General features: G+C 50.1%; 3 protein-coding genes and 1 non-coding gene across 14 annotated transcripts in view; 1 reads left to right on the top strand and 3 right to left on the bottom strand.

Moving 5' to 3' along the window:
- The window catches only part of CDKN2AIPNL (CDKN2A interacting protein N-terminal like), a 7877-nt gene extending 4959 nt beyond the window's left edge, over positions 1-2918 (bottom strand). The window contains exons 1-2 of the mRNA XM_032425407.1: positions 2625-2918; positions 1253-1352 (exon numbers count right to left, since the gene is read on the bottom strand). Of these exons, the coding sequence (XP_032281298.1) occupies positions 1253-1352; positions 2625-2863 (339 nt within the window). The 5' untranslated portion in view covers positions 2864-2918. The remainder of the gene's footprint in view (positions 1-1252; positions 1353-2624) is intronic.
- Positions 2919-26803: 23885 nt separating this feature from the next.
- On the top strand, positions 26804-138806 carry JADE2 (jade family PHD finger 2). 11 transcript variants are annotated; one of them, XM_032425142.1, is made up of 14 exons: positions 26804-27102; positions 27376-27458; positions 92116-92300; positions 97236-97293; positions 99216-99304; positions 110072-110229; positions 114698-114858; positions 115567-115778; positions 116936-117103; positions 118696-118812; positions 120030-120494; positions 129964-130081; positions 132668-132796; positions 134116-138806. In XM_032425142.1, the coding sequence occupies exons 4-14, from the start codon at positions 97236-97238 to the stop codon at positions 134922-134924; spliced, it is 2484 nt and encodes an 827-aa protein (XP_032281033.1). In that variant the 5' UTR covers positions 26804-27102; positions 27376-27458; positions 92116-92300; the 3' UTR covers positions 134925-138806. The 11 variants fall into 11 exon arrangements, with proteins under 11 accessions (XP_032281033.1, XP_032281034.1, XP_032281039.1 ...); XM_032425146.1 differs by lacking the exons at positions 26804-27102; positions 27376-27458 and adding exons at positions 88061-88410; positions 94970-95099; XM_032425143.1 differs by lacking the exons at positions 26804-27102; positions 27376-27458 and adding an exon at positions 86736-86832.
- LOC116645098 (serine/arginine-rich splicing factor SR45-like) lies at positions 72759-90430 on the bottom strand. The gene is made up of 5 exons (XM_032425075.1): positions 90404-90430; positions 89664-89818; positions 89358-89437; positions 88649-89121; positions 72759-72812 (listed from the first exon to the last, which is right to left on the bottom strand). Exons 1-5 carry the CDS (start codon positions 90428-90430, stop codon positions 72759-72761), a joined length of 789 nt encoding a protein of 262 aa, XP_032280966.1.
- Positions 79709-79781, bottom strand: TRNAK-UUU. Its single transcript has one exon. It is a non-coding gene; the product is annotated as a tRNA-Lys (tRNA).
- Positions 138807-141522: the final 2716 nt, after the last annotated feature.

The following is a 141522-nucleotide window of genomic DNA, read 5'->3' as shown; positions in this document are numbered from 1 at the left end:
CCATTGGGGTAAAGATGAGTTAATGTTACCAACAAGATTTTTTAATAAGTGGAAAGCTGTAGCATTCTAGCCAACATTTTCTTAAAAATTAAGCAAAAAGCTCAAAACTTCATAAAGGAAGTTTAGAGGTTAAATTTATGAATTACTCCACCAACAATGTGTAATTTAGTTGTTATCTAGTTATGAAAAGGCTTATACCAATTACAGAGAAATGCAAGTGAAAAGGCACTTAAGTGTCCACAGATAAATGAATGGATAAAGAAGATGTGCTGTTATACATAATGGAATACTACTCAGCGATAAAAAAAAAAAAAGATCTTGACATTTGCTACATGGTTGGGCCTAGAGTGCATTACACTAAGTGAAATAAGACAGATGAATTTCACTTATTATGTGGAATCTAAAAAAAACAACAAACAAAACCAGGTTCATAGATTCAGGAAACACTGTTGGTTACCAGGTAGGGGGTGGGTCACAGAGGTGAAGGGCATTTAAGACGTCCAAACTTCCAATTATAAAATAAACTAAGTCATAAGGATGTGATGTACAGCACAGAGAATACAGTCAGTAATACTGTGACAGCCTTGTATGGTGAATGATGGATAACTAGATAATAAGTAGAGATTATTTTGTAATGTATAAAAACATTATGATGTACACCTGAAACGAATAGGATATTGTATGTCAATTATACTTCAGTAACAAATTAAAAAAAAATTTTTTTTAAGATTTTATTTGACAGAGAGAGAGAGAGCACAAGCAGAGGGAGTGGCAGGCAGAGGGAGAAGCAGGCTTCCCGCCGTGCAAGAAGCCCGATGTGGGACTCGATCCCAGGACACTGGGATCATGACCTGAGCCGAAGGCAGACGCTTAACGACTGAGCCACCCGGGCGTCCTAAATTTTTAAACATTTTTAATGAGGGGCGCCTGGGTGGCTCAGTCGTTGAGCGTCTGCCTTCGGCTCTGGTCATGGTCCCAGGATCCTGAGATCGAGTCCCGAGACGGGTTCCCTGCTCGGCAGGGAGCCTGCAGGGAGCCTGCTTTTCCCCCTCCCACTCCCCCTGCTTGTGTTCCCTCTCTCGCTCGCTCTCTCTGTCAAATAAATAAATTTAAAAAAAAATCTTAAAAAAAATTTTTTTTAATCAAAGGGCTTAGATCCTTGGGGAGTAAACAATATACTCTAACACATCAACATAAAAGCAGGGGCCATTAATGCTATACCATTTCAAATGCACTTAGAAACCCTGTTTACCTTTTTCATTAATTCACTCCTGGTAGTAAACTGTGGCAGGTCTTCCACTTCAATCCCATCAGCCATTTCCATCACTTTGTCTAAAAGGTCTTTGTTGTAACTGCACAATAAAAAGTAGTAAGATAAAAACCGTGGAGAAATTGTCACTATGGGTTAATGAGAAATTGCAAGTAGCCCAACTCAGCATTCTGATGTGATACTACAGGGGAAATGGACACATGCTCAGCGGGAGGTTAGGAAACGTTCTTCTGGCTTGTGGATTCAGAAGCGACTGTAGGAATGCAAATAGAGCAGGCGTTTCAAGATTTACAAAACAAAAAAGATTTACAAAAATAGAGGCACTGTACATCTGGCAGTACATTTTCATGGATACAGTATGAGGACCAAAATGTTTTATTTTTTAAACACACGGAATGTTGGTCTAATGTAAATAACATCATTTGTTCATTTTTCCAATTTTCTGACATTTTCCTAGTCTTGGAGCCCATTAACCAGGATTTCTCAGGGGCACCCAGAAAACAGAGGAAAAGCCTTTGGCACTGCTCCTCCAAATCCTGCTCTAACAACCCCAACAAACCAAGTGGCTAAGGGCTGGCGGAAGCATATGACTAGAGTCAGAGAGCCAAAACCGGCACAGAAACCAGGACTAAGACAAGTCATCTTACTATCCTAGCACAATTTCAAGACACTAAAATAAAAGGATGTGGGAGCTTCAAGATTTGACACCTTCTTCATTGAGGAGTACAAGGGGTGCCTTATCCAGCACTTCAACAACAGCCCCTTGAAGTCATCTGTTATTTTCCTAACAGGAAAGGCAGAGAGGCAAAAGAGTCCAGCAGACTGGGGAGTGGGGAGAAAAAGCCAAAGGCCACAGATCACATCCTGCCATAAATGGTAAAATCCACAATCCCGCCAGAAGACATATGGCCCTCTCTCAGCTCCTTCATATGTAAAATGGGGATCTCAGTTTCTGTGTCTGCACGTTTGCCATGTGGGTGGAGGGAGCCAAGACACTTACAATGTACTCCGCAAAGGGGATGGTTTAAACCAATAGTATTAATACAGATGACAATGGCATTTTAGCGCCCACCATAGATTGAGCTCTTGCTAAATAGCCTGTGCTGGGTGCATTTTTTTTTTTTTGCTCTTTAATATTGTAGTCTTCACAACTCATTTTCCAAATGAGGAAATTGAGGCTCTGAGAGGTTAAATGTCTTTCCAAGGAGCTGGCTAGCGTGGGAATCAGCCATAGGCCGGGCCAGTGCGGCGGGAGGTTGGGGGCGGAGTCAGCACTGGGCAGGGGTCGGCCCTAGGGGAGGGCTGCGGGTCTGAAGGCAGGGGACAGGGTCAGCCAGCCCGCAGGGGTCCGCACCTGCAACCCAGGAAGAGGTGGTTGGCCCACACCATGGAGAGGGACAGCAGCTGGTCCAGGCGGCCACCGCCATCGGGCGGGTCGCGGTAGTCGGGCAAGTGGCGCAGAATGAATTCCATGCGAGCCTTCCATTGCTTCTCGCTCTCCGAGTAGGAGCGGAACTGCTCCGCGAAGTCGGCCGCCTGCCGCACCCCCGAAACTAGCTCCTCCACCGCGGCGGCCGCCTCGCCACCCACCATGGCGCCCTCCGCCGCCGAGGGCCGCACCCGCCCGCCGCCTTCCCGACTCGCACCGCGCCACGTCCTGGCGGCTAGAGGGCCCCCTGCGGCGCGCGACTGCTCCGGAGGACCGACCTGGAGCGCCCTCGCCGGGAGCGGCGGCCTCACCGGCTCGGGCCCCTCAGACTTCCACAGCCTGCTGCGCCTGGCGTGCGTCTACGCGGGGGCCGCTGAGGCCATTCTCAGTCGACCCCGCGGGGAACCGGTAGGGAAACTGAGGCCCCCAAGCACAAAGACGGAGTGCCCCTCTCCCATTCGGCAGCTGGGTGCCAGCCAGAGCTGTGCTGTGTCCTTGCCCTGGGGGCTCCCCGGGCCCCTGGCCGCACACGGATGCCCTCAGTTCTGAGGGCTTTATATGTGTAGCTGCTCCGGGTCTGTCTTTGATTAATTCCCAGTTGTGGCCCGCCTTCCTGGAGCTAGCCATCCGTCCAATTAAATACCTGCCAGGCTTTTTGCTAGATGCTGGGGATGCAAGAGAGCAAACTCAGATCCCTGGACTAATGAACTTTGCCGTCTACTGGGGGAGGCAAACATTGGTGAAAGAATTGCTTGAGTGAAAAATTTCAGCGTTGGCAGATGTTAATGAGAGGCCCAGAGCGTTAGGAGCATGAACAAGCAAGGGACCTGATCCGGACTTGGAGATCAGGGAAATGATGCTGGAGAGCCGAGGGATGAATAGGAGTTAACCACTTAAAGAGACATGGGCCATGGCAAGACACAGCCTGGCCTGGTAAGAGAACACCAAGATCTGTGGGACAGGGTCCTAGAGCGGAGGAGATGAGGCTGCAAAGATCAGCAAGAATAGTAGGCCATGGTAGGGACTGTGGTCTAGATCCTAAGAAGAATGCGTCTGAAGGATTTTAACCAGAGCAGAGACACCCCTGTTTCCAAAAGATGTTGAAAGGAGCCAGAATAGATGTGTCCACATGAGATGAGCAAGTGAGACTGGCATAACTCTGCTGTCCATTCAAGGGACAGGGAGCAGATCCACAGAGAGAAGAGCTTACTTGTAAGTGGTGAATTTCCCATCCCTGGAAGCATTCAAGTGTAGTACTTGGGAAATCACTTGAGCCCCCATCAGCCTTGAGAGATTATTGACCTAAGATGATGCCCCTTCATCCCTCATCACTTGTGGGGAGAGGTATAGAGCCTGGCCTAGAGTTCATGATCCAGGTCTCCAGCGTAGTATATTGTGAATAGGATCCAGGGACAGAGCCAACTGCGCTGTCTGCTGCTTCTGCAGCTTCTGATGGGATGTCAGGACCCCAGCAGACAGAAACCCCATCCAAAATGGAAATACCAGGCAGTATAATGAGAAGACTGTGCCTGCAGGCCCAGCACCAGGCTCACTGAAGTCCCATTACGGTTAACAATAAGGAGGCGTGCCACTCTCACCCTGGCAAGCAAGGAGAATGTGAACAGTCACAGCTTCTCCACAGCAGTCAGGAATAGGTGCCCACAGCTGGGGCTCTCAAAATTGAGTGCAGATCACACTCCTTGAGGGACTTGTTGAAATAGCAATTCCCGGGCCTATCACTGGATGCTCAGAATCAAGGTTCCAAATATTCCATCTGCCACTGACCAAACTTTGAAAATCATGGATGAGGCTTCTCTGAACCAAATTCTTGGTCACCTGCTGTACAGTTGAGAAACTGGCCCCGAAATAGGAAACCAGGCTTTGTTATCAGCAGCTGTAGCTACACAGCTAACTTGGCCAATGGGGTGGGAAAAAGCTAGGGGTCATCCAGCAACGAGCTTATTTACCTACATACAAATATATTCAAACATGCATGCAAGGTATAAGAACCTAAAAGTGCACAAATAGGTATTATTAAAAATAATATGATACTGTTAAATTATTCTTTCAAATGCAAAATTGTCTAAAAATGTTAGTATTAACATTTTACAGGACCCTGTGGCAAGTCCAATTCTTGTCCAGGTTATTATTTCTAATTTGTTTTTATGATTCAGATTCCTTAGAATGGAGTACTTATATAAACAAGAATCAATTTTCCTACCTCATCTTTTTTTTTAAGATTTATTTATTTATTTTAGAGAAAGAGCACAAGCGAGCAGGGGAGGGACAGAGGGAGAGGGAGAGAGAATCTCAAGCAGACTCCCCACTGAGCATGGAGCCTCACATGGGCCTCGATTTCATGACCCTGAGATCATGACCTGAGCCAAAATCAAGAGTTAGAGGCTTAGCAGACTGAGCCACCCAGGTGCCCCTCTACCTCATCTTTTTTTTTTTTTTTTTAAGATTTTATCTATTTATTTGACAGAGAGGGAGAACACAACCAGCAGGAGTAGCAGGCAGAGGGGAGGAAGAAGCAGGCTTCCCACCAAGCAGAGAACCCGATGTGGGGCTCGATCCCAGGACCCCAGCATCATGACCTGAGCCGAAGTCAGGGCTTAATCAACTGAGCCACCCAGGTACCCCTACCTCATCTTTTTTTTTTAAATCTTTATTGGGATATAATTCACATACCATAAAATTCACCCATTTAAAGTATGTAATTCAGGCGCCTGGGTGGCTCAGTTGCTTCTCCTTCTGACCCTCCCCCCTCTCATGTGCTCTCTATCTCATTCTTTCTCTCTCAAATAAATAAATAAAATCTTTAAAAAAAATAATGAAGTATATAATTCAGGGGTGCCTGGATGGCTCAGTCGTTAAGCATCTGCCTTCAGCTCAGGTCCTGATCCTAGGGTCCTGGGATCAAGCCACACATCGGGCTCCCTGCTCAGCGGGAAGCCTGCTTCTCCCTCTCCCTCTCCCACTCCCCCTGCTTGTGTTCCCTCTCTCGCTGTGTCTCTCTCTCTGTCAAATAAATAAATAAAATCTTTAAAAAAAAAAAGTATATAATTCAATGGTTTTAGTATAGTCACAGATGTGTGCAACTATCAACACAAGCTGAATATAGAACATTTCATCACCCCCAAAAGAAACCCCATACCCTTTAGCAGTTACTTTCCATTCCCTCCAGCACCTGGCAACCACTAATCTACTTTTTGTCTCTATGGGTTTCCTATTCTGCATGTGTAACATAAATGGAATCATATAGTATGTAGTCTTTTGTGTCTAGCTCTTTCACTTATATCATGTTTTCAAGGTTCATCCAGGTTGTACCTTGTGTCAGCTCTTCATTCCTTTTCGTGGTTGAAAAACACTCCATTAGGGCGCCTGGGTGGCTCAGTTGGTTAAGCAACTGCCTTCGGCTCAGGTCATGATCCTGGAGTCCCGGGATCGAATCCCGCATCGGGCTCCTTGCTCAGCAGGGAGTCTGCTTCTCCCTCTGACATCTCATGCTCTCTCTCATTCTCTGTCTCAAATAAATAAATAAAATCTTAAAAAAAAAAAATCTAAAAAAAAAAAAGAAAAACACTCCATTATATGGATATGCCTCATTCTGTTTATCCATTCACCATTTGATGGACATCTGTGTTGTTTCTACATTTTGGCTCTTATGAATAATGCTTCTGTGAACATTCATTTACACGTTTTTGTGTGACATCCGTTTTCAATTGTCTTGGATATATACTGGATTGCTGGGTCTATGTTTAACCCTTTGAAGACCTGGCAGATTGTTTGCCACAGTGTCTGCACCATTCTAAACACTCACCACCAGTGTATGAGGGTTCCAGTTTCTCCACATCCCTGCCATCAATTACTATTTTCCCTTTTTTTTTATTATAGTCATTTTAGCGAGTACAGAGTTATATCTCATTGTGGTTTTGTATCTCCCTAAAACTAATGATATTGAGCATCTTTCATGTGGTTATTGGCCATTTGTCTATCTTCTTTGGAGAAATGTCTATTCAGATACCTTGCCATTAAGAGAAAAAAAAAACATTATTTTTAGAGCAGTTTTATTTATTTATTTATTTTTAAAGATTTATTTATTTGACAGAGAGAGACACAGCGAGAGAGGGAACACAAGCTGGGGGAGTGGGAGAGGGAAAAGCAGACTTCCCGCTGAGCAGGGAGCCGGATGTGGGGCTCCATCCGAGGACGCTGGGATCATGACCTGAGCCGAAGGCAGTCGCTTAACCAACTGAGCCACCCAGGCGCCCTAGGGTTTATTCTTAGAGTTGTACATTCTATGGATTTTGATGAATGTGTAAGGACATGTATCCACCATTATAGCAACATACAGAATAGTTTGCTGCCCTAAAAATCCTGTCTTTTGAAGAGCAAAATTTTAAATTTTGATGAAATACAAATTTATTTCTTCTGAGTCATGGTTTTTGGTCTAAGAAACCTTTGCCTAACCCAATGACATGAACATGTTCTGTTTTCTTCTGGAAGTTTTAGGTTTTACCTTTAGATACATGATTCATTTCAAGTTAATTTTTGTATATGATGCAAGGTATGGGTTGTCAAGAAGGAGAAAGGATATAAGATCTCACCCTACTTGTAAGCTAACAAGTTACCGTGCCACAGTTTCAGTGGCTGCTGGTAAAAGACATAGCCTCCTACGTAGAGACAAAGACCTTTATGACCCACAGCATAGGGAACAGCACAGGCCTCAGGTTTTTGTTGGTTCCCCTTGTCCACAAGTTCCACAGGAGCTATGCCAAAGGGTCAGGCGGATGAAGTACAAACGGTACACACGCTGAGGAACACTAAGCTTAGGGAACAGCAGTCTTTTTATAAAGGACTGCAAGCAGACCTGCCCAACCTTCGGCCCAGAACAATGCATAACCTTTTTAAGCTGTTCAGTAAACAAACCTGCCCTTTACTCTGAAGGTGGACACTATCTCTAAGCTGTCTCACGGACAAACGTCCTTAAAAAGACAGCCTGCAACAAAAGGGCAGTTAGTGTCTAACTCTTAAGATGTGCAGATGAATGAGAGACCCACTGAGAATTATGAGAATTGTCTTCCAACAAAAGTTGAAATTCTTTTTTTTTTTTTTTGGCCTATGGTCATCTAATTGGTCCAGTACAATTTGTTGAAAGGACTATCTTTTTTCCATTCAATTACCTTAATATCCTTGTCAAAAATCAGTTGACCGGGGCGCCTGGGTGGCTTAGTCATTAAGCGTCTGCCTTCGGCTTGGGTCATGATCCCAGGGTCCTGGGATCGAGTCCCACATCGGGCTCCCTGCTCAGCGGGGAGTCTGCTTCTCCCTCTCCCTCTGCCTGCCACTCTGCCTACTTGTGCTCTCTCTGTCTCTCAGTCAAATAAATAAAATCTTTAAAAAAAATAAAAAAATCAGTTGACCATACTTGTGTGAGTCTATTTCTGGACTCTCTATTCTGTGTCATTGATCTCTGTGTCTATCTTTTTACCAATACTATACTGTCTTGATAAGGGTGACTCAGGAGTTAGCAGACTTTTTCTGTAAAGGGTGGGTTACATATAATTCCTGTTGCATATTTTTCTTTGTTTCTTTTTTCAACTATTTAAAAATGTAAAAAACATTTGTATCTTGTGGGCTTTACAAAAACAGGCTGCGGGCTAGATTTTGCTCATGGGCAATAACATGCCAACCCGAGCTGTAGCTTTATAATAAGTCTTAAGATCAAATTGTTTCAGTCCTCCAATGGTGTTCTTTTCCAAAATTGTTTTGGCTATTTTATTTCTTTATATATATTTATATAATATATATATTTAAATTTATATATATATATAAAAGTTCATTTATTTATTTAAGTAATCTCTACACCCAACATAGGGCTTGAACTCACAACCCTGAGATCAAGAGTCACATGCTCTTTTATTTTTTCTTTTTTTAAAGATTTTATTTCTTTGACAGAGAGAGACACAGAGAGAGAGGGAACACAAGCAGGGGGAGTGGGAGAGGGAGAAGCAGGCTTCCCGCTGAGCAGGGAGCCCAATGCGGGGCTTGATCCCAGGACCCTGGGATCATGACCTGAGCTAAGGGCAGACACTTAACGACTGAGCCACCCAGGCGCCCCGAGTCACATGCTCTTCTGACAGCCAACCAGGAGCCCCTTTTGGCTATTTTAGTCTATTGCATTTTAATACAGATTTGAGCATTAGCTTGTCAGTTTCTAGAAAAACAGGCTGCTGGGTTTTTAATTGGGGTTGTATTGAATCTATAGATTGATTTAGGGAAAATTAACATCTTAATATTGAATCTTGGAATCCATAAACATGGTATATCTCCCCATTTATTTAGGTCTTATTGTTGTTGTGTATTTTAAAACCCAATGAAACATTAGATTAATATACATATTTACTACTTCATTTGTTCTTCATTCCTTCTCTATCTCTTACCTTCCATGTGGTATCATTTTTCTTCTACCTGAAAAATTTTGTTAGTATTTTCCTTAGTAAAAACCTGCTGGTGACAAGCTCACTTTTTGTCAATCTGAAAATGACGTTATTTTGCCCTCTGTATTACTTATATGGCTGCATAACAAGTTTCTCCAAAACCTAATGACTTAAAAAAAAATAAACATTTATTATCTAACAACCTGTATACAACAGGAATTCAGGGAGCGCCCGCACTTGGTGCATTTGGTTAAGTGTCAGACTCTTGGTTTAGGCTCAGGTCGTGATCTCAGGGTTGTGAGGTCAAGCCCCTCATCGGGCTCTGTACTCAGCAAGGAGTCTGCTTAAGTTTCTCTCTCCCTCTCCCTCTGCCCACCCCTGCCCCTCTTATGCACACACGTAGGCACACACACACTCTCTCTCTCTCTCTCTCAAATAAATACATAAATAATTTTAAAAAAACAACAACAGGAGCACCTGGGTGGCCCAATCAGTTAGGTGTCTGCCTTTGGCTTGGGTCATGGTCCCAGGGTCCTGGGATTGAGCCCCCCATCGGCTCCCTGCTCAGCAGGGAGCCTGCTTCTCCCACTCCCGCTGCTTGTGCTCTCTCTCTGTGTCAAATAAATAAGTAAAATCTTTAAAAAATAAAAAATAAAAATAATAAAAAATTAAAAAAACAACAGCAGGAATTCAGGAGTGGCTTAGCTCCTGAGCTAAGTATCGTTCTGGCTCAAGGTCTCTGATGGTGTTTCAATACATTTGTTAGCTGAGGCATCATTTATGTGAAGCCTTGTTAGGGCTAGAGGAGCCACCCCTTAGATGGCTATTTTCTGCAGATCTTGGTTCTCACTACATGCACCTGTCCACAGGGCTGCTTGTGTGTCCTCCCTCACAGGGCAGGGGTCTCTCTTCAGAGTGAGTGAACCAAGAAAGAGCAGGGCAGAAGCCTCAATATTTTTTATAACATGGATTCATAGGTCACATACCATCACTTGTAACTTACTCTGTTCATTAGAAGTAAGTCACTAAGCCCAGTACACAATTGAGGCAAGAGAATTAGGCTCCATCTTTTTTTTTTTTTTTAAACCAACATTTTATCTATTTATTTTGATGGAGAGAGAGAGAGAGAACACAAGCAGGGGGAGTGGGAGAGGGAGAAGCAGGCTTCCCACTGAGCAAGGAGCCTGATGCAGACCTCGATCCCAGGACTCTGGGACCATGATCTGAGCCGAAGGCAGACGCTTAACGACTGAGCCACCCAGGCATCCCAGGTTCCATCTTTTGAATGGAGTGTCAAAGAATTTGTGAACGTATTTGAAAGCCACCACACTTTTCTCTTTCATCACCTTCTTCCTCTTCCTCCTCCCTCTGCTCCTCTTCTTTCCTCCTTCTCCTCAGATTATCTTCTAGAATCTTCCTCAACAGTTCTATTGATTGTGGCCCTGAAAACCTTAAGAGAATTCTAGAAGATACTCTAGAAAATGATCTAAAATGTTTCTCTTCAGTTTCTTTTTTAAGATTTTATTTATTTGACAGAGAGAGAGAGCGAGCGCATGCCTGCGCGTGCACACAAGCAGGGAGAGTGGGAGAGGGAGAAGCAGGCTCCATACTGAGCTCTCCTCAGTTTATTTTACCACAATTTTATTTCTTGTGTCTACATTGCATTGGTTACTACGTCTAACATATCCTAAATATCTGAGTCTCTGTTAAGTAAATTGTTGCTTTTCTGCTGTGAAAAAAAAACATACTTTTTCATTTTAAGGAAATATCCATTGATTCCCATTTTGCTGAGTGTCTTGTTTTTAATCAAGAATAAATATTTAGGGGCACCCAGGTGGCTCAGTCGTTAAGTGTCTGCCTTCGGCTCAGGTCATGATCCCAGGGTCCTGGGATCGAGCCCCGCATCGGGCTCCCTGCTCAGCAGGAAGCCTGCTTCTCCCTCTCCCACTCCCCCTGCTTGTGTTCTCTCTCTTCCTGTGTCTCTCTCTGTCAAATAAATAAAATCTTTATTAAAAAAAAAAGAATACGTATTTAATTTTATCAAATCCATTTTCAGTACCTATAAACACAATCATATTTTATATTTAGAACTATTAATATGATGATTTATATTAGTAGATCTTCTAATATTGAACTTCATTTCCATTTCTAGAATAAACTCCATTTGGTCAGAATTTATTATTCTTCCAATGTGCTTTTTTTTTTCTTTTTTAAGATCTTATTTATTTATTTGACAGAGAGAGAAACACAGCGAGAAAGGGAACACAAGCAGGGGCAGAGGGAGAGGGAGAAGCAGGCCTCCCACAGAGCAGGAAGCCCGATGCGGGGCTCGATCCCAGGACCCCAGGATCATGACCTGAGCCGAAGGCAGATGCCCAACGACTGAGCCACCCAGGCACCCCTCCAATGTGCTTTTGGATTCTACTTGCTAAAATTTTATTTAGGGTTGCCTGGGTGGCTCAGTCGGTTAAGCATCTGCCTTCAGCTCAGGTCATGATCCCAGGGTTCTGGGATCGAGTTCCGCACTAGGCTCCTGAGCCTGCTTCTACCTCTCCCTCTACTCCTCCCCACTGCTTGTTCTTTCTCTCTCTCTCTCAAATAAATAAATAAAATCTTAAAAATAAATTAATATTTTTGATTTAGGATTTTTTGCACTGATACTTATAAATGACATTGTTCTACTTTTAAAAATTCTTATTATAGTTTGGTTTCAATGTACTTATATTTGCTTTATGAAAAGAAATTGTAAGTCTTTATTCTTTCCTAGATTATGGAGCATTTTATTTTATTTTTATTTAATTTTTTAAAAAGATTATTTATTTATTTATTCATTTGTCAGAGAGAGACAGAAAGAGAGAACACAAGCAGGGGGAACGGAAGGCAGAGGGAGAGGGAGAAGCAGGCTCCCCACTGAGCAAGGAGCCCGACGGGGGACTTAATCCTAGGGACTCGATCCCAGGACTCCAGGATCATGACTCGAGCGGAAGGCAGAAGCTTAACCAACTGATCCACCCAGGCGTCTCAATTAAGGAGCATTTTAAAAATCACTGGAATCATCTGTTCTTTTTTTTTTTTTTTTAAAGATTTTATTTATTTATTTGACAGAGAGAGACACAGCGAGAGGGGGAATACAAGCAGGGGGAGCGGGAGAGGGAGAAGCAGGCCCCCCGCGGAGCAGGGAGCCCGACGCGGGGCTCGATCCCAGGACCCTGGGACCATAACCCGAGCCGAAGGCAGACGCTTAACGACTGAGCCAGCCAGGCGCCCCTGGAATCATCTGTTCTTTAAAGGTTAGTAGATTAGTAGAATTCACCTATAAAACAATGGTCCTGGAATTTTGGGGGTTTTCTGGGAAGGAGGGGTAAGCATTTGACAAATTTTGTCAAATTATTTTGACAAAATTATTTTTTAAAATTATTTATTATATTTTACAATATTATATCTGGATATATATATGCATATTATTTTTATTCAAATTATTTTAACACATTTTATGCAAATCAGTCTGTTTTGGTTTTCTGATAAAATTGTACATTTTTATAGGTTTTAAAATTTATTTGCATAAAATTGTATAAAGTAGTCTCTTACAGGTTTTTTTTTTAATATTTGTTTATTTCAGAGAGAGAGAGCACAGGGATAGGGAGGGACAGAGGGAGGGAGAGACTTTTTTTTAAAAAGATTTTTGTTTATTCATTAGAGAAAGAGAGCACAAGTGTGGGGGGCAGGGTAGGGGTGGAGGGGTTGAGGGAGAAGCAGACTCTTAACCAACTCTTAACGTCATGAGAGAGGCCCAGGCATCCTCTCTCATGATTTTTTGTTTGTTTTTTATTTTCTAATGTTTGTGTGACTATTTCCCTCCCACTTGTAATTTTTTATTTTGGGTATTTGTCCATTTTCTCTCTCTCTTTTTTTTTTTTGTTAAAGACTTTATTTATTTGAGAGAGAGCGAGAGAGAGAGAGAGCATGAGAGTGGGGAGGTCAGAGGAAGAAGCAGACTCCCTGCTGATCAGGGAGCCTGATGCAGGGCTCGATCCCAGGACCCCTGGATCATGACCTGAGCCGAAAGCAGACGCTCAACCGACTGAGCCACCCGGGCAACCCCTCTCTCTCTTTTTTTTTAAAGATTTACTTGATTTATTTGACAGACAGAGACACAGCGAGAGCGGGAACACAAGCATGGGGGAGTGGGAGAGGGAGAAGCAGGCTTCCCGCGGAGCAGGGAGCCTGATGCGGGGCTCAATCCCAGGACCCCGGGATCATGACCCGAGCCGAAGGCAGATGCTTAACGACTGAGCCACCCAGGCGCCCTTCCCTCTCTTTTTTTTAAGATTAATTTAGTTTATGGCTTACCTAATTCATTGAGTTCTTTTTTTTTTCTTTTCTCAAGTTTTTATTTAAATTCCAGTTAGTTAACATAATTGAACTTCCTAAGAACAAACTTGTTTATTAGTAAGTTCCACTATAGTTTTGTTGTATTAACTGATTGTTTCTGTATTTCTCTTTATTAATTTTTCCTTTTGCTTTCCTTTGGCTTATTTAAAAAATCTTTTCTATGGGGCGCCTGGGTAGCTGGGCGCCTGGTTAAGCGTCTGCCTATAGCTCAGGTCATGATCCCAGGGTCCTGCGTTCAAGTGCCGCATCGGAGCCTGTTTCTCCCTCTGCCTGCTGCTCCCCCTGCTTGTGCTCTCTCTCACTCTCTCTCTCTGGCAAATAAATAAATAAAATCTTTTTAAAAAATCGTTTTCTACCTTTTGAGCCAGTTTAATCCATTTATTTTTCTTTCATTTATGTTGATATAATTATTCAAGGTAATGAATATTTCTTTGAGTACTACTTTAGATGAACTCATAGATCCTTCTATATGGTATGTTCATTATTGTTGCTTTCTAGAAATTCTGCAGTTTTGAATTTATATTTTCCTTTTGATCATGGAGTTATTTAATATAGACCCCCCCATATGTATCCAAAGAGAAGGACAATTTCTGTTTGTTTTCTGAATATGTTATAAATGTTCATGTTTGTTGTGTTGGTATTATAAGATGCTATCTGTATTATTTTTTACTGTGGGAATTTAATGAAGTTTGGTTTGTGGCCTAATATATAATCTTTTGTGTATATGCAAGTGTGTGTGTATGAATATTCCAGAGCACTTGAAAAGAAAGTATGTTCTCTATTCTCAGGGCACAATGTTTGATGCATATCAATAACATCTACCTTTTGGATTGTGTTGTTTAGACTTCTAGATCATCATTTAATTTTGGCCACTTGATCTGTTTTGGTTTGGAAAAGGTAAATCAAAGTCTTGTATAATTAGTGTGTCTCTGGCTAAATTTCCTTGTATCTCTACAGTTTCCATTTTATGAAAGTTCTTGCTCTATTATTTGGTGCATAGATATTCATAGCTTAAATTTTCATGATGAATTATAGTCTTTAGCATTAAAAAGTCCTTCTCTTTATCTTGGCTAAAGCTTTTGATCCTGAATTTTATGTTGTCAGATACTAAGCTTTTTAATGTTTGCAATTTTTTGGTACACCTTTCTTTGCCCATCCTTTCATTATTAACCTTTCTAGATCATTTTGTCTTAGATGTGTACCTACTCTAGAGTTGGATTGGACTTTGAATTCCATTTTGAAAACCGTTTAAAAAAATGAGTTAAGGGGCGCCTGGGTGGCTCAGTCGTTAAGCATCTGCCTTCGGCTCAGGTCATGATCCCAGGGTCCTGGGATCCAGCCCCGCATTGGGCTCCCTGCTCAGCGGGAAGCCTGCTTCCCCTCTCCCACTCTCCCTGCTTGTGTTCCCTCTCTCACTGTGTCTCTCTGTCAAATAAAATCTTTTAAAAAAAAATGAGTTAAACTCATTTATATTTATTGAGATGACAGATGTATTTGTTCTCAATTCTGTCATTATGTTGTGTTTTCCTAATGTATTTTTGTATTTCCCTTTCTTCTTAATGTAGTTTTGATATTCAGGAAGGTTTGTAATTTTGTTCTAGAAGTTACCTGTGTAAAATACCCTTGATTCCCTACTATGAACACAAAAAAATTATCTTGTAATCCAATCCTTCATACAGTCAATAGTATTATCAGTCTTAGTGTTTATATTAAATATGCTTAAGCTTCTACTTGATTTGGAAATTTTAAATACTCTCCTTTGAATCTATTGATTTGAGGCAATTAGTAAGCTCATTCTTATTCCTATCTTCTCTCTTTCCAGTGTTTTATTAGTAATGAGAAATTTCTGCATTATTAAGGCATGTAACATTTGCATTCTGATCTGTCACCCTGATCTCTATATTTGTTTTACTCTTACTTCTACAGTTAAATACATTCAGTGCTCAAGGAAGGTCCTTTTACCCTGATTTCATCAGGCTCGCCAAGTGTGCTGTGACTGCTGTTTTATAGTTCTAGCAGGTTCTTTGGAAAGGGCTCATGAAAATAATATTCCCTGATTTCTTCAGGTTTTAAGACGTTTGTCTTTAAGCTTTATACTTGAAGATCAGTTTGGTGGGTAAAATTATTGGCCCATACTTTTCTTCCTTTGAGTGTCTTGCAGGTGTTGGTCTGCTGTTTGTGGTAGTGATTTTTGCCCTAGAAAACTGGTGGAGGAGTGGAGAGGTGGGACCAGGGGGGCTCTCAGTGTTACCCCAGTGATGGACCCCTGACGTGGCTTCTGTGGGAAGTCACCCCCTCTGGATTTCAGAGTTTGAGTGAGGAGAGCTTTTCTGTCCATCTGTCTCCCAGAATTTTTTACGGCCTTTGTTTCTAAGAGTACTTTTAAAAGTTTTTTTCTTCCCCCCTTTGGTGCTTTCCAAGACTTTCCACTGTTCCCAGCAATCTCGTTTTGTTCAATTTAGGTCTTGTACTTGTAGTTCTCTTTCGCAGTAGGATCCTCCCCTTCTGAAAGGCAATAATTGCTGGAGATTTCTGAACTCTGAGGCTGTATATCCCCTCCTCCCTCAAGGTTTTTCACCAGCTCTTCTGCTTTTTTTCATCTTTGGCAACTCTTAACAACACTTTGGAGGTTGCATCATGTTTTCACCAAATACGTAGTTGGCAGGTTTGTTGTTATCCTTGTTGAGTGTGACAATTCAGAGCCAAGACGCTTCTGAGTTCCTAATGAAATGGAACGTTCTCCTTTTTTTTTTAAGATTTTATTTATTTATTTGAGGGGGGTTGAGGCACAACCAGGGGGGAGGGATGAAGGGAGAGGGAGAAGCAGACTCCCCGCTGAGTGGGAAGCCCGATGCTGGGCTCAATGTGGGGCTCAATCTGAGGACCCCGGGATCATGACCTGAGCTGAAGGCAGGCGCTTAACTGACTGAGCCACCCAGGTGCCCCACATTCTCCTATTTTTAAGTTTTGATACAAAATTTTAATCAATGCCACTATGACTTATCCTTTCAACTGAACTTCTATGGACATGAGGAGGTTTATTTGTTTGTATTTTCTTCTGATGAACTTCTAGAAGGGACATTCCTGGTTTAAAAAAGCAGGCACACTTTTAAAGCTTTTGCTGTGTTTTGCCAAAGTACCCTGTAGATAGAAAGTCTGTACCTAAGTTTGTACTAGTCACGGACTTACTCTTTAAAGCTAGTGAATAGGGGCGCCTGGGTAGCTCAGCCGGTTAAGCGTCTGCCTTCGGCTCAGGTCATGATTTTCAGGTCCTGGGATTGAGCCCCTCGTAGGGCTCTGTACTCAGCATGGAGTTTGCTTGTCCCTCTCTCTCTGCTCCTCCCTCCCCCTCCCCCCCTTTCTCTCCCTCTCTCTCAAATAAATGGATTGGTAAAATCTTTTAAAATAAATAAATAAATAAATAAACTAGTGAATAGTTATTGCAATCACTGCTCCCACATTCTTGAATTCCCAGACTCTCCTGAGCAATCTCTTCCTTCTCTTTCTGCAGCCCCCTACTTGGTGACTGCTGCACTGAAGCCCCCAGCCTAGATTCCCTGGCACAGGGACAGGTGTCTGGAAAAACAGCAAGTCACTTACTATTAAGAGCACCCATAAGCTCTTCTGTTCTGATTTTGGTCTCAAAAAGGGAGGCCAAGGGGGCGCCTGGGTAGCTCAGTCGTTGGGCGACTGCCTTTGGCTTGGGTCATGATCTCCGGGTCCTGGGATCGAGCCCTGCATTGGGCTCCCTGCCAGGCCAGAAGCCTGCTTCTCCCTCTCCCGCTCCCCCTGCTTGTGTTTCCTCTCTCACTGTCTCTCTCTCTCTCTCTCTCTCTGTCAATTAAATAAATAAAATCTTTAAAAAAAAAAAAAAAAGAGGGGTGGGAGGCCAAGCCAACAGTGAAAATGCCCCCCGGAAATGGCTCAAGGAGGCCTCCTAGGGGGTGGTCAGATGAGATCACAGAACCATGGACACCAGGGTTTCCTGTTTCTTCCTACCACACATAAGCTCAGCAAGTAACCCAAATTCATAGTGGTCCTGGAAGTGTTAAGGGGAAAAAATTACCTATTTTCCCCTCTATACCTGACAGAACTGTTAAATAGCCAAATGGACTGGAGAAGCGGTTTTATTCTTACCCATCCTGCCTTGGAAAACCTGAAAATTCAAGTGCATTAAAAATATCAAGTGCAGAGAGCTCTCAGAGCCCTTCAGGCGGACTTCCCAGCATCTGTGAGGAAGGTTTTACCAGGCAAAGGCTGGGAAGCATTAAAAGCTTTGAAACCTTATGATCCACGGCTGTTAAAGAAGTTTCTAAATTCTGAATATTCCTCTCCTCTGGCCTCTCCTATACTGACTTGCCAACAGCCCTGGGCTCCCACAAGAACAAATAATATGCAAAACTTCTTTTTAGTCTACTTATGATAATTACCTCAAATTAACATCACAAGGCAGTGGAAATTACATTCCCCAAAGGCTTCCTAGTGCAGGAAGTTACCGTGCAAAGGTAACTGCAAGATAGTAACGTGAAAATCAGGTTAGCTTCTGTTGTGCAAAAATTTTTCTGTTAATCCATTATTTATATTCATATAAGATGGTGTTTCTGTATCCAAATGCATGAATATTTTAATCTGTTGTAAATGTAAGCTTAAGGTTTTTTTCTATTGAATTAGACAAGTCTCTCTGCCAGAAACCATAAAGTTGATGTTCTTAAAACAGCAATCTAGTGGCTGCTTTTACCTAACCAAATGAATGTTCAGCATTCAGATCACAGAAAATTACAGTTCTTCCTATTTTGTACGCCTCGGGCCATACCAGGAGTTCAGTCTGAGTGCCTTATTTTAAGCACACGTTGATGAACTAGTGCTCATAGGGAAGGAGCTGGAGACCAGGTGGCGGGGCAGCAGGGACACAATTGGACGGGCACTAGGACTGTCTTCAGATCTTTGAAGGACTATTTTGTAGAAGATAGCTCATTCTTCTTTGCTTTTCAAGGCAGGCATAGGGCCAAAGATTGAGAGCTATATGAAGTCAGATTTTATCTTTAAATAGAAAAACTTTAAACAATTATTGTTGTCTGAAAAATACAAAATAACTTCCTTGGGTTGAACTGAGCTCCCAGTCATCTCACATCTACAATAAATTTATGATTGAACGAGATACATAATTAAGTATTTTACAATTAAAAAAAATATGGCCAAAGCTATTTTTTAGAAAGCCTTGAAAATGCTTAAGCAAAGCGAACTCTTTAGTCATTCTCACCACTAGTTTTGTAGACTAGGACCCTGTAGCTAATCATCTTAATCCCAGTCAGATTTCTGAAAACTCTTGCCTGCCTGGCCACCCTTGACATCTACGCACATAAGGAATAATTGATAGCAAAACAAAGAAAATGCTTTATATTTGTGTCCTTCCTCATTTTAAAATATCTGGGATTGTAGCTGATTCTCTATATACGTTTATGTATTTCCAAATTATGTATTTGCATATTCCAGAAATGATTTTAGCTTCCGGAAGACTCACATATCCTTAGGGTTACTTCTACTAACTCCAAAGACCACTTTCCCCAGCACAAAAGGAAGAAAATGATTACATTCCTACCATTAGTCAGTGGTGGTAAACAATCTCCCCACAGTTCAAGAAAAAAATCCTCCTTTGAGAGTGAAACTCTTCAGTAAGCATACTGTAGACAAGATTAGGCATCTGTCTAAGAATTTATTGAAGAGATAGGATTTTTTTGTGTTTTGTTTTTTATCTTTAAATAATTGCTACACCCAACCTGGGGCTTGAATTTACAAGAGTAAATTCTTGTAAAATCCTGAGATCAAGAGTCGCACGCTCTACGGACTGAGCCAGCCAGGGACCCCAAGAGATAATGTTTTTTAAAAAAGGAATAAGGGATGACATGTGGGTGTGGGGTCCCACCTCTGAATTTAGCAAAATTAAGGTGATTTGTCATCCTGCCCTTGCCCCTCTTAGGGGAGAAAATGCGGCGGGAGTGACAGTGGTGACCTGCAGGAGCCTTGGGCCCAGCACCTGAGCCTTGCAGGACAAATGCAGGGAGGAGTTCCAGGTGTTGGGCCCTTGGGGGACCTCACTGCCAGTCACAGGGCAAGAATGGCATCTCTTTAATACCCTCAAGAGACCAGCCAGGGACAGGTTGGCACCATGCTATTCTCATCTTGACTACACCACAAATCACTGCTCAGCATCTGACCAGGTAGTTTTTTCAGTTTCCATACATGTCCCCATCCCTGTGAATATAAATTGCAGGCGAACTTTCTGGTTCCACTATCTATTTAGCCAGAGGCCTAGCCTGTGGAATAAGCAAAAGGAGAGCCCACATTTTAGAGCGCCAGATTTAGCAAAATGAAAGTACTAGACACCCGGTTAAATTTGCATTTCAGATAAACAACAAATCATTTTTTAGTGTAAGTATATCCCAAATGTGTTTTCTCTGGCAACCTCACCATATTTTCCAATCCATATTTAAGACTTTGAAAGAAAAAAAAATGAATGAGTGCATGGATGAAGAGAATGATCACCAAGACAGAAAGAAATCACAGATGTAATTAATGAATATCTAACACATTTTTGTCAATTTATAATATTTTCTTTAGATTTTTCTTTTAAAAATTGTTTTTTATTTTTATGACAATAATGTATACACGCAAAATTCAAATAGTACTCAAGGCATAGGGTGAAAAATAGCAGTCCCCTGTCCCACTCAACCCCAACCCCAGCCTGATAACCCAAAGGTACCCAGTTAAATAAACTATTTCAGCTGTTTCTCCCAGTTTTAACCTCCTCCATTTCTCTAGATAATACGTTTATAGTGCTATTTTGTTGATTTGTCAATTTTAGACATCTGTTTTCTTGCAATTATGGGAGATGAGGATTTACTTTTATTTTTTATTGATTTTTTTTTAAGATTTTCTTTATTTATTTAATTGACAGACACAGAGAGAGAGAGAGACAGTGAGAGAGGGAACACAAGTGGGAGAGGGAGAAGCGGGCTTCCCGCTGAGCGGAGAGCCTGATGCGGGCTCCAACCCAGGACCCTGGGATCGTGACCTGAGCTGAAGGCAGTCGCTTAACCGACTGAGCCACCCAGGCACCCGAGGATTTACTTTTATCCATTGACACCTGCATCCTCCTTCTCTTTCCTCCAGCTTCCCAACACTGTTTATTACAATCTTTGGCTAAATCAATAATATGTGTTTATGTTACTTTGGCTGTGTAAATTTTCATGGTGTTGCATTTATTTACAGTTTATCTGTCATGGGCTTTTTTTTTTTTTTTGTAGGTAGTAATTGCTTCATGTTTTTCATTAACTCAGTTTTTTAATGAACTTATTACTAATTCTTACAACTGTCTAATAGCCCCTCGACATAATTTTCTACCTGGGCATACCTGTCAGGTAATCTGACCATCTCTCACCTGAAGTTCTCTATCCTCTGGCTCAGAGGGGAGCTCTTGCCCCTGGGCCTTCCACCCCACTGTCATCAAGGCTCTCCTTCAGCATCACCCTGGGCACCCCTTTGCTCTCTCCTGGACATGTCATCCTCATTTTTAGATTCTTCTTTTTTTTTAAGACTTTTTTTTTTTTTAGAGAAAGAGGAGGGAGGAGCAGAGGGAGAAAGATAAGCAGACTCCCTGCTGAGCACATATCCTGAAGCGGGGCTTGACCCCATGACCCTGAGATCATGACCTGAGCCCAAACCAAGAGTTGGATGCTCAACTGACTGAACCACCCAGGCACCCCTCATCCTTGAATTATTCTTTTGTTTGGGTGGAGAGGTTCCTGAGAAAGGGAGCGTGAGAGGCCCATTATTTGTGATCCTTTGTGTCTGAAAACATCTCTTATTCTACCATTTCTCTTAACTAATGGTTTGGATTTAGATTTCTAAGCTATAAATAATTCTCTTAGAGTTCTAAAGGCCTCACTCCATTATCTCCCAGCTTCCAGTGTTGCTGTTGAGAAGTCTGGTGCCATTCTGATCCCTGATCCTCTCAATTGACCTGTTTTTTCCTCTCTGGGTCCTTTTAGGGTCTTTCCTTTCTTTTTTTAAGATTTTATTTATTTATTTGACAGAAAGAGACACAGCGAGAGAGGGAACACAAGCAGGGGGGAGTGGGAGAGGGAAAAGCAGGCTTCCCTCTGAGCAGGGAGCCCGATGTGGGGCTCGATCCCGGGACCCTGAGACCATGACCTGAGCCGAAGGCAGATGCTTAACAACTGAGCCACCCAGGCGCCCTAGGTTCTTTTCTTTATCCCTGGTGTTCTGACATTTCGTGGATAATGAATCTTGAAATAGAAATCTTATTTTCTCTCCCTGAGGATTGTATAGCATTTTTAAAGCTTTCTTCTCCCTGAACCTAGACATTCTTCCTCTCCTTCCCCCCCCCACATACCTGTTTCTCATGTCTGATGCTTTCCTTAAATGTCTGGGGATCATGGCTGTCTGATAATATCTAAGAATTATGCTTTGAAGCAATGATTCACTGGTCAGCATGCTTGGGTGGAACTTGTCAAACAGTGGACTTCCCTGTAGAGGGGAGTTGGTCATGAGCTGGCTCTTCCATTGAGGGTCTGTATCGATATCATGTCTGTATCTGTGGGTCTTTCCCTTGAGTTTGCTCAGCTTCTACAGAAAAGTGTTGTGTAGTTTCCATCCTGGGGGTAAGGATTGTGCCTGAACCCGCAGGTTTTCTGAAAGCTGGGTTAGGAAAAGGGGCTGGAATTTTACCTTTCAGCATGTACATTTCTGTCTGTTCTCCATATTTTCTGCACTTTATGCCCACCCTCCCCAGTGAGCACCTCAGGTGACCTACAGGAGTGGGCAAGGTGTGGGACCCCATTGCCCCCCTGGGACTGGGCTTTCCCATGGCCTCCACCAGCCCTCCCACCTGCAGCTCTGCCCTGGCTGTCCCCCAGAGCCCCTGTGCAGGAATCAGGCCTTCAGCTTCCCCCATGCTGCCGTGTGACTCACCACTCCTTCCTCTGCTTCCCACCTTCCAGAAATGTGCTCCATCCTTTGTCTGCTGCCATCTCCTCTCCTGTTCTCATAGACCTTGTGGATTCCTAACTCTTTTTACTCCTTTATAGTTGTTTTTAGTAGAGTTTTGGGAGGGAGCAGATGGAGATTCATGAGAGGCTCTTCTGCCACATTTACCCAGAAGTTCTTTCAGGTTCATTTTTACTCTGAAGCCCTTGAGGGGAACAATTTCCAGACCCCGTTCTGAAATAATGCCTGCTTTCAGTCAACACAATCACTTTGTATTTTATTTGGTGGTAGGTGTTTCTTTATGGGAAAAGGATTTCAAAGTCCAAACTCACACACTGTTTAATTGTATTAATAAAACACTCTTGACCTTTTGAACAAGATCCAAATGTGGCCCTCTGCTTTTGTCTAGGACTGGGGGACAAAAAAACATGAGCGGCATTTTGAAACATGGCCCTGGCCCCAGTGCTTACCAGACCTGCTCTGTCTCCCGGGTTGAGTTAAAAGCAAGGAGAATGCTGAAATACCATCTCCTTGGAATTAATCACGAGCCCCACCACTCCTGCTCTCCTGTGTTTACACATTACTGCTATTGTGTTGTCTCTGCTGGCGGATCTCCTTTCATCTGCAGGCCACACAAAATTCTCTTCAGTTAAAGCTGCACACGTGGCTCTTGAATTAAGAGGGGCATTTTAGCAATAATTCCTCATTCCTTTTATTGGAGGGCTCAAAGTCTTAAGGAAGGGATCACTTTTGTTCCAGTGTGTTCTGCTGTGGCCAGCTGACACTTAAAGTCCAGATGAGCAAAGGAGAGAGCAGGGCCAGGAGGAGGCCATCCCAGGGAGAGGTAGCTCTGTAGCTGGAGCATGGGGTTACCAGGAGAATGAATGGACCAGGATAGAGAGGGCCTTGAACGCCACACTAAGGACTTTGTGCTTTCCTGCAGGCAGGGCAAGCTACTCAAGGATCTTTAGCAAGAGAGTGACATGAGATAAACTATGCTTTAAGAAAATTAGGGGCACCTGGGTGGCTCAGTCGTTAAGCGTCTGCCTTCGTCGGCTCAGGTCATGATCCCAGGGTCCTGGGATCGAGCCCCGCATCAGGCTCCCTGCTCGGCGGGAAGCCTGCTTCACCCTCTCCCCCTCCCCCTGCTTGTGTTCCCTCTCTTGCTGTGTCTCTCTCTGTCAAATAAATAAAATCTTAAAAAAAAAAAAAATTAAACTGAGAGTTGAGGTTGGGAGGGTTCAGAATAGGGAAGAGGCTGGAGTCTAGGCGGCCAGTTAGACAAAGTGGTTCTTAACCCTGCCTGCGCAGATCACTGGAAGAGCTTTTTACAAAAATCCAGATCCTGGCCTGTACCCTGAGAGATTTGGTTTCAGAGGGTCTGAACCCAGGGAGGGAGGGAATGAAGAATCTGTGTTCTTAAAACATTCCCTGCATGGGCGCCTGGGGTGGCTCAGTCGTTAAGCGTCTGCCTTCAGCTCAGGTCATGATCCCAGGGTCCTGGGATTGAGTCCCACATCGGGCTTCCTGCTCAGCGGGAAGCCTGCTTCTCCCTCTCCCACTCCCCCTGCTTGTGTTCCCTCTCTCGCTGTCTCTCTCTCTCTCTGTTGAAAAATAAACAAAATCTTTAAAACAAACAACAACAAAAAAAACATTCCCTGCGTGTAGCACTGAGCTATTGTGACAAACCAATAAAGGGGACTAGGCCTCAAAGTGGGGAGGCAGAGGAGGAAACAGATTGGAAGGGGGAGGAAGAGAGGGTCCCCCCTGACCCCTGCCTGTTTCAGGGCCTCAGGGGAGGGAGGGATGAGGAAGACCATCAAACTGGGCTTGGAGAGCCAAGGGAGGTGCCTTCCCTAGAGGAGAGCTAGAAGAAGATCAGATTTGGAAGAAGGTGGTGCCAGTGGACGTCCAAGTGCCAGAGGAGCCTGGGACTTGAGTGTCTGGTCATGGAGTGCGTGGAGTTGGAGAAAGGAGACTACAGTTCACATCCCACCGGTCACCTGAGTGTGTGGGCACATGCATGGGTACATGTGGACACCCCAACGGTCCTCTTCTGCCGGAATCAGAAAGTGTGGCAGTTCAGAGATCAGGCCCTGGAAGCCAGCAGCCCTGTTCCTGCTCGCCTGCAGAAAGCCAGTGATGCTAGCCGTCTGGCTGTTGGGCTGATTTGGTCCGCTGCCTGCCAAGGCTGGGCTCAGAGGCTGGCACACAGGGAGCACGCTGTAAACGGAGGCTGGGAGTAATACTACAACATGTGAGCTCACTTCTCCAGCCAGGGAGTCGTAAAGTCTTTCATTCAGTGTCTCTCACTCCTGCAGCTGGAGAGCTATCAAGTATTTCATTCAGTGTCAGGGGACAAGTCTGCAGGAGGGCATGAAACCTTTCGCTTGGTGCTACCTACTGCGGGTGGCATTCTCTGGGTGTGTTTTTGGTGAGTCCTTTGCCCTTTATCTCTAGGACCCCTCAAGAAATGACAGTCCCTTGGTGCTGCATTTAATTGGAGACGTGCTCAGAGACGGTCGAGAATAATTATGACGCCTGAAATGTCAAGCTCTTCAAAAGTCTGCCATTGCCCTCCCTGCCACCCTGAACAGCTCTGGGAGCCCAAACCATACAGCCCCCCAGAGCATACCTGGGAAATCTGAGTGACATTGACATGCAGGCAGCAGGAAGACGCACGGTGAACCGAGGAGCCTGTGCTGAGCTCAGAAGAGGTGAGTTGATGATCTGCTATTTATAGCTGCACTAAGAGGCTCTGGCCGCCAGCTCGGTGTGTGAGGCTGCTGGGAATGATGCCTTCACAGAGCTGAGAGCACAAAATGCAATTGGCGATTCATGGGCAGCAGCTGCTTGAAATACAAACATTCCTGTGCCCTAGCCCCGCCCGCCTTTCAGACGCCCCCTTAGGAAGCTTGTTGAACAGAGTTGCCAGCCTACGGCCTCCCTGTCGGCATGCATTTGGACAGAAAGCGAGGGTAGGCAGGTTCTGCTCCAACCAGGGGCCTGAGAAGGGCAGTAACACTCCTCCGAGGACACCCAAGAGCCTGAGCCTGCCCCTCCCAGAGGCCTTGGCCGGAACCCAGGTCAGGCTGAGTAAGAGCCAAGCCCTGGGCCTGGGGGCCGCCTGTGGTGCTGGGCCCCAGAGGGTGTGCGGGTCAGAGAGAAAGAACAGTTCCTGCTCCTGCCCTCTGTCTCCAGGGGCAACACTGGTCATGGAGCAGCTTCCTGATGATGCTTATTCTGCTGGACATGCAAAAATGTACAATGAGGAAATCCTGGTAGCTTTTTAACTTTTTCCCCCAATTCCACAGCCCAGCACCTGTCACCTAAAATAGCTGTTGTTCATTTTCCTTTGGTAACATCTTGGCTTTCAGGCCAAAGTCTACTTGGAGGCCCCAACTCAACTCACCCTATGCCAGGAATGCGCTGGGGGGGGTCCCTTAGCTTCCTGCAACCAAGACTGGAGTAAAAGGACCCAACCAGGATAATGAGGCATAGACCAGCCAAGCTCTGGAGCCAGATTGTCGGAGCTGAAATCCCGTCTCCATAATTGCCGGCTACTTGGCCTGCATCAAATTCCTCTGAGACTCAGTTTCCTCACTGGGAAGACGGGGATAATAACAGGACTTACCTCACTGGATGGTGAGGAAGATGAAAAGAAGAGACCTACATAAAGGGGTCGGCACAGTGCCCGGCATGTGGAAGGGCTCCACAAGTGGAAGCTGCCGCCACCGCCATGCTGGTTTTTGTTATGGTGTCTTAGCCCCTATCCTGACACCAATCCTATGGCACTGAGGCTCCTTATGGAGGTGGTGCTCTGGGGTCTCGACAGGGACCCTCTGCTCATTATGAATACACCCCTCATCAGGCTGCTCAGAGAGATGGACTTCACCCCTGGCTAGTTTGGCCCTTTGCATTGCCTGTCCCCCACCCTTGCCTGGGAATGAGGTGCCTGTCCCTCGGGGTTGGACCGTGCCTGGGCCTGACCACCCTACTCCTGCCCTTCTGGGTCCTGGGGTGGCCCTTGGGGGCACTAACTATCACCGTCCAGGGGGAGGACCTCACCTGAGGTTCCAGGCACTAACCTGAGGTCTGTAGCCAGCAGGTTACCCACCTCACCTACCAGCTGCACACGCATTACAAACTGCTGATTCATGAAGGCTCATGTGGCTTTGGCTGTTTGTACATTCTCTCATCTCCAGCTGTCGGCCAAAACATAATTGTAGCTGTCACTTTGGCAGCGAGATGCTGTGATGTGTCCTAATGCAACTGCCTCGGCTCCACAGCAGTGAGCTTTTAGGAGGTGGGAGGAATCTGCAGCTGCTCCTGTGGAGAGAGCCATTCTGGAAAGTGGTCTGTGTGATGTTCACCCAGGTGCAGCCATGGAGGCGGTGTGAACACCAGAGTAAGGCCCTGCATCAGAACTGGCACTGGCGTGCTTTGGTCTGCAGCTACAGTAATGCGATTCTGATGACATCAATTAATAAGAGAGAGACTGCCACTGAAATGAGGCATTCTGAACAGCTAGGAGAGCTTGGAAACCACCTTTAGACTTCTATGTAAGTTGGACTCTAGCATGCATGGGGTGAATGAGGGGTTAGACAGTAAGGTACACAGTGTAGGGAGATGGTGCCAGAGATATAGCTGGGGCCAGACTGGGAAGCAAGGGACTTGAAGGCCAGGCCATGGAGCTTGGACTTGATCACACAAGCAATAGGGAGCCACTGAAGGACTTAAGGGAGAAAGTGATGTAGTCAGACAGCATTGGGAGTCTGAGCTCGAACATCCCCAAGTAGTGGCAGTAAGAGTAAGACTCTTCCTCTCTACAACAGTGGTATGCTCCTTGGGAGGGTTTCTGAACACCTGGAGCATCGGCCCCTGGATTCAGGAGTGGCTGCGACTTCATGCTTAGTGGGTAAGTGTGGGAAAGGCCAGCATTTGTCTGTTGAGTGTGCAGCAAGCAAGGGGAGGCACAGGGCTCATGCCTTCCTTTGTCCTTGATCCTTCTAGGCCAGAGTTCATTAAGGAGGCACTTGTGTGCAGATGTGGTAAATGCAAGGGATTACAGACACTTATGCCAAAGGTCAGGGGAGCCTCCTGGGGCTGAGAGATGGTCCCGCTGTCTGTGGGTATTGTCTCCCCTACTGTACATACACACTTAGAAAACAGCAGAGACAAATGTCCAAGTTTGGTTGATAGAAGTATTCCTCCTAGAAGGAAGGTTTTACTTTTACAAGAAGTTGTACTTAAATCAATCCCAGCTTATAGGTTGGTTTCATGAAGAGAGAAAAATATGAAGTGTTGGGACCATTGACAATGGGTGAGCCACCCACGGCATTGGAAGCCAAAGCATATCTGGACCATCGTGTAAGTCAGGAGGAAAACAGGATTCAGTTGACAGAAATTTTGTGTCTCCTTCTCAGAAATGCATTGTTGTGCAAGCAGAAGCTTGGCAGTGATTCTCCCTTTCAGCTGCAAGCTAGGGAGGGCAGGATACCTCTCAGACTGTTAGGGGAGGAAAGGCAGGAGGAAGAAATCCCATTCTGGCGTGAGCTTCCATCAGCGTTCGCCAGGTTGGGCTGCCAAGGGGGTGGAGGGAGGAGATGTGGCAGGTGTGGAACAGTGAGGAAGTCCCCTCACCTGGGCAGCTCCTGACACAAGTTGGCTGTGGGTATTGTCTGGAACCCTTTGGCCTATGGGTGGAGCTTGAACCTCATCCTCTTCCCTGAGGGCAGACAGCATGTCATAACCACCTCTGCCTACTCATGGCTGGCTTGTAGCAATATGCCAAGATGTAGTTTTACCCTATTTAGTTTGGTTTTTGCTTTAAAATTTAACATATAATAGGTTTGTAAAAGTTTTTTATTGTCAGAAAAGTGCAAACAACCATATGTACAGCCTCACAAATAATTACACAGTAAATGCTATTTTTTTATATATAAAGAAAAGTACAGAGGGGTGCCTAGGTGGCTTAGTCGGTTAGGTGTCTGACTTCGGCTCAGGTCATGATCTCGAGGTCCTGGGATTGAGTCCTGCGTCCGGGCTCCCTGCTCAGCTCTCCCTCTCCCTCTGCCCCTCCTCCTGCTTGTGCTCAATCTCTCTCTCTCTCAAATAAATAAAATAATCTTTTTTAAAAATATAAAGAAAAGTACAGAAAAAGAAATAAATGACCCTTAAACCTTTGCCTGGACAACTTCCACTGAAATTCTATTAACATGGGGCTGAAACTCAGAACCTTAAGATCAAGAGCCACATGTTCTACCCATTGAGCCAGCCAGGCGCCCCTTCACAATACATTTTATTTTATTTTTTTAAAAAGATTTTATTTATTTATTTGCGAGAGAGAGAGAGCATGTGCATGAGTGGGGGGGCAGGCAAAGGGAGAGAGGGGGAGAAGCAGACTCCCCACTGAGTGGAGAGCCCGACACAGGGCTCAATCTCGGGGTCCCGGGATCATGACCCGAGCCAAAGGCAGACACTTAACCAACTGAACCACCCAGGTGCCCCATGATACATTTTAAAAGAGGATGCAATCATGCCTCTCCTCAGATATAAAATTAATATGTGTCGAAGATTTATTTTAATCCATCAATTAAGCACTAAAATATTACAACCAATTCAAAGGAGAACTCAAAGTATCACCCATAGATATTCAGATAAGGAATGCTGAAGAGATTTTAGAAATGGATGCGAAACTAGTCAATACCCACAAGACAATAGTCAGTTGTGCTCCACCAGGCAGTCTGTATTTCTGTGAACAGGAATTGCTTGCGTTCCTATCAAGCTTCTACAACTTAACTTCCATCTTTAGAGTTGAGAGCTGTCTAGTCAAAGACAACAGAAGGCAGAGAGAACCTAGGTGCGTTGGTTACTCAGGATGCCCACTCAATTTCAACATCTTTCACTGTTGTTCCCTCCACTTGTAATTGGCTCCCTACCTACATCCTTCCTAGGATTTCCTCTACCCACTGCCTCTGCTACCCACTACCAGCTCACCCAACCCCTTGCCCATGTTCCAGGTGATGAGCCAGGACTGGAAGACCAAACTGAGAGAACAAACCATTGCCTGGGCTGAGCCAGCCAAGTGCTCCCAAGGCTCTAACTCTGCTTTTGTGGTGGTGGGCCCTGGAGTTGTGAGCCAGGCCAACTCAGGGTTGGCAGTCACGTTGGGCCTTGTTAAAAAATGGTTAAGGTTTTATGAAAAGGGATCAGATTAGAAAAGCTGAAAGAAAAGACTTGTGGTCCAGCACAAAAGACAAAGTGCTTGTCTAGTTCCAACCGTCTAGTTCCCAGGATGACTTTGTGCATTTGGGTTCTGTGAGAGTCCTCCTTTATGTTGGAGTCAGCTTGGGTGGGTGTCTGTTCCAATAATTCCATACCTAAGAGAATAGCTGACATGCAAGATGTATTATGACTGAGGGGCGGCAGGTAGCGTCTCAATCCTCCCTGTCTGAGGCCATTTCCCACAGAGCTTGTGGTCTGTGTTGGCACCATGGAGCATTATAGCAGCCCCAAAGGTCGGGGACAGAACAGTCCGTGATACAGTGGAAAAGAACAAATACCTGACTCACTTTGCACCCTTGGACCATCACCTCACCTCCTACGAACAAGTTTCTTTTCTCTTTTTTTTAATGTTTATTTATTTAGTAATCTCTATACCCAGTGTGGGGCTCCAACTCATGACCTTGAGATCAAGAGTCACATGCTCTTCTGACTGAGCCAGCCAAGCACCCCACAAACAAGTTTTCTTATCTTAAAAATGGGGGGCAGTGCTCCTTTCTGGCTTGCCTCCCAGGACTGCTATAGGGTTCCAGTGAGAGGGTTGGGTATAAATCTACTGCCAAGGCCAGTCATGTGGTGGGAACTGAGCCCACAGCTCTGGCAAGATGGGAGAGCTCACCCCCTCTGTGCAAAGTGCTTTGGGAGAAGAGGTTTTGTGCAAATGGCCAGTCATGATTAATTGATGGGGAGGCTCTCAGGCAAAGGATCAGATTTCACAGATAAATACACACACACATACACACACACACACAGAGGCACAGTTTGGCTCTCATGAGAAGAAAATGTTCATTCAGGGTAAGACAAGCATATCTAAATGAAGGTTTTGCATACCTTCAACAGGTACCTTCTCACAACCTTCATTCATGAGCACGTACTGAGCACTGTCCCAGGCACTGAGATACTGAGGTAAAGAGTTAGCTCCTGCCGTTACGGTCCTGGGAGGCAGACATACAAAAAGCTTTACCAAGGAGTGTAATAAGCACAGATAGAGGATATACTAGCAGCACCAAGGCGGGGCACCCACCCATGACCCCAGTGGCTTCAAGGATTTTCAGAGCATGTACAGAGTAAAGTCGGGTGTTGCTGGAGTGTTGAGGGAGGTGAGGGGCTGGCTGAAGTGGGCAGTGGGGCCATGGGTCATGTGGGGACTTGGGGCCTCAGAGGGAATTCCATACTTAAGAAAGTAAGTGTTATGGTCAGATATGTACAGATATAGAACAGTCACTGTGGCTGCCCATGGAGCACAGGTTGGAGGGAAACAGACTAGAGGCATAAGGACCCATCAGGAGATGGTTACAGGCATCCAAACAAGAAGCAATGACCTGAGGAAAGGAGTACGGGGAACTGATTCAAGAAATGTTTGGGCCAGGATTTAACCTGAGAAACAAGACAAAGATGACCCTCAGATTTTTAGCAAGGGTGACCGTGCGGGGAGGATGGCACCATCATAGGAGAAAGGAACCACAGGAGGAGAAGCAGGTGGGGGTGGGTGGGGCTGGACAATGTTGACTCAGTTTGAGACATGGTGAGTATGAAAGACCTATGTGCATCCAGGTGGAAGCATCCAAGGGGAAGGTGGATACATAGGTCTAAAACCTAGGGAGCAGTTTGGGCTATGAAGCTGGAGTGACTGTGGGCACAGACAGGTTTATAAGAGTGTGGCAGGGAGGAGAGAGCAGGAGAAGAAGTGGAGGAGGCACCCTTTGGCCCCAAAATGCTCTCCTGCTGAGAAGGAAGGTGGGAGGAAGGGATAAGGGCAAAGAGGGGTGTTTGGAAGCCTCCTTATGGGAAATAGGAGAGAATCTGACCCAGGCCTAGCAACACAGGGTCCCTACTGGCTTTGGAGGTGATACATCTGCATTGGCACAGATCTGTCCTCCTTAGGATTTTCTACAGGACCTAGAAGCCAGGAAAGCACGCTGGATATACTGCCTGGGCTGTGGTCTCGCTAGAAGGTGGTGGCAGAAGGAAGTAAGAGGTGTGGAGCAGAGACAGCTAACTGTTCACCAAAAAACCATCATCCTTTGCCCTTCTATAGAATAGAATTGAGGGTAGGAAGGGGTTTCCCAGCAGAGACTACATTTCCCAATATACACCCCTCCCCTCACATCTGTTGCATCTGAGAGGAGTCCATTGACTTGTTCTTGCCAACAGAATGTCGATCAGGGAAGACGTGTCATTTCCAGCCCAAGATAGTTAAGCAGCAGACATACCATCTTCACCTTTTTTTCTCTTGCCTCCAGATTGAGATCCTCTTAGAAACCACATGTTGGAGGTGGCAGAGCCACAAGGTAGAAGGTTCCTTCTCCCTGACTCACCACTTAGAGGAGAGATACCAACTGAACAGGAACACCTGTTTGGGTTTAATGTGAGCAAGAAATCAACTATATTGTCTGAGCCAGTATACAGTTTGGGATTTGTTTGTTATAGCATCTAGCATTACCTTAATTAATACAGAGCTTAAGAAGATTTTTGGTTGTTCAGATGGTTCTGATGGGGCCAGGCTGGGGAAACAATTGAGGCCTCCAGGGACTTTTTGTTAAAGTCCAAGAGCAGGAGTGGAAAGAGGACTGGAAAAATCTAACAAGTAGGAGGTCAAGGCCTCTGGTAGAATTCGGGAGGCTAAGATTTCAGAGAGACTCTATCCTACTGTGTGGCAAGAGCCCAGTGGGAGAAGGTGAGGAAGAGTAAGCAGATCCAGGAATTGTGATGCTGGGGGTCAGGAATTGTGTTGGCTGGTTAGTCCACTTGGATGTCATAGTCTGTGGTGAAGCAGGACATGGGATAGAGAGGAAGCCTCAGGGGGCTGGCTATTGTCTTGCAACCAGGACACCAGGAAGGAGTGCTTTAGTAAAAAGAAAAGACTGGCAGGACTGCCATACCTCAGTCCTGTGCCATGGCTGACTGGACCTGAGCAGGGCATCTCGTCACTGCTTAGGATTTGCTCACTAGGCCACCTGAGATGCACACCTGAAAGCTGGCCCATGAAAGGAACACCTGTAAATGCTGAGCTAGGCTCATTCCATCCAGAATCAGCCTGAGTGCTAACTTCAGTTGGTAGAGCAGCTTGGCACTCTCCAAAGTGCTTATTTACATATCCTTTTGAACCTCATGGACATCCCAGAAACACCCATATGAAGACAGTGTCTCTCTGTACCAGGTAGAGTCACCAAAATGTTCAGTGAGATCCCTCAAGGTGGGGTAGAGCCAGGATCTCCTGATCCTTGGCCTGTGGTTCTGTGAAATTCCTTTTACAGACATTTACAGAAATTCCTTTTACAGACATTTGTAGACATTAACTGCCCATCATTTTAGGAAGATTTAGGCCCCGACATGCCATTGGCAGCAGGCATGACTGAGACGGTCTCCAAAGGCACTTCCAGCTAGCAATTCTTAGAAGAGTTTCTAAATGAATGGTGCCAAAACAGGAGTAGGTATAGGAGCGGCAGAATGCTAAAAATAATAGTTGTGGAAATAAGAGCAGTTTATTTCTCTTTAAAAAAAAAGGCTGAGGGGCACCTAGGTGGCTCAGTGAATGAGCATCTGCGTCTTGGTTTTGGCTCAGGTCATGATCTCAAGGTCCTGGGATCTGGGATCAAGCCCTGCATCGGGCTCCCTACACAGCAGGGAATCTGCTTGTCTCCCTCTCCCTCTGCCCCTCCCATTGCATGCACTCTCTCTCAAACAAATAAATCTTAAAAAAAAAAGTTTGAGGGGTGCCTGGGTGGCTCAGTCATTAAGCGTCTGCCTTCGGCTCAGGTCATGATCCCAGGGTCCTGGGATCGAGCCCCGCATCGGGCTCCCTGCTCTGCAGGAAGCCTGCTTCTCCCTCTCCCACTCCCCCCACTTGTGTTCCCTCTCTCGCTGTGTCTCTCTCTGTCAAATAAATAAGTAAAATCTTAAAAAAAAAAAAGTCTGAGGTAGATCAAGGGTCAAGGGTTGCTATGGCCTTCCACAATTTCAGAGGCTAAGTCTCCTCTTTGTTGCTGTCCTGTATTGTTCCGTAACAAATCACTTCAAAAGTCAGTGGCTTTAAACAACAATAAACATTTATTATCTCACACTTTCTGTGCGTCAGGAATTCAGGAGTAACTTAGCGGGGCGCTTCTGGCTTGAGAATCATGAGATTGCAGTCAGGATATCAGATGGAGCTCTGGTCATTTGAAAGCTTGACTGCGACTGCAGGTTGGTTCCAGCTGTTGACAATAAGCCTTTAGCTTCTCACCACCAGTCATCCTCCATAGGGTTGCTTGAGTGTGCTTACAGCATGGCAGCTGGCTTCTACACACCTAGAGCAAATGATTCAAAAAGGAGTAAGACAGGGGTGCCTGCGTGGTGCAGTGGGTTAAGCGTCCAACCCTTGGTTTCGGTTCAGGTTGTGATCTGGGGGTTGTGGGATCAAGCCCTGCATCAGACTCAGCACTGACCACAGAGTTGGCTGAAGTTTCTATCTCCCTCTCCCTTTGCCCCTCCCCCTCCTCCCCACCCCACCCCCGCTTATACTTTCTTTCTCTCTCTCAAATAAATAAATAAATCATTAAAAAAAAAGGAAGACAGAAGCTGCAATGTCTTTTACGATGTAGTTTCAGAAGTCACACTGCCATTGCTGCAACATCCTATTGGTTATACAGGTCAGCCCTATTTAATATGGAACGAAACTAAGCAAAGACATGAATACAGAAGTTGAGAGTCACTGGAGGCCACCTTGGAAGTTGGGCTGCTGCATCTGCTGTCCTCAAAGTGTGACTTCAGTCTCATGTTTCAAGATGGCTGCTCTAACTCCAGCTATCACATCACCAAAGGTCTTTAGCTCTTTAGCTAGCACGAAGAAGGTAGAAAGGAAGAAGCCATGCCTTTTCCCTTCAGGATACTTTTCAGAAGTTGGATACACCATCATACTTATATCTCATCAATCAAAACTTAGCCACATAGCTGGAAAGGAGGCTAGGAAATTTTGTATCTGTGTATCTATCTATCTATCTATATTTATTTACTTACTTACTTACTTATTTATTTATTAAGTAGGCTCTGTGCCCAACTTGGGGCTTAAACTCACGATCCCAAGATCAAGAGTCTCATGCTCTACCAACTGAGCCAGTCAGACACTCCCAGTATTTATTTTTGATGGTCATGTGCTCAGATATTGGGGGGCAGTTGGCAGTTGGCAGTCTCTGCCACACTAGCAATGTTCCTGTATGTATTTCAAAGGATGGGGTGGGGGGGAGCATAGAGACCATCCCTACCTTGGGTTATTGACCTAGCTAAGGACTCGTGACCTATCTTGTCTGGTAAATAATTGTGTGTGTGTGTGTGTGTGTGTGTGTGTTTCAGCCATGGGGGAGGAGTGCAGATTAGTGTTTTACCCTGTAATTAGTGAATCTCAATGTAAAAAGAAAATAGTCCTTAGAAGAACTCAGGAGACAAATGAGCATTAAAAACAGACCTAGTCCTAAAACCTAGTCAAGGGTGGTCCCCAGAATGAAGATGATCCAGAAAATAAGAACATTATCACCGGAGGCATCGTGAGGGCAGCCTCATTCTGCACTCAGACCTGCAGGTTTAAATAAATTCTAGGCAGCCCGATTTACTGATCCAAATGCAGAAGCACAGATGGGCAACTCTACCAGCTGTGTTTTTAAAAGATCATATGATTCTTGATCAATGAACCGAAGAGACCAAATGCAGACATGTTTAAAGCTGAGCTGCAGATTTGCCCAAAGACCTCTTAGAGACCAGAGCCAGGGCTTGAGCAGCCAGCTGGGTGCTGACTCAAGATGGGGTGAGGGAATAGGGAGGGTGATGAGCCATCAGACAGCCAGAGAATTCTGAGGCCTGAGAGGTCCACAGAAAAGCTGCCCTGGCAGAAGTAGGGCAAGACTCTGACTTGGCCAAGTGGCCGGTGACAGGAAGCACTGTTGTCCTAGAGGAATGCAAAGTCTGAAGCAAGAAGCCTGGGGCTGAAGCACCCAAGAGGACAACTGGTACTGCTAAGGCCCTTCTGACAGGGGCTGGCTTTCTCCTTGCTACACAGCCTGCCTGGGCAGTAGGTCCTTATCCAGAGGGTGAAAGAGGTAGACTGAGGACTCTGAGGTCCTTGCTCCATGAGGGTGGATAGGGGTTTCCTACCTTTCTGGCTGGTCTCACATGACCCGCCCATGGCCCAAGCTGGAGGACATACCTGGGTCCTGAGTCCCCACCTGGCCATCTCCCGATGAGGTTGGCAGGACACCCTAGGGAGACAACATACTTGGGCCGCAACCCATGTTCTTTATTGCATGTGGGTTGTCAGTCATCACCATAATGTTGTTGTCCAAGGGTCAGTTTCCAGAACAGGGAGGGGATCACCAAAGTTCCCAGCCTTCCCCACTCTGCTTTGGCCTGAGTCCCAAGTTCAGCAAGAACTTGGGGGACCTCTACTGGCTCCTAGTTTGAGGACCCTTTCAAGAGAGACACCTCCAGGAATGGCCAACATTAGGCTCCAACCTTGGGCAGGTTCCTGGAGGCCAAGGGTGGGCTGGTGAGGGGGGTTAAAGCATCTTAAAGTGGACTTGAATTGGCTTGGGATATCTGGGACTGTTCATCATGGCTCTGTTGCACCAGTGATTAATGAGCTCAATGGGGCAGACACTAGGCTACCCCCTGGGGACACAGAGCAGAGGAAGCTTCATATGACATCACTCCAGACACATAAATAAAGCAAAACAGAGGAGGGTGTAATGTGCAGTGATGGGTACAAGTACAAGATACAGAAATAATGGTGGAGGGGAGTGTGCTAGCAGAGCCGTCAAGGAAACCTTCACAGAAAAGGTGATACCTGCAAGAAAGAACTGGAGTTCCTCAGCTGACAGTGGGGCCAGGTGAGGAAGACCATCCAGGTGGAAGGAACAGCAGCCCCCAGAGCTCTGAATTTGAAACCGCCTGTGGTAGAAGAAGAGAATTTCCTTGCCTTTGTGTGTACCATACTCTGAAGTTTCTGGGCCCTTTCAGGGTACACTGTGGACTTGATCTCTTCCACTAAGCCACTGAAAGGAACGAGACAGAAGATGCTCCCTTTCTTCAGGATTTGTTGGCTTTTCTTTCATCTTTGAGTCCTCAGTACCTGGTCATGACAATGGAGGTACCATAATGAGGAAGGAGAGAATGCTTTTCTGATCTTGGAGAATCTACCTCAAACCCAGTCCTTTTCTATGTTAAGTCTCCAGGTGACCTTCGATGGCCCCTTAGGCATGACTGTCCCCAGTAGCCTCTGATGGGGCAGGAGGTAGGGCTGGGAGGTGTACTGGGTGGGGCATTCTGGTCTCCCCTCCTTGGTGTCAGACCTAGTCTGTCTCTCTGGGATCCTTTGGAGCCCCCAGCATTGCTGAAGTACCCATCCTGCCTCTTGCAGGTGGCCCTGAAGTATGAGAAGCATCATCTGGCTGAGGCTGGCACATCCTCATCTCTTATTTTGTGGTGTACCAGCTAGCTTTTCCTCCAGGACCCAGGAAAATGTGATATGCGGGAGAATCACCAGGTGACCCAAAACCAAACAGTTGCTCTGCAGTTCTTCTATGAAGTCAGAAAGAACTAGAGGCCCCAAGAGGTCCAGTGGGCACCATCTCCTTCCTAGGTCAAGGTGGGAAAGTGGAACGGAAACAGAGCCATGCTGGGATGCTCCCCTGTCTCCAGCTCCAGGTGGACCAGGAACCTCAGGCACAGAGCTACCAGTGCCCAGTGAGGCTATGGGAGGATTTTCAGTGCAGGTAGAGGGTGGGCCCTCTCCTAAGTATCAAGGTCCTGGCCAGCCCAGCTCATTCATTCACATGCCTCTTTCCCCTGATTATTGTTCTTCTCACTGGGATGTACAAATAGTCTCCTGGCAGCCTTGGTCTTTCTCTCACCTTTGCCAGCTCCAACCCCAAGGCCTAGCTCAGATTACATCCCTCTGGCTCAGAAATGCCTTAATTACAAACTCCTGGGTCTGGCATTCAAAGCCCTACCCACTACAGTACTAACTCACCCCTCACCCTGGATCTTGCCTTTATCTGGTCCAGATACCCCCTTGTTGCTGCTGATCTCCTGGCCCAGCTCCAGTGCTGTGTCACCTATCAAGTCTTCCTTGTCACCCTCTGCCCTCTGAACCTATGGCCTAAGGGATGGAGCTTTTTACTAGATTTGCATCTTTAATTACAGGAGTGATACATGCTTGTAAAAACATTCCCACATTATAGACACGTACACAGTAAAATGAGTGTGTGTCATTCCGACTCTCCTTTCCCTAGAACTGGCCCCAGTTAACAGTCAGGCAGGCACTTGGGTACCCATTTTACCCAGCAGGAGATGGGCCCTTAGGGGCCTTCCATAACCACTTGACGATGGTGGCAGGGTGGGGGCGGGGATGAGCAGAACTGACCAAAGGTTTCAGAGGTGGTGATTTGGGTTGATGATGAAAGAAAATCTTCAAGATCGCCCTTGATTTCTTTCAAAGAACAGAGCCCCAGGGAGGCATTTCTAGTTCATATGGGAATATCTATTCTATTCACCCAAGAACCAGAAACTCAAGTTCAAAGGCATCCAGGCTTCTGGAGAATCCTCTTGGCCTAGCACCACTCCCACTACAAGCCCAGGCTGAGCTGAACTGGAAGTCTGACTGTGGTTTTTTACAACTGCCTAGGTGTACAAACCTCAGGGCTTTGTCCCAACAGCCAAGGGGAGTCAAAGAAAAGTTTTCAGAAGAAGAGTAACATTTTATTTTATTTTATTTATTTTATTTTATTTTTTTAAGATTTTATTTATTTATTTATCAGAGAGAGAGCGAGAGCACAAGCAAGGGGAGTGGCAGGCAGAGAGAGAAGCAGGCTCCCAACTGAGCAGGGAGCCCGATGCGGGGCTTGATCCCAGGACCCTGGGATCATGACCCGAGCCGAAGGCAGACGCTTAACTGACTGAGCCACCCAGGCACCCCAAGAGTAACATTTTATTTATTTATTTATTTTAAGATTTTATTTATTTATTTGACAGAGAGAGAGACAGTGAGAGAGGGAACACAAGCAGGGGGAGTGGGAGAGGGAGAAGCAGGCTCCCTGCCGAGCAGGGAGCCCGATGCAGGGCTCGATCTCAGGACCCTGGGATCATGACCTGAGCCAAAGGCAGATGCTTAATGACTGAGCCACCCAGGTGCACCAAGAGTAACATTTTTTTTTTTAAAGATCTTATTTATTTATTCATGAGAGACAGAGAGAGAGAGAGGCAGAGGGAGAAGCAGGCTCCCAAGGAGCAGGGAGCCCGATGCGGGACTCGATCCCAGGACCCTGAGATCATGACCTGAGCCAAAGGCAGACGCTTAACCATCTGAGCCACCCAGGCGCCCAAGAGTAACATTTTAGACACAGATCATGAGCTGGAGGTGATAAGTTTGGAGGAAGTGAATGCCTTTGAGTGAACAATAATGTTGGCCTGGACTTGGGCAGACACAGTGGGGTATGAGAAGAGGGATAATATAACACAGCAGATGAGGGTGAGCGACAGGAAGGAGACTAGCTCTGGTGCTATGGATATGGGTTTCAGATCAACAGTTCCATTTAGCAAAAAGTTGTTGACTGGATTGGACTCAGAGTGTGAGGACCTGGGCGTCCCTACACCCTTTCATAGGTAAAGAATTGAAGGAAATGATAAACCCCAATCTGGCCATCTAGATGACTAGAGAGAACTAGCCAATCAGTGCAGACCTGACTGGGCACCCAGATCTTGATTCAGGCATATCAGGTACACACAGAGGCTCCTAGACACCATAATCTTGAAGCAGACATTCCAGGTACACAGCTGACCACTTCCAGCCAACCCAATACCCCCAGTCAATCAGCAACACTCAGAAACTTTGCTTTTTGAATACAGAACACAGATAATACATTACCTACTCCATTTCTCCCCCTCCCCCAATGCTGAGCCTAGATTCTGTGCTGGAATTGTTTCTCTGCTTGGCTGTAAAACTTTTCCACTCAGCACTCAATCTTTAGTCTCTCATCCTAACTCAAGCCAGGGACTCCCACCAGCTCCCACAAAGTTGAACATACCCTATATGTTCTTTGCACAATTCTGACATTCTGCACTCTTCAGTTTGTCTTTGAGCTCTCCTGGGTCCCTGGGGGTGCAATGAATGGCCCAAGAGGAGCCAGGGGTGTTGTCTGAGACCATGAAGGTTGCAGGGTGGGGGGCGTTGAGCTGGGGTTTGGGGGGAAGAATATAGGTAGGAATCCCAAAGCTTCAGTCTGGTCTCCAACTCCCCGGATGACGTTTCTTCTCTGGGCCTGTCCCTCCTCCAGCCCCCAGGCCTTTGCACATGCTGCTCTTTCTGCCTGGAGTATTCTTCCCCTTCTTTGTCTGTTTGGCTCATCCCTCAGGTCTCTGCTCCCTCAGGGAAACTTCACTGACTTCTTGGTTCAGGTTCGATTCCTTAGTTAAATATTCCCATAGACCCCTGTTCCATTACTTCTTTCCTTTCATTAGTGGTGTTTGTTTGTTTGTTTGCTACCATCTGCCTTCCCCAGCAGACTGTGCCTTCCATGAGAGAGAGGTTCTGTCTGACTCTCTGCTATATCCCTAGCCTCTGCCAAGGGACTTGTTCAGGAGTAGGCACTGAATGAATGAATGAGTCAATCAATCAATCAATGGACCAACAGATGGACAGATGGATAGCTTTCACCTGATAAAACAAAAGGCTCAATTGGATGAGATCTTCTCCAGCACTGATATAATTTTCTAGGCCTCTATTGTTTCATCTGTGAAATAGGAAGAATGTTCCCTGTTTGCTGCTTTACTTCTGTATCTGAAGTGACCCCAGTCAGCCTGATACAATTTGGGATGCTTTAAAAACAACTTGGATAAAGGTTCCCATTTGGCTCCAGAACCTTATTTTCTGACACCCAATAACATATATATGAACCTCAAGATAGAAATTCAGGCTCTGCCTGGAATCCCAGGCCCCACTGTCAGAACTGGAGTTAAATGCCATATTCCATTTCTAGAATTTCTAGAAGCCCCAGCCATGCCTCCTAGAGTTAGGGCAATAAAGGCTCTTGTGTGTCCCCACGGCCAGGCAGGAGAGGGGGGTGAGTGTCACAGCTCAGAACTGGGAATTATGCCCCATGAGGGGCCCAGAGTGCTTATTCTGCTTGTCTGTCCATCTGTCTGTCTTCAGTGATGGACTGAATGCAGGAGTTTTTCTGAGGCAGAGCCGGAGGTCTGGCGTACGGCCAGGTGAGTCATCTCTCAAGAGTCTGGGCTTCACAGGAAGGCTGCCTATGCCTTCTTTTGCTTTTGCTGCTGCAGGTGGACCTCACATACTGAGGTCTGGGCCCGCCTGTAGGGTGCAAAAGGAAGAGGAGACCATATCTCCAATCTTCACCAAGGGATCTACCCAGCCATCCTCTCCCGAAGGGCCAGGAACGCTCATTCGTATTCCCCTCCAGTCTTGAGGGAACATGCTCCCCCTGGACGGGATGGCCGGCTGGACCAGAAGGATGACCTGTCCAGAGGTAGAAGTGAGACAGAGTCCCAGCCACTTAAAAAATAGCACTAAAGCTTCTAAGAGCCGGGGTAGGGAGTACCATCTCCTAGCAAATCAACAAGAACATGGAAAAGCTGAGAAACCTCAGTGAGGGAAAGGAGGAGCCTTTTGATTCTGGAGGAGCTTTTTCACTGGCTTGGGAATGCAGTGCCCATTATACAGATGGGTGAACTCCTTCCCATGAGGATCCGTCCTTGATGGAGGCCTGGGAAGAGCCAAAGTATTCACTATTCTAAAAAAGGGTAGCCCCTTGACCCCACTCTTTGATGTGCCAATCTGTGCTTCCCCTTCAGTTCAGATCTCCATTCATCCTCACCAAACTGCTGGTTCCTGACCACTTTGGGATACCCTCGCTGGCCCAGGCCCTCCTTAAAGTCCCAAGGGTCCATACAATCACTACCAAAATCCCAGCAATGTGTTGTTGTTGTTGTTGTTGTTGTTTAGATATAGAAAAAAATCCATCCTAAAATTCAAATGGCATCTCACAGGGGTGCCTGATTGGCTCAGTTGGTAGAATGTGCAACTCCCAATCTTTGGGTTGTGAATTCGAGCCTCACATTGAGTGTAGAGATTACTTCAAACAAACAAACAAAATCAAATGGAATCTCACAGAATCCTGAAGAGCGAAAAGAATGATGTTAGGGGCATCTGGGTGGCTCAATCGTTAGGCTTCTGCCTTCAGCTCAGGTCATGATTGCAGGTTCTTGGGATGGAGCCCTACATCAGGCTCCCTGCTCAGCGGGGAGTCTGCTTCTCCCTCTCTTACTCCTGCTGCTTGTGTTCCCTCTCTTGCTGTCTCTCTCTGTGTCAAATAAATAAATAAAATCTTAAAAAAAATAAAATAAAAAGAATGAAGTTAGAGGTCTCATACCTCCTGAATGCAAAACTTGCTTCAAAGCTACAGTAATCAAAACAGTGTGGTACTGACATAAAAACAGACATACAGAGGCGCCTGGATGGCTCAGTTGGTTAAGTGACCGACTCTTGACTTTGGCTCATAATTTCAGGGTTCTGGGATCAAGCCCCGAGTAGAGCTCCATGCTCAGCAGAGAGTCTGCTTAAGGATTCTCTCTCTCCCTCTCTCTCTGCCCCTCCCCCATCTTGCTGTCTCTCTCCCTTTCTCTCTCTGTCTCTCAAATGAATAAATAAATCTTTAAAAAAAAAACAACGGACATACAGAAAAATGAAATAGAATATGCTTGCCCAGAAGTAAATCCTCACATATATGGTTCAGTGATCTTTGACACTTGACAAGGGTGTCAAGACTATCCACTGAAGAAAGGACAGTCTTTTCAACAAGTGGTACTGGGAATACACATGAGCATCTGCATGTGAAGGATGAAGTCAGATCTTCACCTCACAGCATAAACAAATATTAAAGCAAAGTAGATCAAAGACCTAATCGTGAGAGCTAAACTATAAAACTCACAGAAGAAAACATAAAGGAAAATCTTCATGACATTGGATTTGGCAATGATTAAATTAATATGATACCAAAAGCACAGGCAACAAAAGAAAAAACAGATAAATCGTCTTCATCAAAATGAAAAACCTTTGTGCATGAAAGGACACTACCAACAGAATGAAAAGGAAACCATGGAATGGAAGCAATATTTGCAAATCATATATCTAATAAGGGGTTAATGTGCAGAATATATAAAGAACCCCTATAACTCAATGACAAAAACAAAAACAAAAAAAAACCCCAAATAACCAGATTTAAAAGTGGGCAAAGGACTTGAATAGACCTTTCTTCAAAGAAGATATACAGATGGCCAGTGAACACACAAAAGAAGTACTGGACATGACTAATAGGAATATCAAAATCAAAATCACTAGGAGAGACCACTTCACACCCATCTGGACAACTATTAATAAAAAACAAAATACATATTACACACCACACGTGCTGGCCAGGATGTGGAGAAATTGGAACTCTTGTGCATTGCCAGTACGAATGTAAAATGGTGCAGCTGCTGTGGAAAACAAGGCCCCAAAAAACATTAAACACAGAATTACCATATGATCCAACAATTCCACTTCTGGGCATATGCGAAACCAACCGAAAGCAGGGACTTGAACAGATGTTTGTGTACTCCAAGTTCATAGCATTATTCACAATAGGCAAAAGGTGGTAACAATTCAAAGGCTCATCAGTGGGTGAATAGATAGGCCAAATGTGGTACATGCAGACAATGGAATATTATTCAGCCTTAAAAAGGAAGGAAATTCTGTCACATGCTACCACAGGATGAACCTTGAAGACATTATGCTAAGTGAAATAAACTAGACACAAAAAGATACATGCTTGTATGCTTGTATGTAATGATTCCCCTTGTATGAGGTACCTAGAGAAATCAAATTCATGAGACAGAAAGTAGAATGGTGGTTGTGGGCCAGGTGGGGAGGGAGGAATGGGGAATTATTGTTAATGGGTATAGAATTTCAGTTTGGGGATGATGAAAGAGTTCTGGAGATGGATGGTGGTGATGGTTGTACAACAGTGTAGTTGTGCTTAATGCCACCGAACTGTACACTTAAAAATAGTGAAAGTGGTACAATTCATGTTAGGTATATTTTACGGTAGTAAAAAAAGAAAAAGTCACATGGGGATGGGGCACTTAAATTTGTAAGTGTTCTCCTCTGGGAGCTTACTCAGGACCCTGGGAGGTATTGGGGGAGATGGCCGGGGCAGGGTCAGAGGAGGGAGGCTGCGTCCACCCCATCCCCCACCTCCCCTTATTTCTACTTCCCTAACTCCTGCCTGTCCTTCAAAGCCCAGCTCTAGTGCTCTCCCACTTCCTCTGGGAAGGAGCCTCCAGCTCTCCCTGCTTCCCCTCAGAGCTCAGTAGAGTGTCCACTCCCTCCTGCCCCAAGAGTCTGCTCTCCTTGCCCTGGGCTCTTTCCTCAGGGGACAGAAGTCTGTCTGTGGCTGGGGCAGCTTGTCTCCCTCCCAGGCTGGGGGAGGCCAGCGGTAGTTGCTCAGTGTCTTTGTCTGCAAAATGGGACTCAGAGTATCTACTTCTCAAGGTTGTTGTAAACATCCAACAAGATAATAAATATAAAGCTCTGAAGCACAGCGAAGGGTCCAATATACTATTACTACTAGGAGTATTCTTCATACTGGCCTGGAGGACTTCCCCTGTGCCTATCTACCATTTGCTCCTCATCCTGTGAGACCCAGCTTCACTCCTGCTTCCACCACAGTCTTCCTGTCCACCTCAAGCCCCCCTGACTCCCCACAGCGCATCTTGGAAATGAAGGACAACCTGACTTCATAGGACTGTCATGAAGGTTAAATGACTTGATCCATGTAAAATGCTTATAACAGCGCCGGGCACATAAAATGTGCTCAGTAAGCAGTTAGCAGTGATGACGATGATGCCATTAATGATGGGCTGTGGTCATTTCACATGTCTGTTCTGCGTGTTGTCTTGATTGTGACTGACACTCCCAAGTAGGTAGACTGAAGAGTAAAGAAAGATGACAATAAGAGGTGATAGGTGTTGGGGAGATGGATTCCAGTTTGGCAGGGATTCTTAGAGCCTTGGATGGGTTTGGCAGATCAGAAAGTCTTCCTGGTTTTAGAAGATGAGTAAGTGACAGTCTAGAGGCCAGGAAGATAGGAGCGTCATAGTGAAGCTAGGGGCATGTGGAATGAGGTCACTGTAGCTGAATGTTGCAGTATAGGTAGCAAGAGATGGCCTAGAGCCAGATGGGGCAGGGCCTTTACCCAAGAGGATCACAGCCCCCTGGAGGGTTTGCAGCAGGAGACATACCCATTTGGCTTAAATTCTGAGCTCTCTCTGGCTGCTGGGTGGAGAACGGACAGCAGGGGGCATGGATAGGATCAGCAGGCAGACAGGGAGAGGCTGCTACAGGCCTCTACAAGGCAGGAGGTGGTCGCTTGGCCTGGATGATAGCGGTAGACGTGGAGGGCTAGGGACAGTTTCTGGAGATGTTTCAGAGGAATCGAAGCTGGACTGGCCATGGGGCTGAGAGGCTCACTGCCCAGGGGGCTTGGGTGGATACGTGAATGGTAATGCCATTTCCTGAGGTCTGACCAGTGGAAAAACAGGTTGAAGGGACAAGGGTGGCACATGGTTATTGAGAGTTGAGTGATTAGTACATCTTCTCTCGCCCATCACAGTTCTTATATTCAGAAAGTTCCTTGAGTCTAGCTCTGAACTTCCAGCTGCAATGTGAGCTCAGGCCATTCTATACCATTCTTGGTGAGTTGGCTTGGTGCTGAGAGGCAATGGGACTGAGGCATGGGGCTGGGGGCCAAGGGCTTGAGTGGTGGACATGCCTCTTGTATGAACGCCATCAAGCATGCCAACCTCTGGTGCCCATCAGACTCAGACCCAGAGAGCCTGTGCCAGGGTGCGTGGGCCGGAGGACCTGGTACAGAAGCCTCCTGCCCCAAGTGATTCAGGTCCACACATGCCCCTCATCCTGCCTCTGGAGGCCTCTCAGATCAGAAGTAACCCCCAGGGCCCTCAAGAAGGTCCTTCTTCATGATTCGTTCAGAGGTAGGAGGTGGAGAACAAAACCTCTGATCTTGATGCCAGACACAAACTCTAAGAAATTACTCACCAAAGGGCAAAGTTTCAGAAACCCAGGCAAGGGGCCCTGCACCATGGTCTGATGAGAATGGCTGGTCAGCAGGGGCTATGGCACTGGGGAGCTTTCAGGAGTGGGGCCAGAACCCTGCCCAGGCACAACTCCTTCCAGGCACAACCCTGCCCTACACCTCATCTTACCAAACTGCAGGTGGGGGACTTGGGAACCACATGCTGAGCACACCTTCATCCTGCCCCTCTAGGTGACCAGTTGGGACCCTCAAAGCCCCTAGACCTACTGAAGACTGGCTTGACATGTATTTGGGGTCCCATCAGCAGCTTCCTCACCCCTGATCTCCATTTTGTCCTTCTGGAAACCTGCTTCCCAACACCCTCAGGAAAGTGTCCCAGTCTTGGCCTCCCATGAGCTCCCCATCCCCAGGAGTCAGGATTGCATAACCAGCTTGCCCATGGTTCTTTCTCCTGTCCCTCCGCCTGCCACTCAGCTCTCCTGGGCCTGGCTTACACGCATGCCTGGTGCAGTCACAGGACTGCCAGAAGAGTAAGGAGATGAGCACCAGGAAGAGAGTCAGGTGACCTGGGTTCCAGCTGGCTGAGACAGAGCCAGGGAGTTGTCCCAGCAAAGGTAGCATTTTGGAAGTCATTAAATCTGGAGGGGCAGGGTGGATTAATGAGAGTAGTAGCTCTCCCTCACTCCTGAGCAGAAGCTTGTCTGGTGGAACCTTGAGAGGCCGGCCTCTAGGGGAATAGGACATTGACAGTATGTTCTGTCCCCATGACTCCTCCTGCCCTGTGCTTTTGTAGCTTGAGTGGTGAGGACACCTTCCTTATAGGAGTGGAGTCTCTTGGATTCTCAGAGCCAGGCCTGGTTCTGCCCTGAAGTCAAACAGAAACATCTTCCACAATACGCCCTCCTCACAATTCTGTGAACTCCCCCAAACCACCCTCTCCTGGCTGGGCTCCTGGATTTGCTCCAGAGGGCTGGATGGGGTGGGGGTGGCCTCACAAAGCGTGCAAAGTCCACTTCAGTCCCTGGGAGTGTAATGCGCCCCCCCCCAACTTCCATGTCCAGATAGGGACTCTGGCCAGGGTGAGCCTTCCACCCCCTGGGAGCTCCTCAGGGCTTCCCAGGGGTCAGGCTGTTTGACTCTGTTTCTGGTACTGCCCTGTGATATGAAACCCAAATTTCCCGAGCATAGAAGATTAGGCAGTTAGGGAGAGAGAAGGAGTGAGTGGAAGGGTGCAGACCCTTTCCCCCTTGCCCCTTGTTCACACTCCTCTCTGGCCAAATGATCCTCTCACTTGACACCACAGCAGGGATCTCTGGGAAGAAAGAGACTGAAATCTCTGGGGGCTCTGGATATTTGGGTACATGGGGTCAGGGATGGCAGGATTGCTAGAAGAAACCCCCAGAAAACAGTGGTGACCTAAGAAGGAATTCCCACAGACCTGTCAGCCCATTCTAAAACTAGATGGTGGGCAACCTCCTTTGGGGACTTGAGGGACCCCCACCCTTCCAAAGGAGCCTGACCTTTGCCGAGTCCTACAGGGTCAGGCTAGCAAGAGCCTGGTACAGCCTCCCACACAGCTGCGAAAAGAGCCCTCAGGGAGTCTGCTTCTGCTGGTCTCAGTGTCGCTCTGGCCGTTTGCCAAAGCTTTGAGAGTTTCTGCCCCTCTCTGAGCCTTACTTTCTGCATCTGTAAAATGGGTATTGTCATTCCAAGAACTCAAAAGAGGTCTATTTTATTCCTAAATATCTCCCTTCTCCGCCTGTTGTTCATTCCAAAAGCCCACTCTCCTTAGCGAGTCTTGGTTAAGCATTGCCCTAGTCAGATACTCTTGAAAGGTGGGGCACACTAAGCTTCTCATCTTTGTGGGGGGAATGCATTTTTTTGATGCCACTGTGCCCTCCAACCCTTTTCTCCCAAGCTGGCTGTGCCCTCATAAATTAAAATCTCTAGACAACACTCTTGCCTGCTGTCTCTTGCTATGCCCAGATGATTCCAATCCAGTGGACTGGAGTTTTGGCAAAGATGTCAACACTACATTCCTTTGCTAATGGGAGCCTAAGCTGTCATTGGCCCAAGCAGGACTCTAACACTCAGCCCCACTCTCTTTCCCCATCCTCTTTGAACCAGCACCTATTGGCTGAGCCCTTATTTTGTGCTAAGCCCCTTCATAGGCTGAGAGTCAGGGAGTGGGCAGAGAGGAAGGTTAGCCATGCCACTGCCCCCAGTGGTCTCCACAGGCCAGTGGTATCCTCATAGACACAGCGCCGAGGTTCCATCTAGCAAAATCCTCAAGGAGGGGACTTGTCCCTGTGAACCAGGTACGGAGAGCATGGAATGTTCAGCCAGGTTGCCAGGCCCCCTCACACCCTTAATGAGATGGCAGTGCCATCGGATGTCTGGTCCAGGAGGCTAACCAGAGAGCACAGTCTGCCAGTTTAACGGAAAATAGAATGTTGGGTTTACTATCAGGCTCAAAAGCGGGGAGCTGGCAATAAATCAAGAACTGAAAAGCAATGTCAGTGCTTCAAACTAAATTTCCAAGCCTGGGAAACAATTGCGCATTAAAATCCATCAGAGGAAAAAAATCTATTAAAACTTCAGGAGAAATGCTTTGCTATAAATTAGATTTTTCTGCCAACCAGGATAATTCAATAATTTCCCCTTGACATTCTCAAGATTGCTCTTTGGGGGGGATTATGATGCTTTGAAGTTGGGAACGATTTGTTTCCGAGGGAAGATGAAGAGTTCACTGGGAGTAGAGGTGAGAGGACAAGGAGGAGTCTCTTCTAGCTAAAGGCAGGGGACCCATTTGGGACTCAGAGCCACTGGACAGAGGTTTTCCATGACAGCCAGGAGGTCTGCAATACAGGGCTTTGATCAGGGGATGCCCCAGGCCATGCTATGATTCTGACAGGAAAATAGGGTGTGGGGGGGGCTTGGGGCCCTCCAGTATCACCTTGTAGCTGGGGCAGCCCCAGTCTTATAGCTTCCCTGATGACGATCTAAAACCTCCCCCAGGGCACCTGGGCGGCTTAGTTGGTTAAGTGTCCAACTCTTGATTTCTGCTCTGGTCATGATCTCAGGGTCCTGGGATGGAGCCCCATGTGGGGCTCTGCACTCAGCACGGAGTAGGCTTGGGATTCTCTTTCTCATTCTCACTCTGCCCCTCCCCCCCTCACTTGCTCTCTCTCTCTAATTAATTAATTAATTAGAATAAAACCTTCGCCAACCCTTATGGAACCAGAGCTGGTCTCAGGTAACAGGGTGCCTAAGGTCATTTTTAGTTCCGAATTCAGGGTGGGTGGGGGTGGCTTCCTGCCTCCCAGTCTTCCTTTCTTCCTTTACTGTGCAAAGCTGAGCACCAGTCAAGACCCCTCCCCCATATCCTATCTCCTGTCATTTGGGGCTCTGATCCTAGTCCCTGTCTCTCTGTTCAAGGTCCAACACAGCCATGATGCCACACTGTTTCTGGTTGGCCAGGGCTGCTCTCGCTGGACAGAGCAGAGAGAGGGTACCAGGCTAGGGCAGGGATCTTGGGGAACTGGGCACATTCTGCCTGGACACTGGGTACCAGCCTCCAAGACAACTGTTGGGGGAGGGACAAGGGACCTGAGTCAGGATTTGGGTAGGCCAGGGCTCCAGAGTAATGTGACTCCTGACTTCTCCACTGACAGCTCACCAAAGCTCTCTAAGCCTTGCTTTTGCTAACTGTAAAATGGGGTGATAACAATACCTGCCTTGTAGATAGAATGAAATGTGACAATGTTTGTGAAGCACCTAGCACCATGCTGGCCCACAGAGGCAGTATTTAGTATCTTTAGGACACAGGTCCACTGACCCCAGAACACAGCCCTTCCCACTGCAGGAAACCCATCCCCAGCAGCCCCCAGTCAGGTCCCCTTCTCTCCCCCTCTTTTGCCACTCAAACTTGCCTGTCTTTGGGGACTTACTTCCTCAGAGAGAACCATAAAGAATGGTGTCTGCTTATAGAGCTGAGCTGCCCACTGGGCACCATCACAGAATCGTGTTTGGGATGACCTTACCCATGGTGGTCATTCGTTGTTGCTACAAACAGCCCTCCCAAGAAGGGTGGTTGATGTTAGAGTTCTCTCATTTTGCAGAGGCCCTGGGAGGTAAAGTGACATTGCTTAAGATCACGTATCTGGGGGAAGAGGATGGAATTGGGACGGGGCCAAGGGTCAAACCAACTCAATCACAGAAGCAGTCTCTGGTCTCCAGATTTCTCCCTCTCTCTGTCCGTGTTTCCTTCCTTCTTTGCTTCCTTCCTTACTTCCCACGAGTCAGAACCTTCCAGAGCCCATGCAATGGCCACTGAGACAGAGTCACAAACTGAGGCAGGGACATGTGGGCGTGATCTTCTTCCCAATATTCTCTGAGTCTCCAGGAGAAAGATCACGGGCCCAGAAGAAAGCGGTCAAAGGGGAAGGAAGTGGGAGAGTCTGGGAAAGTTTCTATTTAAGCGGCTTTCAGAACAAGCCATTCACTTGGACACTGCCTGACTCATAGGATAGACGAATCTGGGGTTTAAAAGGTCATCTTATCCCACCCTCTTTTTGAATCATTTCTTCCACAGGTGCTCCTCCACCCCAGATAACATGGAGCTCGCTACTTCCCAGGACAGCCCTAGGGTACAGGTTGCACTCTGCTCCTTGACTTCTTCTGGGCTCAGATCGGCTTTCTGTGGCACTGTCCTGTCCCTGACCCCATATGGGCAGGGGCCAGCCAGCGGCAGTGGGGTGGTGTGCGCCTGCAGCTTCCCACTTGGCAAGGCCCCAGGGTTGGGGGACTAATCTGTAAGCGAGGTAGGGGCTTTCTAGAGAACTGCATCTCTCCAGAGGGCAGGGCTGTGTTGGCGTGGCAGTGTTCCCTGGGGGCCCAGCCCTGTGCCCAGGAGTTTCCCTCTGAGTGGAGGTCAAAGGGAAACTCAGGGCTGGGGAATTTTGCCACCACGTGACACCAGGGTGGGAGTTCAGGAGAAACATAATCAATACCACTGGATTTGCCCCAAGATGATAAATATTTGTATTGTGTTAGCCGCCAAACCAGGGGATGTCCTGGTTCCCTGGGAAGGCACCACCAGGGGACCCGCTAGCAACAGGAAGGACAGGAGGACATGGCACTCACAAGGGGTAAGAGGTATCTGGGGTTTTATAAACTCTGGTCCCCACCACTCAGTAGCCGTGTGGCCTTAAGCAAGGAGTTTGGCCTCTCTGAGCCTCAGTTTTCTTGTCTCTAATAGGAATAGTGGTGCCCGCTTCAGAGGCTCGTTGGAGGTAACAAAAGACATGATTCCTGCTAAGTACCTAGCACAGTGTGAGCGCTCTGAAAGTGCCAGCCTTTGTTACTATTTGCAGCAGGTGGGGAAACCCGTGGGAAATCCGGGCGCCTCTGGGAAGCTGGGGGTGCTGGGCGGGCTTTCCCGGAGCCAGGGGGCGGGGAGGGGGCGGAGCGTCGCAGGCCAGGCCCCGCCTCCCCCGTCCGGCTCCCGGGGGGCCCGCGGAGCTTCCCTGCAGCCCAAGGGAGCTGAGTCACTGCGGCCTGTTCGGCCGTTGGCCTTATCTCGACACGTCGCTACCCCCCGAAAGCCCCCAGCCTGCCCTGCTACATCTAATTTGCGCCAAGTCCCTCCGGCAGTTCTAGAAAATTTCCCAGGGGCCCAAGAGTTTTGGGGTCCCGAGGAAAGAGGGAGCCTCCTTCCGGGCTGTCTGGAGGTATCCAGGAACCCCTTGCCAGAAAACTGTCCCTGCGCCTGCCGGCTCAGTGCCTATCTTTTCACCATTAGCTAAACTTTCCTTGGGACTAAGCGTGGTCTTCTGCAGATTTCTCTTTTAAAAAGCGCATTCCCACCCAATGTTTTGAAAAAGAAACCAGAAGACTGGAGAACCGGCGCGGAGAGACCGTAGGCGCCAAGAAGGGGAGGAGGACTGAGGGGCTGGCCTAGGATTTGGCTGCCTCCTAGCCTCCCTCAGGCCCCGCCTGCCCCTCTCCCAGCCCCCAGGACTCTAGGGGAAGTGCCGGGTGGGGGAGGGGGAACAGAGCTGACAGATTCTGTAAACAGAGCCGGTTTGGGCCTCGGCCAAGGACGGGGTGTCCTGGCCCAGCCTGGGTGTGAGGCCCATCCGCGGCTCTCCAGGACACCCCGCCCTGCCCGGCTGGCCCGGGGGTGCCCGGCCCACAGCCAGCTCCAGCCGGGATGTGTCTTGAGTTTTGGGAAGTGTCCAGTACCCTCATGGGGTATGTGCCCCGGACTCGGGTCCGGGGGAGTGGGGGGCTTCTCTGTAAGAACTGTCATTGATCTTCATTCACCAAGTGCCAGACTGAGGCATGGGGACAGCCCTCTGGTCCCTGCCCATGGGAGAAGCTGGTACTGGGTTGTGGCCCCATGCCCATTTCCACCTCTGATCGTGCCCATACCCTGCTCTTCTGCTGCGTGAGGCAGAATCCCTATGGGGTAGAGAAGCTGAGAGACAGGGCTCAGGTTCTGAGAACACTTCGAGGTGCACTGCTGCACCCTTGGCTTGTTGCCAAGTGTGGCATCTCATGCCATAACCTCACAAGGACAACCCAGAGAGCAGCAAGGAATGACCTGGAAGGAGGATGGGTAGGGACAGTCATACTGAAGGATACTCGATGTTGGAAGCAATGGGCAGATGTGGATATGAGGTGGGGAGAGGGGTCTTTGGGTGTTTAAGGGAACAGGTGGCTCAGAGATGCTGGCACCCCAGCAGGTGGAGAGAGCTGTGGGCTCTGCCTTGGAGGAGAACGTGTAAGGTAGGGAGAAGAGTGCAGGCGGAGGAGAAGAGAGGTTGGCCATTGAGATTTGTAGGCTGGGCCACAAGTACCAGTTGCAGGTTCTGGACTTTATTGTTACGGTGATATGTCCCTGGATGATAGTGGGTGGGGTGGACAAAAGATCCCAAGGACAAATATATTTGGGAAACATTGTGTTCGAAAAAGCTAAACACCACTTGCTGGACTTTATCAGAGCCTTTATTTCACATGCTCATTAATAAGCATCTTTGTTTTCCAAGAGTGGGGAGAATATGGAGAAGGCCCCCTCACACCTTTAGCCCAGCCTCATGGGACTTGTGCTCTTCTGAGAACAGTGGGGTCCAAGGATTAATAAGTATGTCTTTCTTGCTAGCTCTGGCCCACATGGAATAGGTGGGCACCTGTAGGCACTAAGGAAAGTATGACTTTCTTAGAAACCCAGATTCAATGACCATCTCCTCAAAGGGAGGCCAGCCCATAGAAGGCTTTATGCATGAGTTTGGCAGGCTCAAGGTTCTGCGTCCCAGGCTCTAGGCAATGTCCTACTCCCCAAATCAGGTCCCCAGCCCAGCATCAGTACTGTGAATCAGAATACCTGACCATGTATGATACAATATAGTGATATTATCTTGTATGCAGTATGAAAGCAGGCTGAGAAGGGAGAGGTCAGTGGGAGCTGGCACCTCCAGGGGAGGGCTCCGGGATGAGGCAGGGTGTGGTAAGACTTTCCAGGTGGCTAAGTTTTAGTAGTATAGGAAGAGAGGACTGGCCTGGCCGGTCTGGCCAGCGTCAGGAGAGAATGCTGGAGAGGCCCAGAGAATCAGCTTCACCAGCTTCTCTGAGGAGCTGGATCTCAGGCTGAGGAATGTGATGTGTCTTACATGAGCCTACAGAATACATGCCCCCAAGCCCTCCCTTCCATCAAGTCTCACTTCTGCCTTCATGGCCAGATGAGCCTCCCAAGTTTTTTCCATGTATTTTCCTTTCTTCCTTGCTCACATCACTCCCCATCCTGCCACTTTTCAACATCCCACCATAGCACTGAAATGCCTTTGGTTGGCTAGGGGTCACCAGCGTCCTGACAGTCAGGTCCATTGAAATTTATTTATTTATTTATTTATTTATTTATTTATTTATTTATTTAAATAATCTCTACACCCAACCTGGGGCGCTAACAACCCCAAGATCAAGAGTCACACACCCCTCCAACTGAGCCAGCTAGGAGCCCCTGACATTTTTTTAAATAAATAACTTGATTGGGATATAATTCATATACCATACAATTCATCTATTGAAAGTATAGAATTCAGGGGCGCCTGGGTGGCTCAGTCGTTAAGCGTCTGCCTTCGGCTCAGGTCATGATCCCAGAGTCCTGGGATCGAACCCTGCATCGGGCTCCCTGCTCAGCGGGAAGCCTGCTTCACCCTCTCCCACTCCCCCTGTTTGTGTTCCCTCTCTCGCTGTCTCTCTCTCTCTCTGTCAAATAAATAAAATCTTAAAAAAAAAAAAAGTATAGAATTTAATGGTTTTTAGTATATTCACAGTGATGTGCAATAATCACTGCAATCAGTTTTAGGACATTTCATCACCCCTCCTCCTCAAAAAATTATATTCATTAAGAGTCATTTCACTTTTCCCCCCATGCCCTACTTCCAGTCCTAGGTAACCACTAATCTGCTTTCTGTCTTTTTTTTTTTAAGTAAGCCCTATGCCCAACGTGGGGTTTGAACTCATGACCCCAAGATCAAGAGTCACACGTTCCACCAACTGAGCCAACCAGGCCCCCTTACTCTCTGTCTTTATGGATTTGCCTGTTTTGGGTATTTCATTTAAGTGGAATCACACAGTATGTGGTCTTTTGTCACTAGCTTATTTAACTTACATTTTGTTTTCAAGTTTTATCCATGTTGTAGCATGTATTAGAACTTCTTTCCTTTTTGTGGCTGGATAATATTCCATTGTACAGATATACTTCAGTTGGTTTATGCATTTATTGGTTCATGGACACTTGGATTGTTTCTACTTTGGGGGTATTATAAATAATGCTGCTATGGACATTAATGTACAAGTTTTTAAATAGACATAAGTTTTCATTTCCCTTGGGTATATCCCTAGGAGTAGAAATTCTGGATCATATGGTAACTATATATTTAATCTTTTTTTTTTTAAAGATTTTATTTATTTTTTGACAGAGAGAGAGACAGCGAGAGAGGGAACACAAGCAGGGGAGTGGGAGAGGGAGAAGCAGACTTCCCGCCGAGCAGGGAGCCCGATGCAGGGCTCGATCCCAGGACCCTGGGATCATGACCTGAGCCAAAGGCAGACACTTAACGACTGAGCCACCCAGGCGCCGCACTATATATTTAATCTTTAAGGAACTGTCAGATTATTTTACAAAGAAGTTGCACTATTTCACTTTTCCTTTCCTTTTTTTTTTTTTAAGATTTTATTTATTTATTTGAGAGAGCAAGCACAAGGTGGGGAGGGGCAGAGGGAGAGAGAGAGAGGGACAAGCAGAGTCCCCACAGTGCAGGGAGCCCGATGCAGAGCTCAACCCCAGGACCCCAAGATCATGACCTGAGCTGAAGTCGGATGCTTAAGTGACTGAGCCACCCAGGCACCCCTTCACATTTCTACCAGCAGTGTATGAGGGTTCCAATTTCTCCACATCCTTGTCAACATTTGTTATTATCTGTTCTTTTAATTATAGCCATTCTAGTGGTATAATGTAGTATCACATTATGGTTTCATTTGCTTTTCCCTGATGGCTAATGATGATGAGTATTTTTTCATGTGCTTATTGACCATTTATATATGTTCTCTGGAGAAATGTATATTCAGGTCCTTTGCCCATTTTTTAAGTGAGCATTTGTCTTTTGACTCTTTACTTTTAGCGTTCTTTATATATCTAGATAGAAGTCCCTTGTCAGGGATGCCTGGCTGGCTCAGTCAGTTAAGCACCTGCCTTCAGCTCAGGTCATGATCCAAGGGTGCTGGGATCGAGTCCCACATCAGGCTCCTTGCTCAGCAGGGAGCCTGCTTTGTTCTCTCTCTGACAAATAAATAAATAAAATCTTTAAAAAAATTCCCTTGTCAGATATATGATTTGTAAAAATTTTCAACCATCATCTAGGTTGTCTTTATACTTTCTTGATGATGCTCTCTGTAACACAAAATTTTTAATTTTGATGAAGTCCAATTTATCTATTTCTTCTTTGGTTGCTTATGCTTTTGGTGTCATAGCTAAGAAATGATTGCCTGATCCAAATAACAAATATTTACACCTATGTTTTCTTTTAAGAGTTTTAGAGTTTTACTTCTTACATTTAGGTCTTTGATCTGTTTTGAGTTAATTTTTTTTTTTTTAAGATTTTATTTATTTGACAGAGAGACACAGTGAAGAGAGGGAACACAAGCAGGGGAAGTGAGAGAGGGAGAAGCAGGCTTCCTGCTGAGCAGGGAGCCCAATGTGGGGCTCGATCCCAGGACCCTGGGATCATGACCTGAGCCGAAGGCAGACGCTTAACAACTAAGCCACCCAGGCGCCCCAGTTTTGAGTTAATTTTTACATATGGTGTGAGGTAGGGGTCCAGTACAACTTCATTCTTCTGCATGTGAATATTCAGTTGTTCCAGGACTATTTGTTGAAGATTTTTGTTTTCCCCCATTGAGTTGTCTTGATGCCCTTGTCAAAAATCAGTTGACCTTAAATGTAAGAGTTTATTTCAGAATTTTCACTTTTATTCTATTGATCTATATGTTTATTCCTTATGCCAGTATCACGTAGTCTTGATTTCCATAGTTTTGTAGTAAGTTTTGAAAGCAGGACATGTGAGTCCTCCAACTTTTTGTTTTTTACCCAGAATGTTTTGGTTGCTCTGGGTCCCTTGCATTTCCCTCATGATTTAGTATCAGTTTGTCAGTTTCTGCAAAGAAGCCCATTGGAATCTGATGGGGATTGCATTGAATCTGAAGATTAACATCTCAACAATATTGTCTTCTGATCTATGAACATAGGATATCTTTTCCATTTATTTAGGTCTTACTTAATTCCTTTCAAAAATGCATTATAATTTTCAGTATATTGCACTTAAATTTATTCCCAAGTATTTTACTCTTTATGAATTATTTTCTTAATTCACTTTAAGAATATATTGCTGGTATATAGAACTACAACTGATTTTTTGTATATTGAGCTTGTATCCTGCAAACTTGCTGAACTTATTTATTAGTTATAATAGTTGTTTAGTTAGAATTTTCCTTATACAACATCATGTCATCTGTAAATAAGTTAGTTTTACTTTTTCCTTTCTGGTCAGGAACTTTGTTCTTCAAAAGGGATAATAAAGGGGTACCTGGGTGGCTTGGTCAGTTGAATGGCAGACTCTTGATTTCGGCTCCTGTTGTGATCTTGGGATCATGGAATCAGGACCCACATCCTGCTGAATGGTCAGCAGGGAGTCTGCTTGTCCCTCTTCCTCTGCTCCTCTTCCCACTCATGCTCTCTCTCAAGTAAATAAATAAATAAATAAAATCTTAAAAGGGATAATGAAACGATAAAACTTCTGGTGAGGCCAACAAAGAAAAAAAAGACAATGAACAAATAATAGTAAGAATGAAGAAAGGGATGTTACTAGAGATCCCATATACATCTAATAAAAGATACTAAGAAGATACTATGAACAACTTATTGCCAATTGATGTAACAAGTTTGAATGAAATGGGAAAATTCCTAGAGATAATAACTTACTGAAGGTTACTCCATGAAGAAATGAAAAACCTGAAAAGTCCATAAGTATTAAAGAAATTCTATCAGTAATTTAAAATCTTTCCACAAAGAAAATTCCAAATCCAGATAGCTTTACTTGTGAATTATATTCAAGATTCAAGGAAAAGAAAATTCCATTCATATACAAAGTTTACAAGTTTCTACTTCCAAAGAACTAAGGTTATCCTCCTCAACTCATTTCATGGAACTAATACAATAATGACCCCCAAATCTGACAGGGTCAATATAGGAAATTTGAAGGCCGATCTTGTTTTTGAACATAGAAAAACTCTAAACAAGTATTACTAAACAAAATTTATCATCACATAAAAAAGATAGTGCATCTGACCAAGTTATAATTAATCCTAGAAATTTAAGCTTTATATAACTTTCCAAAACCAGTTAATGTAATTTATCACATTAACAGATTAAAAAAATATATTATAGTTATCTCAATGGATGCAGAAAAAGCATTTGATAAAATTCAACATCCACTGAATTAAATGGATAATAATGGGTGGGGGAAACAAGCTTGAGTCAAACTGGAACTGGAAAGAAACTTCCTTAATTTTATAAAGGCTGTCTTTTAAACAATAACTAAGGCAAGCATCATACTTAGTGGTGAAACATTGGAAATTTTCCCTTTGAAAATTGGAATAAAACGAAGATATCCATTGCCACCACTTTTTTTTTTTTTTAAGATTTTATTTATTTATTTGACAGAGAGAGACACAGCGAGAGAGGGAACACAAGCAGGGGGAGTGGGAGAGGGAGAAGCAGGCTTCCCGCCAAGCAGGGATCCTGATGTGGGGCTCAATCCCAGGACCCTGGGATCATGACCTGAGCCAAAGGCAGACACTTAATGACTAAGCCACCCAGGCACCCCACCACTTTTTTTTTTTTAAGATTTATTTTTTTTATTTTAGAAAGAGAGCACATGTGCTTGAGGGCAGGAGGGGGAGGGGCAGAGAGAGCGGGGCTGAGAGTGGAGCCCAACTCGCTCTTGATCTCATGACCCTGAGATTATGACCTGAGCTGAAATCAAGAGTCAGATGCTTAACCAACTAAGCCACCCAGGTGCCCCCCATTACCACCACTCAACATTATACTGGAGATCCTAGCCAGCACAGTGAAGAAAGAAAAGGAATAAGCATTGGAAAAGGAAGAAACAAAACTTCCAGTATTTATAGATGATATGATAGTGTACAGAGGAAATTTTAAAAATGCTCTACAGGTAATTGGAATTATTAAGAGAGTTCAGCAAGTTTCTTGGACTTAAAAAAAGGAAATATGTAAAAATCAATGTATTTAACAGCAACAAAGAGAAAATTACGTTTTATTTTTTTAAAGATTTTATTTATTTATTTGAGAGAGAATGAGCGAGAGAGAAAGCATGAGTGGCAGGGGAAGAGCAGAGGGAAAGGGAGAAGCAAACTCCCTACTGAGCAGAGAGCCCAACTCAAGACTCGATCTCAGGACTCTGGGATCATGACTTGAGCCAAAGGCAGATGCTTAACCAACTAAGCCACCCAGGTGCCCTGAGAAAATTATATTTTAAAAAGATAGCATTTGTAATATCATTTTAAAATACCAAATCACTAGGAATAAAGCTAATAAACTTGATTAAGTCTCCAATGCAGAAAAATTTAAAGCATTATTGAAAGAAATTAAAGATCTTAATAAATGGAGCTATGGTGTTCATGGATTGGAAGACTAAATATTACAAATATTGTCAGTTCTTCCCAAAGTGATCTATAGATTCAATTTTATTTCTATAAAAACTCATGAGGATTTTTTGTGGAACTCAACAAGATGATTCTTAAATTTATGTGGAGATGTGGAAGGCCAAGAATAGCTAAGCCGTTCTAGAGGAAGAACAAGATTAAAGGGATTGCCATTACTATAACAGATTACTATAAAGCTATAGTAATTAAGAGAGTGTGGCATGGATTTGGGAATAGACAACTCAATGGAATAGAGATGAGATTACAGAAACAGACCTGCACACATCTAGATGCTTGATTTGTGACAGAGATGGCATGGTATAGCACTGGCAAAAAGACAGACTCTTAATAAATTTGGCTGGAACAACTGGGGATCTATCTGGGAGAAGAATGAAATTGGACCCCTACCTCACACCATACACCAAAATCAACTCCAGGTTATATGGACCTAAATAAAAAAGGCAAAATTGTAAAGTTTTAAAATAATAACATAGAAAAAATAATAATAATGTAGAAGGATATCTTCATAATCTTGGGTAAGAAAAATTATCTTAAACAAAGCACAAAAAGCAATACCACAAAGGAAAGATGGATAAAATGAAGAATTTCTATTCATCAAAAGGCAACACTAAGAGAGTGAAAAGGCAATCTACAGAGTAGCAGAAGATAATAGGAACAGATAAAACTATCAAAAGGCTTTTTTCCAGAATATATACAGGACACATAAGAATTCATAACAAAAGACAATCCAGTAGAAGACTGTGCAATCCAAACTCATCAAGTTGTATACATTAAATATGTACAGCTTTTTGTATGTCAATCATACCTTAATAGATTGGTTTAAAATAAATAAGTAATAAAAAATAAAATAACTTGGGAAAAGAAAAATGGGCAAAAGATAGGCACTTTGAAAAAGAAGAAACCCAGGTCATGATCTCAGGGTTGTGAGATAGAGCCCTGCATTGGGCTCTGCGCTGGACATGGAGCCTGCTTAAGATTCTCTCTCTCACTCTCCCTCTGCTCCTCCCTCTCTAAAACAAAGAAACAAACAAAGGCCAATAACATAAAACATTGTTCAGCTTTTTGGGTAATCCAGGAAATGTCAACTAAAATCACAATAAGATACCACTATACACTTACCAAATTGACTAAAATTTAAAAGTCACAATACCAGATAGTAGCAAAAACATTCATCTATATAAATTTACATAAACATGTACAACCATTTTGGAAAACAGTTGTGCATTATCCAAGTAAACTGAAAATAACATACTCTGAGCCAGCAATTCCATTCCTAGGCAAATATCCTACAGAAAAGAGTGTTAATAGGGCAGGAAACATGGACAAGAATGGTCATAGGAACTCGGTCTGTCATAGCCCTGTCATAAATCTGGTTCCCAGGAAACAGATGCTGAGATGGAGTTTGGAGCACAAGATATTTATGAGGGACATTAGGGATCACCATCTATGAAAGGAAGGGAGAGGAAGCAGGATTGAGCAGAAGTCAAACTGTGATGTAGGTTCATGGACGTCTAAGCCAAGTTGGCAGGGAACTCTGGAGCAAATATTGTGCATCTGGATTGTCCTAGATTGGATTAAAATGGCCCAGCCTCTCTGTCCCTGCTTTGTTCAGTCACTGGATACAAGCTACTCTGGGAAGGGGTAAGGCAGCCCTCTGCAGCTTATGCAGACCCTGAATAAACTATCAGCTGCAGGTTTCTGCTTATCACACTCCCTGCAACTGGACAGCAAATCCTTCCTTGAGGAAGGATCTGGGTGACACATCTTTGCGTCAGCTACAAGCCCAAACTGGCAACAACTGAAATGTCTATCAACTGAAGAACGGAAGGTTTAACTGAAGGTTAAACTCTGCCTTGTTCATACAACATGCCGGTAATTCCCCAATATTTCCTCGTGCACTTTTGTGATCCATCCGTCCCAGGGCAACCACTGATCCCATCCCTGCCAGTACTTGATTTGGTCAGTCTTGTTAAATTCCAGTCATCTAGCGGGTGTGTAGTTTTAATTTATTTTTACTTCCCTAATGACAAATGATGCTTTGCACCTTCTCATGTGTTTGTTATCTCAATATCTTCTTTGGTGAAGTCTTCTTCGATTCAAATCTTTTGCCTATTTTTACATTGGGTTGTATAACATTTTTTTAAAGATTTTATTTATTTATTTGAGAGAGAGAGAGAGACGGAGCATGAGCGGGGGGGGAGGAGCAGAGAGAGAGGGAGAAGCAGACTCCCTGCTGAGCAAGGAGCCAGATGTGGAGCTCCATCACAGGACCCTGGGATCATTACCTGAGCCGAAGGCAAAAGCTTAACCGACTGAGCCACCCAGTGCCCCTGGGCTGTATATCATTTTTGTATAACATATGTATATGTAATTTTGGATATGGCTCATACCTACAGGCATATAATTCATATCAAGTTAATTTTTGTATACGGTATAAATGGTATATGCATGTGTCATAAATTTTACATGCAGCTATCCAATAATTCCCGCACCATTTGTTGGAAAGATTGTTTGCTCCACATTGAATTGTCTTGGTACCATTAGTTAAACATCAATCAATCGTATATGTGTGGGTCTATTTCTGTCTTTACACTAATATCACATTTTTTACACTAGCTTTTTAGGTCACTTGAATTCATTTAGTATAAGATTTAAGGTAAAGATCTGGATTTATTTTTTCTCAAATAGTTAATGAATGGTCCCTGGGGGGGAAAAATCATGCTTTTTATCGTTACTGTTTTGACGGCAAACTTTATTAGATACAGATTTATTATGCAGTATATAAGGGTCTATTTCTGGGTAATTCTTTCTTTTTTTTGTTTAAAGATTTTATTTTATTTATTTGGGAGAGAGAGAGAATCTCAAGCAGACTCCCCACTGAGCACGGAGCCCAAAGCGGGCTTGATCTCACTACCCTGAGATCATGACCTGAGCCGAAATCAACAGTCGGTCCCTTGACCGACTGAACCACCCAGGCGCTCCTGGGTAATTCTCTTTCATTGACCTGTCTGTAGTTTTAGTATCAGTTCTATGATGAGTGTTTTTTTGTTGTTTTTTGTTGTTTTTTAAGATTTTATTTATTTATTTGACAGAGAGAGACACAGCAAGAGAGGAAACACAAGCAGGGGGAGTGTGAGAGGGAGAAGCAGGCTTCCCACCAAGCAGGGAGCCCGATGCGGGGCTCAATCCCAGGACCCTGGGATCATGACCTGAGGCGAAGGCAGACGCTTAACAACTGAGCCACCCAGGCACCCCTATGATGAGTGTTTTGATTAATATTCCTACCTGGGAGTAAAGAAGGAGTCCAGGGCTCCACCTGCCCTGGGAAGACTGCTCCTCCTCAAACCTCCAGACCACCATCAGCAGGAGTGAAGGGGGCTCCTGACAGGTGCTTTCTCCTCCCACCTCCCAACGAACCCAGCCTGGCCACCACCCTCTGTCTTGGCCCCTCAGGACTGCTCTCACCAGTCCCTTTATCCCTGTTCATACCAGTCCCACGAGAGGTCCAGAATTTTCAGGGCATCCCTCACCCCAGGAGTCTCAGCCTCATGTGGCTCTGCATTACCCTTTTCTGACCTCATTGCCTACCCTACCCCATGTCTAGAAATCCTTTCACTGGTCTCTGCAACTCATGGTCTGGCATCAGTAAACTTCCCTATCCTCAACCTCATTTCAGAATGTCCCCTTTGTTTTCTTGCTCTAATGGAAAACTACCTCTCCTGTAAGGACTCCGCCTCGCCTTCAGCCTCTCAGAAGGTGGCTCTTCTCCCTCTTGTGGTCCTCGTGTTCCTGGGTTTGGGGTGGGGAGTCCCCATGGTGCTCCGCAGTGTCACAGTTTGCCCTCCTTCTTGGAGACACCCATGTCTGGGAGCCGTGTCATCAGACAAGACCACCTGTCCCCTCGCTTTTGGCAGCCACTGACAGGCCCCCTGGTTCCCGCCCCCCGCCCCTTCCCGTTCCTGAAGATTTTATCTCCTGGCCCACAGTCCCCCTCTCCAGGGGGCACTCATGCCTTAGTTTTTAATTTTCGCATTCATGTAGATTTTATCTACATGAACAGGCTCCTCAGTCCTTTGGCCTCCTCTTCACAACCTTGGCTTCTTCACAACCTCAGCCTCTTGCTCCCACAGCCAGACATCCAACGAGTCGTCATCTGTCAGTGAAGTCCCTTCATTGACTGGTGTCCTGTGTCCCCTCTCGGTAAACACTGCCTCCCTCTCTCCAGCTCACTCCCTCTAGTGCCCCAACTCCAATAGCTCTGCATGGAGCCTACTGATCTGAGCAAATGTTCATGGTCCCTCGCCCCCTCAGTCCCCCTTCCCTCCTTACCCAGCTCAGAATCCATGGTCCGATGTTATCATCTCTCCCTCACCCCTCCTTGCAGAACAGTCACCTGGCAAAACCACAGCCCTGGTTCAACTCAGCCCTCTACCCACCCTCTACACCTGCATCCACAGGCCGCCTGAGACTAAAGAAAGACCCACAATGGGCTGCCCAGTCTCACTTTGAATTAATGAGCCCAAGCCTCCCTCAGCGGGACCTACAGGCTGCCCAGCAGTCATACTACAGCCTCAAGGGCACTTACACCCTCTCTCCCAGCCGACTGCCTCACACCTCCTCTTCTGTCTCACTCTCAGCTGACAACCTGTTCCTAGTTTGATAAGAAAATAGAAGCCCTCACCAGAGAAGTTCCACGAGCTCACCACTATTTCCCCCACCCACTTGCATCTGTGCTCATCAACTCTGGCTTTCATCTTGCTAATATGGATGAACTGTCCATGCTCCTATTTAAGGACAGGCCTCTTTTTTATACACCAGATGCCATCCCCACCTGTCTACTCAAGGACTTCACTCCAACATTTCTCCCCTTTCTCACCTACGTCATCAAAATTCCCCTGTCTCCAGGATTATTCCCATCAGCACACAAAAATACTGTGATTTTTCCATATTACAGAAAAACCTCCCCTTGGCCTTATATGCCCCTCAAACTCTCACCCAATTTCTCTGCTCCTTTTTACGACCCAACTCCTAGAAGGAATTGTCTCTTCTTGCTGCCTCAAGTCCTCTCCCTGCTTCTTTTCTCCCACCACTACAGCAAGACTGTGTGTGTCAAGGACTCTCCGTGTTCTCAAATATCAGGCTTCACCTTCCCTGCTTCTCGATAGCATGTAAGAGTTCATCTCTCCCCGCTCGGCACCCGGATCATCACCACCCTCTCCTCGTTCTCCTCCTACCTTTGTGGTTGCTCCTTCTCTGTCTCCTTTGCTGGCACCTACCTCCTCATCTCCAAGGCTCAGTCCTTGGACCTCTTTTAATCTCTTATCTTCACTTACTCCCCTGATAATCTCCTCCAGTGTCCTGGCTTTAAATAACATTCCATTGCTGACAATTTACAAATGTATATCCCTGGCCTAAGGCTTTTTCTGAATTCCAACTTATATTGTCTCCAGGCAGACTTCTGAAGCTGAATCATGGCTGCCCCCTCTCCCCCTGCCAGTCAGGTTCAAGCTCACCAACTCTCCCCCATCCATAGCTGGCCCACTTCCATGTAGACATTTGAGTTTTGAACCTAAATCTAAAGGATGAAGATTAAGACTCTCCGTCTGCACAGGCCTATGAAGCAGGGCAGTTGGAGGGGGAGCCCATGCTCCATGCAACCGCAGGCTGCTTGATTCACTGTCCACTTTGGGCTGGCTGAGCAGCTCTGTGTGGAGCACTCCTGGCTCGCTCAAGGTGGCCACTGAGAGTGCATCTCATGGGCATACAGGTACCTGCCCCCCAACCGACACCTGGATACTCTGCCTGCCCTGTGTCTCCTTCCTGCCTTCCTCCCCAGGTGCAAGGACACAGTGACCTTCCAGGAAGGCCCAATCCTGAGGACATTGCCCATCCATCTGTGGCCTCCATGCAAGCTGGGATTATGTCTCCTCTGGACTTCATAGCTCTCTGGGACTCCTTGGAAACCAGGCCAACTGGGGCCAACTGGCCATCCTGGCTCCTTTCCCACCTTCTTGGGGCTTACTCCCCTGGAGCCATACCTGACCTGGGAACCCACCTAGGCTTTCAAAGTAGATTACATCCCCTGAGCTCAATACCCACAAATGGGTATTGAGTGTGGTTCACTGAAGCAGGAGGTGTCTGTCTTCCAAGAAGCCTCCTGAGTAGGCTTCTCAGCAGCAGCTGGGATGAAGGGCAGTTTTCCCCTCCCCACACCACTCAAGGCTGCAATTTTGCAAACCAGGAATTAAAGGCTGGAATACTCAACGCCCTGTGGTCTCCCAAACTGGGAGGACCCTAAAGGAGGATCAGCTTCCCTTAGAAGTCAGGCACATTGGCAAGAAGTACTGGATAAACAAGCGATCTTGGGGCAATGCTAATCTGCTTTTTCCTCTTCTTCACAGTGTCTGACTGAGTCTAAATTGAATTATTAATCCAGTCCTGTGTGCCCGTGTCACTTTTCCAGACAACCAGTTTATTCTTGACTCGCCCACTATCAATTTCAACATGCAATTTGCAATGAAATTTGACTGATCAGCACTACCATAATTAGTTGCAAATGTCTGTGCTTGTATTTGTTTGGTGTAGGGGCTTTTTCATTAAAGTGACGGAGGCCAGTAAACGCCATGACTTTGCTCTGGGACATAGGATGAGCAGCAGTTGTGTTTTGGGCCAGGGAGAGCCTGGCTCGTAGGAGAGGGTGGGGACTTGGAGCTGCAGCACCAGGAGCTGTGTTTTCGCCTTAACACTTTTGTGTTCACAAAGAGTACTCTCAGCTGGGCAGATGATAACACGTGCAATCCACGAGGAAGAAAGGAACTGGAGTTCCCTTGCTTGGCCTCTCCCTTAAATCTCCAGAAATCTACTTGCACGCCTCCAGTCACAGGGGGCTTGCTCTCCTGTGAGGCGGCTCTACTTGTGAGAAAGTTCTCCCTTGCCTGGGCTCCCACCTGCCAGCCATAGGATTGTTCCACCCGGTCTAGGGTTCTGCTCTCAACTCAGCGACTGTCACAGCTGCACGAACTTGGGCCAGCCTCTAAGCCTCAATTTATCCATCTGAAAAAGGGGAATTACCTGGTGGTTTTGTCTCCAGGATTATGACAGTCAGAGTTTCTAGCTATGAGCAACAGAAATTGGCTCTTAACTTAAGCAGACTGACTTAATTGACTTAGGTGAAATTGATTTCAGCAGAAAAATAATAAGGCTATTGAGCAGCTCAGAGAATCTCTGGGCAGAGCAGAAAAGCAGCGGCTCTGAATACACAGCCGTGAACAGGGCCCCAGATCATCCTGCCAACTGGCTCCGTCAGGACCTCCCTGCCCTCCCTGTCACCACCACCACCATGCGCTCCGCTCTGCAGGCTGGGCTGCTGCCTTGTGCCCATGCTCTGTGCTGTCACCATCTCTACCCCCTAGCGACACTGACCTGCTGCACCCACAGTAACCACCAAGGAGAACCCTCTGTGATCCCTGCTTCTTTGGGCCACTAGCTCCTGGGTCACAGTCTGGAGCTGGTGTGTCTGATTGTCAGAGCCTCAGTCATGGGCCTTTGTCCAGCCACGGGGAGGCTGGGAAATGGATGCACATGGTACTTTCAGCCTCTGTAGTGGGAAGTGGGCTCTGCCTCAGAATGAGGGGAATTCCCCGTCACAGGAAGAGGGTTCAGATCCTAAGTAGCCAAAAAGAAGAACAAAGAATCAAGTAAGATGGTAGGTGTTAAAAGCGGTTTGAAAAGGTATCAAGCTCAACACACCTGCCAAAGATGATTATTCATTCCATTAATATCTCTGCAGATACAGAGGGGAGAAAGTTGTGATGCCTGCCCTCAAAGCACAGGACAATCAGGGAGGGAGCAGGCACGGGCCAGATGACTCCTGTTCTAGGCAGGGGTGTTCTCTGTTGAGAACTGTTGTGGTTTCCCTGCTTAGTACCCATCCCTCCTCTTCTGGGAATTGCACCCCAGTTTTCATCTGAGGAACTGCTCCTCGTATCATTTTCAGCTTGGGTGCTTCAGGTGGAGTAACGCCCCGGCTTGAGAGTCTCCTGTGAACCAGGCCTGGCCGGTCAGAGTCGCAGAGTGCATTATGCCTTGTGCAGACTTACGCAATGGTTGGTTTAGGGACGGGCATGTGACATAAGCCAAGCCACGGGGTCCGATCAGAGCCAATACCAAGTATCTGAGTATCTTAGAAACAGATGTTGTCCTTTCATTTGGACTTGGAGGTGTGAGGGTGTCAGCGTGGAGCGCTGGCAGCTGTCTTGTCACCACAGTGTAAGGACAGGCCCAATCCTTAAGGAAGCAGAAATGAAAAATGGCCTGGTCCTGATGACATAGTTGAGCCCCTGGATCAAGGTGTGCCCTGAACTTTTCCATTATGTAAACCAACCAAACAAACAAGCCAATACATAGTTCTCTTTTGCTTAAGCCAGTTTGGGTGAGTTTCATATCACTTGAAGCTAAAAGAATTCTAATTGACTCTCCCGCATACACCCTGCCAAAGCATCAGCCTGGAACCAATTCCTTGGGAATGTCCACAGTGAAATCATCAGAGGCCTTCTCTCCGGGACAGTTCTTCAGAGCCCCGTGATAAGGCAGGTCCCCCACAGTCATCCCATTTTATAGATGGGAATACAGAGGGACAACAGAACAATAGCCTGGGGTACTCAGCATGGACCTAGAGGCCCGGTCTCTGGATGAGGGGCCTCTGGTACCATCCCCAAGCTCTCCACATCTCAGCAGTAAGTCCACAGAAGCCAATCTGGGGATGTATGGCCTAAAAACAACCTGATCATGTGGCTGATGCAGTGGTTGGTAGGATACTTAGCCAAGCACACACATTGTCTATGTAGAGCTAAAGAACCTAGCCCAGGCCTATGACAGAATTCTTCCTGGCAGCAGGGTAATAATCAAACTGGCCCAGGTCTTCTCCATCTCTAGGGCTCTCTCTCACCCCCTCCCCCACAACCTGCCTTCCCCAAGGGGGCCATGAGTACTAGTGAAACTTCATTGCTTCCCACAATGAGCAGTAAGCTAACCATGGTGTTTGCTCTCAATGACCAGCCCTTCAAAGTGAGGGAAAGCCTCACTCAAACCTTAAGGAAGCCAAGTAAGATGCTGATGGGGGTTTTTTGCGGAGATGCGGTCAGCTCTGTCCATTCTAGGGTTTGAAGAGCTACATGAGGGCAGAATCCACCTCTAAGAAACCCTGCTTGTAGGTCTTGCTAGGAATCAGGGTCCCATGAACTAGAAGCTGCTCAGAAAAGAATCAGACGAGGCCCTTCCCTAGCAGGCTCTGGGAACAACCTGCCAGCGCTGCAGCAGTCTAGAGCTGCTCAGTCAGTTACACAGGTGGATGGGCCTGGGACAAGCGGAGAGCCATGTTGAGGCACCCGGGGCCTCTGCTCTACTTATAGCACCCGGGGCCTCTGCTCTACTTATAACATAGTGTGACTATGTTGGGATGCCAGATCCCACATGGAACCTTACTGTTCTTGTCCACAGTCAGAAAAGTAGGTTTCATAAGATGGTCCCGGCTTCAAATATGCTGTCCAGTTGTCAGACCCCATGTTCTGATTTCGGGTCCTGAAACTGTAGGCCCCATTGATGCCTCAACAGGACTCTTTGGCCTCCAGGCCAAGGATCTGGTACTGCAGGCCCCAGTGTCCCCCATAAGCCCAAGCTCAGCAAAATTGTTAGCAGGCTGGGGGTAGGGCCCTTGGGTATATGCTCATCATTTCTGAACCATTTTTGGAATTGGGCTGGCAAGTATTTGCAGCCTGAGAAATGTTGAGACATTACCTTTCACCAGTGATAGAAGTAGTTCTAGAAACATCCATCTGCAGTTTCAGCCTGAGCTTTGAAAAAATCATATGAAAACTGTTAGCAATAAGTATGTTTTCAAGCTAAATGTAGGCATGTCTGATAGCCCAACAATTCCACTCCTAAGTATACATACCCAGCAGAAAGTATACATACATGTCCCAAAAGACATGCGCTATTTGTAATAGCCAAGGCTGGAAACAACCCAAATTTCCATTAGCAATGGTATCAGTAAATCAGTCGTCGTGTATTTATAAAACAGAGAATAGCAATGAAACTGAGCAAACTATTTCATAGCCAGTAACATGGATGAATCTCACTGAGCAAGAGAAACCAGAAAGAAAAATAGTATGTACTATCTGATCCCATTTACATAGTTTTCAAAAACAGGCAAAACTAATCTGTGGTGACTCAGGCTACCATAGAGGTTACCCCTGGAGGCAATGACTTACAGAGGGCACCAGGGGGCTTTGGGGGCTGGCGATGCTCTGTTTTTGGTCACACAGGTGATAGTTAACACAGGCTTGTTCACGGGAGCTGTACACTTATGAGCTGTGCCCTTTTCTCCATGTATTTTGGACTTCAATTAAAACGCCTATTTAAAAAAAATAAATAACCCCTCTGACCCAATCTACCCCAAGCAGAGTTCCAGAAAGCCTGGAAATTGAGCATCTCTTTCTGTGGTACCCTCCACTGATCCTTAGATATTTGGGTTCTCAGATGTCCTACGAACTAAGGTCACCAACCAGAGCTGTGGGGACATGGGCAGAGAGGAAGGTGGCCTAGTGGGACAACTGTGTCCGGGAGGGAGCGCAGAGGCTTCAGGGGCATGCAGGCCTCCAGAGGGCTTGCCCTAGTCTTGTACGAGAAGACCAGACAGACTAGTGCAGGGGCCGAGCTGGGGCTCCTCAAGGTCCCCACTGAGGTCAGCCCCTGCAAGCCTTCTTGCAGCCTGTGCTGCTCAGATAAACTCCTTCCCCAGGCCTCTGAAAGAAGAAAGGGAGCACATCTTGTTGTAGGGCTAAGGCAGGGAAGGGGCAGAGGGGCCAAGTTAGGACCCACTTTAGACTTGGCATTGGGTCCAGTTTTCACTAGAGTTTCTTTCCACATTGTTCAAGCTCTCCCGGACGATCAACTGCCTGCTGGCTCAGCTGACCAGCACATAGTACATGACCTGGCACTTGTGAGGTTTCTAGTGTGTTTGTCTAAGAAGTGGAGGTCATGGAGCCAAAAGCCCTACTGCACCTTCTCTTGGAGAGGAGAGCTCCCCACCTCATATGTCTGTGTGAAAGGGACAATTCCAATGTTGGGAGGTCCTAAGAGTACCTTGCACACAGTAGGTACTTCCTGAGCTTTGTTGAAAAGTTGGTTAAAATAGAGTTTCCAGGCCTGGGAATAGGATCTGGGTCTGCCTTAAAGCCAGATAAGTAAGTACTTCCTCTGTGGGCTGGGCCCAGAGGGAGTAGGACCTGCCCTAGGCCACATAGAACTCTCTGGAGTGCCTGAGTTGTATCAGAGAGGACTGTGTAAGCTTGAAGCACGAGGCACTGTACTCAGAGAGAAGCAGAGCCTTCCTACCTTCACCCCACTGTACAGAAAGGCAAACTGAGTCAGAAAAACTCAGTGCCTCGTTGCTACCTGACAGCTAATCTGCTAAATCCTGGATTAGTGCTGGGCTATCAAGCCTGCTCCAGCTCTGAGTTACTTCACAGAGGCGTCACTGCCCACTCAATATACACCCATAACCAGTCCAGCTCAGGCACCCCCACCCAGCCTGCCTCGGGAACAGGGGTCAGCAAACTGTTTGCATAAAGGGTGAAGTAGTAAATACTTGAGACTTTGCAGTCTATGGGTCTATATAGTCTCCATCACAGCTCCCCAACTCTGCCTTGTAATGTGAAAGCAGCCAGAGACGACCTGTGAGTAAGTGAACGGGCATGGCTGTGCTCCTTGGTTTATGAATGCTGAAATTTGAATTTCCTGTAATTTCCACGTGTCATGAAATATTATTCTTTAATTTTGTTTTCAACCATTAAAAAATGTAAAAACTGTTCTTAGCTCATGGGCTTTACAAAAATAGGTACAGGGCCAGATCAGGCCCTCAGGCCATAGTTTGCCAATTCCCTGTTCTAGAATGTGCTGTCCTGGGGCCCATACTCCCAGAGTCACTGAGATGATAAGTCATGTCCTCCTGAAATATGGGTAGTAATAGAGTGACCTACTGTTCTGGTTTGCCCAGGGCTGAGGGGTTTCCCAGGATGTGGGATTTTGGGTGCTAACAGCAGGACAGAGTCAAGGAAAACAGGATAGTTGGTCACCCTAGGTGGTAATCATTAACCCAAAGAGGAGACAGGCTTCAGGAGGCACCAGTCAGGGTTCTAGCATGGCCCCCTACGGCCTGCCCCACACACTGCCTAGTCCCTGCGGTTTGTGGTGGAGATTTGACCCGCTCTGCCTGGCCCGAGGCAGGGAGATGCCCCCCTCCTCCAAGCAAGAAAACCTCTGTGGTCTGGGCGCTCTCAAAAGACAGGAAGTTGAATCATCAGCTCCGGTAACGTCTCCGTCAGCCTGTGGGTCTGCCCAGGGAGCTCAGGGCTCTAGGCCCAGGGGGCTGGCTCTACGCTTTGTTTGCTGCTTTCTCTGAACAGGAAAGCTCCAGAGTGAGGTTTCCAGTGAAGCTTCTGGAGAAATGAGAGCTGTTGAGTCAGGCAGTGAGAAGAGCTAGATGGCAGGTCCACTGGGGCTCTTGGCCAGTGCTGGCCTAAGCTTGCTGTGTGGCCTTCAGTGACTCCCTCACCCTCTCTGTTTCTTGGCTTTGCCTTCTACCACAGAAATGCTGATTCTTGAAATCCCCTTGAATGGTGACCTAAGTGAGAGCATTCTTGGTCTGTGGACAACTCATTCTAGGTTCTACAACCAGAATGCTCAGACACACATCCCTGTCTCCCACTCACCTGGGAATAGGACTTGACCAGCCACCCCCATTTAGACTGCCGAGGCCTTAGGAAGGTGACAATTCTGAATTCAGGGGTCTAGAGGAAAGGAGCAAAAGAGGAGAAGCAGGTTAAAGAGGGATACCCACAGATAATGATGATAATCATACCACTTGTTTATTAAGCTCTCTCTATGTGCCAGCCCTTGGATGATCTGTTTGATCCTCACAATGACTCTTTAGGATAAGGGCTGTCATTATTTCTACTTCATAAGTGAGGCAAGTGAAGCTCAGAGAGGTTAAGTATCTTGCTTACAGTCAAACAGCTGCCAAGTGGTGGAGCAGGCATTAACCACATTGTTAGACTGTACCTTTGAAGTTCTGGGGCTCAGGAAGCCTCAGGGGGAATGGGGGAGGGATGAGCTTCCCAGAGAAGTCAAGAGTCCAGTGAGGGAGAAAGTGTTCTTCCTGGTGCTGCACAAAGACCTCCAGAGAATGGGGAGTAGTTGGTGGTTGCTGACCTTAGGGACTGTACCCCTGGAGGAGGCAGATCGTGCCCCCACAGATTCCCCAGATGGTCTCTGAGAGCCTGGTGAGGAAATAGGACACACAGCAGGATTTTGCTGCAGAGAAGGAGCTGAGCATTTACTTTCTGAGAAGAGGCAGCAGGCTCTGCTCCAAAGGTGCCCCCTGGGTGTCTCTATGCTATTCCCCGCCCTGGCATAGGTGCTATGCTCAGGGTTCAGAACGTGGGCTGCAAGGCCCATGCCACACACTGCTTGGTCTCCCGCTTCCTCTATGAGAGAGGGGATCAAGAGAATTTGGCAGGTCTAACCATGCTTAACAGAGGACCAAGCCAAAGCGGGATCAGGGGGGTGTTCCCAGGGTGGGAGGCAGCCCCCAACTTAGCCATCCTCGGTAACCCAGTAGGTAGATGATCTGGGGCAAAGAGGCCACCCCAGCTCCCCAGGCTACTGACTGGACCCCCCGCTTAGGCTCAGGCCAGGCTTGGAGATGCCTTCTCTCTAATGAGCAGCAGGTTCAGAGCAAGGCTTAGCTAAACCCCTGACCATTCCTTACCCTCTCTGGGGCACCATGAAATTCTCCACACAGCTCTTAATCTAAAAGGGGCCTTATTAATGCTTGCTACGTAAGCACTAGCTGGATAGGTAAGAGTGGGGACTTGAGAGGATTCGTTAGCCTGAGGACCTGGTAGGGGCTAGGCCTGGACTGGTGCCTTGGGGTTGAGGTAGGGGCCTGCAATCTGGGTGCAGGGGTTGAGGCTACCCTCCTGACCCCCACCTGGGCATGCACTGGACCCCAGGCCTCAGGAGCCAAACCATCTTTGCAGACATTTGGCTTCTATACCTGGCTATTTTAGGCAGCCCAAAGCTAGACTTGATTATGGCAGAACTGAAATAGCTCATTAGACGTGACTGGCTCACCCTTCCAAAGGAACCTTTTGGAACCCCTGGGATCTTGTGGTGAGCACACCCCCCCCCCCAATCCTATCCTCTAGTCCCTCTGGCAGGAAAGAAGGAGCAGCCCAGGCAGCCCGGCCTCACCTAGGGCCTCCATACAGAGTGTGGGCTCCATGGGCACATGTGGGGCTGAGGGCCCCTGGCAGGACAATGTCTCTGGCCAGGTCGAGACCCTGCCTTCTTCCCTGCCCCCAGCTCCTCCCCACGGGAGAAAGGATAGAACAGGACTGGCCAGTTGAGGACACTGTGGGACTGTGCCCAGGGAGTGACAGTTCTGGCCTCTCCCTGTTCCTGATGATTGCTAACATGGGTGTGGGGCCCAGGACGGAGGCCCCAGGCCTTCCCCAGTCCAAAGGCCACTAACAGCCCAGTGGCTGAGAGTCTGTCCGAGGGGCTGGGTCTTCAGGCAGGGAGGTGCAGGACAAAAGAAAGGAGGACAGGCAAGAAAGAAGGAAGAGGCTGGGCTTAGTGCATGTCCTGGGGCCTGAGTGAGTTTCTGCCTGGGCCAGGCTGGGCCTGGGGCTGCCCTCAGCTGCCCGCAGTATACAGCCTACAGCCTCTGGACAAAGCTCTGTATGATGGCCCAACTTCTTTGGGCCCTCCTGCTCCTGGGTGGCAAACCTCCTGTGGGACTTGAGTGAAATATCACCAGGCTGCTGGGCTCCCAAGGCAAGTCCCTGCCTAAGCTACTCCTGGCAGAGAGTCTCCTCTCGGGGGCATTTGCCCTCATCAGAGGTGGATGCTATCAGACTTGTTCACGGTGGAATTTCTGACCCAGGGCAGGTAGGTGAAAGAGATCTTTGGGTCCGGGGGCCCTTTGTGAGCCCCCCAAATTGCCTCAGCTGGGCAGTGCTCCCTGCAGCTCTGGTCACTGGTGGGGGGGTGGGGGCAAGTGGACTCCATGGGGCCCCGAGTGATGGATTTGGGGGGGACCTCACAACTCTCAGGGAGCTCCTAGCAGATGCAGTGTGGCTAGAGCAAGGAAGACGATCTGGCAGTTGGGGCCATTGGTGCAGAAGTCAGGGCTCTGCCTCCCCCTTCACGGGGATACCCAGGCTCAGTGAGAAGCCTGGGCAGGGATGGTGTTGAGGGAATACAGAGATGGCTGAAGGGCTAGACTCAAAGCCTCTGGCTCCCTGACCCTGGACTTGGCATGGGGCGGGGAGGACGCTGAATGGGACAGACTATGAGCCCAGAGCCTGAGCATCTCAGAAACCAGAGGAAGGCCTCTTGAAGAGGTGGGCCTGCCGAGTGAGACAGAAAAGTCATCAAGACAGGGAAGCTGGGAGCAAGTCTGGAGGTAGGAACATGCCAGCAGGTGTATGGACCAGTGAGTCACCCTGGGGGGAAATATGTACAGAGCTTGTGGGTGATGAGATGGCAGGTGGCAGAGCACTCTGGCCCTGAGCTCCAGGCCCTTCCAAGTCTTCACCCACTGTTAGGGGTTGAATTGTGTCCCACCAAAAAAAGCCCTAACCCCCCAGTACCTGTGAATGTGACCTTATTTCAAAATAGGGTATTTGCAGATGTAATCCAATTAAGATGAATCATTAGGGTGGGCCCTAATCCAATATGACTGATGTCCTTATAAGAAGAGGGGAATTTGGACATAGTCACTGGCACCCATAGAGCATGCCATTTGAAGACACACAGACACAGAAGGAAGACAGCATGAAAGATGAAAGCAGAGATTGGAACGTTGCAGCCACAAGCCAAGGAACACCTGGAGCCACCAGAAGCTACAAGAGGCAATGAAGGATCCTCCCCTTGAGGCTTCAGAAGGAGCCTGGCCCTGTCAACACCTTGAGTTTGAACTTCTAGCCCCCAAAGCTGTGAAAGAACAGTTTTCTGTTGTTTTAAGCCACTCAGCTTGTGGTACTTTGTCATGGCAGCCGGGAAACTAACAGAGCAGGCCAGTTCTGCTGTCTGGAATGGCTTTTAGCCAGCTCTGTCACTGCCGTCATGCAGGCCGTCAGGTGCGGCTTCTCTGTGAGCCCTGATGGGGAACCCTTGTCCAGTCGATTGGGAAGGTCTGCAGGCCAGCCTGCCTCCCCGACTAGACTGTAAGCTCCTTCCAGGCAGGGCCTGACCTATAGTAGGGCAGTATGATTCCTGGTACATCATGGGAGCTAAGTCAATGTGAGGTGAATGAAGACATAGTTGAGGAGTAATGAGACCCTCTCAGAGCCATCTACTCTTCCACAGCCTGTTTTAGCTTGGATGGACATAGGAGAGTCCACAGAGAGGTTATAGCGTCATCCCCACGGCACATTCCTAGCTCTTCCACTGTCCAGCTCCCGCCTGGCCCCACGTGAGCCTGAATAACTTGGGGAAATTCCTAACCTTCCCTTTCAATCTGTCCATTGGCTCTAGGAGTTTGCCACAACATAACTGCTCAGGTCCCTCCAACAAGGGGACTGTGTCTGTGGCTCGATGACTCATGCACACTGCTCCATCCCGCAGCCTTGGGCGGGACCCAGGGCTGGGGATACTGCCAGCCAGGGCAGGGTAGGAGCTGGGACATCCCATTGCACCAGCCCAGTCCCCAGGAAGGGAGTGTGCTCAAGGCTTCAGGACAAAAATCTGGAAGCAGGGAGGCAACACTCACTTGAGCTGAGATCTGAGTGACAAAAAGAAGCAGACAGAGGGTGCAGTGAGTTCAAAGGCCCTGAGGTAGGAATGAGCTTGGCATGATCAGGAACTGAAAAGAAGGCAGAGGAGGCTGGGACATGCTGAAAAGGAGGTCAGTGGTAGGACATGTGATAAAACTGAGCTCACCTGGATAATCCAGGATAATCTCTCCATCTCGAGGTCCTTGATTTAATCATGTCTGCAAAGTCCCTTTTGCCATGTAAGGTAACATATTCCAGGTTCTGGGGAGCACAGCGTAAACATCTACCCACCACAGTATCTCTCTCATCCTCTTACCTGCCCCTCTCACTCCATTGCTACATTTCTGTTTACCTATCCATCTACTTATTTGGATCTGACCATGGATCTACTAACCTCATCACCTGGCCACAGTTTATCTCTCTTACCCCTTTATCAAGTATCAACAAGTTATTTATCGATCTCTCATTCCTCCATGGCTTTCATCTTTCAATCTGATAACTGCATCATCCCTCAGCCATCGGTCTAATAAACTGATTTTTAAACTCAGTCTACCATTCAATTCTCCTCTGTCCATGATGAATTGTCAGTCATCTAGCTCCATATTTGCACATGCGTCGCATATGTAGACATTCTTTCTCAATGTCTACAAACAAATTCAATAAATATTCATGACTGCTTGTCATGTGCCCAATTCTAAGTCATGCGTGGGTGAGAAAGCTGGTTGATGACACCTCCCAGTAGCCACGCTGGGCCCTTCTTCATCATCGTCCTCATCACAGTCAATGCCATCACTGTCAATCCGTGCACACTCTCCAGTTTTGTTCTCCACATAGGGATCATTTTTATATGGACTTACGAGACAAATCCAGACTGTTCTGGTCTGCCTTTTGCTCACTAGCCATCCTGTGTATAAATAATGCAGACTCATTTTAACTTGATCTTAGATAAACTGTAGGTAGAAAACTCTATCTGCTGGGCAAGCATCTTATGCATCAAATAACAAATCCTAAAGTTAAATGGAAATTATTTTTAGGTTGTCTGGGCAAATAGCACAGAGGATGGCAACTCCAGAGACGTTGCATCAGGCAATGTTTGGGCACATGCAAACACAACACACACATACACATGCACATGGGCACACACAAATGCACACATGGGAATAATCTCTCTTTCCCCTGCCCCCACATAGTGGCTCCTTCCTGGCTCATTCACACTCTTGTGTGCATGTGCACACACGGCCAAAGTGGACAGTTCGACGCTGACTTATGCCCTACCTCATCTTGTTTCCAGTATAGGAATCTCACCCCCCCACCTGGACTGTGAGGTCCTCTAGGGCAAGGTGGTGCCTGCTCTTTCTCGGGCATACCCTTCCAGCCTGGCCAGCCAGAGGACAAGACACTTAAGAGCTGTTGGCCTTTCCTTGAACTCTGAGGGCAGCTGGGGATCAGGGAGATAAGGAGCTAGATGCCCAATGGCAGAGGCTCCCCAGGGAAGCCCCTACTGCCCAACACAGTCCCCTCTGCCCCCTGTGAATCTGCCTCTCTTGCTCCAGCCGGATGCCAGGGTAATGCATGCTTTCCTTCCTCTGTAGAACTCTCCTAAAGGAACTGTATTAGGTGGATTATCTGCCTGGAGCTGGTCTAGCTGGGGATCAGTTTGACAAGAATTCCCTTGTTTCTAAGCATCTCTGCTGCACAGGCATCCAGGCCAGTTCCTGTCCAAGCCTCTCCCCAGGGCCCTGGCTGGAGATCTAGCACATTTGGAAGCAGGTTGGCACCTACCAGAGCTGCAGGTCCTGGATGCCCACCAGTTACAGTGTCCAAGGCCAACCCAGACTCACAAGTCACTTTGTCCACAGCCCTAAGGGAGGAACAGCTTGCTCACTAGTGCCTACAGGAGGCTCCCAAGGCATCTACCTTGTACCCTGGAGCACTTCCCAGCACTGGGAGGCTGGTTAAGGCCAGGACACCATTAATGAAGCCTTGACTGGAGTGAGGCATCTCAGGGCCAGCTTCCCTTGCTGCTTCCAGTTCCACAATGAGGCTTGGTTCCATGCACATACTTGACCCCATCCAAATCCAATTTATGTCCCTCCCCCATCCTGTGGTATCCTCAGGACAGGGACCTCATCTAACATCTCTGTAACCTGAAGCCTGCCCAAACCAACCACAGGAATTGTATGCAGAACAGATCTGCACCTGTGCACAGCTCACACCAACATCCTGCACGCCCAGAGCCCAAATCCTGGCCTCAAGCAGTCTCCACATCTGCCTCCCAGCCCAGAGCCCTCACTCAGTGGGTTTCATTAACTGTTGAGAGCCCAACAGGTAATGAATTATCCCCACATTTGTTTCCTGAGGAGCCAGGCTGGGCCAGGTATCCTCAAGCCAAATGTTCTGGGAAGAAATGATACTCCACCTGTCAGAGGAGGGAGCTCCTCCAGGGGGCCAGGCTACTCAGAAACTTCTTCTCACACTGGTTCCCAATCCCAGCCTGGCCCATGTTCAAGTCCCAGCAGGCTAAAGGCCAAATGGAGCTTTTCCATGCTCCTGCTGGAGTTCAGACTCCATGGGAAGGCTCTGGAATGGACTTAGAATCCCAGGCTGGGCCAGCTGGAGAAGCCCAGAGAGACCCTGACGCTGGGGACCAGAGAGGGCCAAACAGAACCCAGGCCACCCAGGAGTCAGCAATGGGGCTAGGCTAGAGGGCAGGTTTCTTGTCCCTGCCCTCCAAGACCACACTGTAGCCCATCACTGGGCTAGGGAAACATGACACCCCCACACACACACCGATGCTTCCGTCCCTGGAGAATTCTAAGCCCTGTGGGGCAAGCAACACTACCCAAATGCAAAGGGCTCCTTAGGGCTCCCTCAACAACCACAGGGTTGACTCCTCCTCTTCGTCTCCACAATTCCTACCCCAACCCTTCCCAGCTTCACTCCCTACACTACAACACAGGCAACCGGTCACCAATTTGATGAGTCTCTTTCCAGATGCTTTGTTTTTTCTATGAAATTACATACGCCTGTGTGGCTGTGTTCAAATAAAAATGTAGGCTTTTTAAGGTATTTTTTATTTATTTATTTATTTTTAAAGATTTTATTTATTTATTTGACAAAGAGAGACACAGCGAGAGAGGGAACACAAGCAGGGGGAGGGGGAGAGGGAGAAGCAGGCTTCCCGCCGAGCAGGGAGACCGACGGCCGGGCTCGATCCCAGGACCCTAGGATCATGACCTGAGCCGAAGGCAGGCGCTCAACGACTGAGCCACCCAGGCGCCCCTTTAAGGTATTTTTTAGGTTTTTAATTTTTTAATATGAGATCATATTGCACATTGTACCCTGAAACTTGCATTTTGTTTTCAGGTATACAGCATAGTGTTTTGATATTTGCAAATCCCTAAACCTGCTTTTCACTTAACACTTTTATTAGGGCTCTTTCTACATGAAACATGCAAAACCATACAATGCTTCTTCCTTTGCTGCCTTCTTTTTTGCACTGTGGTTTATTTAGCCAGTGCTCTGGTGATGGACATTCAAGCTATTCCCAGCTTTTCTTTTTTCTTTTTTAAAGATTTTATTTTTTTAAGTAACCTCTACACCCAACATGGGGCTTGAACTCACGACCCTGAGATCAAAAGTCTCATGCTCTACCGACTGAGCCAGTCAGGCACCCCTGTAATGACATTCTTAAACAGATCTTCTTGGGCCCACATCAGAGGGTCTCTCTGGGGTGGATTCCTAGAAGTAGACTGCATGTTTTCATCTCTTTCTTCCAACTTGGGACAACTGCAGGTTCTCACCTTCCATCCTCAGGCAGCTTACGAGTATATTTTCCTGTACAAAGGGCAATTTCCTCTCAGGAAGAACCCTAAGGCCAGCTATTAACATCATATTCTGTGCCCCATTGCTCTGCTGTGAACCAGACAGACACTCCTCATCTCTCTGGATGGTCCTCCCCCCTCCCATCTCATCTAAATCGCTATCTATATGCAGGTCCATCTCCAGACCCTTCTCAGACTCTGGACCATTCCACGCCACAGGCTCCCAAGACTGCTTGTTTTACCATCCTGCATATGCTTAAGGACTTGTCTTCCTCAATGGGCCAAAATCCCTTGAAGGTAAGATCTGGACCTGGAACTCAGTGCCCTAAGATAAAGCCTTGTTTACATGGATGCTTGTTAAATGCACGTTATTTCTAATAAAACCAGATTAGCTCCAGCATGGCTATGAATTCATCAGTAAATGCATGGGAAGGGTGTTCGTAAGGTTGCCAGATGAGGAGAGATTTGCTTCAGTCTATCACAAACCCTGGGGAAAAGCCAAAGGGTTTTTCTTATACTGTTCAACTTGACTTGGAGCCAGTGCCTTTGGTTCTTGGTGGTTCTTGGGTTGAGCCAGGCCCCTCAGCTCCACTCGGGGCGTCTCACACTTTGATGAGTGTCTGGTCAAGCTGGCTCCTGACTTGGCCAGAGGTACTGCCTGCTGCCAGTTTCTGGGGAAGTGTTTAGAGGCCCCAGGGATCTTCTTTGCCTTTTGCCATCTGTGGCCACTGGGCTAGGTCTGCGAGTCTGAGAAGAGACAGGTGGCCTGGCTGGCACATCATGCAGACATCTCCTAGGACTGGTCAGTACCATCTCTAAACCAGCTCCAGAGGGGTGCTTCTCCCAGGCATGCATTTGTAGCACCACAGAAAGTGGCAAGGCTGGATCTTGCCAGGGCAGTGTCTTAAGCCACAGATGCAGCCCTGGGCAGCTTTCCTATCTGTCCCAAACCCCACCTGCAGCTCCTGCCTGGAGCTTGGGAGGCAGAGCTGCTGGATTTGTCCTCTCCTGACTGCCAAATTATATGCTTTGCAAAAGACTTGGCACAGGGTAGGCAGCCAGGAAATAGTTACTGAATGACCAACAGAGTGAATTTCTACAGATACATGATGATCCATCTCTATAAACATGCATATTACAGAAAACTCATTTTCAGGTAAAATCTTGGAACAAGCTGTAACAACTATAAATTTTCCCACTCTCTCTTAAACCCACTTAATCAAACTTCCGTTCATGCCCCTCTGTTGACATGGCTTTTATCAATATCACCAGTGAGCCCAACATGGCTGAAACTAATGATCAGTTGTCAGTCCTTATCTCACCTTATTCCCCTTGGTAGCTTTGGACATAGAGATTTCCTCCCCCCTGAAATGCTCTTACCTTGGTTTCCAGGACATTCCTCCTATCTCTCTGGATACCGCTGCTTCCTTTTTACTTTCCCCTACCCACCCCCCAATTTTAAAAAAATCATTACTACTATTTTTGAAGATTTTATTTTTAAGTAATCTCTACACCCAACATGGGGCTCAAACTCACAACCCTGAGATCAAGAGTCGCATGTTATACTAATGAGCCAGGCAGACGCCCCTCCCCCAATTTTTTTATTGTGGTGAAATACATATAACATAGATTTTACTATCTTAATCATTTTTTTAAAAGATTTTATTTTATTTATTTGACAGAGAGAGAGACAGCGAGAGAGGGAACACAAGCAGGGGGAGTGGGAGAGGGAGAAGCAGGCTTCCTGCTGAGCAGGGGATTGATCCCAGGACACTGGGATCATGACCTGAGCAGAAGGCAGACGCTTAACCACTAAGCCACCCAGCCGCCCCTATCTTAATCATTTTTAAGTGTACAGTTCAGTGATATTAAGTACATTCACACTGTTGTGCAACCATCACCACCATTCATCTCTGGAACACTTTCATCTTGCAAAACTGAAACTGTACCCATTAAACGATGAGTCCCCATCTCCCCTCCCTACCCCAGCCCCTGGCAAATACCATTCTTCTTTCTGTCTCTGTGAATTTCACCACTCTTGACATCTACAGTATTTTGTGACTGGCTTATTTACTTAGCATAAGGACCCAAAAGTTCATCCATGTTGTAGCATGTGTCAGAGTTTCCTTCCTTTTTAAGGCTGAATAATATTCCATTAGATGTCTATACTGCATTTTGCTTACCCATTCATCCATTCATCCATCAATGGACACTTGGGGTGCTTCCACATTTTAGCTACTGTGAATAATGCTGCTATGAACACAAGTATACAAATATCTCTTCAAGACCCTGTTTTCAATTCTTTTGAGTATATATCCAGAAATGGAATTGCTGGATCATATGGTAATTCTATTTTTAATTTTCTGAGGAATGGCCATACTGTTTTCCACAGTAGCAGTACTATTTTACATTCTCACTGACAGAGCACAACAAGGGTTCTAATTTCTCCACATCCTTGTCAACACGTGTTATTTTCTGTTTTCTAAAAATAGTAGCCATCTTGGGGCACCTGACTGGCTCAGTTGGTAGAGCATGGGACTCTTGATCTCAGGGCTGTGAGTTCAACCTCCACATTGGGTGTGGAGCCTACTTTAAAATTAAAAAAAGGGGGGGTGCTTGGGTGGCTTAGTCGGTTAAGCATTGGACTCTTGATTTTGGGTCAGGTCATGATCTCAGGGAAATGAGACTGAGCCCTGGGAAGGGCTCCACCCTCAGCATGGAGTCTGCTTGAGATTCTCTCTCTCCCTCTCCCTCTGCCCCCACCCCAGCTCATGCCCTCTCTCTCTCAAATAAATAAATATAATCTTTTTAAAAAAATAAATAAAATAAAAATATTTAAAATAGTAGCCATCCAGGGCGCCTGGGTGGCTCAGTTGGCCTTTGGCTTGGGTCATGGATCCCAGGGTCCTGGGATCAAGCCCAGTGTTGGGCTCCCTGCTCAGGGGTCAGTCTGCTTCTCCTTCTCCCTCTGCCCCTCCTTGCTGCTTGTGCACGCGCACTCTCTCTTCCTCCCCCCCTCAAATAAATAAATAAAATCTTTAAAAAAATAAAATAATAAAATAAAATAGTACCCATCCTATTGGGCGTGAGATGGTACCTCATTGCAGCTTTGATCTGCATTTCCCTAATGATTAGCAACATTGAGCATCTTTTCATGTGCTTATTGGCCATTTGTATCTCTTCTTTGGAGAAATGTCTGAACACTTCCTTTTTAACAATATCTTGCTGATTCTTCTTCATCTTCCAGACCTCTTAACATTACAGTGGCCAAGGGCACCATCCTTGGACCTCTTCTCTTTCTACACTCACTTCCTTAGTGATCTCAAACAGCCTTAGATAGCTTTAAATACCAGTCACCTACAGATACCTCTCAAAAGATGTCTTCAGCCCAGAATATGCCCCTGAGGTGAGGCTGCCATTTCTAGCCGCCTATAGGATGGCTGCATTTGGACATCTAGTAGGTCTCTTAAGCTTACCATGTATAACACTGAGTTCCTTACCCTGCCCCAAATCTACTCCGTCCATAGTCTCCACATCTCAGTTAATGGCAATTCTGTTTTTCCACTGGCTCAAGACAAAACTTTTGTTGTCATTCTTGACTCCTTGTTTTCTCACACCCCATCAATAAACGTCAGAGCTATCTTCATAATATATATGGAAATTGACCACTTCCACTGCTACCATTCTAGTGCACGTTAACATCATCTCTCACCTGGTCTATTACAGTGACCTTCTAACCTGTCTTCCAGCTTCAACCTTTCTGCTTTCAGGCTGTCCTCCATCTGACAGCAAACTAACCTGTAAAAACCAGTGTCAGATCATGTCATCATGTCACTCCTCTGCTCAAAAGCATCTTTATTACACCTAGCAAAAGCCAAGTTCCTAACAACACCCTATATAATCTCTTTCTTATACATTTACATAATAAGCACATTCCTGCCTCAGGACCTTTGCATTTGCTGGCCTCTCTGTGGAGACAGTGGTTTCTTTTACTTCGTACCATGGACCCTTTCGGCAGTCTGTGATGCCTGTGGATTCCTTCTGAGAATAATATCTTTAAATCCATAAAATAAGTTTCATAAATTATAAAGAAAACAAATTACACTGAAATACAACTCTCAAAATATTTTTAAAATGTGTAATACACAGTAATATATGTGTTTCTTATTAACTCATTAAATTATAAGAGCTCGCAGCATAATTAGGAAGTAGTGATAACTGTAATGATATTTTAAGATCGTTGTAACAACGATAACGTGATATGAAAATATCCGTGATTTCTAGTAGCAATGGTATCACGGGTGGTGCTAATATTACTGTGATTTGCAATCTGCATTCATTATTGAAGAACATGCTAAATGTTAATTAGTGAAAATAAAGATACAATTTTTTCCCCATCTAAAGCCAAGACCCCCCGAATTTCTATCCACAGATCTCTGGAGGGGGGGTGTCCGTGGACTCCATGTCAAGAACCCCTGGCTTAGAATGCTCGCTCTTCTCCCATAAGCCCTCACAGCTCATTCCTTCACCTCCTTTTATGCAGAAGCCACCTTCTCAGGCAGCTCTTCCCCGAGGACTCTATTTAAATTGCATGACCACATTCCCTATCCCCCTTTCCTACTTAATTTTTTCGGAATAGCATTAACTAACCTTCAAATATATTTTACTTTAAAAAGTTTTGTGTATCTCCTTCCACTAGAAAGTGAGTTCCATGAGAGTAGGCATTTTTGTCTGTCATTTTTGTGCTGTGTCCTCAGCCCCTAGAATGGTGCGTGGTATACCAGAGGCACTCAATAAATATTTGTTGACAAAAGTGAATGATTACATCTCCAAGAACTTTATGTTTCTTCTCATTTTTTTTCTGTAATAAGTTAATGATTTGTGAGGCTTTTACTAAAGACTAAGGAGTTATAATTAGCTCCATTGCTATTATTCTGTTAACATTTTCAAGGTTAACCTTAAACAGTAGCAGAGAACAGTGGGAATCCAAGAATTTTGATGGAGCTTCCAGTCCTAAACAAGAAGTGCCTTCCAAGGACTCCTTAGGGGACCTGGGTCTCACCCAAATTCAGTGAACCACCTTAGAGGCAAAGTGCTACCCACAAAATTCTTTCTTGCTATTATAGCAATCAGGCCCCCATCCTCAATCAAACCAATAATGCTATTACTTTTTATTTCTGGCAGTGGGGTAAAATGGAAAAAAATGTAGTCTTTGGGGTCGTGTGGACTAGGTGCCAATTCTACCACCACTTGCTAGCTTGTGTGACTGTTAGTAAGTCACCAAACCTTTCTCAATAGGTAAAATGGGATTTTTGTGAGGATGAAATGGAACGACTTGCATACTGCACAGCACAGAGCAGGTGCTCTATAAATGGTCATCTTCTCCCTCTTCCTTCTCTCTGGGTCATTTTATAACTGCTTGCCAAGGTTCACAGGATCCTGATGGCTAAGAGGAGGAGCCTGTCCCATCTTTTGGTGCATGTAAGCCCTCTGCAACCAGACCCAATCAGAGCGGTTTCTTTAGACTGTGCCACTGTCAATTGGTACCCCCATTCCCACTTCAGATGTGTGGTTGAGACTGCCATCTGGACCTTGACCATGAAGCCCACCACGTATCAGTTTTTTCTCCTCGCCTTCCCTTTTGCCCTAACTGGGAGATCTTGTCTAGGTCCTCATGGAGAGCAAGACGAAAATCATTGTTCTCCAGTTTTTCAGTGTTAAGAACTTTCAGGGAGCACAGTCACCCTTCCAAAATTTAAGCACCAGGGAAAGTGCTAATGTGCGCTGTGCACTCTGAGCCAGGAGTGTTTGTGTTTACACAAACAGCATGTATACCCACACACCGCTTCAGGACCCCTCCAGCCATCCTGTTCTACAGAAGAAGAAAGAGACACAGAGAGATGAATGCTCTTGTCCACATCAAGTGGCTACTCAACTGCAAAGCCAGGATTAGAATCCAGGTATTTAACCATTTTGTTTCATGTGAACAGCCTGCGTCATCTGTTTTCTGGCATTGAGCTTGGGTTTGAGAAAATCCTAACAACTGACCACTCAGAGCTGGAGTCAGGTCTAACCAGGAGGTGGTACCCCAGTGCCTCAATCTTGCCAGACAAGCCTCCCCAGACTTTGTGAATGAAGGGCAAGGAAGAAAATGTTGCAGTGACTCCCTTTGAGCTCATATTTCTTTCTTGTTGCAAAAAGTGCTTATTTCTGCATTCATCATCTCCCTTTGTTGTGTAGACAATCTACCCTGTCAGAGGATTTGTGCTGTTATTATGAGTTTGTTTATTATTAGATTTATTTCTCCTATAAGCAAATGTGTTTACAACATTCCATCGGGGGATCTTTTTAATTGTCACATAAATGTCATCTTATGTAAATTGTATATTTATCTTTCCATAGAAGGGGGGTGGAAGGGAAAGAAAGAAAGAATAAACAACCTTCAGTCTTGGAGAGGGAAGGCGGTTCCTGTCCCCGTTCACAACTCACCCACATGCCTTCAAAGCCAAAGGTGAGTTGAAAAAAATTATTGGATTATCTCTGAGGGGCAGCCAAAAGGGAGAGGATAGGAAAAGTTGGCAACGATGCTTTGGGGATGTTGACCCAGGCTCCCAGGTCTCCCCAGCCTGAGACCAGCCCCTCCGCAGCTGGGAGCATCCGGAGAAGGTTGCAGCTTGCCCCCCACACCTCCCCACCCAGGAGGCCAGCCCAGCTCCTTCCTCGAGAGAAGGTGAGCGCGGCGGGCGCAGCGGGTTGGGTGGGTGTGGCCCGCGGCTCCGGGAACGGACCCAAGGCCCCGCCACCGCCTGCGAGCCGCCCGACAGCCCGCCTGCCTGGCGAGCGCAAGCGCTTCTTCCAGAAACTGCGAGGATCCGAGCGCACTGTTTGTGCACCACAAGGTCAAGTCGGGAAGTGGAGCCGGAGGAGGAGGGGCGAGGAGGCGAAGGGTGGGGAGAGGGGCGCCCCGCTTCCTCGCCAAATGCCAGCCTTTGGAAGTTGCCCCCTCGGTTTTTAACCCTTTAGGGGTAATGGGAAGGACGAGCTGGGGGGGGAAGGGGACACCGCGGGGCAAACTCCAAGTGGGACCGGGACGAGCAGCTACCCACCCACCCATCACTGCGTTCCCCACCCCCCGGAAATGCGGGGCAGAGCTGGGAACCCGGAGGCACCCGGGCGGGGGAGGGGGCGACGAACCCGAGAGGGACCCTCTCTACGGACCGCCCCTCCTTTCTTGAGGTCGCCCACAATTTCAAGTTTCCCCCGCCCGGGATGTTAGTTTCCATCTGCTGTGGGTGGGGGAGGAGGGCCGCGCCCCCTCCCCCAGACTCGCGCGCGCGCCCCTCCCCTCCGTTCCGGCCAGCACTTTCTGCTCACTTCTGGCGCTGCAAAGCGCCACGCGATTTATTCGATTCGCATTTTTAAACCAGCAATTCGGGAGCAGGGCCTAGGGCGAGGGTCTTCCAGCGCTGGAGCCCCGGGAGGCGGGGTGCTCAGTGCAAACCTCGTTCCCTCCGCGAGTGTCGCCTTCAGGCTGTTATTTGCAAAGAAACGTCTTTTTGACGCAGGGAGAAATGGCAAATTTTAAGTACGTCATTAATATGGCGCCAAAAGATTTTTTTAAGTATAAGCTTGCCTTTTTTTTTTTTTTTTTAAGGTTGCGGGGGGCGCCGCCCGGGTCTGGGGCGCGAAGGGGGCGGAGTGTGAGCAGAAAGTGTGAGTGAGAGAGTGGAGGGGCGGGGTGTGTGTGTGAGTGTGTGAAGTGTGAGCAGACCTGATGGGACTTGCACGGGCGCAGCCGCCGCTCGGCCCGGCCCTGGGGACAGGGCGGGCTGGGGGCGCCCCAGAGCCCATGGGGAGTCTGGGCCCGAGGTGCAGGCACACGGGCGGCCCGGCAGAGCACCCTCCCCCCGAGGCCTGCAACGCTACCTGGACCCGCTGCCGAAGCCAAACAACGGGGGGGGGGGGGGGGGGCGGGCGGCGGGGGGTGTCAGGAGTGGAGATCCGAGTGAATAAGAAAAAAGTGGCTACTCCCCCTCCCTCGCTCCTCCCGCCCGCCCCCACCCCACCCCCACCCCAACACATTTTTTTTTTTTCTAAAGAGATCACAAGGAAGTCTTGGTTTAAAAAGAAACAGAAACATACACAGGGGGATTGGTGAATGGTGCCGACCGCGGCCATCGCAGTTTGAGGCTATTTTTTGGGGGGGGGGGTGAGTAGCGTCCATGGAGTTACTTTGCGCCCATTCCTAGCGGCAAGGGCTTAGGTCCAGCGGGCTGACCGTCCCCAGCAGGGGTGCGGGGCCGGGGACGCCGCAGGCCCGGCCGCCTCCCTCGCTGCGACCCCGGATGGATGCGCGCCCCCCGCCCGCCCGCGCCGGCCCCAGGAGCTCCGGGTTTCGGGAGCATCCTTCCCGCGCCGGCCCCCGCCGCGGCGCGTAGTCCAGGGCAGCGCCCCTCGGAAGGGCACCGCGGAGGAAGGTAAGATCCAGCCCCCAGCGATGGGCCCTGCGCATCTCCGCGGCGTTATTTTGTGTTTTTGCAACAGATCTGCCAGCGCTCCTCGCTCTCTCGCTCTCTCTCTCTTGCTCGCTCGCTCCCTCTCTCTCCTGCTGGCTGCCTGTTCTAGGAAGCCAGGGCGCGGGGGGGGGGGGGGGGGGGATGCACAGCACAGGAGAGAGAGATTGCGCATGTTGGTCAGTCGTGTTTTAAAGAGTACATTGCGGGGAGGCTGAGAGGGGCGCATGCAACAACAACTTTTGGAAGGGTGAGCTTGGCGACCTTCTTTATTAATGACTGCGGCAAAGCGCCCCCGGGCCGGTGAGGGGGCGCGGGCGGGCGGGGGCGCGCCAGGGCTGCAACTTGCCCCGCGGGCTCCGGCCGCGCGGAGGGGCTGCGGCGGGAGACAGCAGTGCTGGGGAGGTCGTTCTGCCGGGGATGGGGGTTCAGAGAACCTGGACCTATCTGCTCTCCTGTCGCCCTGAGTTTCATTTTGTTGATAACGCAGCACGTCCGGCCGCCGAACCGGGCTGAGCCGGTGCACATGACTCCGCGCTGGGCTCACGTGCAGCCGGTCCGGTCCCAGACACCTTCCGGGGGCCACCGCCTCCGCCCTGTCGCCCCCTCTCTGGGCTGGGTGCACGCGGGCGCTGCACGCGGGGGCAGCATGCTCAGCTCCCCGGCGCGGAGGCTCTGCACAAATTAAACAGTGTTTTGGAGGGGCGGGGGACACCCTTTCCAGGTGAGTATGCCGGCTGTGCAGCCCCGGCGTACGGGGCGGGGGCTGGGGTTGTGGGTAGCCCCCCCTCCGGGGCTGCGCGGGAGTCCGGCGGGGGAGAAGCGCTGGGAGAGTGGAAATGTACCGGCTGCGGCCGGAGCGGCGGGTGCGCGCCCGCGGGGCGACGGCAGGGGGCGTGGCCCTTGTTTACCTTCTCCCAACTCTGCTGGTTCGCGTCCCGCTTCGGGGACGGTACTGCAGTCCCCTGCCCTCCGCTTCCGTCCCTGCGCCCTGGGTGGTACCGGGAAGATATAGGCAAGTGGCAGTCTCAGCCTGGGACATGCACACCTGATCCTCAAATAAGTGACATTGCAGCCCCAGCCCCCACCAAGCACCGCTGCAGTCCCTCTCCCGGATCCCCGGCCGCGCCCCGCCCCCGGCAGTGGCATCTTCCCGGCCTCACCTCCTTCCTCCCTCTCTCCCTCCCTCCCTCTCTCCCTCCTTCCCACCCACTCGCCTGCGCCTGCGGAGCGGCACCCGCCCGCTTCCTCCCCGCCTGGGTGCAGACTTGTGGCTGCCTCCGGTCCCTTCCCGCCTATCCCCGAGCCTGAGCCTGAGCCACTCTATTCTCCAGGCCAAGGGATGAGAAGGGGTCAGCTTGGCGATTCGTAGCTGTTACATCAGAAGACGAGGATGTCTGCGAGACAGGCAGGAAGGCTTCGCTGTGGCTTCCAGAGGCCCAGGACATCCCCCACACACCCAGTCCCCCGCCACACGTAGCTGCCCGCTTCCCAAGAGGCTCGGCTCCTCTTACCCGCTTCACCTAAAGCCCCCCCCCCCGCCCCCAGCGTTAAGTCCACCACCCCCGGCCCGAACCGCCTCTTGCCCTTCCTTCGCCTGGGCCGGAGCCCCCCGCAGCCACCTCCGGCTCCTCCTCCCGGCTCCCGCGGTCGGAATCACGCCGGCGCGCCTCCAGCCTGCGGTCCCGCGGACTGCCTCCAGGGGCGGGCTGGAGGCGCGCGCCACCCCCTCCCAATCCCCTTAGCCTCCGCCGCGGGCCGGGACGCTTTTTTTTTTTTTAACCACCTTGGCTACAGGTCTAGTGCCCGGGGCTGGTGGGGGCGGGAGGGGACGTGTTTCCCTTTGCCGTGAGCCAAGGGCACACTGCACCGGGCGACTCTGGTCTCTGCAGATTTCCAGACCTTGCTCCCGCGCTCAGCACCCCTTGCTCATCCACTACGGGACACAAAGTTTTACCCAGAGGCTGAGTTTGTAGGGGGTCATCGGGAGGCTTCGTGTCTGCACTCGGAGCGGCTCCAAAGAGGATTGGGGAGGGGCTGAGAGGGCGGGACTGGCCTGCCGCCTTGCCTTTGTTGGAAAGGGGAGGAGCCCCGAGCTTTGAGCCTAGACTGGCTGTCAGGACGTCCCCTTAACATTTCTGTTTGCAAACCGAATCGGGCCCAGGTGGTGGTACGGCCGCCTGGCCCCTCCTCCCACAGTGGCATTAACTCCCTCCCTTCACTGGTAAAATTCCCAGTAGGACATTTGGCAAAAGGGCCGTGCAAGGAGCTGCCAACCGGGCCTGGCCCTGTTTTGGGTTCCCAGGGTGCTGGCTTCTCCCCTACCCTGACTTCCTCTCTCACCTTAGGGCCCCAAGTGAACGCACTATCCTCCCGTCTCTTCCTCAGGCGGGTTGGGACTTGCAGAGCGATCTAACAAGCAGAGGAGGAAAATAACAACAGAATAACTGTAAGGGGAAGGAATGAGTAATAAAGCCGACCCAGGCAGGGAGGAGGGCTTTCATGTTTAAGAGACGCTATTTGCTTTTTAGGTCACAGGCTGCAAAACAGGCTTTGATCCGAAGTGGGCGAATAATTTATTGAGAAAGTTTGCATGGTAGGGGGAAAAAAGGGATGTTTGTTTGATCTGGAGTCCTCTCAGTTGTCCCAAGTGCTGTTGGGTGTTGTTTGGAGTGGAAAAGCATTTGGTTCTACAGCAAATCCCTCGCAGAGGGAAGTCCTCGCCCCAGGCAGCAGGACTTGTAGTGAATGTTGGTTTTGAAACTGTTTGGCCAAAGGTCTCCTCAGCACTTTCGGAGATGAAGTGTTTAAGGACAAAGTTGTTTGGACTTGGGATGCAGCAAATGTTTCCAGAACATTTCCCATCCAGCATGCTTTTCCTTTGTCTAAATTGCACGGCTAAATGGCCAGTAACACTAATCCAAGAGAGCTTCCACTTGGCTTTCATTGGGGGGTGAGGTGGGACTGCTGGTCCCAGTCCCCAAGGTGCACCCCAGAGTCTTGAGGGTAGGCCTTTGACACTGACTACTATCCACATCCTTGAGATGGGAGGGAGGGGGTGCAGGGTGTTCTGGTTAACTGGACTTCCAAGTAACGGGGAGGTAGTTTTTCTTATACCCAAGACTGGGTTCAGTGACTTCCGGTCCAAATTCTTCACAACTCATCCAGCAGGCTCTTCACAGACCTCACAGTTAGTTCTGCCTTTAGGTGCTCCAGGGGAAGGCCAGGATTGGCCTGCTTTGTCCTCCATCCACATAGGACCCTGACTGTGTGGCTAGAAGTTTAGGAACCCAGGGAGGTTCTCAGATAACCCATAGGAATCTGGAGTACCTCAGCCACACTCTGGGGTTGTAGGCCTGTGCGTGGTAGCCCAGCGTGCAGGGCAGGGTGCACCACCTGGAGTCAGATAGCCTGGGTTTGAATGCTATAGCTATGCAGTTACCAGCTGTCACAGTTGCTTTGTGCCTCACTTTCTTCATCTGCAAGTGGGGTTAATAACAGTCCCTACCCCATGATTGGTGTATGGATTGAGCAGTATATTGCATAAAGAAGATTAAACCCAAAGCCAGGCATGTGGTAAGCACTTGATTAGTATTGGCCATTTTTACTATTACTAATGATCTACTGAGGGCCCAAATGCAGCTTTGACCTTTGATTTCTCCCCTTTAGGCTAGGCCAGAGAGCCAGCTCCCTTCTCTGAAGAAGGGATCGGAAGAACCCTGCAGTTGCCAATGGGCAGCCATCTGTGGGAGCGAGCGGACTGAGCTTTGCCCTCTCTGAGGTGGAGGGTAGGGTAAGAAGGTGCCGAAGGACAAAGTAGACAAAACCCCTTTCATTCTTCCAGGACCCCCTAGGTATGTCCCCAGAACTGGGTCTGGGGGGGGAGCGGGTGTGGGCAGCATGTTCCAAGGGAGCTGGGTACCCTCTGGGATACTTGGAATTGCAGGTGGGCCATGATGAGTGTCGGAGGAGGGCTCAGGCGCCCCTATGCTCGGAGAAGCAGGTTTGAGGATCCGTGTGTACAAAGTCATTTCTGTAATGGTGATTACTGTCCCCAAGAAGGCATTAAAGTTAATGAGAGATAGGAAAGAGCGGGGCTCTGACCCCCACTTACAGCGGTTTAAGAGCGTGCAGCTCTTGTTTTCTGAACGTCTGGCCTTCCCGACACAAGGAGGCTCTGAGGACAGGTTTTCCAGCCGAAATATCATTAAATTGTATTAGCATCTTATTACACACACGCCTAAGCGGTCTGCCTCAGACAGGGAGAGTTTTTGTTTCTCTTTGAAAGATTGTGTCTGGAATGGTAAATTGCCTGCTTGAAAGCCGCCCCCCCCCCTTTTTTTAAGGAGGAAGACGAAGTCCTGCTGTGTGTGGTGGCGGGCAGGGCAGGCCTGGTGGCCCCCAGAGAGGAGAGGCCGGAGGCCAGGTTGGGGTGTTTTAACTGCCCAGGGAGCGGCTGCACTAGCAGAGCTGAAAGGCCCACTGTTCCCAGGGTCAGCTGGAAGAGCATTAATGGAGGCCCAGGGTGTTTATTTGAGTTTATTTGTGGAGAGGTCTTTAAAGGGGGCTGGCATTGGGCATTGGTGTTTCAAGTCCAGACCCAAGGCCCCCACTAAGACCAATGGCTAGTGCTGCCAAGAAAACATCTGCCACCAAATTGCTGCCCTATTACTGAGTTGACATTGATCATTAGCCAGGAGCCCTACCAAATAAAGCCTCCTGGAAAATGTGTGAGGTTAAGATGGGGAAGGCAGGCTGTGAAAACAGGGTGAAATCTTGGCCTGGGGTGTTTGTTCCTGCAAGCTGCAGGCTGGCCGGCTGGGCTGTGTGCTCCCCACACTTGTACAGGGAGGGGACAAGAACTTACTCAGCACTCCCTGGGTACCAAGCCCCTATTGTGTGCTGGGGATAACTCGAGGGGCCATGGGGGCTCCCACAGAGATCAGACAGACGTGCTCCTTACTCCCCTCTCCAAGGAGGAAGACGTTCCATAAGTAGATCGACAGACAGTAACTGTGGTGGATGCTCTGCAGATGTTGACTAACGGCATTGTGGGCTCTCTTTAGATAAAGTAACTGGCATAGACCTCCTTGACATTTAAGCTGAAATGTGAAGGATAAAAAGTCAGACATGCATAGACTACATAGAACTTTCCAGGCAGAGAGCACATCCTGTGCACAGGTCCTGAAGCATGGAATATTTGGCTTATTTCAGGAGATGAAAGGAGACCAGTGTAGCCAGAAAGCAGTGAGGAAGGGGATAGTGGTCCCTGTGAACTTGCTGAGGTAGGGAGGGGCCGGATCATGTAGGATATTGTGGTCAAGAGCTTGAGTTTTGTCCTTTGATCAGCAGGAAGCCTTTGAAAGATTTTTAAAAGGGGGTATGACATGATCTGATTTATGTTTTTTAAAGGTCATTCTGGCTGCTATGTGGATTCTAGATTGGGGAGGAGCAATAGCGGGAGCTGGGAGATGAATGTGAAGTCCAGGCAAGAGATGGGACTGGTTTGGGCCGGGGTGGGACAGGGTGGTAGCAGTAGAGAGGAAGGGAAAGTGGATGCATTCAGCGTATGTTCTGGAGGGAGAGCCCACTGGACTTGCCAGGGGTTGGCTGTGGGGCAGAGATTGCACAGAGAGGCTGTGGGCTCTCCACTGAAGGAACAGTAGGACACCCACGCTCCTGAAGGAGAGCTCCTTCTCTCTGTCTCTGTGCTGAGGTGGTGTATGAGGTGCCAAGGGAAGGAAAAGGGGACCCTTTCTTTCCTAGACTCTCCTTTATAGGTAGGGCTTCAGAAACACTTTTATCCCCACAAGTAAGTGCCTTAGGACACTGGGGTGTTCTCCCAGAGCAGACCTTGCTTTGGGAGAGATTGGAGGGGCCAGTGGAGAGAGAAAACCAGAGGCTAAGACCCAAGTGTCAGCACCCACCACCACGACCTAGATTTCAACTTTGGTGAAGGAGTCCTCCCTGTCTCCTAGTTGAGTTGGAAGGGGGGTTCCGGGGACAAAGGGCTGTCCCACAGGAGAGCCCAGGCCTCCTTCAGAGCTTCATGAGCTACTGACAGTGGGGCCTCACCTGAGGCGGGGAGGCCTTTGGAACAGACTTGGTTCAAAGGAAAGAAGCTTCACTCACAAAACAGAGCTTCCCTCTGAAGCCTAGTTATTATTCCAATTAAGCCACACAAAATCTGCTCCCTTAATAACACCCTACCCAGGAGAACTCTGGGGTGTTTTCACGGAGGGCAGGTTGGACGGGGAGCTGGCTGAGGGTGGGGTGCAGGTCTGCGTGCTGGCAGGTCACCTGTGACAGGTCCCTGGGCAGCAGGAAACAGCATTACGAGAAGGACATTGGCAGTCAAGGGTCCTGTTCTGGGCGGGCTGACTTACTGTACAGGAGCCGCTCGGGTGGGCGCGGCGAGGAGGACTCCTCACCTGGCCCCAGATTTTCACAGAACGACTAGCACCTATGTGGAGAGCCAACCACCGTGCTTAGGGCTTGACGCTGCTCTCGTTATTCTCACCAGCCGATTCTGGCCCACAGATGTGTTTGGTTTGGCCCTCTCAAAGTGTTTTTACAATTCTGAAGCAGTTGCCAACATTGGAAGTTGAGGAGACTTACGTAAAAATCCAGATCGAGTCCTTGTCCTCGGGGAGGTATGTCTTTCCCAAGATCCCTGGTCTGTAGAGGGGTAGAGCTAGGATTTGAACTCGACACCCCCTGAATCCCGAGCTCCTGCTTTTCTCCTTTGGGAGACGCAGGCTTGGAAGTGGAGACACACGGGATCCATGGGCAGGATTGCATTTATAGCACTTCCCTCCTGCTGCTGCCCCCACCTGTGAGAGCACTGGGCTGGTAAGATGCAGGTTAGGGTCAGGGCCCTGTCAAAGTCCTCTTTGTCACACTCAGACGCTGGAGGACAACAAGGATGGCACCTGTGGGTGGCAGAGCATTATTGCCCCATTCAGTCCACGGCCTGGGCCACGGGGCTGCTAGTACTCTGCTGCAGCAGAGGCAGAGAAGTCTGAAGGTCAAGGGCATGTGCTCCTGGACCAGATAAACTTCTTACAAGCACTGCGATCTTGAGCAAATCACTTAACCTCTGTGCTTCCTTTTCCTCATCTGCAAAAGGGAAGCAGCCATCCTGCCCGCTGGCTTAGAAGGGCTGCTCTGCGAGCTTCATGAGGTCCCTGTGTACCGAGGCATCCTCCTCCTTCTGCCACAATGAGTGTTTAGCAATTTACATCCGGGCACCTGTGCTGCTGGTGTCCTCAGGCTCCCTCCTGCACCTCTGCACCCTCTGGACAGAACTTTGCCTGTCCCTTTGGAGCTGGCAGCGAGCAGCCCCGGTGAATCTTTCCGTCATCCTGTTCCTGCTGTTAGGGGACACTAGAGTGGGGAGAAGGTCCTGGCTGAGGTCAAGTCTGAGGCAGGAGGCTCCTGATTGGCTCAGAGGTCTGGATGGTCACGCCCCACCTTAGAGAGCTCATGTTCCCTTGTCTCTGCGGGGCCACCGTGAGATAAGGGGAAACCCAGGGCTCGGCTTAAACAGGCTTGGAGTGGGTGGCAGTGGCAGGTGGCCCACGGGATCCCAAGCAGAGGTGGGGACCCTGGTTGGCCTGCAGCTGGGCTGGGAAGCGGGACTTTCTCTCGACTGACATTGGCTCCTTGCCCTTCACCTCGGGCGGTGAGGCAGCCCAGGTTCCAGACTAACAAGGGACGTGGTGGAAAATGCTTTGGGTCCCGAATCCCAGATCTGTTCTCACATTAGGACTCGGCCCCTGACTAGCTGTGAGACCCAAGGCAGGTGAACAAGCCTCTTGGGGTCCTCCCCTCCAAGAGGAGACCGGAGCAAGCTCTGCCACCCTGGAGTCTGCAGGGTCCAAGGAAATAGTGGGTGGGAAAGCGCTGTCCGCAGGCAAGAGCTCACCCAGACACAAAGGCAGCTCAGTGTGGGCTCAGGGATAAGACCACGTGGATTCAAATCCCAGTTCAGCCAGTTATAGCAGGACAAGGCCCTGCGCCTCTGTAGTAAGGAAGCCAATAACTCGGAGCTTCCCGGGGTGTTAGGAACGTGAGCAGAGCCAGTGTTGGTAGAGGAAGGAGCTCAGTGTGGGGAGCTGCCCATCTTACCTTGAAGTAAAATACTGTAGTTGAGATAAAGTTGGTTTATGCTCTTATCTGGAGAAGGACATTGCAGGAGGGAGGGCAGCCCAGCTTAGGACCAGTCACCCTGGGCTGGGCGCGTCTCAGGGACCCAGCTCGGAGCCTCCCTGCTCCTACTTCTTTTCCACACTCCTCTGGCCACCACCCTTAGGATGTGCCCTCAGTGCTGTCTGAGCTCGCTTGTTTCTAAACTCAGATGGCATGGTCCCTCTGGAACAGTCAGTCTTGTTTCCCCTTTCTGCTCCTCCTCCAGGGTGGGAGTGGATTCTCTGGAGGACCTGAGTTGCCTTGAGTGGAAGCTAGGGCTGAGCAGGCCCTAATCATTGTTCTGGGGCTACTGACCCCCTTGCCCTTCCTCTGTCATCTTTGGCCAGACTCCTGGTCATCTTGAGGCTCTGGGGTCAGGAGGTGGGAGATGCAGCCCCCTGACCCACCCCCAGGGCTCCCGTGGGTGGGTGGGGAGAGAGGGTGAGGCTGGCTGGGGAGAAGGCTAGGGCAGGGCCTTGTTCTCATTCTTCCACTGCAGCAGGGTGAGTATGGGGAGGTAGGTTATCGGGCAGTTTTCTAAGAGACTGAGGATTTCCCGAGCCTCCTGTAAGTATAATGGGGCCTGCCTTTTGTTGCAGATGGAAGAGAAGAGGCGAAAATACTCCATCAGCAGCGACAACTCTGACACCACTGACAGTAAGGCCTTCCATTTGGGGCTCCTGCCGGGAAAGCATTTGAATAATTATCAGGCCCACAGGTCCAAATCGGGGGAGGCTGCCCCATGGTCTCAATGTTGATGAAAGCATAAATCAGGCCAGTTCCTTGTACTCCTAAGAAAGTCCCCACACTTCTGTGGCCTTTTGAGCCTTGCTGTCTTCTTCATCCTACTCCCCTTTCCCCCCTAGGTGTCAATCCCACATGTTTTGCTCTGGTTAGAAAAGATCATATCCTCTCTGGGTCTTTGCATTTGCTCCTCCTGTTTGCTAGGAACACATCCCTCTCCCTCTGGCCCTTATGTTAAATCAGGGCTGTGTAGAAATTCTCTACACAACAGACAGAAAACCTGTTAAGTTTTATGATAATTACCTGATATAAGTATCATTTCCTAATTAGCAGTAAGCTCCTTGATAAGAGGGGTCATGTCTGGCTGGTTGCTGTATCCCCAGCTAGATCAGGTACATAATAGGTGTTCAGTAAATGTTTGTGAAAGGAATTAACAAGGGATCTTGGCAGGAGAATCCCAGAGGTAGACTTGTGTATGGGCTGGGTGTGGCAGCTAGATGTCTTGGGGGTCACAGGGATTGTCAAGGAGAAAAGGGGGCTTAGGGAACCTCTTCTCAAATGTGGGGGGAGATAAGGGAGGTTTGCAGAAGACAAGAGCTTTTCTCTGGTACCAGAAGGCAGCTCTTCCCAGATGCCATAGGAACCTGGGCCTGTGTGAGCTGGTCCAGTAAGGAGTTCGGTTCTGCCCTACATAGGAGAGGTGCACTGCCAGGAGGATCCCGCCTAGCGGTGCACCCTGGGGGGAGCCCACACTGAGAAAGAGGCTGAACTCATTGCCAGGGAGGCTGGGCCTGGAGCCCTGCAGCTCTGCACCTCAGTTTGTTCACGTATGTGGTGAGCAGCTGGGGAGAGCCCCCAGGAGCCTGAGGACAGATGCACCAAGACGGCCAGTCAGTCCCAGCCGCTTCCCTACCTCCAGGTCTCATTCGCTGCCCTTTAGGGTCTGTTTGCTCAGCTTGGCTCCGGTGTCTAACCTGGCCAGCCCTTCCTCCCTGTGGCAGGAGATCACAGCGTCCGGCCCTCTGTGGCCACAACCACACTGCCTGTGGCTTGTCTCAATAGAGCCGAGAAGAACCGCATCCTCTGCTTCTAACTTCACTCAGGCACAGGAACCCCTGAGGGCCAGGCACCTGCAAGAGCCGGCGTCTGGGCCGCTGCAGCAGAGTTGGGCCGGGCTGTGGCATACTTCCTTCCCACCAGCCCCCACCACTGTACCCACCCGTGGCTGCAGTCCTGCAGTCCAGCCAGGGCCTCAGACTCTAGCAGTGATAGCTCATGTTTATGGAGGCCGTGCTCTGGGCCGGGGACTCTGCTAAGCCTTAACAGGCATGGCGTCACTGAATTCTCACGGCTCTTTGCCCCCAGAGAGCTAAAGTCATTTGCCCAGGGTGACAAGCTGGTAAATGGGTTTACTTTAGAGCAGCATTCATCCCACTGCCCTTTCATGCCTCTGCCTATCCACTGGGCATCATCCCAGAGTGTCTCCATCTGGGGCAGGAATGAAGCGTGGCCACAGAAGGCCTCCTTCTCCAAGGAAGTAGCAGAGGACCAAAGAGGGTAAGGGACTTGTCATGGGTCACACAGTAAGCTAATTGTGAGTCCAGGTCACTGCCTTTTATTTCCTAAGCCCTTGTGCTTGGTGAGCAGGGGAAGCATTCACATCCCCACTTGTCCCTGGAGAGGTCCAGAGCAGGGACAGGTGCTCACAGAGGTTTCCACCTCCTGAACATTCAAGCCAGAGCCCTTACAGGCTTCCTGTCCTTGGACGGGGATGGGTGGGTGGGTGGTGTCCCTGGCCTTCCAGGGGCCCCTAATGGGCTGTGCTCTCTCTGCAGGTCACGCTACAACTGCATCACGATGCTCCAAACTGCCCAGCAGCACCAAGTCGGGCTGGCCCCGGCAGAACGAAAAGAAGCCCTCGGAGGTGGGTAGTGCCTAGTGTCCGGACAAAGAGGAAGTGGTGGTGGGGAAGGAAGCGACAGGAGCGGAGAGCTGTGGAGAGGAAGGGAGGGGACGCTGCAGGTGCCTGGGGGAGAGCCTTCCCGGCAGAGGGGATGGGCCCTGCAGAGCCAGGCCAGTGTGGCTAAGTGCAGTGAATGGGAGGAGGGGGTGCGCATGCCAGTGATAACCGTGTAGGTTGTTGTAAAGACGTTCCAGTTGAGCTGAGCAAGAGGAGGAGCCTTTCAAGGATTGTAAGCAGGGTAATGACAGAGTCTGACGCATTAACAAAAGGCCCCACTGGCTGCTGTGAGGAGAATGAAATATGCGGTCAAGGGCGGGAGCCAGGGGGACTCGTCTGCAGTTGTCCAGGAGAGAAGCCACGGTGGCTGAGAGCCGGGTAGTGGCAGCGGAGGAAGAAGCGGTCGGATTTGGCATGTTCTGGAGGCTAAGCCAAGGGCGCCAGGATGTGCTGATACAGGGGTGAGGGCTACGGTCCTAAGGATCATCCAGTTAAGTCATCTGCTCCTTCTGCCCATGTCCTGTGTATCTGCATCCTAAGCTTTCCTTACTTGGACCTGGGATGTTTCTTATGGCACGTAGAGGTAGGTGTTCATGACTTCTCGAGCTGTGGAGAAGAGCGTGGGGGGTGGGTAGTGTTGGACATGAAAGGACATCGTGATCCTGCTTCTTGTGGCCCCTGAGAAATCACATCCTAGGGCCACATCACTCTTTCAGGTCCTCAGTGCATTGCACTGGGCACAGAAGAGGCCCTTTGCACAGATGCAGCTGCAAGAGCATTGAGCCCCCAAGAAGCAGGGGGTTTGAATCTGGCCTTTGAAGGAGACGTTGTTCAGCCTAGCCAGGAGTTGGGCTGGACACTTCACTTTTTTAGTCCTTCTCAGTCCATCTCTTAAAATAAGGAAATTGAGGATCCCAGGGTTATAGAGCCAAGACCTGAAGCTGTTGAGGCCAATATTGCCAAGGGTGGGAGGGCCCAGAGTCTTGGAGCAGAGTCCTTGACACGGAGTCGGGGAGGGTATCTTTGTTCTGAGCCTGGAGCCCTCTGTCCCTGCTAACCACAGTCATGGCTCGGGGGCAATCCTGACCAGCAGTAGTTAGCCAGCCCCTTGGGGGCAGTGGGGGCATCTTCCGCAGAACCTTGCATTTGAAAAAGAACTCCCCACATCCTCCCTAGAGCTGGCCTACCCTAGGACTCTGCTTTTGTGTGTGGGGTGGGGTGGGGTGGTTGAGACCTGATGCCTCCCATCCCCATCCACCAACCTAGTGTCCTCCTTTGGCCCCATGGGGGAGGGATGGAGATGGAAGGAGATACCTCCGGGAATGCAGTAAGGACTGGGACAAAAGCTGGGAATTATGCGGACATGGGGGTTGCTGTTTTGAGGTTCTAAGCACCCTCTTGGACCAGCCCTGCTCAGTAGGTAGATGGATGTGCTCAAGGGCGCTGGGATGCAGGAGGCAGAGTGTGCTATAGGGCTCTGGAGCCTCTGGGACCACCTCTCTGCTCCTCCACCCTCACTCCATCTTGCCTTCCTACCTTCATCTTGAGAGCCACTGAGGCTCCCCAGTTACTATGGTTGCATTAGTAAAACAGTAGCCACTTTTATGTGCCTTCCCTGTACCTAGGAGGGAGGAATTCTCTGCCCATTTTGAAGATGAGGAACCTGTCTCAGAATTCAACCTGCCCCTGCTCTCAGTGGCTATTTAGGTTGGAGAAGAGTGGGGAAGTTGGGGAACTGCTGGGGCTGGCTCGTTCCCCCCACTCTGCCTGCCCTGCTTTCTCTAAACACCAGGAGGAGGTGGGGCCATTTCTCAAGGCAGAGATCCCAGGGGCAGAGCTGCCATCTGTACCCTAGATAGGCCAGGAGCTGGGAGGAAACAGGTGTAAGTGAAGGCCAAGGGGAAAGAGTGATTTGCATGGGGCTGAAAATTCCCCTACCTCTTGGGTTTTCCAGCACAGAGCATTTGAACCTTTCTCCACCTAAAAATAGATTCACATCATTGTAGGGGTGCCAGGGCCCAGCCCTGCTGGGGACTGGTTGTGCGTGGCCCTGGGTTCGAGCCCAGGGGCCTCTGCAGGCAGCTCTGAGGCCTGCCTGAAGATACCCGCCCTCAAGTCCTGGGCTCCAGGAGGGCTGAGGAAGCCCTCCCTGTCTTGAACTGTCGCCAAGGACAAGCTTTTCCTCCCACAGCAGGCTGGAGTGTAGCCTATGAGGTTTCCCTCGTCCCCTAAGTGAGGAGGCTGAGCCATAGCCGGCATAAATTCCAAGCAGTCGTGGGGCCGAGAGGAAACCATCAATGAAAGCTTCCAAATTATTTGGCTCATGAGAAGGCGGAGATGAAAAGCAAGGATTTGGCGGCAGATAATGTTTGCACTAAATCTCCTCGCTGGGCTGTTCCCCTCTCTTTCTGTGAAAGGGTTGGGGAGGAGAGCCTTTATAGTTTGCTGGGCCTGAGGGCAGAGGGCTTTGGTCACCGTGGTGGAAGGGGATCTGTGAGTTCCATCTATCCAGTCCCTGGAGTAAGACCTCTGTGGGGTGGCTGTCAGGCTGGTCACACAGTGTGCTCCTAGTCTGACCCAGGGTCCCAGCCAGGATGCCTGTAAATTGATGAGCATGGTGTAGTCCCCTCCCTGGTGGGGAGCCCATGGTTCCCTTTGTCTCTTCATTTCCCACCGTGGACAGTGATGGCCTGGGGGATTTGATGGCCTGGAGGCCTTAGCATAGCAGCAGCACCAGCATGTAGTGGAGCCAAAAGCCACAGTAAGGGCTGGGCTTGGGTTTACGCCAGACTGGCAGCCGCCCCTGTGATGACCTGCCAGGGGCCGCCTTTCTGAGTGCACCTGAGGGTATAGATCTAGGGGCTCCCTCTGTACCGGGAGTGAGGTGCTATAGGGCAGGAAAAACAGAGCTCTGACCAGGAGTCAGGACCCTGGACAGGGCCCAGGCCATGAGGCCCAGTTTCCCTTCTGGCCTTTAACCAGTGGGTGGCCTCCCTCAGCCAATGTGAAAGGGGGTGGGGGAATCCAGGCCTCAGTACTGGAGCTGAAGGGACAGGCCCAGGGATTTCTGGGAGACTGAGTTTTTGGTAGAAGTGCACCAAGTCCAAAGTCGGCCGCAGGATCCCCTTTGGCAGTAGAGGAAAAAGATAGCGTTGACCCCAAGGACATGTGCTACTCCCTTCGAAGCCCTGCTCTGCCTGCCTGCGGGATCCCAACAAAGCTGAGATGTGTCCCTTAGGGCTTGAATCGGCAGGCAGGAAAGGGATTCGCCTGCCCTGGGAAGGTGGTGCTTGTATATAAACCATGCCGAGGCCTTGGGTTTCTGGCCTGGCTTGTCTGACCAGATGGCATAACCATTATTGGTGCTTACCACTTTGTGGGCCCTATCTCTGAGAATCTGATGGAATCACGAAGGTTATTCTTCTAAACACTAATACCAGGCCCCCATCCTTCCTCACCCCCAGAAATTCTGACTTAAATGGTCTGGAGTGGGACCCCAGGTATCTATACTTTTTTTAAAGCCCCTTTTTTGGAAGCCAGGTTTAAGAACTGCGGCCACAGAGCTTTCTCCTTACTTTGCTGAGATGGGAGGTCCTGGCTTGATCCTCCCTGGAAGGACCCCGAGGTTGAAGGACGAAGGGGAGCTTTCCAGCCTGGTGCAGTGACCTGAGCAAAGGCAGGGAGTGTGGGTGAGGGCGGTCCCCCAGCTGTTCCCCCCCTACCCCCCCACTGACCAGTTTCTTCCAAACCATCAGCCTGGCCTGGGTGTGAAGGACAGTTCAGGAGGAGACCTGAGGCCGGCCCCGTGGGTTGGAGGTTGCTGTTTGAGGCCGTGTCTTCCTCAGGCCTGGGGCAGAAGGGCAGGCCAAACGTTGGGGGTTTCCCCTGGGCAGGGTTTTCAGGAAGTCTGAGTCCCCAGAAGTCAGCCAGCAGGCAGGGACATAGGTCTTCAGGACCCAAGAGCTGCTGACAGTGATTAAACTCAAAAAGCGCTTGAGGGCACCTAACAGGCCCAGCTGGGTGCGGGGGGTTGGGGGGAAGGCACAGAAGATGCAGACCCTGTCCCCAGGGAGCTGGTCCTTGGGTAGCAGGATGCAGGTGCTACACAGGGAACTGTCTGTTATGGGAGGTACGGCTAGCTTTGCCACTGAGGAGCTCTGTGACTGTTCGTCCCTGAGGCTTGTGGAGCCTGAAGCTGGCCTCCCTGGGATCGAAGCCTTGATAGTCCCAGAACGGGGTGGGCAGGAGTTGGGATCCAACTGTCCATTTCGTTTGTAGGCCCTGGTGACAAATTAGTACATCCCTAGATGAGAGAATAGGGCCTCTTTGCAGTTTCCACAGGGGCCCTTCACCATGCTCAGCGTCTTGCCCTTGGGGACAGGGCCTGGGAGAAAAAGGTGATCCTTGTGAATGGGCAGTCTCTGTCACCACTGGGGTGTCCCCCAGACCCAGGGTCCATGAAAGTTCCTATATAAGTTCCCCCCTAGAAAAGGCAGCAAGTGAAGAGTGAGGATGCAGCTTATTGGCTTGACCTGTTGCTTTTAAAAAAACGGGAGCCTTCTATCCTGGGTGCAGGCATGGGGGGCCAGAATGTGTTGGGGTGCAAAACCACAGGATAAAGAGGATGCCTACCTGGAGGAGCACAGGTGCTATCCAGATGTTTGAAATAACATATTTTATATAAAAGCAGTGATGGCATATGTTGTAGGAAAAGGCAAAATGCCGACAAGCTTGAGAGATAAAATACGAGAAATCCAGAAAGGTTTTATGCTTGCCCTGTGGTTTCAAGCCATGTTTCTAGCCAACAGTGCCGCTGCTGCCCCGTGGGGTGGGTGGGCGGTGAGGGGGAGCCCTTTCACTGGGCCAAGCGCCTGCTTTCTTAGACTCCCGCTGCCTTCCTTTGGGGTGGGGGGCAGAATCCGCTTCCAGTATAGTTAGAAGCATTGCTGTTCCTGCCAGCTGGAAAGTCCTCCTGGCCTCTGGGGCTTGTCTTGCAAAAGAAATGTGTGTAATAAATTCTTTTAAAGAGCAGGAAGTGCTGTTATCCTTGTGAAAGAGAAAGAGGGTGTGTGTTTGAGAGACAGAGGGAGAAGTCCGACCAAATTAGCCTAGTGGTAGCTTGAATGGGGCTGGGCAGAGGGTGGCTATGTTCAGAGACCTTCTCTGGTGTTTTATGACTAATGTAAGTTTGCTCTTGGCTGAGATTCTCTTTTTTTTTTTTTTTTTTTCTTTTTAAGATTTATTTATTTATTTGAGAGAGAGAGCCGGCAGGGGTGGGTGGAGGGGAGAGGAGAGAAAGAGAGAATCCCAAGCAGGCTCCGTGTTGAGCAGAGCCCAACACAGGGCTCGATCTCATGACCATAAGATCAGGACCTGAGGTGAAACCAGTAGTCGGAGCCTTAGCTGACTGTGCCACCCTGGCACCCCTGGCTGAGATACTCTTTATCAGGTTCTAGCCCAGAAGAGATGTTTTTGTTTTTGTTTTAAGATTTTATTTATTTATTTGAGAGAGAGAGTGAGTGAGAGAGAGTACGAGAGGGAGGAGGGTCAGAGGAAGAAGCAGACTGCCACTGAGGGGGGAGCCCGACGTGGGGCTTGATCCCAGGACCCTGGGATCATGACCTGAGCCGAAGGCAGACGCTTAACCAACTGAGCCACCCAGGTGACCTTCCTCCCCCAGCAGAGATTTCTTAAAAGAAGAAATACCTGGCTGTTTCCCAGGCAATAATGTTGCAGTGGTTGAAATATAGTGCAGACCTCAAATAAGTGGTTTACTTCTTTGAGTCTCAGTTTCTCTATCTGTAAAATGGGGATAATACGGATTAGGTGGGGTTATATGTATATATACATGTATATTATATATATTTAAAGCATTTAGCATAGCACCTGACTTAACAGGACAATTACTTCTCAAAATTAGCTTGTTGTTCCTAATGAGATTGAAGTGCTCAGAAAAACAATTGTAATTTAAAATGAGATATTCGGTAGCAGTTCCATTTGGCAGACCCCCAAACATCCTCAGGGGGATTCGGAGCAAGATGCCAGTCTTAGCTTTATGTTGGGACTCCTAGTGTGGACAGAGGTCAAGGAGAGGCTGTCTTGGCCAAAGCTGTTTTCATTGACTTTGGGACCCTGACCAAGACCAATTCCTAAAGTCCACCTGGAAGAATCTTTGGGGCCAGCCTCCTGCCTCTACTCTCCCTACTAGGCAGGACAGGAAGTTTCAGAGTTTAGTCCTACTTCAGACAAATCCTGGGGCTCATTCATTGATTTGCTGAGCACCTGCTGCATGCTAGGCACGGTGCCACAAACAGGTCCAGTGATAAACAGGACACGTGTAGGCTCCGCTTCTCCTCAGCTGAATTACTGGAGGAGATGGACATCCAACAAATAATTACACAAATAATCCTATTTTGTAATTATGATAAGCGGTGGAGCCTTTCCTTAAGTAATTAAACTTCCTCTTGGTGTCTCTTGGTCTGAAATATGCTGTGATACAATAATTCACGCTTGAGAAAAGGAAGCAGAGACCAAGGTCCCAGGATGAGATGTTCAGGTGACATCCACAAATCTCGTGATCACGTATGAGAACTCGGTGCATGGCCCAGGGAAAGTTGCCTGTGGTCATTAGCTTTGCTTTTGGAGGTCATGTCAGACTCCGGTGATAGTTTCTGGCAGAGCCTGTTTTGGGTTGTTCCTGGGGAAATAGGTGTGGAAAACCAGACAGACTGTTCTGTGATTGTCATCTTCAGTCTCGGGAAGAGGAACTGAAGGTCAGGGCTATGCGTGTGTCCCTACGTCTGCACAGAGCAGCGTCGTCAGCTCCTTCCGGAGCTGCACTGGCTTCCCGTCACTCAGATCGGTTATTACATCTGAGTTTTAGACCTTTAAACATTCTCCATACTGTTTGAAGAAGCTACAATTAACATCTCCCAAGCAGCTCAGCAGAACTTGGTTGCTAGGCAGCAGACCTTTAAAGACAATTTGTCATTTTCTGCCATAAGAGAGAAAAAATAGTAAACATTCACGTTTTTAGAAAATTACTTGTTTTCCAACTTCCAACTTTTCTAGCCATGGTAAGGCCTCTGGTTCATCAGTGTCCGTTTTATTCTTTATTTAGTTTTCATAAATAATTCAGAGGCGTTTAGGAGAATAATTGAGCCTTTTTCAAGCTTAACCTCTGGCAGTTTAAAACAAAAAGGATGTTTGGGTGACAATTGGGTTGCCATATTTGTGGACAGGTTTTATATAAATGTACAGAGGCTCCTTTGGAAGGTACAGAGTACCCAGCTGTATGTAGCCTTGGGCAGCAACCCAGGAAGGTGGCAGATCCGTGGAAGACTCTTGAGCCATTCAGCCTTTGTTTAGCGCCTCCCAAGTGCTAGGCCCCATGCGCACTGTAGGGCTCCAGCCTGTGGCCCAGCCGGACCTCACTGAGCTTACCTCCTCCTTGTGGTGGCTACGTGGTAAGAAACCAGGCGATTCCAATACAGGGGCGGTGGGAGGTCAGAGGAAGCCCAGAACCCAGCCTGGGATCAGGGAAGGTTTCCCAGAGCAGATGTGGACGGGACCAAGCCCTCCAAGATAAAACAGGCCGGCACCACTTTGGCAAGAGAGAAGAGCATCCCAGCAGGGTGCTCCTCTGTGCCAAGGGTCGAAAGTGCTCCACAGACTGATGTGTATCTGTGTGGCCACAGGGGCTGGCAGGCCCTGCAGCCCAGCCTGAGGGAAGATGGTGGAAAGCCACCGAAGGGCTTGAAATTTGCAAAGGCCACCATCAGATTTGCATACTCCAGCCTTTGGGGAAGTTAATGTGATTTGGCTTCAGTACGGGCATTGAGCACGTGGCCAAAAGGGGCAGGCAGGTTGTGGGGGAGAGCTGGTTGGCTCCAGAGTTTGTGGCCTGGGATCTTTTGCCACTTTCAACATGTAGGACCTGGTGTAGGCTATTTAACTAATAACCTTAGGTTAGAGTCCCAGAATAGGGATGATGGCAGCATCGGCCTCAGAGAGGTGGTGTAGGGACTAATACTAAATCAATTCAAGAACATCCCTTAGACTGGTACTGGATACACGGTGCTCTTTAAGTGTTGGCTGCTACCATCATGATAGTGCTCCCCTTCCTGCATTTCCATCAGTCCCCTGCCCAAAAGGGCCACCTGTGTCCAGTCTTCCACCTGCTCCCTGAGTGACCTAGGATGAAACACACACCTCTCTTGGGGCTAGACTCTTTCCCCTCTCTCTCCCTCCCTCCCTCCTTCCCTCTTTCCCTCCCTCTCCCCCTCTCTTCTTCTCCTCCTCTCTCTCCTTCCTTCCCTCCCTCTCTCCGTCTCCTTCCTAAATCTTTCTGATCCACTTGAGCCTGGGATCCCTTCCTTCCTGCTGGGTTCTCAGTGCCATGCCTGTTCCGAACTCAGGGCCACCTCTCCCCTGCTGGTGGGGCTTGACATTGTGGTCTCTCAGACTCCAGCTTGGGTAGTGCACTGGTCCTTAGGCTTCGAGCCCTGCAGACCAGAGGCTGCATGTTGCTCTAGTTAGGTCCCTGTGTTTGGGGAGCTCTACGTATATCCTCGAGGTACCTCACCTTGTTGATGGGGGTTCAGAAAAGCACTGTGGAGGAGCCAGCTGGGGGCCTCCGACTCCTTGGGTAATTTCCCAGAGAAGCCCTTTCATTCATTCATTCACTCTTTCAGTCACTATTTTCTGAGCACCTACTATGTGGCAGTGGTCATGCCAGGCACTGAGAACGTAGCAGACAACAGAATTGCTGTAGGGGGGTGGGGGGAGATGGCAAAAAAAAATAGCAACAGGTGGACACCAGTTAATTGTTGGGGTGTAAGTGCTGGGAAGCGAGGGAGGAAGACAGAGTGGAAAGGGCCTTTGTGGGACACTTGGCACTCCCTGAGTCAGGGTGATCGGGATAGCTCAGGATGAGGGAATAGCAATCACTTTCAGACTTAACTGTGCATCTCTGGAGGGGCACTTAGTGACGGTAGTGAAGGGGTGATTTCCGGGGCAAGATGATGGGTTGTCCCAGGTGGGAGGCTTCCCGTGGCATCAGAGGGACAGAGCTTTGGTCTGGACCCCACTTGGTTTACTGGGATCAAGAGAACTTGGAGGCCCTGATGAGTCCACTGTGGGTTCAGTTCACCCCACCAGGTCCCGTCTCAGCTCCAGAAGGAAATAACCAAGTCCCAGTCCTGCTGGGCTCCGCAGGGGCATCGGCTAGGAAAGGCCCAAGCCAGGAGAGGGAGACTTGGGAAGAACAGCACAGAAGCACCCACTGCCTGAGTTCATGTTCTTGTATCAGCCGTCTTAACCGCTTGTTAATAACATATGCAAATTATCGGGGCTGTGAAATCTTCACCGCATTTCATCTTCTGCTTAATTAGCATTTAATCGTAATCTCATTTTAATTTTTTCACACTGGCACCCTAATTAAATGTTAGGGTGTTAGTCTTAACAATTAAATTATATTGGCAAATAGAGTCTTCAGGAAACTTGAACTTTTCCAAGCTGGGGCCCTGTCTAGCCAGATGCAAATGTTAATTAGATTTCTGGAAGATGCTGCCTTGAGTCCCTTAGTGCACCCATTTCAGTTGTTTCCTCATTGTTGTGGCCCTCGATTCAAATGAGACATACACAGCCAGTGAGTTGGGCCCCTGGCAGGCAGAGGTTAGCACTGACCGGGTTGGTCATGGGCCTCTGGAAGGCCAGTGAAGCTGGTTTTTCTGGGGAGGGAGAGATTTGTTGGAGTTTGGTCTGAGGCCTGCAGTGCTCTTGGAAGTGGTTTCTCAACTTGTGATTCTCGTTTGATAATCACTGGGAAAGTGGGTGCCTAAACAAGTCACGTAGTAATCTGGAGCTGCTACCAAGACCTGCAGCAGCCCTTTGTGGGAGGCCACAGTGAGGTCAGGCAACGGGGAGGGAGGGGCATTGCCGGTGTTGGCCGGGCTTGCAGATTGCTCCGGGGTGGGAAGACGGAGGGGGTCGATGGGGACAGACAGAACATTGAGTTGAGCCGTTGCCCAGAAGAAAACCAGAGCATGAGGGTGCACACATTCATGGCCTGGCTCTGAGAAGATTTGGATGGGTTTGACTGAGAAAAAAAATGCAGCCCTATCCTCCTCTTACTCTCTCACACACAGAAGACGGCCCTGTGTTGCCCCGGCTGAGGAGGGGACACGGTATCCTTGTTCTTAAGGGACGCTGGGGACCCTGACCCATGGGAAGCTGTCTGTAAGCTGCGCTGGGGCCTGGCCTCTCCCTCAGCTGTTTACATAAGGTCCTGGCCTTTCCTTTGCCTAGGTTGGTGGCCTGCCCTCCTTCGCACCTCCCCTCGAGCAGGAACGTAATTCTAAACCTGTGGAAATGCCCCGAGCAGTCAGTCCCTTAATGGCAGTAATGCCTTCACAGAAGCCTTTCTACAGTCTAGTTTTTCCCCTTTTTCCCCTTCCCTCTGAGGTCCACTACCATCCGTCGTTCAAGCTCTGTCCTTTAACAGATCAGAACACAGGTGAATTCAGTTCAACACATTTACCCAACATCTCCTGTGTGCAGAGCCCTGTGCTGAGTTCAGAGAAGATGTGTCATTGTCATGATTTCCTTTGTTTCGGCTTCTTACTCCTAAGTAAGTGGGCAGAAAGCCCACTCAAGTTGCCTTTGCATCTTCCTGCCCTGGCTGTGGAGCAGACCACCCTGAGGCACTCTTTCCTCTCCTACTCCTGACAGGTTTTCCGGACAGACTTGATCACAGCCATGAAGATCCCAGACTCCTGCCAGCTCAGCCCGGATGACTACTACATCCTGGCGGACCCATGGCGACAGGAATGGGAGAAGGGCGTGCAGGTGCCCGCGGGGGCAGAGGCTATTCCAGAGCCTGTGGTGAGGTAAGCCAGGAGGCCCTAAACAGGGGAGGCCGGGGCAAGGGACCTTTGTAGCCTCTCTCTATTCCGTCTTAGATTCTTTGGTCCCATCAACCACTGAAAAATTCCAGAAATACTGGCAGTTTACCTTTGAGGCTGAGGGCCTGGGCTTGGGCTCAGCTCTAGAGCCAGATGGCTTGGGTTCAAATTGCCACTCCCATTCACTGGGACCTTGGGCCAGAAATGTAATCTCCCTGGGCCTCGGTTTCCTTGTCTGTGAAATGAGAGTGGTAACAATACCACCTACTTCGTATGGTGGTCGAGATGACAAGGGCAGTGACACATGGGAGACACTTGGCACAGGGCCTGGCACGCACCAGCGCTCGGTAGAAACTGGCCATGGATTAGCTTGACGTCAATCCAAATTGCATCCCATGAGCAGATCTTATCAGGGAAATCTCCAGGCTTCTAAACAGTCTCTAAGACAGGAATAAGCCATGCTGTTGACTTCTTAAACCTTTTTAAGGAGTTCTGAGTGGGAGGCAGTTGAATGCTGGCACACAGCAGATGCTCGGGAAGCAGTGGTTGTGACCACCCTCAGGAGGGTTCCCTGCCAGGGGTCAGGGCTGGGTCAGGGTGCATCCTCTCTAGGCTTTGTAGCCTTCTGGTCTTGTGGATTGGAGAGACCCCTGGTGCATCTTGGCCATGGCCCTTGCCTCCAGTGACAGAGCTCAGCCAAGTGCTTCTTTCTGCACCCTGGGAAACCTCTAAATCTTGTCTCTGGGCTGAGGGACGTGATGTCCTGGCCTCCCTGGCCCACCAGCACACTTGGCCTTGGCAGCCCCGTGGCTCTCGGTTAGGCGCATTTTGACCAGGTCTGGGGCAAAGATTGCAGCCTTCATCACCCTTGACATTGGCACCGTTGCTTGCTGGCAGCCACACCTGTGAGTGGCTCACAGACCCCCAGTGCCCAGCTGGTGCCAGGCCTGTGCCGGGCATGGGATTACAGAGGCAAATCAGACTCTGAACCCTGCTTAGGTGTTCTGTGAGGATTGGGTGCTGGGCAGGGCTCATCTTGTGGCTCCGGAGGGCTGAGTGCCTGCCAGCTCTTGGTGTCAGGCCCTCTGAGGATCAGGGGAGCTCTAGGGTTCTCTGGAAGGGAGAATATGTGGGGTTTGCAGAGGGAATGTATTCTCTAAACATGGATTAAGCTCCTAGCCAATTTCACACCTTCATCTAGGCAGACTAAAGAACTATTACTAACCTATTTGAGCCAGGTTTCTCCTCTGTAAAACGGGGCTAATAACAGTAGCTGCCCAATGGTGTAGTGGGGATTAAATGCGAATACACATGGCAAGGGCCCAGGGCAGCGAAGGGGCGGGACAGGCCAGCAGCTGGGCAGAGAGGTGAGTCCTGATGAGGCTTGACCCAGCTGTCTGTCCTCTCTCCTTGATGTCAATGTCAGGTGGTTCCGGAAACATCCAATGGCCTGGGTAATTAATTGCAGATGCTTCCACACCAGTAGCGTGGCTTCTGTCTGCCGGCGCAGTGCTTTATCTGTTGACATCAAGAGGAGAGCACGCGTTTAGACAGCTCTGGCTCAATGAGGTGCATTCCCCGCATATGCACGGCTGCTCTAAGCTGACAGGAGCCAGGCATTCCTGGCCTGTCCGTGCTCTCTGGAGAGGACAGACTAGAGGCAGGGAGGGCTTGGAGAAGGCTCCCCTGTCTCCCTCCAGCCCAGTCCCTCCATCTCTCTGGGCACCTCCCACTGCAAGCCAGTGCACCAGCCAGCCCGGTCAGAATTGTTACAGCAGCTCTTCCTGAGAATTTGCTGGGCTGAGCCTGTTAACGTTCATCTTCTCATTTAATTAGCATACCGGCCCTAGAAGTACATCTTACTGTCCTGATATGATAGATGAGGAAGCTGGGAAATTCTGGGGAATTCCCTGCATGACCGCCAGGGCCTAGGGGGCTGGGCCAGGAAGTCCCAAGCCACGAGAACAAGCCCGGGTTGCCCCTGTGAGGCCCAGAGAGAGCCCGTGCCCCGATCACACTGACGCCCTCCCCCCCCCCGCCACCCCAGCCCCCTCCGCCTCCCCCTTTTCCTCCAGTCTTCCCTGGCCCGTGGGCACATCTGCCCACCTCATGGTCTGAAATTTATCTGGGTAATGAGAACCTGTCTCACCCCCTGATTGTGCATTGAGTAATGGTCTATGCTGCTCCCTCTCTGTGTGGCCAAAAGACTCAACCCAGGGCAAAACCAACCTCTGGTGTAGGTGTCATCTTTTGGAGTAGAGACCCTCCCCCAGGTCCCAGCCGAGCCATCCACTTCCTCCAGCTGACCTCTGTCCTGCTGGCTACAGTTGAGACAGAGTCCTTGGCCTAGGGTCAGGTCAGCCCACGCCTGGTAGGATAGCTTCCGCCAGAGCCAGAGCCAGAAGAGGCATCACGGATGAAGATGAGGGTCCCAGGAAGCACAGGAAATGCCTTTTCTGGTGTGAGCCCCTGAACCCTAGAGTCTCTGAGAAAGAAAGGAACGTGACCTTGGCCCAAGAGGTCTGGCCAGGGGGCAGCTGAGTGACCACACAGGTGTAGGCAGTGAGGCCGGTAGGCGGTGGGACAGAGCTTATATCCAGAACCTGACTGAGCCTACGCTGGGAGCACAAACAAAGCGGAGTCAAGACAAAATTAATCTATGTTTTTAAAAGAATGTGTTAATTCCAATAAGACCCTCAGGGGATTTTGTAGGACTAAGAGTATCAGTACTGCATCCATTTGGAATGACCTGTTTTACAGGAGGATGGAGGGAGTCACACCATTTGTCCTTACCTGAGGTCTTCCTTGATCTGGGCCTCCCACGTGGCACCAAGCACTTTCCCTCACTCCTTGCGCCCTTCAACCTCCCTCTGACCCTCCCCTCCTGGTCTGGAGGCCATTTTTGCCTCCCTGTCTCCTCCATCCTTCCTGCCCCTCTGGCTGACACGCGGGTCCGCCCTGGAGCCCGGTAGTCCTCCCATAGCTCAGCCATGTCTCTGGGCCACCCTGCCTTCCCCTCCCCAGTCTGCGCTGAGTCACAACCCCCGGCAGCCCTGCCTTTGACCCCAGGAGGCCTCTCGGGCAAGTGAGGGGCCTCTCAGGCCTGGCAGGACTGGCCAGATGGAAGCCAGGCTCCGCAGCAATAACCATGGCAACCGGTGGGGGGTGGGAAAAGCTGGCATCGGGAACGGGCATCGGGAACTCAGGGGCAGCACACAGCTGAGCCAAGAGGGGAAACTGCCCTCCCAAGGCAAAAAGCCCTCCTATTCCATTTCTGAAGGAGCAGAGTGAGACCCAGAGGACTTAAAATAAGCACTCGGACACCTACAATGCTTACTGTGTGCCGCGCACTGCTGTCAGAGTTTACACGTATTTGTCCATTTAACCCTTACCAGCCTAGAAGGCAAGTACTATTATCGCTAGCTTGTTTTTTTGAATGAGGTCTCAGGGCACAGAGAAGTTAAGCAGCTTGCTTAGATCGCACAATGAGAGGTAGATCAGGGGGCAGGTGCCTGGCTGGCTCATTCGGTAGAGTATGTGACTCTTGATCTTGCGGTCACGAGTTCGAGCCCCATGTTGGGGGTAGAGTTTACTTAAAAAGAAAATAGTGGATCAGGACTTTGAGTCCACATTTTGCAGCCAGGACCCTTCCGAGCTGCCCCAGGGAGAGCCGTGGCCCAAGGGAGGGCTGAGCTGGAGTATGATCCTAGGGCTGTAGTAGGCATGTACGTCTTTATATCCAAGGTAGGAGGTCTCCATCTTGCACTGAGGGTGGGGGCAGCACGGTGAGAGACCTGACTGCTCAGGTTACATTGTATCTGGAGGGAATGATAAGGTGTGTAGGAGACACTATGTCCTCTGGGGAGGGAGACCACAGAGAATGTGGAAAGGGCCACCCTGGGCTGCAACACTGTACCCAGGTAAGACCCCTTCTCACTCCCCACCTTGCGGGGACATGGGGACAATTCCTGGCATCCCCCTGGCCTTGAGGGGAATGCTGAAGGACCTGAAGCCTTGCTGACTCTATCCCACCTGTCCCAAAGTGGCTTGCACTGAGCATTGCCCAGGAGAGCACGTGGACTGCCTCTGATAGAGCCCCAGGCAGGGCAGATCTGGATCCTGGAGCGTTAGCTAAGCCCAGATGCCCTCATGGGAGGACCAGTAGAGGTGTGCTCTCGGCAGGATGGATGTTTATGGGATGTGTAAGACAATGGGTCAGCACCCACTCCCAACCCACATTCTGCCGTTTGGTCTCCTCTCCCATAGTCCTTTGAGTCTCTGCAGGGTGGGCAGGCAGGACGAGGTAGTGTAAGGTGGTGACCTCAAAGTCTCATACCTCATTTGCCCACCAGCTCCTCAGCTGAGCTGGCCAACTCACTGGTGGCCCCCAGACCCAGTGAAGGTGGCAGGCTGAGGGTCCCTCCCCTCATGATACCCTCTCTTGATTTCCTAGGATCCTCCCGCCGCTGGAAGGCCCCCCTACCCAGGTGTCCCCTAGCAGCTCTGAACTTGGCGAGGGCTCCCAGCCTGATTGGCCTGGGGGCAGCCGCTATGACCTGGACGAGATTGATGCCTACTGGCTGGAGCTCATCAACTCGGAGCTCAAGGAGATGGGTAGGTGACCTGCCAGGCTGAGAGTGGGATGGGGGCAGGCCAGGCAGGGTTTTCTTCCGAATGCCGGCATCCTCACCCTCAGAAGGGCAGTGGCTGCGACGGGGCTTTGGCACCACGTGGATATGAGAGAAAGTCCCTACTGCATTACTGATCAGAGAACTTCTTTGATGTCTCTGTGCCTCATGTTCTGTAGCTGTCAGGTGGGGGCAATAATGACCTGTCATTTGCAGAGTTCTTGAGGATATTATTAGTAAGCCTGAGTATCACGCGAAGAGTAAGTGAACACATAAGTGAAGTTAGGATGACAAATGGGGCGCCGGGTCAGTTAGCAGGGGCCTCCTGGCTGGAGCCCACCAACACGTCCTAGGAAGGTCCCCCCACCCCATACATGCAGCTCAGGCAGTGAATTCCCCATGCATACAGCTGCATCCCAGAGATCCTATCATGTTATCTGCATGTACACACGTATGTGGTCACAAGCAGGCCATCTAAAGTCAGAGCCCCGGGACCAGCCCCCAGGGGTCTGTGAGATTGAACGGTCCAGCCCATCCTGTTTCCAGATGATGGTGCTGAGGCCCATGACCGTGGGTGCATTTTCCCAGGTCACACAGCGGGTGAGTGGAGATCCCCCCCCCCCCCCCCCCACCTCCGCCATACACCTGTCCTGACAAGCCAGGCTCCTAACACCCTCCCCTGCTATCCTCACAGAGCGGCCCGAGCTAGACGAGCTGACGCTGGAGCGTGTGCTGGAGGAGCTAGAGACCCTGTGCCACCAGAATATGGTGCGGGCCATCGAGACTCAGGAGGGCTTGGGCATCGAGTATGATGAGGACGTCGTCTGTGATGTGTGTCGCTCTCCCGAGGGTGAAGATGGCAATGAGATGGTCTTCTGTGACAAATGCAACGTCTGCGTGCACCAGGTGGGCTGCCCCGCAGCCTCACCCCGCCCTCACCTGCTGCCCCGCCAGGCTGCTGCTGGCTGCTCGTCGTCCTGGCTGTAGGAAGGCCCCAGCCCTGCGGCCACAGGCCCCTGAGAAGCAGGGCAAGGGAGGAGGAAGGGAATGGAGCGAGTGCCCCAGGGCTCAGTGCTGTCCGCCAGAGTTGAGTAAATACCCCTTGGGTGGTCTTTCCATCCTTGTCCTGGGGGCCTCCCTCCGAGGCTCCCCGCTGAACACCCTGCCCCCCTGCTCCTCCTCCTCTCCGACCTGAACTTAGAAAGAGGCCGCACCATGCCGTGATGGAGAGCAAAGCCTGGAGCCAGGCTGCCTGATTTCAAATTGTGGCAGGGCACAATTTGAATAAGAATTACCCAATAAGAAACTGGGTAATTTCTTAACCTCTCTGGTCCTCTATTTCCTCAACTCTAAATAAAAATAAGTTGTTGGGAGGTTTCCCTTACTTCCTAGGAGTTCTTCGCTTAGAACAGTGTGTAGTACAGGCCGTAAGGATTTACCACTACTGATCTTATATACCAGGCGTGTTGCCTGACATGCCCCCCTCTTGATCTTGGGCCCCAAACCTCCCAGGTTTTGGGCATCGCTGGGCGTTGTTTACAGAAGACTTGACTGGAACCCAGTGGACCCACTCTAGCCCTGACTTTGAGCACACACACAACTTATTAGCCACTGCTGCTAGAATAGCTTCTGGGGAGCTCAGAGGCAGTGGACCCCTCGTTCATTCATATCCCTTATACCCAGTAGCTCGTAGGTCCATAAGCCTTAGGCATGACTAGGAGGAGCCTCCTTCACAAATCCCTGTGAAAAAAGGAAAACGCTCAGGGCCTTGTCCTCAAGCAGCATACAAACCCAGATTTGTGTCCAACTTCTGGACATGGACACTTCTGAAGTCCAGCACTTATTAGGAACCTCTGGCCAAAGTGACTTTCCTCCCAACAGAGGGCAGAGCTGAGCCCTCGCACAGAGGACTGGAGTCTTCGCCTTAGAATCCCTGTGGAGGCCTCCTTGCCAGAGCGTGCTCACACTGGGGCTCTGCAGCTCCTCGCTCGGGCTGGGGCCGGGGCTGTGTGCAGCTGAGTCCTGACCAGACGTCGACGGTACCCGCCCTGCTCTCTCCGCAGGCATGCTACGGGATCCTCAAGGTGCCCACGGGCAGCTGGCTGTGCCGGACATGTGCCCTGGGTGTCCAGCCAAAGTGCCTGCTCTGCCCCAAACGAGGAGGAGCCTTGAAGCCCACCAGAAGCGGGACCAAGTGGGTGCACGTCAGCTGCGCTCTGTGGATTCCTGAGGTGGGCAGATCAGGGCAGGGGGCGGCCCTGGGGAAGTGGGTCTCCATGGAGCTCAGAACTCAGGGAGCAGAGCACTGGGAAAGAAGGTGACAGGCCTCCATAAAAAGGGGTATCTCACGTGTGGCACCTAAGAAGAACTGGGGCAGCAACCCGCAGAGAGCTTTGCCTGTGGTCTTGGATAGAACTCAGGTGGTGGTTTACATGGGTAGGTGGGATTATGGGCCCCTGGGGGATCCAGGTGGTTAAGTCTGAGAGCTGAGCAGAAGTCAGGCAGCAGAGCAGAGGGGGAAGCATGCTGTGGGTCCTTCCAAATCCAGGCAGTGGTTCCAACCAACGTCAGGCTCCTTGCTTAAAACAAAAATAAGCCGCTGACCGAAAAGGAAATCAGGCAGTCAGGCAGAGAGCTAATTAGAAGTGGATGGTGGGTCTGCTACCATGGCTGTGGCTGGGATGGAGGGATTGGCCTGGGTCTGAGTCTAGGTGGAGGGGGACCATGGGTGACACACTAGGTCCACCGTGAGTTAGTGAGTCACCAGGGCGCTGGGCTCCTGGAAGGTCACCCTGTTCTATTTGAAATAGGAAATGCTGACGTTCACCAGAGTTTCTGCCCCAGGCCCGCTGTGTGCCCCAACTGGGAACGTGGCCCCCTCCGATGCTGCCTGTGCCTGCAAGCAAGCCAGGTGGCCCTGTCAGCAGGGGCCCCTCCCCTTCGTGGGCTTCCATTCTGAAGGTTCTTGCAGGGACCCCCATTGTAGGCTTCTGTGGTGATCATGGTTGCGTTGACAGTGGTTTCTTGCTCCCAGAGCAACCTCTTGAAAGCTGGGACTACCTCTGGGTCTTCCCTGGACTGGGCACCTCAGAGACAGAACCAGCAAAGACCCTGCCCCACCATGGGGGCCCTTTGGTTCAGGACCTCTGAACAGGAGCCCTTCTTCCATTTTCAGGCATGGGCAGTGGGGAGGCAGATGTATCCTCGGGCTGAGGGGGGGGCTGTGTGCCCAGGAGACTTAGGTATGGTTGTTGGCTCGTCCCCGTAGGAGGGACGGGCAGGGCTAAACAAAGGCACATCCCCACTGGCCAGGCAGGCCCTGGAGGAGAAGAGATGCTGCCTTGGGGCCTTTACTTGCTGCCCAGAAACATAAACTAAATAAACTCGTGTTCTAGTAAGAACTCCGAAGGTGCTAGTAACGAAGGGGTGAGGTATAGAAGACATGGGGATGCTGCATGTACTCATCTGTGTGTGCATCTGCATGCATACACACACCCACACACACACTGAAGCCTCGCTGCCTCAAGGCCCACACCACCACGACGTACGCACACACGCACACGCACACACACGTATGATCAGTTACATGGCCTGATGTACACTCTCATGCACAGTCACAAACAAGACTAGTCACAGGTGAGCAAACGCTAATGCACTCACTTCCTGGTCAGCTTGGGAGAGTCAGGAAGGTCTTGGGATGCAGGGGCTCTCCCACGGCCCTGTGTGCCCCCTACCTGCTTTCGGCAGACGGCTCCCATTTGGGGGATCCCTGGAAGCGAGCGGGGGAGGAGAGGCCTGACGCAGCTCCCTGTCTCCTGCCCAGGTCAGCATTGGGTGTCCAGAGAAGATGGAGCCCATCACCAAGATCTCGCATATCCCCGCCAGCCGCTGGGCTCTGTCCTGCAACCTCTGCAAGGAGTGCACAGGCACCTGCATCCAGGTACGAGGCCCTTCACCTCGGGGCTGCCGGGACTCATGCCAGGCTCAGCCGCAGGGAGGGCTGCATCTGGGGCGCTGTGGAAAACAGGCAGCTGCCGCCCCACTCCCCCTGTCCCCATGGTGCTGCAGACAAAACCACCGTGGAGGCCTGGCACCATAGCCAGACTCAGGACCCCCACCGAGGGGCATTCTTCCACCCCCAGCCCCTCCAGGCACGGGGTATAGGCCCCGGGAGCAAAGGCTCACCGTGCCACCATGCCCTGGCTCTCCCCAAGAGTGACTATCTTTGGGGTTAATAAACACACGGACCTCACTTCTGACATCAGACCTACCACGTGGGAGGGGCAGGAACCACTTCTCCTCCAGCTGAGCCCACACCGGGCAGGGCTCTAGCAGTCTGTCCATAGCGGTGGTTCCCAGATTCTGGTGTGCAGCAGGAGCACCTGGGGGGCTTGTTAAAACAGATCGCTGGGCCTATCCCCAGAGGTCTGACTCAATAGATCTGGAATGGGCTGAGAATTTGCTTTATCAGCAGGTTCCCAGATGATGTGATGCTACTGGTCTTTGGGTTGGAAAGTGGGGGGTCATTCTTTGTCTTCCTCATTTTTCTAGCAACAGTTGTCATTGCAAACACTAAATGTGCCTCCGCCCATTTTTAAGACTTTCAAAATGACTTGTGAGTGCAGTCTAAATATTCATTAATAGTTGGGTGGGGTATTGCTGAAACATTTATCAGCTGCCCACAGCCATCATCCAAGGCTGGGAGAGAGGAGCCGGCCCTGAGTTGGCCCCAGATGCCTGGGCAAGAGAGGGAAGGGGGTCCACTTCCAGCCCCTCTTCCCAGAGGATAGAGGCGGCGCACAACTCCCCATCTTAGATCATGTTGCAGAAGGGAGGCAGGGACCCATCACCAGCCTCTTTTGATGCCTCTTTTTCCAAAGTCATTTTGCCCACACAGTAATGCAGCTTATTCCCAAGGGTTGTCAAATCTCCTGACTGCTCATTTCCCCAGGATATATATGGTGCTGAGCCCCATTTCCTTTCAGGCTCCCCCAGAGTTCCCCCTTCCCACTTACCAGAGCTCCTCCATACCCACAGGATGTTGCGGGTCCGAACCATTGTGGGTCGGGTGTCACCGGCAGCCTGGATTCTCAGTGGAACCTCTTCCCTCCTAGCAGGGCTCCCCTCGTGCCTGACACTTCCCTCCTTTCCCTCCAGTGTTCCATGCCTTCCTGCGTCACAGCGTTCCACGTCACATGCGCCTTTGACCATGGCCTGGAAATGCGGACTATCTTAGCAGACAACGACGAGGTAAAGTTCAAGTCGTTCTGCCAGGAGCACAGTGACGGGGGCCCTCGGGGGGAGCCCACTTCCGACCCCACGGAGCCCAGCCCCGCCGGCGAGGACCTGGAGAAGGTGACCGTGCGCAAGCAGCGGCTGCAGCAGCTGGAGGAAGACTTCTACGAGCTGGTCGAGCCGGCCGAGGTGGCTGAGCGGCTGGAGCTGGCCGAGGCGCTGGTTGACTTCATCTACCAGTACTGGAAGCTGAAGAGGAAAGCCAACGCCAACCAGCCCCTGCTGACCCCCAAGACCGATGAGGTGGACAACCTGGCCCAGCAGGAGCAGGATGTCCTGTACCGCCGCCTCAAGCTCTTCACACACCTGCGGCAGGACCTGGAGAGGGTGAGTGCCCCTGCCACCGCCCCACAGCAGCCATGGCTCTCCAGGACTCAGGTGGTGCGCTCTGGCCCAGGGGCTGAGGGCCTCCAGGTCTCTGACAGGGTGGGGGTATCTGATACTGTGCAGAACAGGGAAGCATCTAGCCCTTGGGTCTCCGAGCCCCTCTTGTCCCTACCCTTGTGGGGGCCTGAAGAGTGGGGGCCGTGCCAGGGTCCTGAGGCCAGAAGGCATCAGAGCTGGGGCACGACCCAGGCTTCTAGTGTCTACTGGCCTCTGTCCCCATTTGTGGCCTCCGTGGGCCATGCCTATTCCCAGCACATGAGCTTCTGCTTGGAATCAGAGGCCGAGGAGGAACTGGGAATCACAGCAAGTTGGATCAACCCAACAAGCATGTGCTGGGCCAGGGCAGGGAAGACAGGTGTTAAGAGGCATGGGGGCATACAGGTGGGCTGGAGTCACAGTGGCCTGTGTGGAGTAGGAGAAAGGTCAGTGGGTGGGCCATGATGTGTGTGGAGACTGCAGAGTATTTTAAGCAGGGACTGTCCCTCTGTGGCTGCAACTTCCAAACACTCACCCTGGGAAAGGAATCACGGGGCCTACAGTGAATGGGTGACCCAAACCCCCCCCAGCTCTATGCTAGGAGACAGTGGGTCTTGGCTTGGTGCAAGCGGGTAGTTCTGGGAGCTGAGTCAGATGAGGAGACACCATGGCTTTGGGGTGAGCTGTGGTGGTTGAGGGATAGTGAGAGTTGCTTTCCTGGAGCATGGAGGCCCCCCAAAGCTTCCAGTCCCTTCTACTCCCCCAGAAAAGAGGTGAGGTGGTTCCACCTCCTGTGGGGTATGCCCTCGAACTTGACTCTTCTTTCCCACTCTGTTACCTCTAGCGCAAGTTGGAGGCAACCCAAGGATGAAACAGGATGGTCTCTGAACCGGAGGTGCTGTTCTGGCCTCTCTTTGGGACATTCTGTCCAAGGGTTCCAGAGCACATGGGACCATGTCACAGTGTCCTCTGTGCGTGGCACAGACACAGCTGCCTGCCCTTACCCCAGGCCTTGTTAGGAGACAGCCCTGGGTGGACATGTTCAGGGGGCTTTGTGTGACCTGAGGCAGCTGCTTGGCTTAGGTCCATCTCTGTTGGCAAGTCTGTAAAATGGGTAGAAGAGTTTGGCAGGTGTTGTGCTGTGTTGGGAGGAACATAAGGTGGAGGCACTGAATCTGGACCCAGCTTGCCCGAGCTCCTCTACCCCGAGCCCCAGTCAAGGGGAAACGACCCCGCCGGCCTGGGAGGGAGCTTACCGGCCTGCCAGCAGGTCAGAAGGGGGAGGTGGAGAGTGGGGACGGCAGATGTCCCTGGCTCCAGCCAGGCCAGAGGGCAAGGCCATCTACGTTGTAGCCGCCACTTCCTGGGCAGCCCAGCGTCCTGTCTCATGTGGCAGTGGCATCAGGTACATGAGGACATGGAGTACTTTCAGAGACCAGAGCCGCCTCCACAGTTGTCCTCAGGCCACCCTGAGTCTGCACCCTCCGGATCTCCAGCGCAAACACCCTGCTTTTACTCCTGCTCTTTCCCAAGTGACCCCTCAGGTCTGACCTCCCTAGGGTCTGTGCTGGTCTGGCTCCAGCAGGCAGTGTAGGGAGGCCGGGGGTGGGGTGACTTACTTAATCATCATCCTGCAAAAAGAGACAAAGTAGCTCCTCCTGGCCCTAATGAGCAGATGAGAAAACTAGGGCTCGGGAAGATGAGTGACAGGGAGCCTTAGAGAAATGTGTGTTTTCTAGGGTTTGACTTGAATTTGGACCTGAATGGGGGGCGGGGTTTGTCATAAGAAGGAGAGTTGTTGGCTTAATCTCCTGTTCTGTACACTTCCTGAGCAAAAGCATCCCTTCGTCGTCTCCCCAGCCTCTCGACCTCACTGTCAGCTGGTACAGCTGTGGCCGGGAGCCAAGGTCAAGGGCTAGGATGCCAGCAGGTTCCCAGGCAGCCAGAGCTGCCATGCAGACGCCTCTGGAAAGGGGACAGAGCCCTCCAAAGTCAGGTGTGAACCAGCCCACTCGTCCTCCAGCAGCCCCCGAGCTGGACTGGCGGGCATGAGCCGAGAACAAGGCAAGGGAGTGCAGGGAGTGTGTGGCCCTGGCAGGCAGAGGAGATGACGAGCCAGCCTGACACCCTGCCAGCCTGATGCCCTCCGGGTCTCGCCTCGGGGCCTTTCACAGCCCGTGTTGGTGGCTTGCGGGAGGGAGCAGGGCTGAGAACTCTGCCACAGGGGAGGCTTTCTGCAAAGACCCATGACTGTTGGTGGCCCAGCCATGGCCCAGTGCCAAGGGCCTAACCGATCCAGCCTCTGCCTGGGCACCCGGCCAGCTTGGGCCGAATCCATCCGGGAGGCAGGGTCGGGGTTGAGATGGAAGCCTTGGGCAGCCTGTGTTTGCATCCAGTTCCAGCATTTCCCAGCTCTGTGCCTTCTGAGTTTCAGTTTCCTTTCTGTAAAATGGGAATAAGGAGCCAACTGACCTTGGCGTCACCCCGAAGGTGGGAGCACAGCGACCTCTGCCGTTCGTCATGGTTACTGTTGCTGCCTGCCTCTTAGAAGAGTGGGCTGCTTGGAGAGGGGCTCCACGGAGGACTGAGCGCGCAGGCCCAGGGCAAGGCCCTGGGGAGGAATCACAGGGCACCCTCCCTCACCGCCATGTCCCCCAGGGCCAGGCAGGGGTTTTGCTGAGAGAAGCAGAAGCCAGGGCCAGGCTGCCGCCCCTACCCTCAAGTCCCATTTCATGGTCAGCCTGGAAGATGTGTTTTCCTAAAATTTCAGCCGCAGGCCTTGGCCCCAGCGGGCCGCTCAGGAAGGCACGGCCACCGCCGGCTCCCAGAGTTATTCACAGCTGACACAAAAATTGCAGCGCTGATGAGCAGCCTGCCGACGCCAGGCTGGTGTCCCTTAGCAACCGTGCCGGAGGCTTGGGCTGCACGGGCCTCGATGCCTGTGGTTCCTCTGGATCTGGTTACCCGGAGTTTACTCAAGAGCATGACCTGGCTGGGGAGGGTGGGGGCAGCTCTCAGACATACACACTCCTCCCTGAGCATAGATCTGTGGGATCACCCCGAGGCCACATTTCTGACTCTCTCCCATGGAGAAGAGCCTGCCCTCCCCCACACTTGCCACCCACCCGCTTCCTTGTCAAGTGGGTCATACCCCATTTCCTCTGTCCTAAGTGCCTGGATTGTGTTCTTATTGGCCTCCCACCAAAGCCTACCTTGTCCCCGTTAGCCTTGGCCTCCAGAACTACAGCCCCTCAACCCCTCTATCTCCCATCTCTAGGACATTGACAACCCATTCGTGTCCTCACCCCACTGAAACCTGGTCACCACCTCACCCTGCTTCCTCGTCAGTAACCCTGCACCCTCAAATCCCCCTGCTTGCCCACAGCCTCCTGTCTCCCTGCTCCGTTCCCCACCCCCGCCCGGCTCCCCACCCTTCACTGTCCCGTTTTCTTCAGCCCCACCCCGTGTGGCTTGCTGCCCGAGCCCTTGCCCTTGTGTGAAGGCCACGTACCTGGCAGAGCCTCACCCGGTAGCAGTCCCATTGTGCTGAGCAGCAGGTAAGCCCCACCAAGGTTCTTGTCAGCCAGCCTTGTTCTGGGATGTTCTGGGCTCCCCAGCCCACTCCCTGTCTGCACCCCTGCTTCACCTCACTCAGGGCTCCTGCTTCTCAGCCCTCAACCTCACTTCCTGTGCCTCAGACCAGACCCCTCCAACTTCTGGGCGCTAGAGCCTTCTGTATCGGCTCTCTGCCCTTTCTCCCCATCCCCCTTCCCCCAGCGCACACCCTGCGTGAGCACGGGGGTCATCCTTCCCTTCAGGCCCGCTCAGTCTCCAGGATTCGAATCTGTTTCACCTTCTTCCATCTCTGAAAACACATCCTCCCTCCCCATGTCCCTCTAGTCCTGGGACTCTCTGCCACCCCCATCCCCATCTCTCCTTTCCTGTCCTCCCTCTCTGCTCTTACTTCCTTGCTTCCTACTCTGGCAAGGCTCCTGCCACCACCATATTCCAGAACCATCCGCCAGGGCCACCAACAGCTTCCATCTCCCTACGTCTAGTGGCCACTTCTCCATCTTCAGCCTCTAGCCTTCTCAGCCATGGTGGCCACTGTCAAACATACCTTTGGTCTTAAAATACGTTTCTTGTGGACACTCTGACCACATCCTCCCTTAATACCCCAGTTCTCCTGCTCCCTCTGTGAGTACTCCTTGGCCCCAGGATCATCAGTTCACCACACTTGGGCTGACCTCTCAGTACTCTGCTCCACGGCTCTGCTCCACATCAGGAGGCTGGTCCAGCCCACATCTCCCTTCTGAGCTCCAGTATCTCATGCCCAGCACACCCATGTCCAAGCCTGCTCCCCCTACAACCTCCCTAGTCTGCACAGATGCCTTAACACTAGTCCAGTTTAGCTCAAGATAACTAGCCGGGAGCCCTCCCTGCCCCTCCGCTCTCCTCACCCCAGTTCAGATTCACTCTATAAAACTTACTGATACCAGAACAACATCATGAAAATAGAAAGCCTGCTTTTGTGACCAATTCCTAGTTTGGGGGGACTTTGCTACTTGATTCATTTTTTTTCACTCACAATTTTTTTTAAAGATCTTATTTACTTACTTATTTATTTTTAAGATTTTATTTATTTATTTGACAGAGAGAGACACAGCGAGAGAGGGAACACAAGCAGGGGGAGTGGGAGAGGGAGAAGCAGGCTTCCCGCTGAGCAGGGAGCCCGATGCGGGGCTCGATCCCAGGACCCTGGGACCATGACCTGAGCCGAAGGCAGAGGCTTAACGACTGAGCCACCCAGGCGCCCCTATTTATTTATTTATTAAGAGAGAGAACAGGTTGGGGGGTCAGAGGCAGAGGGAGAACAGACTCCCTGCTGAGCAGGGAGCCTCACATGGGGCTCGATCCCAGGACCCTGGGATCATGACCTGAGCTGAAGGCAGATGCTTAACCGGCTGAGCCACCCAGGTGCCCCTCACTCCGATTTTTTTTAAGAGAACTTTTTATGTTTATAATCAGAAAAAAACAATAATGACAGTGTAAGAAACCTGATAGGCTGGATGAGTTTCTACGGTGGTATCAATATTTGGTCCCCAAAAGCCATCACAGAAGAGGAATGCTACAACATTTAGTAACACGTGACTATGGAACCAACAGTCTTTTTTGAACCAACAGTCTTGAGAGAAATTAGAGAATTAGTTGATGATTCCAGGGTGAGGGGGGAGCAAGGGGTGACATCCTGACCAGTGTACCAACCACAGTATGTTGGCATTGTTGGGATTCTCAAAGGAAGAAGCATTCCCGTCTTCCATAGCAAGAGCCTCCGGATATCACTGATTGTGTAGTGTACCTTATCAGGAGAAAAATTGAGCATTTACCTGCAATATATTGTATTTTTAATCTCTCATTCATATCTACCATTGCATATTATGAAGCAGATATAATCAGAATTTCTAATAGGATCAAAAAATAAACCAGTAGAGGGGCGCCTGGCTGGCTCAGTCGATAGAGCATGTGACTCTTGATCTTGGGGTTGTGAGTTCGAGCCCCACATTGGGTGTGGAGGTCACTTAAAAATAAAATCTTGGGGCGCCTGGGTGGCTCAGTCGGTTAAGCGTCTGCCTTCGGCTCAGGTCATGATCCCAGGGTCCTGGGATCGAGCCCCGCATCGGGCTCCCTGCTCAGCGGGAAGCCTGCTTCTCCCTCTCCTACTCTTCCTGCTTGTGTTCCCTCTCTCTCTGTCTCTCTCTATCAAATAAATAAATAAAATCTTTAAAAATAATAATAATAAAATAAAATAAAATAAAATCTTAAAATAAAAATACATACACACACACACACCAGTAGATATTTTAATGTCTTTTTCCTATACTGCAATGAACTAACTCAGTAGCCTATGCAGCTCACTTTGGAGACCCCTGGCTGAGGGCAGTAATTCTCAGATTATGTAGTGCTATATAAAATGTATATTTGAGGACCCAATCCCCAGAGACTTTGCTATTCTCCCAAGCCTGGGAATCTGTGTAGGTTTTTTGTTTGTTTGTTTTAAAGTAGGCTCCACACCCAGCATGGAGCCCAACTCGGGGCTTGAACTCACGACCCTGAGACCAACACCTGAGCTGAGATCAAGAGTCAGATACTTAACGGACTGAGCCACCCAGGCTCCCCGCTGGGAATCTGTGGGGTTTTGTTTGTTTTTAAAGATTTTATTTATCCACTTGACAGAGAGAGAGAGGGAGAAAACACAAGCAGGGAGAGCTGCAGGCAGAGAGAGAAGGAGAAGCAGGCTCCCAGCTGAGCAGGGAGCCTGACATGGGGCTCAATTGTAGGACCCCAGGATCACAACCTGAGCTGAAGGCAGACGCTTAACCAAATGAGCCACCCAGGTGCCCTGGGAATCCGTGGTTTTAACAGCTACCCAAGGGATCTTGATGCCAGTGATTCATTTGGGTTTGCCTTAAGAAACCTTTTTGTAAAGTTTCAGATGAAAGACCAAAAAAAGTCTGTATCTTAATAGGAAGTGATTAAGTATTGGTTTCTTTGAGAGGGACATTTGCAACTCTGAGCCTCAGGTCATCTTTCGAAGTTAGTGTTAGAGTTAAGTGTGAGAATGACATGTTTGGGAAATTTTTTAAAAGCCAGACCTTGACTGATCTGTTTTTTAGGTTGGACCGTGTTGAGTGGTTTGTTTTAAGGCCTCCAAAGTATCCATGAGTCTGTCCACCTCCCTTCATCCCTGCCGTCCCCATGCACACTAGGCCACGTGACTGCCAGGAGGGAAACGGACTAGGATACAGGGAGAATAATGTTGGGCTGCTTGGATGCAGCGGACAGGGAAGGCCCTTTGGAGGTGACATTTGAGCCAAGATCTAAAGGACGAGGTCCAGCCTTGGGAAGAGCCTTAAATATATACCAAGGCCCCAAGGCAGAAATAGGTTGGACACAGAAAGGACCTGTGAGACATGGGCTGTGAGACATGGGCTGGGAGGTGCCAATGGGAGGTCAGATTGGGCAAGGAAGGCTTTGGACTTGGCTCTGATTTTTTTTTTTTTTAAATGTCATAGGAAGGAAGCTGTGTTCGTTTCCTAGACCTTCTGTAACAAAGCATTATAAACTTAAAGCCTTAAACAACAGAAATGTGTTTTCTTACAGTGCTAGAGGCTACAAATCCAGGATCAAGGTGTTGGCAAGGTTGATTCTGTCTAAAGGCTCTGAGGGAGGATCTGTTCCAGGCCTCTCTCCTGGCTTCTGATTCGCAGCAACGCTTAGCATTTCTTGACTTGTAGACCCCTGATTCCATCTCTGCCTCTGTTGTCATGTGGCATTCTTCCTATATGTCTTCACATGGCCTTTTATAGGGTTACCAGTCATTGGATTTGGGCTCATTCATATCTGGTATGACCTCATCTTAACTGATTATATCTGAGGTTCCACGTGGACGTGCAATTTGGCAGGGGGCACTGTTCATCCCCGTAGGGAAACCAGCAGAGGTGTTAAGGGCAGGGGGATTTACATTTCAAGAAGACTGTCTGAGATAGCAGAGGGGTCAGGATGCCTGCCTGTCCAGGTGGAGACAATGTGCCTAGAAGTGGAGGGAGCTGATAGGAACGATGTACGTTCCCCAGGGACTGATGGGGCACGCTGAGGGACTGGCTCTGGAGGCGAGTGAGGAGGAGCTAGGTCCTGAAGGGTGACTCCAGGGTCTCAGCACTTACACCCCATCTCGCCCCGCCCCCAGCAAAGTCCCTCCCCAGATCGCCTCGGCCTGGCTCAGTCAGGCCAAGCCTGGCACGCTAGCCACAAGGCCTCGCTCTGCCTCTCCCACTCGGCCTGACTGCCCCTTTGTGCAGGAAGCCTTCTCACCACCCCAAGTGTGGGTCAGGGCTGCCTGGTCCTGTCAGTACTCACTCTGCATCCCTCTGCCCTGCTAGGCAAGAAGCCCTCAGAAGAAAGGGATCTCCCCGATGGCACCGCGTGCCACAGAGCCCAGGGCCCAACACCACATGAGTTCCCAGAGCCACAGCTGGTGTTCAGGGATGTGTGGTTGCGAGGAGGTCCTGAGGAAGTCCAGGATTTGGGAGGAAGCAAGGGCTCTTAGGCTGGGCCAGGCGGCTGCCCCTTAGGGAGGTGTGGGCCTCGGATGGCCTGTGTCCGTGGTCTAGGCTGGTGCACACAGGAGTGTGGAGTGTGCTTAAGAGTTCCTGCAGAGCCTGGCATTCTGGGATCCCTTTCACTACTAGGCTCAGGAAGGAAGGGGAGGATGCCCATGTCTGCAGAGAGGTGTGATCACAGCTACCCCCAGGCCAGGAGAAAGGGAGGTCATGACAATAGGCAGGGGCTTTGGAACCCATTGGTCTCCCCTAGGCAGCTTAAGGACATGAAGCCTGAACTCGGCTTTGAAGGCGGAACCCAGCTGCAGACAGAGGGACTGGCCTGGTGGGACCCAGATTTCTAGCTCACAGCTTCTGGCCAGCTGTCCCTGCTTTGAGGCTCCAGCCTGAGCCGAAGACGATGCCAGAACAAGGAAATGTCTTGAGTGGGGAGGCCTGGTCTTGGCCCCAGAAGTGTGCTCCATCCTGAGAGCAGCAGTGAGGGGATGGCTAGGGAAACGTTCGAGGGGGACAGGGAGAACATGGCCCAGGTTTCCGGTGCTTCTGGAACAGCTACAGAGTGGGTCTGTGTCCCATGAGCTAAGCAAGCTTGTCTCCCAGACACTAGACACTCTTCCTAGCTGACCGAAGGGAGTCAGGGAGGCCCCTGCCCTTCCCCCTAAGGACTTCTGTCTCCTATAGGGACATAGCCATGTGGACTAGGGGCCTTGGCCAGAGCAGGTGTGGGCTTGGCTCGGGTTCTAGTGCAGCAAGTGGACATGGCTTGGCCGCAGCAGGATCCGGCTGGGTCAGAAGCTATTCTGCTGGAGGTCTCCCTACTCTGTGTCCCATGGCCATTTGTGTCTCAGGACAGGAGTTGGGTTTGCCATGGTGCTTATGGCTGAGGAATGTCTTTGAAAAAGAGGCCTTGGACAGGAGGTGGAGGGATGGACTTGGTGACCTTGCCAGGCCCCAGTGACCTTGGGGCACTGTGTATGTAGGGGAGGGCAGCTACATTGGAAGGGCCTGGAGGGGCACCATGGCAGCCTGGGCCCGGAAGTGAAGGCCAAGAGGAGGCGGGTGGAGTCACCAGCCTGAGCTCACCAGACGCTCTCCCTGCCCACTCTGGTTCAGTGGGGGCTGCAGGATCAAGGCTGTGGTTGGCCTGTGTTTTGGACCAGAGAACTGTGGCTCCGGGCTGAGGACTCACTTGGGGCTTGGGAACTGATTCCCAGATGTCCCTGGCAGGTTAGGCAGTGGTGGCCCCCCGGAGCTGGGAGGTCAGGGGTGACCGCCCATGAATAAAGTGGAAAACCTCTCCCTCGTCTCCTCAGGTTAGAAATCTATGCTACATGGTGACAAGGCGCGAGAGAACGAAGCACGCCATCTGCAAACTGCAGGAGCAGATATTCCACCTGCAGATGAAACTGATTGAACAGGATCTGTGTCGAGGTAGGCGCCTTCCCTGCGCATCACCAGCCCCCGCTCAGTGTGCATGCTGTCAAGGGGCCGGGGCCCAAGGAGGGGGTATGTTCAGGGCCTGGTGAGGGCATGTGCACGGAGCCAGGGACCACTGGCCCGTACACGGACCCTTCGTAACCCACTAGTAGACCAAGATGGGATTCCCAGGGCCCTAGTTGTGTGTTGGCTGACAAGGAGCCAGGGATAGGAATGTGGGCATCGGGCCTGTCCTGAGGGAGCTTTCTGGTCCACTGGGAGCACCTACGTAGTTGCAGGGCCATCGTGGTTCGGGAGTGGATGGCATGGGAACAGTGGCTCTAGGCTGGTGTTGGGGCAGGAAGGGCCGGAAGCTGGTGAGCTTCCCTGAACCCGTGTGCCTCCATGTGGATCCTGAACCAGGCAGCTGCCTCAGAGATGGAAGAGGACCTGTGTGTTCTTTCCCTCTGACCTCAACTGAGAATTTAGATGCTGTACCAGCAGCTTTTTTCTCTGTTAAACTCTTGCTGTCACATGCACTTAACAGATCTGGAAATCAAGGGCAAAGAAGCTGCAACATTGTTCTTGTCTGTTGGTTGTGTGGATTCTGCCCGACACCAGGCCCTTCCCAGAGTGGGTGCATGTTAAGGAGGGCACTGCTTCACTCAAAAAATGGCGCTCTCGTGTTGGATGATACGTAGCTGGATGGAGAGAGATTTTGAGCCAGGAGCCGCCGCTGCCAATTCAGCCTCCGGGTCAGGCTGGGCCTGGTGTGGAGAGGAACTGGAGCTGCTGGGCCACCCCCAGAATGAAGGACTGCATGGCTGGGATCACAACCCACTCTGTCCTAAGAAACCAGCCCTACCCAATACAGGTGTTGGTTCAGGCCGGGTCATGTCCACACAGAGGTCAGAGCTTACCGTGCCTCCCCAGGACTGGCAGCTTCCTGGCCGCCCGAGCTTTCCAGGCTCCCTCTTGTTTGTTGGTTTTTTGCAGCAAGCATTAACAGTGTAGACAGCATGCCAGGCTCTGTGCCGGGCACCGCAGGGCACACTGCCATGGACTGAATGGATAGAGTTCCTGTCCTTGTGGAGCTCACCATCTGGAAAGGTAAAGGAGAGGGTGCCCAAGGGGCTGAGGTCGGCACCAGTGCAGGGACAGAGCATCAGGGATGGCTTCGCAGCAGTGGTGATTCTGGAAACACATCGGGCTCCCTGGGACCTCACTGTGGCCGCACGTCCGGCTGCAGAAGGAGAGCCCCACGATCAGGGCAACAGAAAGTGGCAGGGCATGTGGTAGTCTCAGGTACAGAATTCCAGAAACCTGGTCAAGAGCCAGGGCCCGATCCCCGTGTGGAGCCTGGGGACTTTTGCAGCTCTTAGACCTAAGTGGCAGCAACAGGCAGCTCTTTGTTCAGAGCAGGCCATTTGGAGAGGGGACTGGTTTGCCTGTGCTGATGCCCTCGGGGTTGTGACGTTCGGCCCTGGGACAGGACATGGCTACCAGCAGATTGTCAAGGCCTCTGTGGCCAGAGGGCTGGAGAAGGCTTCCCACGGCAGTGACATTGATGCTGTGAGCTAAACCAGGTGGAGGGCAGGACAGTTTGGAATCCTAGAAGCCAGAGCCTGTCTTTTTAGAGAAACGGGAAGGAGGCTGGCCTAGCAGCCACTGGGGTGAAAGGATGATGTCTCAAGTGAGGTTTGGGGGTTGATGGGGTCAGACATGCAAGGTTTTATGGCCTCAAAGAGCTCAGACTTTCCTGAGGGCAGCGGGGGAAACTTCGAAGTCTCCCTCCCAAGTATGTAGGCACAGGTCCCATGTCGGAGATGAGGCTCCCGAGGCCTGGCCTGAGGTTGCCCCGGGGATTAGCGGCAGAGCCGGGGAGACTGCATATCCCTCAGCCTTCTCGTAAAGCTTCATCTGGGAAGCACGCCAGCCTCTGGCTGAAAAGCTAGGAGATTTCTGGCAGCTGGGCCTCTCCCTGCAGGTGTCCTCCCCTGTTCCAGCGTTCTCAGTGGCTCCCTAGGCCTGTATGGTCAGGGACCAAAAGGATATGAGGGCCAGGTGTGCACCCCAAGTCTGCCATCTACTGCGTGACCTCAAGAGCAGATCAGGAGACCAGGCAGGAGACTTGCTCAAGGGCCTGACTAGAACCCATGTCTCTCGACTCCTCAGTGTTTTCTCCACCTCCTCCTGCTTGGCTCCTCAGCCTGGCATTGAAGGCCCTGTCCTGGCCACTCACCTCCGCCACCCTCCCCACCCACTAGGATTCCCTCCACATCTGTAGGCATGTAGCTCAGCCTGCATTCCAGGTCCTACAGGGATGTTCTCCACCCTCTTCGTGGCCCTGTGCCCTCCCCAAGCCACTCAAGGGCAGCAGTAGACAGTGACCCCCCCTTCCCCACCAGTCCCTGACTCATAGGAGCCCCACTTACTCAGCCGCCCGTGGCTCTGAGCCTGGGGCCCGTCAGCAGGGCAAGGTGACCTGGAAGGTGAGGCGCAGGTGAGTGAGGACTCTTAGGCTGGTCGGCAGTGATCTTGGTTTTGGCTGAGCTGCTTGGGCTAACCACCTGCCTCCTGCTCTCTCTTTCCCTGGCACAGAGGGGTCTGGGAGGAGAGCAAAGGGCAAGAAGAGTGACTCGAAAAGGAAAGGCCGCGAGGGCCCGAAGGGCAGCCCAGAGAAGAAAGAGAAAGTGAAGGCGGGGCCCGACTCAGTCCTGGGGCAGCTGGGTGAGTTGAGTGGGCACACTGGCCGGGCAGACATGGCCAGGATCACACCATCACTCCATTTGCAGCCCCCAACCTAAGGCCAGCAGGGTCTACCGGTACTTCCATTGCACAGAGTAGGAAGCCCAAAGGACTAAGCAGGCCCTTCCATGCCCAGGTGCTCACACCTTTTAGCCATAAAGGAAACAAGGTAGGGTCTCAGAGTCCTGTCTGCATCCCAAGAAATTCCTCTTGTGTAGACCTGGAGACTGGGCCAGGGGCTCAGGAGCCTGCACACAGATTCCCCTAGCCAGAGTCCTGGATGCCAGATTTTTCTGGAGGCCCTCAAGGGACCTGTAGGCCATCTAGGCCCTTCCAGAACGAAGCCCTCTGCTGGGAGATGAGGGTCTGCCAGAATTCTCCATCCTAGTCCCACCCTGCTGGAATTTCTCCAGCGAGCCCTCCCTTCAGCACCAGGGAGCCTTCCTGGAGCTACCCCGAGAGAGCCAAAGGAGTGGCCACAGGACTGGCCCAGCCCATCGTCACTCACAGAATCCTTACTGCTGCTGCATTAAGCAGAACAGCCCTTGACGGTCCCCTGGCTTTGGGCTCTGTCTCCCAGGGTGTCACATGCTTCCCCTAGAACACTTCTCAGGGATGACTGTGGCATCTTCCAGACCTCACCTCCAGCAAGGAAGCCTCAGGTTATCTTGTATTTCCATCAGTCTCAGGAAGGGGACCACATGGGTATCAAAAGAAAAGCCCAGGATCACCTGCTGGCCCGGACCCCCAAGAGGGAATTTCTACCTAGAAGCCCTTCACTACCCTGTTCACACCTGACACACTGATCCAGCTCCTCTGCTTTGGAAGCAGCGCTCATAAAAACCCAGCGCCCCTGATGGCGTGAGGGCATTTCCTTTCATTCCTCCATCCCCTGCATCGCCGGGAAGGGGGTGGTGAGCAGAGCTGGCCTCACGGGTGTGTACTTGTGCCATCTCAAAGGGCTCTTGCTTGGTTTAGTGCTCTACTTTGTTGCCTTGAAATACCTTAATAATTTTTGAACAGGGAGCCCACGTTTTCACTTTGCATTCTGCACCACAAATCATGAAACCAGTTCTGGGAATAGGTTGATCTGGGGAAAAGGGGAATATGGTGTGGACCCCCCTCTTCGGTGGTGTTGGTGGGAGGGATCAGCAAATCAAGATGGCTCCATGGGGTCTGGCACAGAGGGAGGGAGGCAGGTGCACCGTGGCCTGCTGGGGAGGGTCTGAGAGGGCTTCCTGAGAGAGGGTGGGACCCACACCTGCGAGTATCTCACTTGCGTCCTCTCTCCCCTCGGCCAGGCCTGTCCACCTCCTTCCCCATCGATGGCACCTTCTTCAACAGCTGGCTGGCTCAGTCAGTGCAGATCACGGCGGAGAACATGGCCATGAGCGAGTGGTCACTGAACAACGGGCACCGCGAAGACCCCGCTCCGGGGCTGCTGTCAGAGGAGCTGTTGCAAGATGAGGAGACGCTGCTGAGCTTCATGCGGGACCCCTCGCTGCGACCTGGGGACCCTGCCAGGAAGGCCCGGGGCCGCACCCGCCTGCCTGCCAAGAAGAAGCCACCACAGGATGGGCCTGGCTCACGGACGACTCCAGACAGATCCCCCAAGAAGCCCTGGGGCCAGGATGCAGGCAGCGGCAAGGGGGGGCAAGGGCCAGTGGCCCGGAAACCAACACGGCGAACGCCTTCCCACCTGCCGTCTAGCCCTGCAGCTGGGGACTGTCCCATCCCAGCAGCCCCCGAGAGCCCCCCTCCTCTGGCCCCCGAGACCCCGGACGAGGCAGCCCCAGTGGCTGCCGACTCGAATGTCCAAGTGCCTGGCCCTACAGTGAGCCCCAAGCCCTTGGGCCGGCTCCGGCTGCCCCGCGAAAACAAGGGAACCCGGAGATCGCCAGGTGCCAGGCCTGATGCTGGGACAGGACCGCCCTCTGCTGTGGCCGAGAGGCCCAAGGTCAGCCTACACTTTGACACTGAGACCGATGGTTACTTCTCTGATGGGGAGATGAGCGACTCAGATGTGGAAGCTGAGGACAGTGGGGTGCAGCGGGCTCCCCGGGAAGCAGGGGCTGAGGAGGTGGTCCGCATGGGGGTGCTGGCCTCCTAAGTCACCCCCTACCCCGTCCCAGGCCCTGCCCTGGTCCTCCCGTGAGACCTCAGCCCAGTCACAACTGCCATTTCCAATCTCTGCTGAGTGTCTCAGACCCTTGAGACTGCCACTCTGTTGTGGTTTTATTTTTAATATAGAGAGAGTTTTGAATTCCACACTGTTGTCTTTCTTCTGTGCTGGCCTAGGACAGTAGGATTCCTTCCACGGCTCTGGCCGCAGGGACTGTCGCAGGTCCTGTGCACCATCCCTGCCTGGGCAGTGCCCCGCCCTGGCCCGCGCGGCGTCGCTGGGCTCCTGGCTAGATGTAGGCAAGGTGAAGAAGAGCTCAGGCCTCCAGCCCGCTGCCACTGGGTGACACAGACCGTCGTTTGGGCATTATTTCATGGCAGATGGGCCAGCCCAGGGCCTGCCCCGCCTTGCCCCCAAATCCCACTGGGGTCCATTTGGGGGGTCCTGCTGCACTCCACTGATCCCCAAGGAAGTATGCTAAGTGATACCCAGCCAGAGTCTACTCACTGTCACAAGCACAACGAGCTTATACAAGAAAGCACTGAGGGGGCGCAGAGGGCCCGCTGGTTCCAGAGGAACCACAGCTGTTCCTGATCAACCCCCATCATCTGAGGCCTGCCCGCCCACCCCGCGACCCCCCACTCCCTTGCCGCTCCGCCCCTGCCAGTGCCCAGCCCGGCAGCTCTGAGAAGGGGTTCCTGGAATCCTTCCTGAGCTGTGCCATTTACTCAGGGGACTCCCAAACAGCCAGCCGCCAGTGCCGGTGGGAGCTGCAGGGGAGGGCCAGTGCCCGGACAGGGGCGTGGGGCTCAGACTCGCCCACTTAGAGAATTGCTCTGGGGCTCCAACTTCCTTCCTTCCTTCGGGGCCAGTCTCGGCCGAAGTCTGGTCACTCCCAGACAGCTGACCTGACCAGACCAGACCGTTTGCCTTTCCAAGTTTTCCAGTCCTGCTAAGAGACGAGCTTCTTCCTCGGTTTCCTTTTGGAAACTCCTCCTTCCAACAAGCAGTGGGATCCCGGGGCCTGGGGCAGATTTCAAGTCTTGCTGGATGTTCCTGGTTCCTCTGTCCCTGTGAGCCGTTACCCCCTCTCCTGGGTATGCCCTCCCTCCCCACCACCGACCCACCTGCCGCCTTTTCCGTCCCACCCTCTAGGTCCCAGGTAGTTGCTCTGAAGAGTTTCAGTGGAGTGGCCCCAGGGTGATAGCTCAGGGAACAAACACAAAAGGAATTCAGTGAAAACATGGGTTTTTTTCTTTCGTGAATTACTCCTGGGTCACTTCCGCCACTGGTGAAGCCAGAACTTCTCCAACGAGAACCTTGCAAAAGTCCAGTGAATCAGTCGAATCATTCTATGGATGCCAAAGAATATTTTGACCATAATACAGCACAGCCTGGACCTGACAACTTGTCACTTGGACTTTTTTTTTTTTTAAATGGAGTTCTTTAGCAACAAAGTGTAGAGACACGTTCATTGCACACACCCAAGGAGGCGAGCCCAAGCTCTTGGAAGAGGGTGCTGTTCTGCTGCTGAACTGTTAGAATTGGGAAGCGGGAACCAGCGCTGGATTTCAGATCCTGGGCTGGGCCCACTGTGAGCTTTCCCAAACTCTGAGACTCAACCGGGGGTGGGGGGGTAGAATACCGACCACAAAACCAGCATGGCGAAAGTCTTCACCATGTGGTTCCCCCCAACACAAATACACAACGCAGATCAGCGGGATGGGGAGCAGCGTGACCACCCACCCCCGACTGCAGAACTTTCAAGGTACGACAGTGGCATTGTCATCGACACTCAGTTTTGTGTGAATTTTAGCAAAACAGGAAGCAAAGACAGGACTCCGTTCAGAAGATTGGGCACATTGGTCCGGGTGGAGTGGACTCAGGGCGGGCTTCCAGGATTCTGGGCGTTGGGATGGCACAAGGCACCGTGGAGAGTTCAGTCCGCCTGCCTCCTTGGGAGTCACGGCCAGTGCAGCCTCTGCACCAGCGGCCCAACCCCCGTTCTCCGTTTACTGCCTTTGAACAGTCCTCCTTCCTTCCCCGTGCTTTGGGTCACAGTCTTGTCTGTGCTGGATTGCCCGGTCTGACCTCGCAGGAAGCCAGGGGATGCGATTAAAGAGTGACCAACTCTGCCGGGGGTGGGCGTGGGGTGCCGGGAATGGCTCAGGCCCAATAGACTCAGCCCTTGCCCCCTCACCCCTTCATGCGTCCCGAGGCAGAGTCTGGGCTCCCCGGGGGCAGGAGAGAATGCAGCTTGGCTGGCCAGGGTCTGGTCCGGGTCGTCCAGGCGGGGCAGCCAGCTCTCTTCAGGGGGCCTCTGCCCAAGTTGGCCTCTGGATTCTCTTCTGTGTTGGCTCTTGGCTTTGGACTGGACTTTCCCTGGGGCCATGTCCTGCACAGGGCCCAGGGATCTGTTCAGCCAGCTGGTGAGGGATGTGGGGGGCCTTCACTCCCAGGCCAGCCCTAGGGCTGTTCTTGCCGGGCAGCTGTCCACCTCTAGGACGCCCAGCAAGGCTACACAGAGGTCAGAGATGCTGGTCCCCACCACTGTCATTTCCTCCATTAGCCACAGCCCCTTCCCTCTCTGGTCTACTGCCTGCCGTGTAGACAGCTTTGCCACCCCTGGCATTGAGGTTGGAAACAGGGAAGAAGGCAGGAGGCCTTTTGCAGGCCCGAGGCTGAGGCAGAGCTCCTGCTTGACCACATCTGCCCCCACTCACTGGCCCTCTTCTGGGAGGGAGAAGCTGCTCTGTTACTCATTCTGTCATTCCCCATTCTCCCAGTCCTGGCTGCACAGCTCCTCCCTCCCCCTCATCACAGCAAGAAAAGGATACGGTGCACGGAAAGTATTTTTATGGATCATAAATGTATTTTAAAGTGAGTAAGGAGAAGAAAGGTAGAAGGCTTTATTTTATTAAATGAGCTCTCTGACTTTGTGACAGTGTGTGAGCGTTTGTAATGTCAGGGTCTCGATTTCCTTCGAGAAGCCACCAAGGTTCCAGACATGGGTGTCAGACTGTAGGTGTGTGCGCCTGGGCCAGGGTGCAGGCCCTGCGTCCTTGCGCATGCGTGTCTGTGTGTTGTGTATGGGCACATTGTGGGACTGGCTGGGCAATTTCTAGGGAATCAACTGCCCACTACTAACAGACATTGGCGGCAGCTGGACTGGGCATTTCCTTGCTCACTGCCAGATATGGTTAACCTCTGCCCGTGCCCAGAGCTCTGCAGAATGGTCTGGATGCCGTAGCAAGGCCCTGGGGGAGGCCGCTTCCCACGCCCCTGGCCCAGCTGGCCACATTGGCCAAGGAGCCAGGGCTGGAGTCCGTTCTTTAAAGCACTTCCTGCCACCTTGTCCCTCAGACGCACCAACACTCTGTGCTCCACAAACGACTCGGGGTGGGGGGATGATATGAATGTCACAGGAGGTGACACCTTCTGTCCTTGTTTCAAAGAAAGTGATGTGCCATTTGTTAATATACAAGAGAAATACTGAAAATATATTGAAAAGAGCAATTTTAAATTATTTTTGGCTTATGTTGCAATATTTATTTTCTTGTATTAGAAAAGATTCCTTTGTAGAGAAAAAAATGTATTTTTCATTAACGCAAAGACCTATTTCCCCTTTTTGTACATTGTCCACGTTCGCTCCCCTTAACGAGCAATAGAATGTACGGCCGCCTTCCTGCGGCCGGAGCCCGCGCGCCCTGCATGATTCTGTGTTGCCGCTGCCGCGTAGCTCCCACTCCCATCCTGTCCTGCTCACTCATGGGGGTTTCCGGACCCCGGCCCCCACCAGGGCCTGTGTCTCAAGGAGCCCTTTGCACTCCTCGTGTGTTGGCAAACGCAGTGAATAAAGCAATGTTTTCCGTGCCGGCTGGTGTGAGGCTCTGTTGCGCTGGGCGGGGGGAGGGGGTCCACACCCCACAGCCAGCAGGAGGCCTGGGGAGCCAGCGAGGGCTCTGCGCGTCCCGCGTGCTTCCTGCAGAGGAGTCCTCTAGCGATGCTCCTCGACAACGCCCAGAAGGCACCGGGGGCTGTGCTCAAGGGCAGTGTTTTGTTGGCTCCTCGCTGTCCGCATCCACCGGGATTCCGAGCGGATGAGGGAGGCGCCCAGAGCCACAGCTGTGATGAGAGGAGGGGTTCCGCATCACCCGCAGGACTGCTGCGCTCGGCCCACCCCGTCGTGAGCCACCCTCCTGGGACAGTGGGAAGGTTTGCGGACAACCTTGGGCATCTGTCCCTCCATCGGGGAAGGTGCTGGCCCAGGTTTGTTTTTCATTCCCGATTGCCTGAGCACCTGCTTGGTGCCGGGCTCTGGAAGCTGTTAGGTAAGTGTAGCCACCATCCCTGCCCCAGGGCAGCTCACTGTCCAGCAGGGACTCAGACGATGAGGGGACAGGGAGTTACGGAGGCCCTGGCTGGTTTGGGGATGGGAGGCATTCAGGATGGGTTTCCTTGAGGAATGGAGACCATTCATTCATTCATTCATTCAATGAATCTCAGCTATATACCTCCTTCTGCCAGCGTGCTGGGCTGTATACCAAACGTCACCAGGATCCTGCCATCCTAGAGCTTCCAGGCAACGGAGACCTGAAGAATAAACGGTTGCTCGGTCAAGGGCAGCTGGATAGAAGGAAGGGCCTCGGTCAAGGGCAGCTGGATAGAAGGAAGGGCCAACAAGCATTCCTGAAACGGCTTGGGCATGTGCAAAGATGTATCAAACTATGCAGAGTAGGAAGGGGTCTTCAACCTCCTCTGAGAGCCCCAGGCGGGCAGTTTGGGAAGAGGGTGGAATTGGGACTCAAGAAACCTAGCTTCTGGAGCCACCAACTTAGTTGTTTGCCACCGAGAATTGCCCCATTTTGTCACTGCAATAGGCAGTAGCCCCCAAGGCTGCCTCCAGATCCAAGGTTCTGCGACCACAATGCAGAAGGCATGGGAAGGGAACCTGGGGCTCCGCATTGGCCAGCCCACCTGTCAGAGGGGCCAGCTGCCCTGGGCTCACACCCCAGCACCCCAGCCTCTCGGTCCTCCCTCCGCCAGCACCACGCCACGTGCACTTGGCCACCTTGGTCCAAAAGAGTGAGGCAGGCGCCCTGCTGCCAGACCCACACCTGAAAGCTGACCTGGCTGCTACCCGTGGGGCCAGAGAGGTCAAGACACCTGTGGGTCTAAAGCAGCAGTGTTCGGTAGACATCAGGTGCGATCACACGTGTAAGTCCGGTAGCCGCAGGTTTTAAAAGTAAAAATAAACACGTAAGATGGAACTTTAACCTATCAGATCCAAATACAACCACTTAAACGTGTAATTCATATACAACAACTACTAATGAGAGATTTTACATTCTTTTGTACTAAATCCTCGCAATCCAGTGTGTATTTTATATTTATAGCACATCTCAGTTTGGACTAGCCACCTTTCGAGCTCAATAGCCAGGTGGCTAGTGCCTACTCTATTGGGCATCATAGCCCTAGAAGCCATCGGGTGTCTCCCGGTTTGCTTTGGATTGACCCAGGCTTGTGAGGGGTGAGGGACAGACAACCATGAGGAGTCCTTGGCCCTCTTCCATGGGGGAAGGCAGAGGAGTAGACCTGGCCCTAGTTCCCAGCAAGTCCCTCTGGGGTCCCTCTCGGCACCCATTCAAGTCCACATGACTGCTTCACGGCAGGGGTCTCACAGCTGGTTGGGGCTCCTAGGTCTTTGCCCCTGTGGCTGCCTCTGCTGTCTCTCCCCCGAGGGCAGGACAGGACGAGTGTGGACTGAAGTGTTCCCAGCTCCCTCGTGCCGGGCCAGTTCTCTCCCAGGATCTCCCAGGAGCGGTGCGGCATTCGTCACCCTTCCATCTTGCCTGCATTGATTCCACGCTCACTGAGCACCTGCTACTGGGCCCTGAGGACATTAGGATGACCACATGCCCCTAGGGAGAGACCAGGCCGGTGTGGGAGACACACTTTAATCATGTAATCCCAGAGCAGCGTCCATTACTAAGACCATACCGTAAGTATAAAGCTGGGTGGCAGGAGGTCTCTGAGAACTTCCTTTGTTCTCACCAAATTTCTGCAAGGGTAGGCTATGGGGTGCCATCTGCTGCCTGTCGGGCCCCAGCCCAGATGGCTCCAGCAACAAGTCTCAAGGCCCACAGGGCCAGGGCCAACCATGCAGTCCCTAGTCTCAGAACTCCAGACCTCCTTCTCCCACACCCCCCTATGCATGGCCCTTCAGCCCTTCATGAGCCAGCACAGAGAAGGAGCTTCTTGATCAGCCTTCAGGATAAGGGAGAAGAGGTCTCCTGAGAGCATAAGGCATTGGTTTAGGCCTGTGGGGTGCCCACCCTGGGTAGGGTGGGTGGACTGAGGATTTCCAGGCCCTGCTGTCTCGTAACTGCTAAAGCAAGGGAGGTGATCAATGGCGGGTTGGAGAGGGAACATTCCGTGCTCCCAGAGACGGCCTCAGTCCCTCTCATCGCACCTCTGTCTGTGCCCAGAGGCAGCAAAGGCCCTTTTTCTGGGAGAGGAGGGTTTCGGGACTCAGAGACACTGTGGACCCATGCCAGCAGGTTGCTCAAAGTGGTCTCATGCGCCA

Source organism: Phoca vitulina, unplaced genomic scaffold (genome assembly GCF_004348235.1).
Source record: "Phoca vitulina isolate PV1807 unplaced genomic scaffold, GSC_HSeal_1.0 scaffold32, whole genome shotgun sequence".
Taxonomy (NCBI): domain Eukaryota; kingdom Metazoa; phylum Chordata; class Mammalia; order Carnivora; family Phocidae; genus Phoca; species Phoca vitulina.
This window is presented reverse-complemented; position numbering and strand designations above follow the sequence as displayed.

Coding starts and splice junctions, on each gene's coding strand:
- JADE2 (XM_032425142.1), top strand. CDS start 97,236: ATGGAAGAGAAGAGGCGAAAATACTCCATCAGCAGCGACAACTCTGAC. Junction 114,859..115,566: donor CTCGGAGCTCAAGGAGATGG/GTAGGTGACCTG, acceptor CTATCCTCACAG/AGCGGCCCGAGCTAGACGAG. Junction 118,813..120,029: donor GCACAGGCACCTGCATCCAG/GTACGAGGCCCT, acceptor CTTTCCCTCCAG/TGTTCCATGCCTTCCTGCGT.
- LOC116645098 (XM_032425075.1), bottom strand. CDS start 90,430: ATGACCCCCTACAAACTCAGCCTCTGG. Junction 89,438..89,663: donor GTGCCGCTCCGCAGGCGCAG/GCGAGTGGGTGG, acceptor GGTACCACCCAG/GGCGCAGGGACGGAAGCGGA. Junction 89,122..89,357: donor ACCAGCAGAGTTGGGAGAAG/GTAAACAAGGGC, acceptor TAATTTGTGCAG/AGCCTCCGCGCCGGGGAGCT.